Raw genomic sequence first — 142400 nt, 5'->3', positions numbered from 1 at the left:
GAGGAAGGAGTTCAGGGGTGGGATGTGGACCAGCCACTGTCTGTTCTGTTCCAGCAGGGCTCCGAGGATCACCTGCTTAGTTCTAGATTGCTGCTGTTTATGAAGGGACAATGCTGCCAGTCTGTGTTCCTTATTTTTTTTTTTTTTTTTATTCAGTGGGACCAAAGTAGCTCCAGAGCAGAGAGATTCAGAGACGTGGCTTTGAAACTGTGTGCCTCATCTAATTATTGTCCTTGATGGCTGGGAGATTAATCCCCAGGGGTTGCTTTGGTGATGGCGGTCGATGTCCATGTGACAATCACAAGGGAAATGGGTACTATGTTGGGACTTTGAAGAATCTCTCAGATAGCGAAGGAGTTGAGAAGCCGTGGTGACCTGCCCTGTCACTCTGTCTTCCTGTTTGTAATATTATCTTATTTCTTAATGTCAAGGTCTCCAAAACGAACGTAGTCAGGATGGAAGCCAGGTTGTAAGGTTACCTTGATGAGAGGCTTTCATGCTTTCTGAAGGTGTTTCTTTTGTAGGCCCTGGTAGTTCTTTAGTGTTTCTGATCTCTTTTCAGAGATGGCTTTTTATAAATTCTTCACATTTCACTCTTTAGTAACACTTGTAAAACTTGTGTGGTGACTTGGGACCAGTATGCTTTGCAGGAGTGCAGGGATGGATGAGAAATGGCTGGGTCCCAGGAGGAACTTACGCTGTTCCTCAGCCCATGCCGTGATCAGAGCATCTGCATTGAAGCCAGTTGCATCTGGACTCAAACACTGATTTCAACCCGTTAATACTTGCATGACCTTGGGCAGGTAGGCCCATTAACTTTTATTTAGCAAACACTTACGTAACACTTACTAGGGGCCAGGCACTAAGTGCTTAACAAAAGTTAGATGTATTTAATCCTTCTGACAACTCTGTGGTTAGGTACTGGTGTGGTTAGGTACTGGTGTCATCTGTGTTCAAAGAAGGGGAAACCGGGACACAGAGATTAAGTAGCTTTCCCAGGATCGCTGAGCTGGGCAGAGTAAAGCCAGAATTTTAACCCCAGGCACTCGCGCTCCTGAGCTGGTGCTTTCATCATGATACTATCCTATCTGCTTCTCAGCTTTCTAGCTTGAGCCTCCTAAATCCATAAAATGGGAGAGCTGATAATAATACTGCCTGGGTGCAGGATTGGTGTGAGAATTAAATGAGAAAAGTCATGTAGGACATTTTGCCCAGAGCTTGTCCCATGGAGAGGGCTCGTGGCAACTGGTGCTGCTACTGTGGTCTAGTGGAGGGAGCTAAGATGGCGCACACATTCTCCTAATACAAGGTAACTGTGTGCTAAGTGTCCTTACAGAGCGCTGATTACAGAGATTACTTCTGAGGGCACTAGGATGCCTCGGGGAAGGGGAGGACAGGCTTTGGATAGGTTCAGAAGCTGGGGCTCTAATGGGTTAAAAAGCCAGGGTTTGTCTAGCTGGGTAGTTATGACAAGTTGCAGGAAGATGGATTTGTTCCGGGGTGCCGTGGCTGCCGTGGCTGCACTCTTGAGTTGAGCAGGGGGTGGAGTGACATGAAAGAATGGGCAGCCACTCTGGGGTCAGGTCACAGAGGGCCCAGCCACCCCAATTCCGGCCTTTTTAATGCTTAATTAGCTTTGCATATTGTCTTTTTGTTCTCTCCCTTTAGAAATTTTCTCCCACACCTTCCTTCCAGCGGATTTTTAGAAATACCCGATTTTTCATGACTCACTGATTGGACATATCCTGTTTGGGGAAGTGTTGAGAGAGGAATTTCAGAGTGGTGTGAAGTGTACTCCTGATGATGAATGGTGCAGGGGGAGAGGGGGGAGATGGCCCTGCTCTCCTGCTTCCCCCAGGAACACCCACTGTCCCCACCTGCCTCGATTCTCCCAGCAAGTCGAGTTTCTCCAAATGCACTGTTTCACTGCCTTGACCTGATCTATGCCAACTAGAATTTTCCCTCTTGTGTCATAGGAAGGGATCTGTGTGTGGCTACAGAGTGACTAATGACAGAATTAATCAAATTAGAGATGGAGCCTGGAGTTTTGAACCTGACTGAGTTAGATGACCTTTTGAACCAAACAGATGGCCTGTCTTCATGTGTACCAGGGTGGCCGTGACGGAGTATGCGCCAGCTCCCCTGGTCAGAGTTGCCTCATTACAAGAAGTAGCAAAGGCGGCCTTGCCTCTCAGGGCAGACGGAGCACACGCAGTGTGCGCCATTGGCTTTTTGCTTTGGATGGTCTGATTTTACCACAGCTTGCTGTTACTTCACTTTTTATTATAGGCCTTGCTCATTCTAACAGAGGCCGGATGTTTTAAATCATCACGCAGTGACTCTCTTTTGTATAGCCCGAGGCCTTTTGGCAGGCTGATTGGAAAGCTTGATACATTGGGGACTGAAATAATAGAAAAATCAGAGGGAGAGCTCAGGCGGTGGAAAGGGCTGTACGGTGAGGCCCAGCCGTGCTTTAGACGGGGAGTGGGTCGGGGCTGGGAACATTGAAGAAGCCGGTGAGGCTGTCTTGCCAGAGATTCTGAACCCTGACTGTGGCCATGGTGGTGGTACCTGGAGAGCTTTGTTGGAGGGTGAGGCCAGCGATGCTGTCCCTCGAACCGTGCTGGGGCAGCCGGAGTAGGCTTGAACAGAACTGCTCAACCTGGGCAGTTTGGCCTCCTGGGGACTCTTGGCAAGCTCTAGGGATGTGTTTGACCCCAGGGGAAGGGGGGTGGAGGCCAGGGGTACTGCTCAGCATGCTGCAGTGTGCTGGCCCAGGTGTCACTGGTGCTGCGCCCAGAGCCCCTGGCTAGATGGTTGTCAAGTAACTGGGACTTGGCTTCCTGCTGAGAGTTGGGGGGGTCTTGGTGGGCCCAAGTTTCTTTTAAGTTGGACAGGATGAAGATGATTTAGAAATTTTCATAAGCTGAAGTTTAATCAAGTGCCATGAAGTAAAGATCGTGATTTCAGGACACTCAGATATATTAAGTCAATGGAGATCTTCAAAGAGTTGCATAAAAATGCTGATCCTCTTAGACTCCTGATGTGTTTTCATCTTTGCCTGTATTATTTTTTATGCCCTTTAACCTTGTACTGTGCAGAAAGCCAAATGACCTCCTTCTGGGGTGTATTTTGATACTTTACTTTTATGATATGAAGATTAGTAAAATTAAAACTGCCTTAGTATTCCTACAAAGAGCATGAGTTTAATTTGCTTTTATAATGACCTGTATTAAAAAAATTTAATTCAGTATCTATAAAAGTAGGAAAACTTTATACTTGGGACTTAAGGGGAAATTTAAAGATTGGTAGAATTTAAAAAAATAAAAAGCAACCTATTACCCCATTATTGCATGTGCATATGTATAGGGGTGTGTGTGTGTGTGAGAGAGAGAGAGAGAGAGAGAGATTGAGAAAGAGCTTCACATGATGCACTTTACTTTTTTAAAGAAAAATGCCCTGCCTTTGAAATTTGAACTATAATTTATTTAGTTAAAATTCTTTTCTCTCTTGCTTTCCTTTCTTATTCTCCTTTCCTGCTTCAGATAAAAGGTGTTTATTTTCTTCTGAGGGTGTGTTGACTTCTATTTATTTCTTAATTGAAGTTCTGCCTTAAACTGAAAAGCTTAGGTGTTATCTTTCTAGTCTTTGGTAGAAACTTCTGTGTTCTTGGGCAAGTCACTGCTTCTTCCTGGAGGCTCAGTTTTCTCATCTGTGACACCAGAGAGAGACTAGAGGAACCCTGGTTTCAGGGCTCACATTCTAGGGTTTTATAAACAGATGTCTTTGTGCTCAGCTTTCGTGGCTGCAGACATGGCCACTTCACAAAGCTTTGTCCTCCAGACTGTGCAGAATCCTGATCACCTTATCTGACCTAATGTGTAAAGCTGTTTTCATTTCTTTATTACTTAAAATGTCTTTCTCCAGGGCTTTTCTGATTTATAAGTTAGAAATTCCCCCTCAAGATGGGAAACCACAAAGCTTCAAGTATTTCAAATGTAAGTACAGTATTGTGGGCGGGGGGGAGGCCGGGACTGCAGGACTGCAGCCTGTGAGTGAAGAGTGGTCAAGTATTATTTCCTGTTTGGGTCACTGTTGTTGTGGTGTAATGTACATATAATAAAACTTACTAATTTTTTTTAAAAAATGATTTTATTTGAGAGAGAACACAGTGAGGGGCAGAGGGGGAGAGAGAGGAAGAGGGAAAGAATCCCGAGCAGACTCCGTGCTGAGCATGGAGCCTGAGGTGGGGCTTGATCTCACAACCCCAAGATCATGACCCAAGCTGAAACCAAGAGCTGGTCGCCCAACCAACTGAGCCACCCAGATGCCCCTACAAACTTAACTGATTTTAAGGGTACAATTTGGTGAACTCTGACAAGTGTACAGTCACGTGATCACTACCACAATTAATGATATAAAACACTTCCATCACCCTAAGAGGTTCCCTCCTGCTTTGAGCTAACTTATTGGTGGTTCTAGTAGCTTTTTTTTTTGTAGATTCCTTAGCATCTTCTGCATAGATGATCATGTCATCTGTGAATACCAAATTGTACCTTCTTCCTTTCCAATCTGTTTTCCTTCATATATTTCTCTTGTTTTATTGCACACTCCAGACCTCTGGTAGTACGACGTTGAGTGGTTGTGGGGAGGGTGGACATCCTTGTCTGGTTCCTGATCCTAAGGGGAAAGCATTCAGCCTTTCAGTGTTAAGTGTGACAGTAGCTGCAGGTGTTTTGTGTAAGCCCTTTATCAGGTTCTCCGCTATTTCTAGTTTGCTGAGTGTTTCCCTTGAGAATGACTGTTTAATTTTGTCAGATGCTTTTTCTGCATCGATTGGAATGACCATATGGTTTTCCTTTTTTCGCTTGTTAATGTGGTGAATTACATTACATTTTTAATGCTCCGACTACCCTTCAGTATGGAAGCCTTATGTGTAGGATGAGCATGGATTTGGTGTCGTCATATCGGGATTTGAGGATTAGCTGTTCTGCACTTCATAATGTCCTAGTATATTCAGAGTTCTTGACAGCAGTTACTCTGCATAGTGATTCCTATAGGGTCTGATCTGTTTAAGTATAACTCTGCTAACCTTTTCACAATTTCATTTTATTTTGGGTAGACTGAAGCCATGTGTTTGTGTGCTAGAGAACAAACCCTCTGTAGCTTTTGTTGTACGCCAGACAATCGGACCTCTGAGTTCCCACAGCGACCCAAAGGCGTAGGTGCCATCTCCTTCATTTTACAAATGAGGAAGTTGAGGTCCTGCTTCCTGGAGGTAAGAGAGGTAAATTTCCTTTCACCTGCTCTTAACCGAGCACCACTGAGATGTCAACCGTTTCATCCATCTAACCAGCACAAAAGCTTTTCACTAGGCAGCGTCCTCATTTCTGTAGGTGAAGGTGCTGATAGAGGGGTTTAAGTGACTTCCTCCAGACCACACAGCTGGTGAGAAGCAGGGCTGGATTTTGAATTCAGACCTTCTGTTTCCAAGTCGAGTTCTTTTGCCTGTATTACTGGGAGGGTGGTTTAAGGGGAAAGGATTTTAGTCAGGATGAAAAACTAGGGGCGCCTGGGTGGCACAGCGGTTAAGCGTCTGCTTCGGCTCAGGGCGTGATCCCGGCGTTATGGGATCGAGCCCCACATCAGGCTCTTCTGCTATGAGCCTGCTTCTTCCTCTCCCACTCCCCCTGCTTGTATTCCCTCTCTCGCTGGCTGTCTCTATCTCTGTTGAATAAATAAATAAAATAAAATCTTAAAAAAAAAAAGATTAAAAAAAAAAAAAAGAAAAACTAGACCATCTCCTAAAACAAGATGTAGACAAGGTTTTCACAGTTGGTCTTCACAGACTTATCTGAATACCAGGATGAGAACAAAAATAAATCCCCAAACTAAATAGTATTAGCTCATATGTTTATTAGAGCTACTGTCTTCTTTCTTAATTCAGCTTGGGTTCAGGAAGGTATTTTAGCAATATTAAGCAATGCTTTTGCAGAATTTTGGTTGACCTGATAGGCATGTAAAGCATTAATTGTTTCTTTTCCTGATACTTTTCAGCGGAAGGTTTTCTGGGAGGCCATCGCCCTGTTGCCACTATGTATGCTGAGCTAGGGTTATGGTTATGAGCTCCTGACACATAGTCCGAGTTGAGTATATACAAATACCCTTGAAAATGAAATTGATTTAAGTACATGCTTATGCCTCAAAAATGCACCGTGATTTTCCTATGGTGGACGTGTATATGTTTAACTCAACCAGCATTGACTGAGCACCTATTTTATGCCAGACGCTACGCTAAATCAAGGAAAGGGAGGAGAAGAGAAAGGAATGGCATTTTGATCTGGGCCTGCACAGATGCATTCAACAGACAAAAAAGAGGACAGAAGGTTCTCTGGTTGCATGTGTTAGGGTTCAAATAAGTTCATTTTTTAGGGGAGCATATTAGACAGATTAAGAACTTTGTTATTGGAGGGGCACAGGTGAATTTCAAGCCAGTTTCTACTCTTTCTTAACTCTGCACTTCTGGACAAGTTGGCTGTGGTTTTCTCATGGAAACAGAAGATGAATGTACAGTGTTTATTTCACAGGCATTCAGTGTGTGTTTCTTGTCTTAGAAGAGGTGAAAGGTCTGTGCTCTGTGCTGGGAGGATCCTGATTTTTTAGGCTGATGGTAATGATAAGTGTTCTGTGTGGGCAGCAATCTAGAGGAGAGCGTACTTTGGTGGTTTGCAGGTGGAATCAAATCTGGCCTGGACCAGGGGAAGTGTAGGTTCAGTCCCTTGCCGAGATTGTCCGTTGACTCTGCGGACACCTGGCCCAATGCCAGCACGCTGCTTGTATAGTTAAACGTTTGCTGAATCAGCACACTGAGGTTTTACAGTGACATCTGGGTCTCTGTTTCTGTGAGCCTTTTCTTCCGGGAGGGGCAGCCTGGGAAACTGGACGCTGCAGAAGGCGACCAGTCCCAGCACTATAACAAGCTCTGTCCAGCCTGGTGGTGATGGGTGCTTGACGTGCCTCCAGCCTGGCCTGGAACGAATACCTTGTGTTGGAACAGTGTCGCTTCTGTCCTCCAAGCCTTCTTGCTGGAGAACTTTGGGGAGAAAAGTTGGGGGCCAGATCACTGTTAGAAGATGATCCAGAGGCCTGTGGCTCCTTGTAACACCAGGGAGGGGATCCAGCTGATCACCATTTTATCACTTTTTTGCTGTTTCTTTTTCTGCTCCAACTTTTCTTTCTTTTCCTACCTTTTTTATGGATGAAAATGGCCTTCTCTAGGGCAGCATGATAGTGGGGAAGCAGCTTATGATCGTGTGAGGACTGTCAGGTGAGACTCTTTCAGATGTTCAGACCATTAAGTATGAGATCTGGGGGAGCGTTAGCTCCAGCCTGGATGTAACAAAGGCCCAGTAACTTATGAATATTTTTTGCTGAAGAAGGATGCACAAGCAGTCTTGTGTGCATTCTTTATTTTGGCCTAATCTGAATAATGGCTTTAAGTATTTATGGAGAGAAGGCATATGGATTAACAAAAGTTTGTACTTCAGGTTCCAAGAACAGGAATGGTTTGCTGTAGCTAGCCTTGAAAAAATTTTCATAAAGCACATTTTTGTTCATAGATTACAATCACAGTTGGTATAGGAAGTCAGATGGGAAATGTGACTAACTCAGAAAAGGAAGTATTATAATGATTTTTTAAAAAGCATCTGCTTGCTATATGTCATGCAGATTAATTCACTTAAAATACTTTTGAGATCTAGTTAGATGGAAAGTCAAAGATATACTATATTTTGCAGGGGGGTATGGATTAGAGAGTGAGGTAGCGTTTCTACTTAGAGAAGCTAGAGCTTGTTTTGTTTTTATCTAGGCTAATTTGACATAGTGAATATACAGCTAGGTCTCTCGGGTGTGTATTCATTCATTTACTCATCAAGCAATTGGATTGTATACTGTGCCGGTTGCTGAGAGTTCTATAAATATGGACCTTCCAGGACTCACAGTCTAGTTCTAAGAGATAGGTACAAGTAATTAAGAAATAGTGTGGTAAAAATAGCCCCCAAGTTTTGTTCTCCCAAGTGAGAGGTGGTGGTGTGTGTTGGTTTTTATGAAGTATGTGTGTTTGTGTGTGTGTGTGTGTGTGTGTGTGTGTGTGTGTGTGTAATTTCCTTTTGGGACTTAGTAGAAAAATTACTTTCATGTAAACTCATTATTAAAGGAATTTGAATATTTTCAGGCCTTCACATAGAGAGTACCTTAACAAACCATTAAAATTAGGATTAAGTTAAAATGCTTGATTTTGGAATACACGGTGAAGGTTATTCTACAAAGGTAGAGAGGGCTCTGAAAATCTTTCAGTAAGGGTCTGGGGTTTATGATGCCAACAGAACAGAGAACCCTGTATGAGAACACAGTTATGACTTCTAGCACAGAGCATGGACACAGTTAACCCTCATGGGCAGAACTTGATACCACACTAAATTGAGGCATGTTTCATGTGAAGCTGTCCCGCCTCATTGGCTCTGATATTTGCGTGGTTGGAGGACAGAATCAGTAACGGGGGCTTTCAGGTGGTGCCACGGTGTAGACAGTGCTTGATGACTATGCCCCGAACACTTCACTGAGCACCCATCAGTGTTTATAGAAAGAGCGGGGGATGGATTTAATGTGTATTTTTATACAGTATAATTGGGATGTTTGACATGAAGGAAAAACATTTCACTACTTCCTCTTTAAGGCATCATAAAAAAGAATGACTTGGGTTTGGTTATTTCACCTTTCTTGCTGAAGTGAATGTTTGTTGCACTCAGTGACAGGACAGTGCCTGAGTTCATTTGCATTTAGCCAACATTAACTGATCACCTACTGAATGTAGAAGGTAAAGGCATGAATCATACAGGCCTGGGTTTGGATGTGGACTTTTACCTTTTAATGGTAGCGTGGCCTTAGGGAAGTGACTTTGTGTTTCCCGCTCCGCAAAATTGTCAGGAGGGTCAAGTGTAATCTTGTACATTATACTTCCTACAGTATGCCACACACGATCCGGGTTCAGTGCAAGGTGGTAATGATAGTATTACTGTCATTAATAGAGATTCCAGGAACTGTGCTTGATTTTGAATGCAGGCTGGGACCCTCCCATGTTAAGAGCTTCTGGTCTGAGAAGGACTCGTGGTGTCTTTGTTGGGGAGGACAGTTTTCTGGATCCTTCGATGACTGTGGTGTGGAAGGTCGAAGTTGCTGTTGCTGTTGGGGGGCTCTAGAGACACTTGGAGTGAGGGATGCCTCCCATGGAGCTGGCCTGCTTGGCCATTCACTGTGCTAGAAGTGGAGCTTTCTGTAAAAACAAACCCTAAAAGATGAGTCATAAATTTATTTTTGGTCATTTCTCCAAGTGATGGCAGTTTCCTTCTGTAACACACTTAGTTTCCAAGTCTTTTTTGCACATACTGCTCAGATATCACCCCATATCTTCCTAACTTTCCTATCTAAAGTGGCACCACTCTTCACTTTCTGTGTGTTCCTTCAGTCAAAAAGTAGTTATTGAGCGCTACAGGATGCTGGTGATGCATTCGCGAGCAGAGGACACGAAAATCCCAGCCTTGCAGAGTTTACATTACTTTACGTAAGCTCTCTCTTCTTCCTAGTGGTCATCTCTGACAGTAGATGCCGTGCATTTATCAGCCTATTGTCTGTCTCTCCACCGGAGTGACATTAGACACTCAGTGACAGCAAAGACTTCGTTTTGTTTCATTTGCCCCTAGCTCCCCAGTGGCCAGAACAGTGCCTGGAACATGACTGGTTCTCTGTAAATATTTTGTTGTGCTGGTGGTTGGGGCCCAGATATAAGAAAGGTGAGCCCCACCTTTGATTTATCATGTAATCAAGCCTTTAACAACTAGGATGTGGAGTGGGGGGTTATTTGAGTTTAGTAGGGCAGGCAGGTGGCACACCCCCGGGCAGCGAAGGAGCGCTGGATTGGGCTCCAGCAAACTTGATTTAGGGGCCTTGGCCCTGCCCCTGATAAATTGTTTGACTTTGAACAACTCTTTACATTTGTGTAAAAAATTGGATGGGATTCTCTGTAAAGTCTTTTCAAAACTCATACTCCCTAGATGTTTAAAACAGGCACGCCTAACCAACTTTTGATTTGCGTGTAACTTTTTAGTAACCCATCTACTACTGAGCATGTGAGCTGTGTGAAATGTTTAATCATTCAGCTATGTGTGAGGTTTCATCGGGGGTCCAGAATTTAAAAATCCTGTAAAATGTCTTTAGTAATCTTTAGTACAATACACCTTTCCTGCCTTCCTCTCCTTAATGCTCTGATCCTTATCTGCACATCCAAATCCTTTAGCCCTAATGGTCCTCAGCGTAGGAGAGGCTTGTCTCTGGGAAGTTAATGGCTTCCATGCAAGCCTGCGTGCAGAAGAATCCTCCAGCAATATTTTTAATTGAGAAGGATCTTATGGCTGACAGCAGTTTGTCTGTTTATGAGTTTTATGAGATCCATGCATGGATCTGATATCGGGGAGCAGCAACTGGAAATCTTGAGGACAAGCTCTCTGCTCATTAGTTAAGGAGACTTACTTGACCTTTGCCAGAGAGGTGCCATCTTGGAATGGTTCCAAATCACCAGATGCCTGGGGAGCCTTAGACCATCCATGGTCTTCGTCTGCACCAGGTGATCATTTTAACAATTTGCCTGTCTAATCAGATGGTGCTCTCATGGACCTCATTATCTCGTGTGCTTCCTTTTGTTCATAGTTCAGCTTTTTGATTTGAGTGCTTCTGTAGATTTTCTGGCTGCTTCTGTTAGGAGGGTGTTTAAGGTAGCATGATACAGAGAAAGGAACTTGGATGGTATTTGCATTCCAGGGTTCAGATCCCACCTGTGCTGCTTACTATGTCTGATGTCTTATGTCTTTGGTTTTAAAAGCTCAGTCAGGCCTCAGCTTTTTGAAATTTTGGAATGATACTGAGTCATTGATTAACTGAGACCATGTTCACAGAGCCTCAGGCTGGTGCCGGGCACAGAGTAGTGTGAATGAGAGCTGTCACTGTTATTTTTTGCGCATGCTAACACTTCTCCCTTTGTATAGTCTCTCTCCTCCTTACTCTGTACTTCATGTTCTTAAGTTTAAAATCTGGTGGTAAGTTTGGCTGATCCAGGAAACTGTCACTCTTTGGCCTTGTTCCCCGCTCCCCTCCACACACACAAACACACACACACACACACACACACACACACAAACTTCTTTATGATGTGTCCCCCCAGCTCTTAGGCATAATTATGCTCCACTTATCTAGAGGTCAGACTTTTAGCAACCTCTGCCATCTGGAACATATCCAGACGCCGGAAGTCAACAGAAAAGGCCTCTCAGCTCAGCCGCCCTCGTGTCTAGGTCAGATGGTAGGTGAAGGAGAAGGCAGCTGACGGAAGGCGGAACAGCTGGCAGCAGAGAGAATAAAAGCCCAACAGAGTGGGGCCTTCACCGTGGCGGCCAGCAATTCTGGATCCCACGCTGACCATCCAGTGTTACAAGACAGACAGGCTTTGGTTCTGCATGTAATCCTGTGTATCAAGGCAGAATTATACCGAGCATTCTATATTTAAGAAAACAGGAAAGGGACACTTGGGTGGCTCAGTTGGTTCAGCGTCCGACTCTTGATCTCAGCTCTGGTCTTGCTCTCATGGTCATGAGTTCAAGCCTCGTGTTGGGCTCCACACTGGGCGTGGAGCTTACTTAAACAAAATATATATATATTTAAAAACCAGGAACATAAAATATTTGTTTCTCTGGGATTAAAACCAAGATAATTTTTTTAAAACACTTGGGAACTCTCCATTTTTTAAGTATGAGGGAAATGTTGGAATGTCTTGTTGATTCCTGCCACCTACTTGCTAGGTGATCCAACAAGAGTTAATCGTTTGAGCATCCGTGTCTTCATCTACCAGGAGAATTAGTGAGACACTGACCTGAAGGTGTCAGATACAGGTGCTACGTAGGTGTGGGAATTCACTCTTCTTCCCTGCTGTTTACTCTGCTGTACGCAGAGTAAACAGCAGTAACGCCCCTGTGTAACTTTTCTTACACCATTTGAAATAGCAGTTGTATATTTCAGTTGGATTGTAAGTTCTTTACGGTGAGGGATCTCGTTCCTGCTCAGGGTTTTTATTTCCAGTGGTCACTGCCACTTTTGACTCTGCCAAGAGGTCAGTGTTGGCAGTGAATGAGGCTGGCCCTTGTGTTCATATGTCACCAGGAATTCTCCCTGTCCCTGAATCCAGAGGATGAAGTTTGTGTTAAGTAATGCTGTGTCCGGCTTTTGTAATCACCCTGTCTCCATGTACATAGAATTTTAGACTCCTAGAGTTTTAGGTCTAAATGAGACTTTATTTTAGCATTCCTGTGGACAAACTGTGTGTTGTGAGAGAGGCCAGCCTAGACAGGGGTTGAGAGGTTTTCCCCTAGCCAAGGCCACACAGCTGGTTAGTGGTGGAGCCAGGCTGGTCCTTGGGTGTCTGTGTAGACCAGGTTTCTTCCCTCTTTACAACGCTGATGGGGCTTAATGTCTTGTTTGTCTGCTATGAAACTTCAATCTCAAAATTTTACCCCGAGAGGACCTTAAATGTGAAGTGAACTCTTAGCATGAACTTGGTCTGTGCACCGGGGTCTGTGGCTTAGCACTGCCCCTTAACCTCTCTCTGTCTGCCTCTGTCTGCCCTCATGTCCCCAAAGGGCATGGTAGAGCTTTCTTCATAGTAATTTTCATTTCTGTGATGATTGTGGTGTCTGAAGGGTTTCATACTTACGAACTTGAGCCACACGTTTGGATTTACCTTATACTCAGATGGGAATCAACTTGAGGGGATATCCGAAGGCCCCGTCTGCCACAAACACTCCCCTAGGAGCCTGCCAGGATTGTCCTGCAGTAAGGACTTTGCTGAGATCATATGGATGATTCCTGGGAAGGAAATGATGGGGGGACTTGTCAGACAGGCATATGGGGCCTTAGCAGATAGAGCAGCACAGGGCTGGTATGGGGGACAGAGCGTGGACAGCCTTTGTGGGGCTAGAGCCAGGGCCTGGGAGCCTGGACTCGGAGCGAGAGCTAGAGCCTGCTCACCACCTGCTCACATCTGTGCTTGCGCAGAGTAGAACCCGTCTGGGCTGGCTGCAGAGGAAGGCAAGACCTCCTTGGGGACACTGCAGAGGATGCCCCAAGGGCTTGGCCAGAGAGGGGTGGCCATGGAAGTAGCCTGCCAAGTCTCCAGACTTTTGTTTGGGGCCAGTCCTGCTTAGGGTGGGAAGAGTGTAGGCATGTCAGGATTCCACCTGCCACCGTTCAGAGGCTGCATGGTGCGGGGGAGGGGGATGGAGGGCAGGAGCAGTGGCAAATCTGGGTTTACACCTCTTCCCCTCTGGACCATTTTCTTATTTGGAAAATTTACTTCATCTCCTTAGCCTCAGTTTCATTGTCTGTAAAATGAGGAAATCAATACCTACCCCACTGCCTCGTAGGATTGTTGTGAAGCTAAAATAATAACAGGATCTTCTTTCAGCAGAAACTCCATCTTCATCGCTTTCAACATTTAACATGCTGCCTGACACAAAGTGGGTGTTTGACATTTGTTGAATAAAATTCTGTTATCTGTAAAGTGTGTTACACACGTGGTCATTATTGGTAATAATTCAGCTGATGGTATTTGGCCACAGACTTCTTGCTAAGCACAGGGGAAAAAACAAGAAATGTAAAGCAGGATCATTACACTGTTGTTTCTAGAAGTCCCAGAGTTTGCCTAGCGCTCCAGGTGCCAAGTGTGACTTTGAAAGATGTCAGACCCATGCCTTGTGCAATGACTGGAGCCTTGGATCATTAATCACTTACCAAGCCTTGGAACATGTTGTGTTTTCCCGTTCTGCAGTGGATGTGAGATGTCGGGCACATTGCCTGGTCCCCAAGGAGAATACAGCATGGCAGTGTTTGGCTGAAGCCGAGTCCACAAATAGCCATCAACACAGTAGAAAGCAGTACATGCCAGAGAGAGGGACAGGTAACGGGCTGCGGCACTCAGGAACTATATCAGAGCCTGGGTGGAGGGCAAGGTGTTTCAGCCTCTGAGATGTTGAGCTCCTCCTGTTAATGTACCTCATAGAATCAAACAGTAGCTGCTGGAGGTGAAAGGAGTCCTAGAGATTAAATTAAATGCAACCATTACAAACTACTAGTGAGCAACGCACTGAGACCAGCATTGTAGGGCTATAGAAATAGAGAAGACACAGGCCGTACCCTCGAGCAACTTAGGATCTAGTGGGGAAGACAAGTTTTCAACAATGAACTACAAAACAAGGCAGGGTCAAAGTAGCTTTTCTTACAGAGGTAGGATCAGAGGACCTTGGGAACCCCAAGGGGATGGGGAGGCTTCAGAGGAAGTGGCATTGGGTGGATCTTGAAGCCTGAAAGGTTAGTTTTGGGTTTTTTTGTTTTTTAAGATTTTATTTATTCATTTGGCAGAGAGCACAAGCAGAGGGAGAAACAGGCTCCCCATGGAGCAGGGAACCTGGTACGGGACTCGATCCCAGTACCCTGGGATCATGACCTGAGCCAAAAGCAGATGTTTAACTGACTGAGCCACCCAGGTGCCCCAAAGCCTGAAGGATTGTTTGTTTGTTTGTTTTTTTTAAAGATTTTATTTATTTATTTGACAGAGATAGAGACAGCCAGCAAGAAGGGGAACACAAGCAGGGGGAGTGGGAGAGGAAGAAGCAGGCTCATAGGGGAGGAGCCTGATGTGGGGCTCTATCCCATAACGCTGGGATCACGCCCTGAGCCCAAGGCAGACGCTTAACCGCTGTGCCACCCAGGTGCCCCAAGCCTGAAGGGTTTTAATTGGGGAAGGGGTGGAAGTGGGAAAAGACATTCCACTCAAGGGAACGACGTGAGCACACACGCTGAGATGTGAAAACCCATGGCTTCTTCAGGGATTGAGCTGTCTGATGGGAATGGAGTATGGAGTTGGCGAAGGGATTGTGAAGGTAGACATTGAAAAGAGCAAGAGGGTCAGAATGTCGAGAGTTTCAGTTGTCATATTAAGGGGTTTTATTCTGTGAGCCGAATGGGCCTGTTGGTTTTTCACCAGGTCACTTATTTTATAGAGAAAATAGCAGAGGTCCCGAGAACTTAACTTCCACCCTTAGTGTGCCATTTGGCGCAGGGCCCTATCGGGGCAGTCTCTAGGGTCTTTGTCCTCCCACTGGGTGTTGGAAGCTTGGGAACCTGGCTGAACTTGGCTTGCTGCATGGGTCTGGGCACACAGGACGTGAAGAAATTGAAGAGCTCAACGCAGAACCACTCATCCCCAGTGTCCATTGAGTGGGTTTTGTATGTTTAATAACTAAAGAGAAAGCATGCATTTTGTGCTCTACTAAAAATGCATTACTTCATCTGATTTTTCCTTTCCTCCATCCTGGCGGGCGAGCGCTGGGACTTAGTGCCGCTTGGGAAGAGGAAGAACAGTGGGGAAAGTAACCTTGCTGAGTTCAGAGGACAGGCATCTTTCCTAGGGACCTTCAGTTTGTGCTGGAGAGCAGAGTGCTTGGGAGGAAATTAATGTGGAAGACGGGATGCCTTCAGGAATGGTGGCAGGGGGAAGTCACCTTAGCTGAGACAGACTAATAGCTGCCCATCCGGCAAGGGAACTGGCAGGAGGGGTTGTGTGCGTCAGCAGGACCAGGGGCGGCCCCAGGTGAACTCAGAGGAGACTTGAGGAACAGGGAGTGTGTGCCAGCATCTCTCATTTTTCCTTTTCTTAATTTTTTTTCAATAATTATCATGGGAATGCATCAAGTTTTTTTTCATCGGTGTTTTGTGTCATTGGGATACTGAGCAGTAGAGGTTAGAGTGGAATCCTGCCGAACACTTTCCCTCTGGGAGATGCTGGACGTAGAGTCCTCCCCAGTGTCAAGACAGCCATTAACACACACTGTGCAGACGCTGACAGGTGCTGCTGTGGAGAGCGGGCAGTGGGGCCAGGCGGGCAGACGGATGGCTGATGATGTTGGAACCTACAGCTGTCGGAACTGCATTAGACTTTAAATGATTGAGAAACCAGCAAATCCAGAGAAATTTAAGGCCTTTGGAAGGTACTTGAAGAATTTAGGAATACAGACAGATGGTGCCTGGCTATATTCTATTGTGTGACTGTACCACAGTTTATCAGCTCACCAGTTGATGGGCATCTGGGTTCTTTCTGGGTAAAGCTGCCATGAACACTCGAGTGGAAGTCTTTGTGTGGACATAATGTTTTATTTCTTGATTTAGATGAATACCTAGGGATGGGATTGCTGGGTCATATGCTGAGTGCGTGTTTCTAAGATACAATCATACTGTTTTCTGAAGTGGTCGTGCCATTTTTCATTTCCCCTGGCAATGTGTGAGAGTTCCTGCTCCTTCACATCCTTGGCATTATCAGCCATTTTAGCGGGTATGTAGTGGAATATCTTTGTGGTTTTAATTTACATTTCCCTGATAGCTATGATGTTCAGCATCTTTTCATGTCCTTAATGGCCATTGTGTAACTTCTTTGATCCACATGTCTTTCCTTATACCATGTAAGTTGCTTTTTAGATGTTGAAATGCGTTGTGAGAGCAGAGATTCTAATGAGTGTTGGCTCTCACTGGAAGGAACTGTTCAGGAGAAATGGAACATTTAAATAACAATCATCTGTTACAAGATTCTGAAAGATAAACTGCAGAATAATATTGCAGATATTCCGGGGAGCTGGGATAAATCATTCTTATAGAAAAAAATTTAAAAAATCCATAGTCTGCAATTTACATGAAAACATTCTGTGGAGTTTTGAAGAGATGGCCTCACATCATCTTGCTATTGTGGAATGATTTGATATCGATGAACACTGGAGCTTAAAGAGGTAGCATGCTGGTTCCGTGTGTTCACAGCCATGGATAGTTCTAGGTGGTGCCCTTACAGGGGATGGAATTCACCCCCTCTCGGTTTTTAGAAATGAAGCTACTTGCCCAAGATTATGAAGACATTGAGGGGCAGAACTGATGCAGAGACCCTAAGGTTCCCCAGAGGCTCTTCAGGGTTTCTTTATACTGTTTTTATCTTTAGTATTGCCAAAAACTTTTAAAAAAGTTGTCAGATGCCCATTGGACATAGCAACATTTTTCTGGATACGTCTCCTGAGGCAAGGGAAACAAAAGCAAAAATAAACTACTGGGACTACATCAAAATAAAAAGCTTCTGCACAGCAAAGGAAACAATAAAATTAACAACCTAGGAATGGGAGAAGATACTTGCAAATGGTATATCTGATAAAGGGTTAGTTTCCAAAATATATAAAGAACTTATACAACTCTATACCAAAAAGCCAAATAATCCAGTTAAAAAATGGGCAGAAGACATGAGCACACATACAGATGGCCAACAGACACGTGGAAAGATGCTCAACATCACTTATCATCAGAGAAATGTGAATCAAAACTACAGTGAGGTATCACCTCACGCCTGTCAGAATGGCTAAAATAAAAACCTCAAGAAACAACGAGTGTTGGTGAGCATGTGGAGAAAAAGGTACCCTCTTGGACTGCTGGTGGGAATGCCAACTGGTGCAGCCACTGTGGAAAACAGTATGGAGGTTGCTCAAAAAATTAAAAATAGAACTACCATATGATTCAGTAATTGCACTACTGGGTATTTACCCAAAGGAAATGGAAACACTAATTTGAAGGGATATGTACACCCCTATGTTTATTGCAGCATTATTTACAATAACCAAGATACGGAAGCAGTGCCAGTGTCCATGGATTGATGAATAGTTAAAGAAGATGTGGCAGGGTGCCTTGGTGGCTCAGTCAGTTAAGCCTCTGCCTTTGGCTCAGGTCGTGATCCCAGGGTCCTGGGATTGAGCCCCGAGTCAGGCTCCCTGCTCAGTGGGGAGTTGGCTTCTCCCTCTCCCTCTGCCCTTCCCTCCACTCATGCTCTCTCTCTCAAATAAAATCTTTTAAAAAAAATAAAGAAGATGTGATACACACACACACACACACACACACACACACACACACACACAATGGAATATTACTCAGCCATAAAAAGAATGAAATCTTGCCATTTGCAATGACATGGATGGAGCTAGAGAGTACAATGCTAAGCAAAATAAGTCAATCAGAGAAAGACAACTACCAAATGATTTCACTCATCTATGGAATTTTAAAAAACAGTGAACACTGGGGGGAAAAAAGACAAACCAAAAAACAGACTCTTAACTACAGAGAACACACTGGTGGTTGCCAGAGGGGAGGAGGGTGAGGGGATGGGTGAAGGGGATTAAGAGTACACTTATGTTAATGAGCATTGAGTAGGAGCCATCGGATCATTATATTGTACACCTGAAACTAATCACTATATGTTAATTACACTGGAATTAGGAAAAAATAAATACAATTTTTTAAAAAGAGGAAAAAAAATTAAAAGTTGTCAGAAGCAAGATTTATACTGTCATGTTTCCACCCCGTAGCAGTGAGGTCCCAAAACATTTTGAACTCCTGATAAGGGTGGCCTTACCCATTCATGATGAGTGGGGTGCAGATTCACTGTCCACATTTGTGTGCCTGTTGGTGGCTCATTTGGTGTTGAGGAACACTTATTAACCAGAGTTGTTCAGTGCTGTAGCTCTTAGGTTATTTTTAATGCCCTGTTTTGATGAAGGAACATATGTAGATCTTGATTCATAGAATGACCAATGCTGATTGATAGCCTGATCAACAGCCTTCCTAATCAGTGACACAATTACAGGCTCAGACATATTCACGGAGATCCAAAGGAGCTGATTACAGGAGCAAAGCAGGTTATCCTGGGCACACAACTCATTCAGTGATTATTTTATTGAGTGCCAACTATGTGCCAAGCACAACTCTGGGGTGACCAAGACAGAAAAGTTAGCACGTTGGTATGGGTGCCAAGATGTTAAAAGTTGGTGTTTCGGGGTGCCTGGGTGGCTCAGTTGGTTAAGCGTCATATGATCTCAGGTCAGGTCTTGATCTCAGGGTTGTAAATTGAAGCCCTGCATCGGGCTGCACACCAGGTGTGGGGCCTACATTAAAAAAAAAGTTGGCGTTTAGTGTATGTGTATGTGCATACGCCGTCTTCAGGTAAAAGTCAGGCAAAGCGGCAGTCGATGTACAAGAAGTAATTGATGTTTCACAAATTAATGCCGTGATAATATTTACATGGGCTTAGCAGTGACCAAGTTTTAGGTGCTTAGTTGTCAGGCATACTTGAGATAAGGACTTCCAGAGGACATTAGATGGCCTGAGTAGTAGGGAGTTGTAGTAAATGTCTTACTATTTCAAAGCTTTTGAATTAGTTTAAGTAAAGAATATTGGGCTGTTTTGTTGTGTTTTATAGAATGTCTGTGACCATCTGTTTCTATTTATATGTGCAAATCAGAATTTTCCCCATCTTGAGTAAGAGTTCTGAAGTGAAAGTACAGGCCTTCGGCATCTACACTGACAATTTTAAATGAATGAAAACAACCTCATTGTTTTCACTGAGTCGCTCTGTGGGACGTGATGTTATATATCTAAACAGTTTGTATACTAGGAAGATAAGCTTTCTAATCCACTGCATACAGAAGAACTGTGTTTTAAAAACCCACCACCAAGTGAATGAAGCCCATCACAGCTCTCTCTTAGCTGTTTGTCCTGCCCGTCCATGCTCTTGCTCTCTCCTTCAGATGCAGCCCCCGCCCCCAGCGAGAGGCCCACACAGACCCGCTTCTCTGCTGATCTTGACTGTTCCATCTCCCTGCCTGCCGTTCCTTGCCTTCTAACAACCTGTCACCTCCTTCAGCATGTGGCTGTGCTTACCTCCTGCAGGAAACCTTTCCCGAACAGAGCCGGTGGTACATTGGTTGGTGTGTCCTGAAGACCAGATGCACACAGTCCCTGTGTATGGAGCATTTACAGGTGTCAGGCACTGGACTAGGTGCTGGGCAGTCAGACAGAAGTCGTGGGTCCCTGGTAGGAGGGTGGTGGTCTTCTTGTCTTTGTTCCCTGGGGCTCAGTTTCTGAGAGGTCTCAATCGCTGTACCACCAACAGTGGTGATGAGCAAAATCGCAGACGGCTACGTGGAGAAAACAGCTGCCTAATAAGCATTATGGAATGCTTGCAGGTTTTACAGTGTGTCCCCCAGGATGAAAATAGCTTTATTTTCTCTGTTTGTTGTTCCTCGTTTCTTGACTTTTTAACAGTCGTTTGCTTTGAACAGACAAAGGAAACAACATGTGATTTCAGGAAGAACAGTAGGCTAAGAGCATGAGGGGGCATTTTTGAACTGAAAAGGAAATCACAAAGACGGCATCTTGGTTTTATCATTACTCTGTGGCCTTGGAAAAATGACCTAGCTTCCTTTCCAAGCCTTAGTTTCTGCCTTGCTATAATACTACCTGCCTCACCCGGAGTTTAAGGATCACGAGCTGTAATGTACGTAAGAGTGCTTCTTGTTTCTAGTGCTGGGTGGACGTAAGAGATTTACTGCTGCCACCCCCACGACCCCTGCTAGTATTGTCCTGCCTGTACCTGACCTTCCAACGAGCGGTCCTCACTGATGCTTGACATTTCTTCCAGTCTGTTTGAGAAATTCACACCAGAGAAATGCGGTGGAATATTAAAAAATTGTTGAAAAGTACTTTTTGCCATTCCCCAATATTTGTTTTTATATGTGGGATAGGATTATTCACAGTATTAATAGCTAGTCATTAATTGGTTTCATTGACACTTGCAAGCAGGATTCTTTGTTTCATCTGGAAAGTTAGCCCTTACATCACACATATTGGAACATAATTGTAATCGCTTTTGGGAAGCATAAAGTGCAACTGTCATGAGGACAGTAGTTTCATAGAATTTTGCATCTAGAGCCTTGGAGGAGAAGTCACTGATTAAGGGCCATATATGAGATGTTGACAGAGCTTGGATGGTGTCCGGTGCACCTGTCCTTCTCCCCGTCACCCTGCACAATCCAGCATTCCCTGTCGCTAATAAATGGAAGCCTTCTGCACCCCTGGGCCATACGGCTCGTGACAGCAGAACACATCATGCTGTCCTCTCTTCCCTAGGCTGCTGCAATGTCCCCAGCTTTTGGGAGGCTTTCTGGAGGGGCAGTAAATAAATACCTTGCATGTTAGCAACAAGGCAGAGAGCACTCTGGTTGGAAAAACTGGGCAGTCTTTACTTGTACATCTTCTGTTTTTATCTTTGTTCCTCTCTTGTTTCCTTCACCCTAAACCAACAGCACCATTACGTGCAGTGTCTGTTTTTAGGACTCAGCATTGTGGGGTTCCCCAGGAAGTGCAGGGTGCAGTGGGGCCTTGTGTCTCCATGGTAGGGAAGCATGAGGACCGTGGCCCCAGGGTCTGGTCCTCCCGACGACTTCCGGCAAGTATGGGGGGAGGGCAGCCTCTTCCCCTCAGCAGTCTGGTGCCTCAGGGAACCTACTCCCTTTCTTTCCTTTCTGTTTTATTAGCCAGGGTTTCAAATTTTCTTTTCTTTGGATGGAGACCAAAGAAAACTAATGGTCTGAAGCCCTTTCTTGGGGAGAAATGCTCACATCCACAAATCCTGAAAATTAACAGCCTTTAATGACCCTCAGAAGCTCAAGAAGGTTCTGAGCTGCCTCAGCCAAGACCCGTTCATGCCTTTTGCTGCATGTCCCGTCCTTTCCCACTGCCCTTTAGTGACAGGGACCCTACCCTGCCTTTGTCCCCTACTTTCAGCCTCGCCCCCGCTGCCTTGTCTGGCCCTGTGACCTGCCCTTCCTGCCAGCTGATCATGCTCTCTGGGCTCCTCCTAAGCCGGCCTTTCCTGAATTTCTGTCCCATCTTTTACTCCTGCTTCCTAGGTAAGGACAGTTACCCTGAAGGAAGAAGAAGGAATGAGGTTGTGTGCATCTCTGATGGGCCCTTATCTCTGCTCCCACATTGCTCCCCATGGGCTCTCAGACCTCCCCACTCAGAGGCCGGACCACCGGTCACGATGCAGCACCATTCTGTGGACTCGTGTCCTTCCAGGCCGCAGGATCTAGTCTTGGCGTCTGTGTTTTTAGCAGAGGTATCTTTCCTTCAGATGAGCCCTTGCCGTGTATGCTAGCCGGGTAGCCCTACCATGTTTGAGGCCGGAAGTGGGTGCTGAACTTCTCTACACCTTCTTCTCAGCTCTCACACCTGGGCCCTGAAGGGTTCTGCATAGTACTAGGGTCAAGCATATCAGAGTGGGGAACCCCAGTTCTAGGTGCAAGGGGGACAGACATCAACCTGTCCCCTTCTCCCCTACCCTGTAGGCTCCTTGGTATAGGGAACCCCACTTATAAAGCAAGTCCTCTGGGCAGGCTTTACCTTCTCACACCTCCTGTCCAAGCTCTGTCCACCTTCTCCCTACCCTTTGAGCCTAGGGTTAAACACATCTGGGAAAAGTTCAGGGAAGAAGCCCACATGGACTCAGTCTGCTGGGTGTGGTGGGGTGCTGGGTATCCACAGTGCAGTCTAGGAGGGGGAGCTGTGGGCTCCCAGTAGTATGGCCCCCCCTTGGCCCTTGGCCCTTACCACATGTGGAGAGGGGTACAGCTGGAGGAGAGCTAGATTAAGACCCGTGTCCACGGGGCACCTCTCCTGCCCTAGAGCCAGTCACTACTAGATGACCTGATGGCTGTGCTGTGCCATCTCTTGGGGTGGCAGGAGGGAAGTGTCCTCACATTAACCCAATGCTTTCCAGCGGCCAGGGCTGTGCTCATACCTAGCATGTGATTGTCACAACAGCCATATCAAATGGATGTTATTTCCTCATTTTAGGGATATGGAAACTGGGGCCCAGGAGATCAAGGAGTCCGTGTGTGGAGATGTGGGAACTAAAGCCCAGGTCTGTGTCTCTTGAGCCTGGGGTCTCTTTACTGCACCGATGGCTCTCACGATAGGCCTGGGTGAGAAGGAGGAAATGTGGTGCAGAGTATGTTGTCTGGGGGCAGGAAAAATGCCTGGCGGTTCCTGCTCAGCTTCCCTCTTCCCCATCACTGCACTTCTTGGATTACAGAAACAAAAGGTTAGTTCCTGGAGACGACAGACTTGGGGGCAGGGAGCTGTGGATGCAGGGAAGGCACCGTGCGTCTGTGTGCCTGAGTAGGGGAAGGGGCATGAGAGATCTAGTGAGCATGTCAGCCTCATTTGCACACTCTCCTTCCTTTTTTCCAGAAACCATCTCTGCTGTATTTAGAGGCTGGCTTTGTGTGTGGCAGCTTTTGGGACACGAACAAGCCTGGTGGTTCCTTCCTTCTCCCCTCTTCATTCTGGGTTTCCCTCCTCCTCCCTACTTCCCATTCCATTGTAGGGCAGTGGGGCCAGGTCTCTGGGATGGGAAACAGGAACTGAGAACTGGAAATCAAGACATGATGAGACTAAAGACAGTGGTCATTTAATCTTCCCCTTAAAGCCCAAGAACAGAGTGTGCAACCTGGACACGGGCGGATGGTGGCAGACGGCTCACCACCACACCTGCCTGCAGTCCACTCCCCTGGCTCTCTGGCCGGTGGGAAGGTGCTAACACCACAGAATTGCTCCTGTCAGGTGGTCTAGGGTCTAGGCGGTGTGCCTGCGCTCCTGGTGAACATCAGAAGCGGTGCAGTGGGGGTCATGGGAGCGCGGCAGTCCTACAGGCTAGGAGATGACGGCATCCCTGGCACGGGGGGAGCAGCTTCAAGTGGTTTTATCCCTGGACTAGGAAAGGGGCTTAAAGGAAGGCCGAGGGCGGTAGCAGAAGTCCACAGGGCCCCCTGTGCTCCTCCTGGCTCTGGTAGCCAAGTGGTTATAAACTGTAGTGGGAGGGTGAGACGGGGCCACATGGTTCTGGAAGCTTGCTTCTTAGTTTGCTGGAACTCTGCTAGCTTTCCTTTAGTTCAAAGCCAAATAAACGACTTCGGGCAAGTCCAACTCTTTGAGTCAGTTTCTTTTACTTTAAATAGGGGAAATTGGTGGTGGTTTCACAAGATGCTGTAAATATTGTGTAAGGGATGGATGCTTAACGTGTCTGTGGAACGTGAAGTGCTCTGTGATTCTCAGGCCCACAGGTGCCTATGGAGACCGCTCATCTGCTGCTGTCTTTGGAACTGAAAGGCATTTCTCTCAAATGCCAACAGCTTTACCTGAGTAACTTTTTTTCTGCGAACACTCCTGAAGCCTGGAGACCATCAGGGCTACCCCTCACCTCAGTGTGGCCGCTTGTGGGGAGAGGGGGCACAGAGCGTGGACTGTGCCGGACTGATGGACGCATCACACAGGTGTGAGAAGGGCAAGCCTGTCTGGAGGCCTTGCTTTGTAAGTGGGGTTCCCAAGGAATCTGCAGAATGGGGGAGCAGGGGACAGGCTGACAGCAGGTGCCCATCTGCTTCCCTTGTGCCCACTCTGTCCCATTTGACCCTATGTATGGAAGCCCAGAGGGGACAAGTGACCCCCTCCACTAAGGTGGCCCAGAGCACCCTGCTCTGTCACTTGCCATGTGGCCCTGCCTTTGCCCATGTCACACCTTTAGGGAGTTAGAAACATATCGGGGAATGTTTTGAAGAATTTAAATGTTGATGGGGAAAAAAACATTAATACAAGGGAAAGGCTGGCATGAGCTACAAAGGTATTTTTTTTCTTAGTTTTTTCCTTGTTACCATAACCATTGTCAGACCTGAAAATATTTATCTTACTGATTGCAACAGTACTGGGGTGATGGTGTTCCTGGACAGCACCCCCTTACTTGGCATAGTGTAGATGTAGCCCTTTGGAGACCCAGAGGGCACTTATAAAAGCTGTCCGTGATGGAGTGCCTCCAGTGTCCCAGACACCATACACACTGATGATCTTGTCCCATGAAGTAGGTAGTATTATTCCCAAGTTAGAGATGACAAAACCGAGGTCAGGGAGGGGAAGTAATTTTTCTGAGGTCATGCTGTTGATATGTGGAGTCTGGTTTAGAACCCTGTTTGGTTAAAAAAAAACCAGTGACTTTTAGCCACTGCACTATTCTAAAGGATCCAGCCTGGAGGGACCAGAACTAAGATCACATTCTACTGGGTTCTTTTCTTTTTGGTTTCTCCCTGGAGGTGACGTGGTGGAGTTAGGGGTGTGGCTGGTAAAAGGGAACGAGGAGGCCTGAGTGGAGTGATGGTTTTTCCCCTTTCCGATGTGGGTATCACCCAAAGTCTATCTCCAGTTATAAGAGGTACTTTCTGGAAGAGTGCATAAAGCACAAATGTGACAGCCAGTTGACAGAAGAAAGACCCCTGTCAAGGGCCCAGTTGGCATGGGAGAGCCAATAGGCTAAAAGGCACGAGGCTGGGGACAGAACCCACAGAATGAGTGTGAACGATGGTTTCTGGGCAGACCTCCAGAGCCCCTGGAAGCAAAGTCCTACTCAGTACTCCTTGTCTGCACGTGGGGCTCAGAGAAAACAGCTCTCTCATGTCTCATCTCTCCTGTTTATGTTACTGAAGTGGAGTTCATATGGCTGGTTGCTTGTTTCCTGGGGAAATCAGCCTGGCTTGCGATTACATTGTCTTCTGGAACTGGGACAGATGTGGAAGGCTGACGTCACTCCCAACTGAAGGTCACCTTCCCAGCCTCTCCCGCTGCTTCTGTGTCCCCAGGCCTCCAGTGCCTGGCCCTGTGCGTGGCTTCACCCCTTCCCTTCCCATTTCTTTCAGTGCTGTGCTAGCACCTTCTAGTATGATGTCCCCTGTTTCGTTTGTGAGTGTTCCCCTGAGATGGCCCATTTCCTGCTTGCATCTGGGCTCTTCAGTCAATCCAAGGGAGCAGAGCTGAGTAGTGCAGTGTGGAAGGTGTCAGGGGGACTTCAGGCCAGGCCCTGTTCTCGGAACAGGGCACCAGGGCCACAGAGAGTAGGAGTGCCTTTCTTTGCCGCTGGGGTATTTTAGCTGTCTTGCCAAAATTCTCCTTTCTCTTTTCAACTCCCCCAGATCTCCCAGAAACTCTTTCTCCTGAAGTAGAAATCAGGATGTGAGACATTTGTATAAAGCTAGAATTCATTGTCCTCTGTTTCCGTTTCTCTAAAAGAGTGATCTAGAAAAGCTTGAGTTCCTGGCTGACGTCTCCAGTGGTAGGATTCATGGGAGTGCCTGTGGGGACTTGGTTCTTCAAGCTTGACGAGCCTCAAGGCTCTCCTGTGTTAACATGGCATTTTCACATAGTCTGTGTTCTTTTTCCACTGAACGTTTTCACATAGTGTGACACAGTCCACTTTGGTCATGCTAGCAACTGCCCAGAATTTAATCGTGTGAATGCCCTGTCGTTTGTGTGGTTATTCTCCTTGTTTGGGCATTTGGGGTGCTTGGCTAGTTTTTTCTCTTTTCAAAGCCCTGCTGAGAATATCTTTGTTGAAATAACTTGCGTGGAAAGAAGGGAGGCCATGAGGTTGTGTTTCTACAGTTGGATTGGGACAGAAGGATAGGAACGGCTCTGGTAAAGCCCTTTGCCTGCTCTGGCGTGCTTATTTTCCAAAAGACCATAACAGGCAACAGTGTCTTCAGCTTACAAGTCAGGGTGCAGCTTGGTGACATCAGTTTTGTTTTGTATTTCATTTTAAGTTATTTATTTATAATCTCCACCCCCACTGAGCGGGGCTCGAACTCAGGACCCCGAGATCAAGAGTCACATGTTCCACCAAGGGAACTAACCAGGTGCCAGTTTTGTATTTCAAACCTCAGCCTTCCCCACTCCCCCAGTGCCTTTGTTCTTTTGATTTGTATTTTTCGTATCTGCCCCAGGGGCATCAGTGATTTTCATGTTTTATAAGTTCTTTGCTTCCTGGGGTCCAGCTTCTGATGTTCTCAGGCAGTCGGGTGGGGTTAGTGACATTCCTTTTTATTCCAGAGAGCTGTTTATCTTCCATTATTTATTTTTAACCATACAAATCACACATAAATATATTTTTGTAGTAAATATTTCAAACAGTACCAAAAAGTGAAGTCTTCCTTCACGGTCTTTTCTGTCTCCTTATGGAACTCCTGTACCGTATTCACGTGTCTTCCAGGATTTTTTTCTGGGTATATATTTATGTATGGAAAGATGCCATTTTAAGTATTTTTCTTTATTTTTTAATCAGTTTCTTCGGCAAATTTTTGTGTTGAAGTTAAATCCTCAATATCCTACTTAATCTGAAGATAACTAAAAGTAACAGTGTAGAATATTGAAGTACTTTTTGATTTTCTTAATTTAAAAAATTTCAAGTATAATGTACTCATGTTGATAGTTTAGAAGTAGAAAAATCCAAAAAGCCCTCCAACTTCCCCTGAGACAACAAAAATTGTTTCCGCTATCTTTATATACACAGTTTGTGTGTGTAGTACAACACTTGCTTGTTCTCCAGTTTATAACAGCTTATTTCTTGGTTACAATTGTGTGTGTTTGTGCGCACACATGTGTTCAGTTGGTTCAGTAAATCACCTTGTATCTCCTACTTCCCAATATGGTATTTTGAGAAAGGTCTGTTGCATTTTGATCTTTGGAAGCTGCCTTATTGTTTTTTGTTCTCTGTGTCCTATATACCCACGTGGGTCAGTTTTAGCCACATGCACACGGGCTGGGCGTGCTGGGGCCCCCTCCCTGATGATGCCCTCACTCCTCCCCCCTCCGACCAGGTTTGGATGCATCTGTTGCAAGTACCTGTGATTGAGACACGGTCAAGGTCTAGTTGATGGTTGGGGTGAGGGGGCCGGCCTTCCTCTGAATATATGCCCACTGAGCTGCCAGCCTGGTTCTGGCAGATGGGCACAGAATCTGAGACATTCTGAAGAATAAAAATGTGTTGGAGAAAAATTCAAAAAATGTATCTTCTGTTTGCCTGTCCTCAAGGGTTGTCTGCTTTAGGAATTGGCAAACCTGGCATCTGCCTCCAGCTACTGACTTGTGTCATCTGCTCTCGGATGTCTTGGAAATGGGACTAAGGGATTTCTAAGTTCCTTTCACTCATTGTGTGTGACCAAAATGCTGAGCTAATAAATTACCCCTTGTGCCCCCAAACCCTGGTTGATCTTAATTTCTTTTCCATAAAGAAGGCTTTAAATTTATTTTTATTCAAATTAGCATATCATATATATATGTACATGCACGCATACACACACACATAAGGAAATATACTATAATTAAAGACTGATTATGAACTGACACTCATCCACCCATCACCTGTCCTTCCTGGTCACAGTCAGCATTCAGAGAGCGCTCGCCTGCCTTCTTGTCAACACCGTCAGAGTAGCTGCCAGCCCAGCTGTGCGATAGACATCTCCCCACTTCTGTTTGTAGTTTTATCGGCAACATTATACATCCCTAAACATAAACAATATCTTCCACTTTTTCCTATTTCTTTAAACTTTTATGGTAGTATACTGCATGTATACTTCTGCAAATTGCTGCTTTTGCTTAACATTTTTGTGAGATTCCCTTATGTTCTGAGTGGGTAAAGTTTGTCCATGTCCATGCAATAGTTCATCCATTTTACAATTAACAGGGATTTGGGTTTTCCAGTTTTCAGCTATTTCGAAGAGTGCCATGAACATCCTTGTCTTCTGGTGCAGAGGTATACGTACTATGACTAACTTCCGTTTTAATAGAGAATAGCAGGTGCCCTTCTAGTGTGTCCTTCTGCATACGTGTCTTACACAGCTTGATTTAGCTTGGATATTTATTTGATCGTAATTCTTCGTGACACCTGCTGTTCTGCAGACCTCTGCTGTATTCCCAGGAGGAGGTAGACCCATTATTGCTCCGGCCTTAAACTGAGCCTGCAGGCCACAGTGCATTTCCGTGCTTCCCAGAAGGCTTCTGGAAATATTTGACACTGTCATTAATGTTTTGTGTTACTTTAAAAGTAAAGTCAAACGTGTGATGAGGCAGCACTGCCATCTAAACGATTTACGGCTTTTCCTTGGCAAAGCCAGCAGATCTGGGTGTTGCTTTGTTTTGTTATTTGGTCTGTGTCTTTCAAAAATGTCATTTCCTCTCAGGTTAGCCTTTCATAAAAGGAGCGAGGGAGAGGAGCTGGGACAGGAGAGTGGAATGGGACTCCCAGGCGGCCCAGCGGGGGGAGGCCTGTGGTCTGCCATTCTCTCTTCCTCCAGGCAGCATCTTCAGGTTCCAAGAAAGCAGCCAGCCCCATCCCACCCTTGCTGGCTCGAACTGCTGGCGACCAAACGGATGCTGTGCCAAGAGGAGACTGCGCTGGCTGATAGCGTTGCAGAAACCTCTGTGTGAAACCTCACGGCCAGGGGTCAGCAGACTTTATGAAGGGCCAGACAGTGAATATTTTAGGCTTTGTAGGCCTCGAGGCAAAATGGAAGCTATTATATAGGTATTTGTATTAATAAGAGAGAAAATAAATTTCCATAATTTTTTAAACAAAGTTCAAAGTATCATACTGGATGGAATATAGTTTTTTGGTAATGCTGGTCTACTAATCAGAATCAGGGAATTCTTTCTGGGAAGATTTCTCTATTGGGGTTCAAAGCTACTATTCCCCCTTCACCTCATCGTCATATCAGTTGGAAACGTTCATCTGTGCAGATCCTTAGCTCGTGGCCTCACAAAAACCAGCCCGCCGGCAGGTGCCCACCTGCTCCCGGCTCAGCTCCTCAGACAGACTGTGGATCTGGCCCCCACTGTCCAGCATCAGGAGCAGGTGCCTGTGTGCCACGATGGACATCCCTGTAGGCTCTGGGAACAAAGACTGACTTCAGCCCTCTGAAGGGAGACAGGTGTGTCACACAGTCACCTCTGGGCTGAGCCCAGGGCGGGGTGGGGAAGAGGAGAGGACCCCCTCCCCCACTGATGATGCCAGTGGCTTATGGAACTGCCCTTGGGGACGGTGCCCAGAGAAGTCTGCAGGTGCAGAGGAAGAGCGTAATGGGGGTGTCGTGTTCAGAAACGGTATTATGAGCGGCTGCAGCTCCTGGGAAAGGCAGCAGGACATGAGGAGCTGGATTTTTTATTTTACTACATTTTAATTAATTTTTTTCTCCATGTTCCTACGCGGCTATCGGCTACCCTATTGGACAGCGCAGGTCTGAAGAGGGAAAGAGCGAAGGGCTTTGTGTCTCCTCCTGGGGGGGGGGCTTTCCTTTCACTTGCTGCAGCCCTGCTGCAGCCCTCCCAGGAGTCGCCGTCCGTCCATGGACGAGCCGCCAAGACTGCGGGGAGCTGCTCGCAGGGGTAAATCAGAACCCGGTTCGTATAATGGTTCAGGGATCAATAGAGATGCTTTTGGAGTGGTTGGAAACAGTTGTTTATTTTCCTCTAAAATATCCGAGACACATCCCTTCAGTCTTGTTTATGTGATAAATTTACTCTGTGAAACTTGTTTTATAAACTAAAGGTCAGCTGCAGTGTGGGTCCCCAGAATTGATGGGGTTTGGCCAGACTTGAGCGGTTGTGCCGTTCCTGCTTAGGTCCATATTGGCTGTTCAGTTTTTGCCTGTGTTTATAGTTTTTACACACACATTCTGGCCAAGGCTGCAGCTCTTTTTCCTTCTCTTAAGCTTGGGTAGATTTGGGGAGGGGGGGGTGGGTGAGTGAATCTCAGCCCAATCGATGGACACCTTTGGTTTCTTGAGGCTCTCAAGTTTTGTTATTTTTTTTGTTGTTTTAGGATTCCAGGGCTGTTTTTGTGTGTAATTGACAGAAGACTTTTTCTGGCACTCAGTCTTTTTTTTTTTTTTTTTTTAAAGATTTTATTTATTTATTCGACAGAGATAGAGACAGCCAGCGAGAGAGGGAACACAAGCAGGGGGAGTGGGAGAGGAAGAAGCAGGCTCATAGCAGAGGAGCCTGATGTGGGGCTCGATCCCATAACGCCGGGATCACGCCCTGAACTGAAGGCAGATGATTAACCGCTGTGCCACCCAGCCGCCCCTCTGGCACTCAGCCTTAATCATTCTAACTTCTTCTGACCAAGTTTAATCTTAATTATCTGTAAATATGCACCATAATGAGGGGTGTGTTTCTGAGTGGGGAGGTAATTGCTTTTCCCTCTTGCAGTTTTAATTTAAAATTACCTCTACGCCTACCTCACCTTTATTTCCAGGCTCTTAACAGACTGTAGAAAAGCAACAGTTATCGTTTATCCACTCTTCCCTGAGTTCAGGAAACAGCATATCCCCTTTAATAAGAGAGTTAGAAGATTCCATATGGTGGCCTATTTTTACAAGACTCTTATGCAGGAAGAGATCAGGGAGGGGTGTGTCCCACGGTATAATGTGGGAGGAAATTTGTCAGAGTTCAGTGGTGTTATGAAGCATATTTCGTCTGTGGTCGGCCTTCCACACTGAGGTATACGACTACTCTGGTTCCCATTTTTCTCAGCACAATTGAGTCAAACCCCTGTGGGCAGAAGATTAACTCTGTAATCCTTCTGAGTGCCAGAGACTGGAGAGCTAAAATCAGTTGAGGAGGCAGAATAGATCTCCCTGTTACTCACTGACTTTTCCAGAATGTCTGCTGCCCTGTACTGATCCCATGTGTCTTCCCAATCACGGGCCCCAGCCAGGTCCTTCACCTTTGGCTCTCCTTTCCCTGAATCCACTTCCTGCCTGCTCAGATCCATTGTTCCTGCTGGGGCCTGAGTGACCTTCAAGTACAGCTCTCCCTTCTCTGCTGGGAAGCCTTCAGTAGCTGCCCACCATCTCCAGGCTCAGCCAGACACCCTTGCCAGCCTCTTGAGTCCCTGCCTGCGTTTCTGGTCTCAGGGTCACTTACTGAGCTGTTTTTTGGTCCTGTTGTATGTCAGCTTTCTGCTGGGCACTGGGGACATGAGCCATGAGCACGTTCCGGCCCTTACAGGAGACCACTAAAAAGGAAAAAGAGACATAAAGTTAATTTTATTAACATTTAACCTAATATGTCCAAACTATTATCATTTTAATGTGTGGTGTTGGCCATATGTTCATGCTCAATAGACAACGTGTGCCTTGTAGGTACCGCAGTGGGCAGCACAGGTCTTGGCGTTGAGCAGGACAAATAGAAAAGCAGGCCATGTACAGGATAGTCTTGGGCTTCTGGCTTTGTGTTTATTCAGGGGATTATCTTGCTAGATTGTGAATTCCAAGCAGGCATGTGCGTTGCTCTATTTTGCTGACTGATGTATCTCTAATACCTAGCTTAGTACTTAGCACATAGTAGGTGCTCAGTAAATTTTATCAGATGAACTACTGAGTAAGCACAGGGTGCTGTGGGAGAAGTCTGGTTGAGCAACCCATCCGAGAAGTCTTTCGGGAGGAGAACGTGTCTCTAAATTAACTTGCAAAATTGGAGTTAGAGTCAAACTACGGGTCAAGAGGAAGCAGGGAGAACGTACTAAGGAGGGAAGAGAGTGCACAGTGCTCAGAAGTAAAGAGGGAGAAGAAGGTTGGGGGAGCTGCAGGAGTTCATTGTGATGGAAGCTTAGGGTACAGTTGGGGAAGGGATCAGGAGATGGGGCTGGAGAAGTCATGGGGGCCAGATCACGAAGAGGTTTTAAAGCTGCCACAGAGTCGATGTCTCATTCTGAGGATGTGCAGACACAGCACCAGCGTCCTGGGTTGGGGGCGTGGCCCCCTAAACTTGTGTGATGCGTTTCTTTCCTCTGTGTGTGTGATGTTTCTCCCTTCACAACTCCTAGCCCACAGAAAGGGCTTCATGATAATATCGGCTGACTTATGTTTCCACATAAGCTAACCGGGCTGGTGTTGGTGTCTTCTGCTGTCTGTGGGAAGCTTTAGAAGGAGGAGCAGGTGTAATTATTTGAATGCAGCTCAGAGATTGTTCTAGCAATTCCAGACCAAATTCTCTCCAAGCGCTGGAGTAGATGTCGATTAGATCAAATCTATTTTTCAGTAATAGCCCTTCACCTGGGGATTGCGACCTTCCAGAGCTTTGATGAGTCATTGAACTTGTGTCTTTGTCAGAGTTGTACTTTCTGACACATGGTCGATAAAGCTTCAGAAACCAGTATTTCTGACACAGCCCTGAACAAATCCTGTCTTCTTGCTGTCACTGGCAGAACCCAGCAAGTTGGCACACTTGCTGCAGGGTACTGCATGCTGGGTGGCAGCCTGGGGAATAGAAGTTGATGAGACTTCCAGAGAAAGGGTTCAGCAGTGAGTTTCATGGGTTATGTTCTGTTTCCAGATCCCTTTTCCCATCTCAAGGGAAGGTCAAGAACAGACTAAAGATGACTTAGGAAAATAAAAGCTAGTTCTCTACAAGAAATTTTGACCTTCTTGTGTCAATCTTTATCTACGCCTTCCTACAGTATTCAGAAAATAATGCCTTTTTTTTTTTTTTTAATTTTAAGTAGGCTCCATGCCCAACATGGGGCTTCAGCTCACAACCCTGAGATTTAGAGTTGTATGCTCTACAGCTGAGCCAGCCAGGTGCCCCAAAAATGCTTTTTAAAATATAATTTCTGTGATGCCTGGGTGCCTCCATTGGTTAAGCATCTGACTCTTGGTTTCAACTCAGGTCGTGATCTTGGGGTTGTGGGGTCGAGCCCTGCATGGGGCTCTGCGCTCAGCATGGAGTCTGCTTGGGATTCTCTCTTTCCCTCTCCCCCTGCCCCTCCTCCTGCTCGTGCTTGCTTTCTCTGTAAAATAAATGAATAAATAAAACCTTTAAAATATAACTTCTCCTGGGGCGCTTGGATGCCTCAGTCAGTTAACCATCTGACTCTTGGTTTCAGCTCAGGTCATGATCTCAGAGTGGTGAGATGGGGCCCCATATTGGGCTCCGCGCTCAGCAGGGAGTCTGCTTGAGATTTGTCTCTCCCTCTCCCCCCCCCAAATAATAAATAAATAAAAATCTTTTAAAAAAATAGTCATTGTTGCTTTAGAATGGGACTTAGGATACTGATTTTGAAAGTGGATTCAAGAGGTGTTTCAACTGGGGCACCTGGGTTAAGCTCCACTCTGGGCGTGGAGCCTGCTTAAGATTTCGCTTGCTTCCTCTCCCTCTGCCCCTCCCCCCACCCGGCTCGCACGCTCTCTCAAAAAATAAAAGTAAGAAAAGGTGATTCAGGAAGGCTGGACATGAAGGACTCTGCTGTTGCTCTAGGTGGTGTCCTCTGCCGCCGATTGCGATTTTTTATGATTAAAACTCATGACGAGTAGTAACGATGTTATTGTCACCGTATACCAGATATAGGGCTAGGTGCTTCCCCTGCAGTTCTTCGGTTCTTTACAGTGACCCTGTGATAGGTGTCACTCCCAGTTCACACATGCTTTCTTCTTCCTGTCACAACTGAGGGTGACACATTGCTCTTCCACTGTGTTTAATTGGGTTAAAAGGAGATTTTACCCCTGTAACTTTTGTGAAAGCAGAGCTATAATTAAAATTCCTGATTTGATTAGCATTGAGTAGATCTTACCTGAGCACTTACTACGTGCTGGGCACTGTAGGTGCCATGTGCTACTACCGTGTGATGGTTGATCTACTAAAGAGTAATACTAAATGGAGTATAGTAGAGGAATATTAAATACTTAAGTGTGTCTAATTAATCATTCAACCTTGCCAAGTGGGTATTGTTACGCCCTGGTTCCAGAAGGGAAGCCTAGGCCAGGAGAGGATTAAGAAGAACATGCCTTCTAACCCGAACAAATTCACATCTGGGTCTTGGGTTTAAAGCCTTCCACAGGCCCTGCGGCCTCTGGGCAGGGAGGTGGGGGTGGGGACGCACACACTCTGCCTCACCACACCCTCGCACTCCTCCCCCTGCTCCCTGTCCTTGCCTCTCCTGGAAGGAGCACGTGGCAGGTGGGCACAAGTCTGAGCTGTCCTTGTTGACGGGGAGAATCGAGACTGGGTGGAGGTGCAGCCAGTCCGAGGTACAACTCTTTCCACCACAGGAGGCTGGCGTCCGGTGGGCAGTGTGGGCAGAGGCGGCTCACGTGCTTCATGTGGATGAGAGGGCGTTGGCTTTTGGGGATGACTCCATCTTCATGCCACACTGAGGATTTGTCCCCCAGAAACGCTCCACCAGGGCCTCCAGAGTGGCTGTCACAAGGCCCTTCCCTGGTAGTAGTGATCTGACCTCAAACACATGTTAATTAATACCGCTTCTCTATATTCTAGGCCTTGGATGTGGACCGGATGGTTCTTTACAAAATGAAGAAATCCGTGAAAGCAATAAATATCTCTGGGCTGGGTGAGTATGCATTCTTTCCTAGGGGTTTCTTTGTGCAAATACTTGCATTAGCAGTGCTGATGCCGTAATAGTGATCACCATTAATGAATAATCAACCAAACCTTTTTTTCCCTAGGCATGCAAATTATAAAGCTGAGTTGGGATGTTTAGTTTTTAGAAGTGTGTTTTGTTTTGTCAATTGTCTAATTGTGGAATGGCACTTCATCTGCCGCCCCCCGACCCCCACCCTCCCACTATCCCACACACTGCTTCCTGTTCTCTGAAATGCAGCCGAGTTCCCACCACAGCCCTGCATGAACCAGCTTTGTCTAACTGGTCGACAAGGACACGGGCCTCATTCCTGCCTCCGTTGTTTGGTTTGTGTGTTAATCATGTCAGAATGGCCTTTCCGTTTCTCTCATCCAGTGCTTGCCTTTCTTGTTTGGGCTGACAGTTAACATAAAAGCACAATCAACTGTTCAAAGTAATATCTGATCTAGACTAATAAACTTTTTTCTGACTTAAAGATTTCAGGCTGCACATATGTCACAGGTCTGCCCCCTGCTCGAAACCTGTAAGGTTTCGATAGAAAATATATTTTTTTTGAGTCATGAAGTGACTATGTCGTTTCTCTCAGAAACAATCCAGTGGCAGCCTTGGAGAGCTAGAAGTTGTGAGAACTCCCAGAAACCATGGAAGCAGGTGATGGACTGCAGAGAGCAAGGCTGGCTCTTGGGAGAGCACACCACTGCCAGGTGTGGCAGACACACTCCCTTTGCCCGTGGCTGGTGGCCAGGAGGAAGAGGGAGCCCAGGGTGTGTGCCTGCAGATGCAGTCAGGCCATTGGATCACCCTCGTGGTGTTCCTTTTCATGACAATAGCAACTGGCGTAGGACAGGGAATGCCACAGGTGGTTAAAAGGAGGGAGGAGCATGGAAGGGTCTAGAAGTACCTGTTGTGCCCAACCCCGCCCCCACCCTAGTTCTGCTTGTGAGCAGCAGCTCCAATAACTGAGTTTGCCTCCCCCAGGGAGGGCTGTCCAAGCCAAGATTGTGAAGAGGCCAGTAGGGAATCTCAGCTATAGAGATAGTCAAGAATGGCAAATATATTTAGGAACAGATTTAACAAAAGATATGTAAGAATTCTATATTGAAAACTACAAACACCACCGATAGAATTAAAGACCTAAATAAATGGAGAGGTATGTGATGTATGTGGGTTGGAAGACTCGATGTAGACACGCTCCCCAGATTGATCTCAAGATGCACCACAATCCTAATCAAAATTCCAGCAGGAGAAATTGACAAGCTGATTCTAAAGCTTATATGGAAACACACAGGCCCTGGAATATCCCAAGCAATCCTGGGACAGAAACAAGTTGGAGAACTTAAACCATCTGACTTCAAGTCTTGTGAGGCAGTAGTGGTCTAGACTGTGTTGCCAGCAGGGGTCCAACAAAGAGATCAGTGGAACAAAGACAGTCTAGAAATAGATCCTCACTGAGAGGTGTCTGACTGTCAGCACAGTTGCCAAGGCAGTGCACTGGGGAGATGAAGGTGTTTCTAGCACATGGTTCTGAAAAACTGGATCTTTCCATCAGAACAAATGAAGTACAGCCCTCTCTCCCACCCTATACGAACAGTACTGTGAAATGGATCATAGATTCAAATATAAAAGCTAAAACTATAAAGCTTCTGGAAGAACACATAGGAGAGCATCCTTACAACTTGGGGCAGGCAAGGCTTCTTGAAAAGGACACAGAAGGCAGTAGCGTAAAAGAAAAAAAATTGTTAAATCAGACTTCATCAAAATGAGACACTTCTGCACGCTCAAAAATGCTATTAAGAATAGCCTAACATTTGATGGGCCCCCAATCAAGAAAGCAAAGAGCTTACACTTGAGGAAACGAAATTAATAGGGCAATTAGAACAGAACTTTAAAATAAGAGCATATGATTAACATCCTTAAAAAGGCAAGGGAGATCTTTAATTACTGGAACTGGAAAAGGTACTAGTGAAAGAGAACCAGTAAAAGGTGTGAAAGTAGAAAAATACATAGTTGTTGAAATAAAAACTAAATTTGCCAAATGGCAGGCTGCATACATAGGAAGAGAGGATTAGTGAGGCTGCATGTTGCTGGAACACGAGTTAAAGGAATGGACAGTGTAAAGTAAAAATCATGAGTCACAGAAAATAGACTCCGAGCAGTCAACATTAACATCCACCCAAAGGACTTGCAGAAGAGGGGAAAAAAATGGAAAAGGGGAAAGTTTTTAAAAAGTAATACCTGACAAATTCTCAGAACTAAAGGAAGATTTAAGATCTCAGGTTGAGGGGTGCCTGGGTGGCTCAGTTGGTTGAGCATCTGACTCTTGATTTTCGCTCAGGTCGTGATCTCAGGGTTGTGGGATCGAGCCCCATGGTGGGATTCTCTCCCTTTCCTTTTGTCCCTCCTCCGCCCGCACAAAAGATAAAATAAGATCTCAGATTAAGAGAGTGCACTGAATTCTAAGGACAACATTATATACACACACGTACATGTACACACACACGTATATACACACACACACACAGCGTGTGTGGTATGTGTGTGAGTATGCCTGTTTGTGTGTGTGTATATTTATGTACAGGTGGATAGGTGTGCATATCTCAGGACACATCCTGCTATCTTGACCTCAGGGATAAAGAGAAAATTAAAAATTTATCAAGAGGGGAAAAAGCATATATATAGGAAAAAAGATTTGGGGGCAATATGCTAAAAAATGATTGTTTTGGGGTTTTGACTTTATAGATATTTTTCCTCCCTTCATTTTCCATATTTTATATATTGTAATGTATTGATGTTAAAATGATCAGACAGGTATTAAGTTGTTTATGGTTAAGTTCCAGATGAATGTGAAAAGTTCAGGAAAGCAAAAAAGAGGTGGGAGGGACTTACGTTGTTCTTGACTGAGCTTGTCCCGACTGAGTTCGAAAGCTTTGTGGACCTGGAGTTTGTGGCACTAGGTGTTGTACCCTGGAGCAAATTGCTTAGCATGTTTTAGCCCTGGTCTCCATGTCTCTGAAATAATCCAACTGGGTTAGAATGCAGATCAGTGGCTCTCAACCAGGGTGATTTTGCACCTCCCAGTTTGGTTACTAACAACTGAGAGGTGTGTGTGGGGGCGTGTGTGTGGGCGTGTACACATTCTATGGGCACTTCATGGGTAGGGACCAGGGATGCTGCTCCAGACCCTGCGATGTGCAGGAGAGCTCCCAGCAGAGAATTCCCTGGGCCCAGATGTCAGTAACGCCAAGGCTGAAACCTTCATCTAGACGTTCGAGTCTTCTATGGTTTTTTTTTGTTGTTGTTGTTTTTTTGAAAGATCGTATTTATTTATTTGAGAGAGAGAGAGAGATCTGGGGAGAGACAGTGAGAGAGGGAGGGAGAGACTCTGGAGCCCAATACAGGGATCAGTCCCATGACCCCGGGATGATGACCTGAGCTGAAACCAAGAGTCGGATGCCCAACCCACTGAGCCACCCAGGCGCCCTCAAAGTCCTCTACAGTTTTTAAGAAACAAACAAAACAAAAACCAGAAGCTGCCACTGTGTTTAGCTTGCAAGTGCATAAACATTGATTGATTCCCTGACAACTACTGATTTTATGAAAGAAGGAAGTAGGATTAGCTTTCACTGAGTAACACATAACTGGAAGTAAACATATGTAGGAAAGTATTTCTTATTTAAAAGGAAATATCAAAGAGTATAAAACTCTTCACTTAACTAAGCACTGAGCTTTGCTGAAATGAATGTTTGACTGTCCAGAAAGGTGGTCACCTGCCTCTGTCTCTTTTCCTGGATAAAGTCAGAGCGGCAGGGAGGAATAATGATCATCTGTAGGTTTTTGGCTGCTTGTTACAAACTTTGTGCTTTCTGTACGTTATCCTAATCTTTACAGCCAACTGTTCTCATTTTACAAATGCGCCATCTGAGATCCAAGGGCTAAATGTGTTCCCGGGCCGCTCTGGGGCACTTGGCTTCCTGCTGGCCCAGGGCCGTGTGCAGGGCCCTGCTCTTCTTCAAGGCCACCAAGTCTTCAGGGTGTCTGGCACACTGACCGACTGTCTTCAAGATTTCCAGAAATCACTCCAAGATGGATGCTTAGTTCTTTTGACAAACAATCGATTTCAAAAAGTATCTCAAGAGTTGGGTTTTTTAAACCATGTTCACTCGGGCTTTTGAGTTTATAATTTAAGGCTAGTTTAAAAGAGGGAATATTTTATATTCTGATGAGGTTCAAGAGTGATTTTAAAGTCTTATGTCAAGAAGGCTGTTCTAATCAGAAGTAAAAATGAAGGGCTGTGCTTCTCATGCAGGCATTGGCCACGTGACCACAGCCAGTCCTGAGAAGGACCTGTGTGTCCCTGAGGGCGAGCCCAGTACCCTGCATTGTAGCTCTGAACAAGCAAGCATAGAGGGAGGAGGTGTAAACACACGGGTGTCAGGAAGCTAGCCTGTACAAATTTAGTAACACTTGCGTCTCATCTGCCTTTCCGACCTATATTGTTGAGCGTGTGCCACAAACCTCCTTCCTTTACCTGCCCCAGAGTTGTTTCCTAAAATACAGCCTAGTGATGTTACTTCTCTGCTCAAAAGTCTGCAGCATTTTCTTATTATCCACTTTGACGTTCACGAAGGTGAGTTTCAGAGCCTGGGAGAGACGAGGAAGGCCTGTGTGGGCTGTAGAATTGTAGGGAAATTGGGGTCAGTCACAGGTAAGCAGGTGTCTATTCCTGCTTGACTGGCCGGAGACTTTAGCCTGCCCCTGTGGAGTATGAGAGGAGTGCTGTCTTAGCCTTCTCCAGATTTATTTGATTATGAGATTGCCATTGCCTTCCTTCATCGATCCAGCATAAGCCTCAGCTCAGTAAACACGGCAGAACACCAGAGGCAGACTGAGCCCCTTGTACCCCTCGGCTACCTGTCCAGGGAGCCCTTCTTGGAAATGACGTGCAGTTTCCCCGGTGTGCCACGTTTGGTGCTTCTCCCTCTGCACTTGCTCTTCTGTCTGCCTGAAAGGCCATTTTGCCCCTTTATTAGAGGAAATGGAGGCCTGAGGAAGTGAGAAGCTGGATCTGGAATTTTAACATCGCACTTTGGGCACCCAGCCTGTGTCCTTCCTGAGGCGCCACACAGCACACTGACCATTCGCGAGCCCTTGGGGGGCCCTCCTGTTTCTGTCATCTTGTACTCATCTGATAGATCATGCCAAGTTTGAGTTATTATGAGGCCACGAGTCTGGATTCTTTTAAAGTTGAAATACTGATCTGAAGCCTTTCTTCCAGAGCAGTGTTGTCTACTTCAAAGAAGTCACCTTGTTTGGTGACTTCTAGAGGAAACCCCATACCTTTTCCTGTGATGTTGCTGACACCATTCACAACATTTTTGGAAGTCTTCTCTAGAACTGCTTTCACTAGCACATTCTTTTGAGTATTTTAGGGGAGTGTGAGGATAGGTGGAATTTTTTTAGAGCTGGACATCAGAAATCAGTGGGGCATGTTCAGGAAGTGATTAGCTGTGGGTGACCACAGCTGGTCTGGAGCATGGTGAGTGCACACTCACTCTGTCTCTGAGGGCAGTTAGGCCCATATGGTTGGATCATGAGCGTGTTTAATGTCCTAAGGCATCTGCTTGTGTAGGAACAGCACTCATTTCATGTGTGATTCAAAGAACAACAGAAAGAATTCACCATTTATGCCTTATACTGTTACATACCTTTCCTGTCTTGAGTTCCTTAAGTTCGGGGACTTTTCTGCCTGCTTTCCTGATTTGTCATGGATTGGCCCCATCTGACCTCTAACTGATCTCCAGCTGTCCTTAATATCTCTCTGTTCCAGGCTGGCTGACCGCTCCCTGCTTCACGAGCATGTATCTGTCTCTGCACACTGTCTGCCGCCCGACCCCACGCCTGGTCTGGACACATTGTCTCCTGTCCCAGGAAGACGTTAACCTTCTTTACTCTCTTATGTTAGTTTTCTGTGGCTGCTGTGACAACTTACCATGAACTGAGTGCCTTAAATGACAAATTCATTTCTTCCCCTTTGCGGCCATCGCGGAAGCCCCAGCAGCCAAAATGAAGTTTAATCCCTTTGTGACTTCTGACGGGAGCAAGAACCGTAAAAGGCATTTCAATGCGTTCTCCCACATTTGCAGGACGATTATGTCTTCTGCTCTTTCCAAAGAGCTGAGACAGAAGTACAGTGTTCGAGCCATGCCCATCCGAAAGAATGATGAAGTACAGGTTGTGCGAGCACACTCCAAAGGTCAGCAAATTGGCAGAGTAGTCCAGGTTTACAGGAAGACCTATGGCATCTGCATTGAGCGAGTACGTCTGGCGGGAGAGGGCACAAGGCACGGCTGTCCAAGTGGGCATTCACCCTAGCATGGTGGTTATCACTAGACCAAAACTGGACAAAGACCGCAAAAAGATCCTGGGATGTAAAGCTGAATCTTGCCAAGTAGGAAAGGAAAAGGGCAAATATAAGGAGGAGACAATTGAGAAGATGCAGGAATAAAGTAATCTTAATATACAGCTTTCAATAAAAACTTAAAATGAAAAAGAAACGGACAAATTTATCTCGTGGCTCTGGATTCGCCAAGTCCGAGATGGGTCTTGTGGGGCTAAGATGATGGTGTTGGCAGAGCTCTTTCCTGGATATCAGGGGCGAGCGCTTCCTTGCCTTTTCCGGCTGTTGGAGGTCAGCTGCATCTCGATTTGTGGCCAGTAGAGTCTTTCTCATACTCTGTCACTGTGACTCTGTCTTATTCTGCACAGGGTGCTGTAACAAAATACCCAGACAGGGTAGCTTAATCCACAGACATTCGTGTCTCATAGTTCTGGAGGCTGGAAGCCCGAGGCCAGGGTGTCAGCATGGCTCGGTTGTAGTGAAGGCTGTCTCCCTGGCTTGCATATGGCTGCCTTCTCCCCATGTCTTCTCATGGTGGAGAGTGAGTAGGCTTTCGGGCATCTCTTCTTGTAAGAGCACTTATCGCATCCTGAGAGCCCGACCCTCGTGATCTCATCCAAACCTAATTATCTCACAGAAGGCCTCCCTCTGCATACCGTCACACTGGGGGACAGAGAAGGGGGAGGAGGAGCACGACACCATTTTGTCCATAGCGGACACTGACTCTCTGCCTCCGTCTTGCACAGGTAAGGATCCTGTGATCACACGAGTCCCAACCCCAATGATCCAGGATAACCTCCCCATCTCAGATTCAGCTGATTAATGACTTGAGTTTCATTTGCAACCTCAGTTCCCATTTGTCAGGTATCAGGACATCTTCACAGGGTCTAGGCACCAGGATGTGCACATCTTTGGGGCGGGAGGGGACCTTATTCTGCCTTCCACACCTCACCTCTAAGTTCTGAGTTTTGCAGTTGAATCCGTTTTGACTCTTCAACCAGAAATGAAAGAGTGCCGAATACGCAGGCCCTATTTACTCTTTAAATATTGCTCTTTATTATTCTCGAACAGGTTTATGTCTGTTGATCTTTGCTCCTCAATTAGATGGCAAGCCCTTGAGGTCAATGACTAATTCTTGGAGGCAAGTGTAGTTTAGGATAAAGAGCGCGTAGGTATTAGAACCTGGGTAGCCTAGAATAGAAGTTCACGTGCCCCTCAAAAAAGCCTGTCACAGGAAAATTAGTCAATCTTTCTGAGCCTTCGTTTCTTCATATGTGAGGCGGGAATATTAATACTTTAAAATATTGTTAGTGAAGATTAACTAGACAGAAGTGACAGATGTGGCTCAGGGCACGCTGAAAGCATGGCAGCTGCAAATATGCTTGCGGAGGCTGGCAGATCATTGTCAGTGCCCCCAAATTTTCATTTGTGTGTTGTTACATTTCTGCTGCAAGTTCTGAGACTGTCCTCTTGTGTAGGAGAGAGAAACTTACCATTTTAGATGTGAGCAGTGTACTTATGGCCGGTTTTTGTGCTCTGCTGGGTGAGGATTTATGTAGATGGATGCAGAAGGGGGATTTGAGATGCCGTAGGGCCACCAGCTGTGTTTTTAGAGCCCGTGAGCTCAGGCTGGTTTTTACCATCTTACTGTGTACCTGCACAGTCACCTCAGTATTGTCTCTGGGCCTGCAAAACCAATATCTACTCTCTGGCTTTTTAGGAAAAAAGTTTGCCAGCCTCTGCATTAGGATAGTGTCTCTGAAACTCCAGAGTGCCCCAGCATCCCCTGGAGGTCTTATTAAAACACGGGGTGCTGAGCAGCTTCACCTTGAGAGTTTCTGTTTCAGTAGGTGCAGGATGGAGCTTGAATATTTGCTAATTGACTAAGTTCCCAGGTGACGCTGAAGCTGCTGGTCTTTGAGAATACTACCCCCCCAAACCCCCGCACGCGCACGCACACGCACACATGTACACAGATGACTCTAAACATTGGCCTGAGCCCAAGGGTATCATGTATGTCCCCACAGATACAAAACAGGTTTCCTTACACAATAGCAAGTATATTACATTTGCTCCATTTTTCAAAAAAGATGACAGCCCAGCTAGATATATTTTCTAGAACATCTTGTATACAGGTTTGTAGAAGCCGATATTATAATGGTTTGTTGAAAAACAGTTTCAACAGTTATTTTTCCCACTCATAATAAGCTGCTATCTGAGTTCTTATAAACATCCAGTGTATATTAGTTCTAAAACTTTTATTAGTTTAAAATATCCCAAGCTCTTTCTCGGCCCGGAGGTGTTCTCCCCCTCCCCCACACTGGGAAGTTGAAGCTAACATTTTTTAGCTGTTCGACGTATCAGTGGGTGGAAAAATTCATCTTTATCAAGAAGGAAGCAACAGAAGACTTTCATTTTCACTTCTCTAGATTACTCTATCTTAAGGACTTGGTGCAGCTCTTCTTACTGAGAGATGGCATCTCCTTTACCCTCAATCTGAATGTCCTAGAGTAATTGTCACTTCCTTGAAATGAGAAGTACAAAGAAAGAAATACTAATTTTCCCGTAAACCCTTACTATCTTCCTCTTACAGAAGAAAAAAAATTTAATACTTTTGTATGTGTATTTCTCCCTTTATTTGCAATGCTAATTAGAATATGGCTATTAAATTAATACAGAGCTTGAAATTAATACAGAGAACTTTTTCTATTATAGATATATAATTAGGATAGAGCAGTTTGAAAGAAACCTGTGCGGGAGTTTAGGAAGTGATATTTCATTCTGCATGAAGAAGGTACTATATCTGGCATGATTTTCTACCTGTTACATGAGAAAATAACTAAATCATAGTAATCCCCAGTGATTGGCATGAATAGGGTGAAACTCATATTCTACTACCTTGTTGTGGCATTGAAAGCCAGGGTGTGGAATTTTTAAAAAAGCGGTTTGGCAGTTCAGTCAAGAGAAGTAAAAGCCTTTGTGTGGGAAATGCACGAAGATGCTCATTGCTTTGTCCCAGGCTTTAGCATAGAGAAAACCTGGGAAGCCTCCTGTAACTGAATTAGGATATACTACTTGATGGGATTATGGTTATGTAGCAACATGGAGAAAAATGCTTATGATGACATTTTCAGACGGTAAAGCTCAGGATACAAAATATATGTTACCATGTCTGTGATCAAAGGGAATAGAAGATTATGACAAATGATAAAGAAAAGAAAATGCTTCTGTATGGATGTTCATAAACTTGAGAGTGGACGCATAATAACAGTAATAAAAATCTGACACCCCTGAAGTATTTGTTGTGGGACAAGCCCTGTGCTAGATAAGTACATAAATATAATCCTCACCACAGCTCTGTGAGGTAGGTACTAGGTACTATCAGCAACTCCATTTACAGATGAGGTCAGTGAGGCACAGAGTAGTAATTTGCCCAGGGTTGTACAGCTGGCAATTAGAGAAGCTGAGTTTCAAGACCAGACCTGCTTTCCCGTCTCTGCTTTTGACCATGGCACCCCACTTCCTGGTACACAGTGCGCCTGGTGCGAATGAGGGTCCACAGTGGAGAAAAAGCAAGCAGTAAGGCTGTGGGACCATCCTGGATATCAGCTGGCTGAGCCATAGTGATCCTTTTGAAAAACTCCAGGTGGTTTTGGTCGATCACAACTTCAGTATGAACCAGTACGTGAGAAAGCTCAAAGGTGAGTCAGGTGACCTTAGGGGAAGTATGCTTATAAAAAAAAAGAAGAAGAAGGTAGTTACCCCATTATTGAATTGTAAGAGCAACACTTTAAGAGGGACCTCAGAATCTTAGATCTGAAAACCCCATTGTAGGAGGACACTGGAAGGACCTAGTACTTCTTCGCTTGGGAGGTAGGGGAAGGCACTCTCTAGGACGAGGAAGTGAGGCATATTATCTGTTCCTCTCTAGAGGGTATTTTCACGGGAGCAGGCTTTGACTCAAATATGAGAGAGAAGTGAGCTGGTCATTGGAAGGGTTTCAGCAGAGGCCTGGTGCCGCTTCCTCTACGGAAGTTGTAGGGGGTGGTGGGGTCATGGACTCTGAGACCTTGAGATGTCTTCCACTTACAAGTCTCTGAGACGCTCGTGGTCTCTCTTCTGCTGGTTAAGAATAACGATTGGAATTTAGGTGGGTAACTTGTGGAATCCTGTCAGCAGTGATCAGCATATTAATCATGGAAGGATAGCTAATCAGAAGGAACACTAAGACTTGTGACTTCAAGTCCCAGGTATTAACAGGAATCATACTTAGGGTCGTCATATTTATTTGGTAGGGAATTTAAGCTCATCTAGGCTGGGCTTTTTCACCCGGTATATAGGGTCTGCGAACAGGCTTAAGAGGTTTGTACATCCCGAAAATTGTATGGGAAATTATGTAAAGATGCTTTTTCCTGGAGAGGTTATCAGAAACATTTTTCTGATTTTTATTGGTGTCTGCAATAAAAGATTCAAGAACCACTGATGTAGCTAAAGCCCCATGTTCTACAGATGTGGATACCATCACAGAGTTGACTGTCTGCCTTATTTACTGTAAAACATTGACAACATTATTCAGGGAGTATCTGAACCTGTTTCCTCATCTGTAAACTCTCCAGAGTCACAGAGCTGAAAGGTTGTGTGTGTGTGTGTGTATATATATATATATATAAAATCTTTCCTGCATGAATAGCAACTGTTACATGAGGCTTGGAGACCATTGATTGTTCAAGGCTGCTTGTTCCTGGGTGTGAAGACTCGGAAGGCCTTCCCACACGATAGGAGTGGTCTTTTCTGCTGGTCTGCTGTGCTCTCAAAGAAGTGGGACGGGGTGGGAGTCTGGTGAGCATCTGTAAATAATGGGAATTGTATCCTTAGGGACGAGGAGGCAGAAATCAAGGGGAAAAAGGCTGAAAGCAATTTGCAGTGACAAAATGCACACTCTGTAATGGGGCTGGTCAAGCTGCTTTGCCCACAGGGGCATCTGTGTGATTGGATGTAAGGTTTCTAATAGCCCATAGTCCACAGTGAGCAGATGTTGATCTGCCTCCCTGCTTTCCATGTCAGATACCCGGAGATTCCAGGCTCCAGGAGAGCCTTGCCAGCTCTTCAGCCAGGGCCTCTCCCTCCTTCTCTGATTTGGTCGTAGGGCAGCCCTTGGATGGGAAGTAGCTCTTTGGATAAGGAGAGTCAAGCAGCTGGCTGCTCAGCTTCAGTCTCCTGGACCGGATTCTGAAGGACAAAACTCCTGTAAGCTTTACCTCCTCTCAGAAGCCTTTTCCATCACCAGCCCCAGAAAATGTACTCTCTTCCTCATTTCAAGCTCTAGCTCTCCGTCCCCTAATGTGCAGGGCGGCGGGTTGTTCCTGAGCATTTATCTTCGCCTTCCTGAATTGTGCATTGGCAGGTACCAAGCTTTATTCATCTTTGTGCCCTCCAAATTCAACTTTCTTCTTTTTTTTTTTTTTAAAGATTTTATTTATTTATTTGACAGAGATAGAGACAGCCAGCGAGAGGGAACACAAGCAGGGGGAGTGGGAGAGGAAGAAGCAGGCTCATAGCGGAGGAGCCTGATGTGGGGCTCGATCCCATAATGCCGGGATCACACCCTGAGCCGAAGGCAGACGCTTAACGACTGCGTCACCCAGGCACCCCTCAAATTCAACTTTCTTAAATCCAAATCTTCCCGTGTCACTTTACAGCCTTTGGGGGCCCTCCATTACCTGGGATGCAGTCCTTCATCTGGCCCCTACCTGCTGCTCCCCATCCTCTGACCATACCTGTTCCCCCCTGAGCTCCCCAGGGTCGTTCTCTTTCCAGCTGTGCTCTGCACTGAACTGACTGGCATGTGACTTTTTCTCTCTTACGGAGCTTTGCTTTTTGAGGCAGGGGCTCTGCTTCATGAATCTTTGTGTTCATTAGTGTTGCTGCAGAAAAGGCTTTCTACATGATTGGATTTTTACCCTTTAGTAACCAGGAATGTTCTAGACTAAGAGTGGGTATTCGGGAAATACAGAACGAGTAAAAATACAAGTGAACGTTGATAGGGTTTTCTGTGCTCTGAGCCTATAACCTAAAATGACAAAAAGGACAGCATAAAAAATAAACCTCGTCTAGTAAATCAGTCTCAGTTCTTCCCCCCCCTTCCTCCCTAATGTACTTTTGCGAGCAGTGGGAGTTTTATATAGAGGCAGCTGGGGCTATGTGGAGTTCTTCACACAGACTTCCAACTGTCACTTTGTTGTCATTTATCGAGGGCAGGATCAAAGACTGTGATGATCTCAGACAAAAGTGTTCATATTTTGGTAGCCAGCCCACACCTTGACCTTAATTAATAACTTCATTGCTAGCTTCCTGTGCTGGACATAACCAGACTGCACACATCCATGATCACCTCCATAAGGACTGGTGGTTTTCGTAAGGTTAAAGGGGACACCCCAGGAAAGGGTTAAAGGAAATGAGTTTTGAAAATAGAAAAGAGCACAGTGTGTTGGAGACGTGGCAGGTGATGAAGCTCCGAGAGAGACCATGTTTCTCTTATCTTGCTTGTCTTGAGCGTGGGCTCAGGGGTTGTAAGACAGGAAGGGTGTTCTCATCAAACCCTTTTTGGTTTGTAGGTACCTGTGTCTTGTCGGAGATGATTCAGGTCGGTACTCAGGTTCCAAAGTCTGCCTCTATCATGTCAGCTTCTCCAGGAGAGACTGCGGTGGAAAAAGATGGATCATCATATCCTCAGCAGGCACAGAGAGCCAAAATTATCTAGCCAGTGTAGCAGACACTTCCATTTATTTTTTTGATTCTATGTGTTGTTTTCTAATTATAAAGATGATATGAGCTTAGTTTGGAAGATTCAGAAAAGCGGTAGCACAGAGTCACGGCTGAAGGCGGGTCTCACTCCCCCTGTGACAGGCTATGGTGCACTCCTGGCCCACAGCCCTGTGGGACCGTGGCCGCGGCCCGGCCGGTCGGAGCTGTGGCCTCCGGGCTGGCTGTTTCTGCTCCCGTGGCAGCTCCCACGTCTGAAGGATACCCACGGGGAGAGGATACAGTGCTGCAGAGACAGCTGGGCTAGTACCTGGCATACACCAGCCACACTGATGGAGTGCCTGCTATTTTTACCATCACTTAGCATTTTGATGGATTTTCCTTTCAGCCTCTTCTCTATATTTTAACTTTTTATAAAGTTGAAACTAAATATGCAGTTTTATATCCTGCCTTTTTCCCCCTGAAATGTGTCTCCTGTCCTGAGCATATTCCTACTTCATGATTTCAAAAGCCTACAGAATATTCCATTTTGTAGAGACAGTTATTTACCCATTTGCACATTGTTGGTGCCTTACATACTCTCTGTTTTCACTCTTCACAAATTACTTTGCACACGCATCTCTGATCACCTGGATTATTTCCTTAGAATGGACTTCTGGAAGTGGGGTTATTGGATGGCAAAAATGTTTGAGACTTTTGATACCGATTACCAGATGGTGAACTGAAAGGTTTCATCTGGGCTGACTCTGGAAATAAAGCTCTAAAAATGGTGTTCTCCCACGGGATGGAAGATCACAGGGCAGAGATCCTGTCGGAAACAGGATTATCTCTGACTTGAAGCAGTTGTTCCCTCAGGAGCCCGTGCGCTCCGACTCAGATGCAAAACCAGGCAATGTGTGGGGTCGCCAGCATGAGGGGAAATGGTCTCCGTCGTTTTCACTTGTGCAGATTATCCTGACATTACAATTGTGGCGCACAGTTGAATATTCATCACCATGGCATCTAGGGAGCGTCCTTGTAAAGCTGCCACTGTAGAGAACATACATCTCTTCTTCAGCCCTGGGCAGAGCTGCCTGTGTGGATGGTTGGTACGTGGGGTGTCAGCAGGAGTTTGCCTCATCCGGACCCCTGAGGGGCCGATGGTCTGGCCGGGAGCAGGGGCTTGGACTGTGCTATGTCAGGGTGACCTCCCGACCCCCATTTCTCTCTGGTTGTGGCCCTTGGTGTTTGGGTTACCAGGGCGTGTGCTTGGCTGGAGGACTGGAGCACATTTGTATTAGCTGAGAGCCGAGAGTAGTGGCTATGTGACCAGTACGTGGGAGAACATGGGAGGATGGGGCATCAGGGAACCAGAGATCTTGTTACAGCTCTGCTGCAAACCTGCTGTGTGAACTTTGGCAAGTCAGCACCCTCTCTGAGCTTTGGTTTCCTGTCTGTAAAGAGAGGATTCTGGACCAGGTCCCATTTCAAATGAAAAGACCCAGCAGTGGGCATGCATGGCCCTGAGGAGGATGGCACATAGGGCCTATGCTCGCCTGTGCTGCTTTGGAGAGCTGAGAGCTGCGGGCAGACCAGGGCCTTGAAACCGAAAAAAGCATTCAAAGCCTCTGAGCACATGGGGCTCCACGCTGCTCCCTGGGGTTGATTACCTTCCTGTTCCTTCTCTGGAAATTACTACCTGACCTTGCAGCCCCAGTTCAGACCTCCCCTTCTTGGCGTCTCTGAATCCTCAGCACCTGGCACATTGCAGACCATCAGTGGTGTGGACTCGTGTGTCTTTTCCCTAGACATCGATGCCAGCTACCATGCTCACTCTTGTCTGTGTCCCACCCCAGCATGTGGTCCTACCCCTGTTGCAGGGTTGGAGGTATTGAGTGAAATATTGGAGGTGGGCGTAGAGATTGGTTGAAGGTGAATTGGCTGTGGGACCCTGGCTGTCCTTTGGCAGTGCTGGGTCTGTGGCTTGCTTCCTCACTGTGCTTGGTACGCTGACTAGGAGTAAAGGGGCTGCCTTTTGTCCTTTTGGATCCAACTATTTTTGCTTGAAGTATATGCACTGGGCTTTCTCCTTGATATGAGGGTTTTTTTTAAATAACAGAATCAGGTAAACTCAAACGCATGCAGTAAAACCCAGTGCTTCTAAATTCAGAATGTACCTGTGCTTACTGGCTTCATAAGAGATTTTTCAGTGAGAATCTCTTATTTCATCCCTTTGATTGGATTCGTGGGAAGTGGGACTTTTGGGCCGTGAGGTGTGGGAAATGGAAAGGCTGCAGGGTTAGAATTGAGAAGAAACGGTCTTTCTTGTCCTGCCATGGTTTCAGGGACTTGGATTTTCATTTTCCTAAGTCCCTCCCACATCAAAGATGTTTGGATCTGGATCATTAATAAGAACCAGAGTTTAAGATATATTTGAACAACGGGGGAGGCAAGAGAGTGAGCTCTTTTTAGAGAAATGGCTTTCAACAATTTTGTAAATAAAAGCTGATAGACCAGTTTGGGTTCTTTCCAGAAACTTTATTCCCAAGCTATTTATTTCAGGTTCCTATTTTAAGTTTGTTTCTGGCAAAAGAAAAATAAAGGCACTCAATTACTTTCTGTTCTCTAGTAGGAAAATCTCAAACTTCAGGCGATCTGGAGCAGTAGGTCAGTCAATGAATACATATTTATGGAGGGTTTACTGTTCCTACAGTGGGCACCATGCTGGGTGTTTCAGGAAGATACAGAGAGATACGGGGCTGTGGTCTTTATCAAGAATCTACAAATCTGTTCACAAGAAGAGAAATTTGTGTTAACCCCAGGTAGATCAGCGTGAAGACGTTTCCACTGACCCAAGCTGGGACAGTCTGAGCATCAGAAAATAAAGATTGCAGTGGACCAGAACACGTTAAATATAAATATATGAGATCATGGTGATGATGATGAGCTCAAAACTTCATTGATCATGACTGGGGTGTGGGAATCAACACATTGTTTCAAAGATTTGTAAGGGAAAGAATTTTTAAAAATGTAACCTGTACTAGGCCATCAGTTGAGAGGCCCAGAAGGAGGAGTGAAAGGAAGTTCACTTGTACTTTTTGGTGCTGGAATGTGAAGCCTTGCTATTTCTCCTCTGCGTCAGCTTGGCTGACTGCCAGTGAAGAGAAGACAGGTTCCTCTTTTCCACAGGTGACCACGGGCTGGAAGGCAGCCTGTAGAGTGAACAGAGGGTGGGTTTGACCCCTGCCCCACCTCTTACCAACTGGGTGATCTCTGGCAAGTCTCTAACCCCGCCGAATTTCACCAAATTTATTCAGAAGATAATAGGGATGATAATATTAAGACCTCATAGTGTTATCAAGTTAAGTTGAACAAAGGCTTAAAGGCCACCTAATAGGCATTAACTGAAAGGAATTCCCTCCCCCTGCCCTTTGGGTGTTCACTTAGAGCAGTAAGGGCACTATTTTGGGGGCACCATGTGACTCCCAAGGCGACTTTGGCCTTTGCATTCCTGTTTCTCTCACCCCGTGGAGTGATCTCAGCCCCAGATGTCTGCTGTGGCTGTCACTCCCTTCCAAAGCCACACTGGAATTGCCCATGTCTTGACCACCAACTTTGAAATAGTTATAAAAGTGAATGTGGTTTGAAAGGAACTTTCTTCGCTGTTAACCACGTGTGCTAAAATTCTAACTGGAGTGAGCTAGACAGTATAACTGACCCATCTCTGAAATGGAAATTTAAAAATCTAAAATGTGGGCCCCTGGTTTGGGCTAGGGAAGCTGTTTTTCTTAGTGAAATTAACACCAGTACAGAGCAGAACAGTAGGTTTTGGGGTGAGACACACATGGATTTGAAGCCCAGCTTAGCCACTTGCTGACCCTGTTTCCCAGGACAAATTATTTGATCTCTTTGAGCCCCTACTTATTTTCACCATGATGAGAAAGAATGCATAGGTCTTTTAAAGTGGTTGTGAGGTGTATAAAAAGCATACGTTGTCTGTGCTCCGTAGAAATGACATCCGTGCTGCTGTTAACTACCGTGTGTGCTGTTGGATGTGTGCTGAGTGTGGCTGAACCCGTGTCCCTGCACTATTCTTTGATTCTTACCTTAACTTTGTGAGTATCCTACAGCAGATTTCTAGCCTTCACGTGGCTGAGACACTTGGCCATTTACTCACCAGAGTCACATACTCCCTGAAAGGCATGAGCCTGGAACCCAGATCTTCTGGGAGTTCTTCCGGCTCTGGCACATGTCAGGACCCGTGTGTGTATTCTTCTGTCTTGTTTGCTGAGTGTGGTCTCAGAAATGCATTTAATTTATCCAGAACTCTCAGGTCCTTTTCTGAAATGTCAAAGAAAAAAACAAGGAAAAGGGCTTGAACAGTGAGATTAATTTTCTCTTACGTTTGTGAGACCCACGTGGGAATCCCCAAAGGCCAGCACTGGATGTCTAGGGCGTAGCAGCACCCTGGTAAGATGGGCGGGCACGCCATTCATGGATCATAGGAATCCGGCTCAGGGTCAAGGGCCGCCCATCACAAACGAACATTCCCCTTGTTTGCCCCGGTTATCAGGCCTGGACTGGCATTGGCTGACAGTGGTTTTATTTACCCAAGGAAGCATTCACATTTAAGTTTAAGCTGCATGTCTGTCTGCCCTGTTGTGCCTACAAGTAGTTGTGTTACATTTCTCCTTGAGATCAGGAAAACATAGAAATCAGGTGCCTGGAATGCCTGGGTGGCTCAGTCTGTTAGGCGTCTGCCTTCCACTCAGGTCATGATCCCAGGGGTCATGGGATCGAGTCCCACATTGGGCTCCTTACTCAGTGGCCTGCTTCTTCTTCTGCCTGCTGCTTCCCTTACTTGTGCTCTCTCTCTCTCTCTGACAAATAAATAAATAAATAAATAAAATCTTAAAAAAAAATCAGGTGCCTAATGCAAACAGAAGTTGTTTTATCTTTTGGCTGGATTCACTTAAAAATGTCTGACCTAGAAATAAGGGGATTATAGTCAACCACATTAACTTACTAGAATTACCTGGGTTTCCTCCTCCCCTGCCCCCCCCCATTTCTGAATCGGAGATCTGAGGCAGGATGGTGGCTTCTACAGTCTGATAAGATCTGCAGTCTGATAAGATCCATGTATGATTTTGATGTCCAACAGGGATTGAGAACCACTGAGCTGGAGACCCAGAATCCGGGTTTTCAAGCATTAAAGGTGCTGTTTTAAGGCCTAATGGTAGTAAAATGCCATCAGATAGATGACGAGGGTTTGCTTTTTTTGTTGTTATTCAGCAACATGTGTGTTGTCTTGTATTTCAGGCACAAAGATAAGTAAAACTTAGTCCCTGTCCCTAACACTTCTAACATTGAGAAATACATTACCAGACAATTTCAGTGTCCATGCTGAGCGCAAGGACAGGGACGCACCAAAGCCAGATACCAGGGGCACAGGGCAGAATCACAGAAGGCTTGCTGGAGGATGTACAGGAGTCGGGGAAGGCGGGGCACCTGAGTGGAGGATGCGTCTGAGCACAGCACAGAGGCACTCAGTTGACCTTTGTGGCCCCAGCCTATGCTCCGAGGTCCACCACTCTTGCTGTGCGGAAAGGAGAGCTGTGGCCCGTGGCTCCTGGTTAGGGCTGTGAGCCTCACACGGGAGAGGAGCAGGCATCTCTCACTGAGTTTCTAGGAGAGGGCTCAGTCTGTTGGCTCGACTGGTGCCTCCTGCCCTCATGTAGGCCACGGAGGAGTCCTAGGAGATGTGAAGGCATCGGGGTACCCTTGGAGCCTCATCCGATGTGCTGGAGACCTGGCCGTCGTGTTCCTTCCTTGGGATCTGTTGCCAACGCAACGGGACGTTGTCAGGACAGCAAAGTGATTTCTGTTCCTGGTGCAACTTGACTTTTTTCAGATTTGTATCCTGTGAATGTGTTCAGTTTTGTTCACAACTTAGGAAGAAGCTGTTAAGGATGGGGATGGAGAGGTTGCCATATTAACGGTGCATCTCCCACTGCTGTTGTAGCTCACGTGGAGAACGAGGAGCAGTACACCCAGGCTCTGGAGAAGTTTGGTGGCAACTGCGTGTGCAGAGACGACCCGGATTTAGGAAGTGCATTCCTGAAGTTCTCAGTGTTTACAAAGGAGTTGACAGCACTTTTCAAAAACCTGGTAAGTGTCATCACACACGTGCGGCTGTTGGGCCGCGTGTGAAGTGCCTGCATTCCTTTAGTTGGAAAGGTTGCTCCGTGGAGGATAGCCAAGGTGTGTCTGATAAACTGGGAATAAATTTCAACACTCATGCGGTGCCTGAAGGAGTTATATTTTCTATACCCATTAGGTCACTTTGGAATAAATTGTAGAATTCTAGTTTTTACGGTAACATGGCTTTTTAAATTCAAGTCAGCATTTTAAATATGCACAGCTGTGGGACAGAATGAATAAATGCATTCATCTTCTTAAGGGCCTCTGACTTCAATTTTTAAGTTTTTAAACTATATAGAATCATCTGTTTCTGGTAATTATGGCGGGCATTTAAACTTACAATATTTAATAAATATGTTCCAGGCCTGTCTCACACAGCAAGGTAACCTATAATCAAAGCACAGAAATTGCCCTGAATATTTAAAGGCTTTTTATGCTCCCAAATGCAGAGCCTAAAAAAAGTCACTTTTTAAGCACGTGGGAACGTGGAGTCGGGACTTCTTGCCTGCGGTAGGTGCTGGGTAACGTGGGTGAATGGGGTTCTTTCTTGTGCTTGGCAGCTCTGTGCCTTCCTCATTGTGGGAACAGAATTCTGAACAAGTGGGCAGCCTGAGAGGGTGTTTGTGACCCTGCTGCCTGGCTTCTTCCACAAGGGGAATACACACTGGGATGGCCCCAGCCTCTCTTTCCTGTTTTTCTCCCCCAGCTTCAGAAGGTCATGGGTGACCAGAGCAGGTCAAGGTCGCAAACAGCAGTGCCATTCTCATTTCTCCTGTCAGCAAGCAAATAACAAGTGAAAAAGTAGCTCATCGTTCTTGAAATGGTGATGATGGCGGGTTTGTACGTCTGGCCTTGGCAGGGCAGAAAGAAGGGAACATTGTGTATGAGTTAATAACGGGGAAGGGGAAGAACCAAATCCTTAAGGCTCTGGGTCTCTCTCCCTGTCTTCACTTGTAAAAGGTTTCAGTTGGAAATGGTAAAATTAAAAAGCCGTTACTGTGCTTAGGTTTTTTTACTCGGTCTCATTTGCAATCACTTGGGGTCTTTTATCGAATTTGTAGCTCATTTCTTCTGCTCCAAACAAGCTGGCAGCAAGCACCTTGACCGGGGAGCCCTTTCCCCTGCCGTCAGCCCCACTCCCTGAACCCTGGCAGACATGCTTATTAGGTTCTCAGCACTGAGTCGGGTTGGAGCCTTTTTTTTTGAACTGGAGAAACTGAGTGGCCCCAGGGAAGACCTGTGGGGGTCTTCTTGGGACACAGCCTGAAGCCCACTCTCCCAGCCCCTCAGTGGGTCGGCCCCATCCCGGCTCTGGGCACCTCACTCCTAAGTATGAGTGAACAGCCTCCAGAGTGAAAGAGACCAAAATAAGCAGAGAAAAGGACTTAGAGGAAACAGGGGTAATGGAAATAGCAAAAGAAAGCTTTGAAGAAACTACGTGTAATTCTTCTGAGAGATCGGAGTAGATGTGGTATCGGAGGGAAGGAGTAGGGGTGCAGCTATGGTTAAAGAAAGGGGACAGACAATTAATGTAAGAAAATATTAAAGCAAAAATCCAGTGACATGGTTGGAATAGAAGTCTGTCAGAAAATAGATCAAAAAATGAAGCAAAACCAAAAAAGTAGAAAACAGATAAAAGAGATGAGGATTAATCCTTAAGGCCCATCATTCAGTGGACAGGTGCCTTAGAGAGAATGGAAGACAGGAGGGCGTCACGAGGACAAGATGGTCCCTGAAACCCAAGCACTTGCGTCTCCAGATTGAAGGCTCGTCAGAGCCCAGAACAGGGTGGGAGGAGGCCCCCAGGCATCTCCGTGTGAAATTGCGAACAATCTTCACATTTCCAGAAGGCACATGGTGGATTAGGAATCCGTGGTATTGGACGTGTCAGCAGTAACACTGGAAACTGTAAGGTATGGAGCAAGGCCACTAACACCCTAAGGAACATAATTCCAACCTGGAATTTGAGCCAGCCAAGCATGAGAGTAGAATTAGAGATTATTTTCAGACATGCAAGGCTCAAAAAGTTTAGCTCTCGTGCGTCATTTCTCTGAAACTCCTAAAGGATGTGCTTTAGCAAAATGAAGAGGGAAGCCAAGAAAGAGGAAGATGTGTGATCAGGAAACAGGATTGGACCAGAAGGGAAGCGGTGGGAGGGATCCCCAGAGGATGGTAAAGGGAAGCAGCAGCAGGGAGGACCTCAGTCAATCGTCCCTCCACCACCATCCCCCTCTCCCCCGCCCCCAGCCAGCTACTCTTTCTTCAGCTCCTCTCCAGAGCTGGCTTTTCTCAGTGTAGAATGGAGGTAATAGGGCCACACCTGGTTTTGTGTGTAGACTCAGCCGATTGCTTTACATGCTTAATTTCCTTAATCTTAACAAGTCCCTGGAGGGAGTCCGTGTTCTTCCTGCTCTGTAGATTATATAACCGAGGAGGCTCTGGGGTCTTTAAAGAGCTTGGGACGGCCCCTGCTTGTGTGCTTGCAGGTAGAGGAGGCCCACCTTAGTACTCCACATGGTGGAATCCCCAGGAAGCGAGCTTGCACTTCCTTGTCAACCCGAGCAGCTGCACGTTAAACAAAACTGCCCCTTCTTTTCTTGATTTTCTGCAAAACTGAAGGCCGGGCAGGCCTGGACCTTGCAACGGCTGCTTTGCCCCCCACTGCAGGAATTGCGGCAAGGCGCAGGGGCTACCCACCTTTCCGCAGTGAGTAAGCCGCCAGTGGCCATTGTAACTGAGCACCCATGATACGGTAGGCCCTGGGCTAGGCATGAAGGGGACACTCGCTCAGTCCTCCTGACCACTATGCAGGACAGCTCCTGCTGCCTTCATCTGACAGGGGCACAGACTCCATAAGTGACTTCCCGGGTCCGTAGTGAGCGAGTGACAGAGTTGCAATTCAAATCGGGCTCTTAAAACTCCAAATCCATACTGTGTCCATTGCGGCATTTGAAGAAATTAAGGTTTCTTGCCAACTCTTCTGGAGGGAAAAAGAACAGGAGGGACGGCAGTGTGGGGAAAACGTCAAGGGAAACACAGGCCAGGCAGAGCTTCAGTGGCCACGAGGCAGCCACGGGCCTCGGTTTCCCTCACGGTGGGAAAACCAGGCCCACTCAGGGCCAGCTCAAGAGGAAAGCAGTGAGTGGGGAGTGTTCCTTGTCAGCTACAACCCAGCACGCGGGTGACACCCTACTGTCGTTAGGAGACTTGAACTGAAGTCCTGTCAGTAGTGAGTCTGGGTGCCTTACTTTGCTTTCAGCTTTCTTTTATGGAGTTAAGGGTTGTTAATCCTGCCTCTGGCAAAGATCAGAGGGAGGGAGAAAATCTCTTTTTGTGCCAAAATTAGATCCACCAGGCCTGATTTTCTGGGCCGGGCCGGTGGTGAAGCTACCCAGCCACCAGAGCACCGAGCGGCCGCTTCTAAGCAGCTGTTGCCGAGAGTGAGCCGATTACAGGAGAATTCTCCTTTTTTGGTATTTTGTATACCATTCTTATTCCTATTTTTGGTCACATCTGTCCTATCTCTTACTTTTAAAGCCTTGCTTTTACTTTCTCTCAGGCATTTAAAAACTTTTCTGTTTTGGGCGGCTAAGATGGTCAGTTCTCCCCTTGTCCAGAAAGAAGAATGGCCACCTGCCTGCTGTGTGGCCTGAGGGGATGTTTATAAAGCAGTTGGAACATCTCCAGAGAAAGGCCAACTTAACATAAAGTGAGATTTTGTTACTAATGGGTGAGATTCTCACCTTCAGAGAGCTTCTGAATTTTCTCTGCAGTTATGCAGGAAAAGGGGAAAAGCAAGGCGGCTCCAGAAATGAAACGTGTGAAATTAAACTGGTTACAAAGTCAGCCCAATTTCTCAGGTTCTTTTCCTCTTACCAGATGGATGTGAGAATCCTGGAAAGATTTTCTAGAGACCACTTCTGTGCCGAGAGGTAGTTTTTTAACAAACAGCTGCATTAGAGGACAGATTGCTGAAAGGTCATCCCCAGATTTGCAGTCCCTGTCTTGGTTCAGAGAATTGGGGGTGATGGGTATGTGCTTCCCGTCTGCAGAGCTGCCCCAGGTGGCAGCATGGCCCGCGGATGCCCAGGGAAGGATGGAGTTCCGGTGTGAGATCTGGGGGCGGGCGGCTCCGGGGCTGAGGAAATCACACTTCACTCGCATCGAAAGTGGAATTTGAAAATTCCAAATTCCACTGACCAAAATGCACCTAAGTCATGAATTTATTTTATGCAAATAATTGGCGTTACAAGATACTCTCGCAGCAGAATAAAGCACTAGGGAGGCTCTGTTGGGGTGTGTGCAGCCTGTGGCCTTGTCCGTGTGAGGTAGGCAGAGCCTGGCAGAGAGGTGTCCCACCCTGCTGCGTGGGTAACGGCACAGCCGTGTCCTCCCCCCACAGCCTCCGTGTCCGGGTAAGTGTGAGCTCAGTCTCCAGACTAACAGAGCGTATCTCATTGCTTAACGTATGGAGGTTGCTGCCAGGGGTCTTCTCCCTCAGTACTTACACATACTTCTTCTCCCCCTCTCTCTCTCTTTTTAAAATTTATTTATTTATTCATTTGAGAGGGAGAATGCACGTGTGTGCACACGCACAAGTGCACGAGAAGGGGGAGAGGCAGAGGGAGAAGCAGACTCCCCGCTGAACGGGGAGCCTGACGCAGGGCTCAATTCCAGGACCCTGGGATCATGACCTGAACCAAAGGCAGGTGCTTAACCGACTGAGCCACCCAGGCGCCCCACGTACTTCTTCTCTTTCAGCTTCATTTATTGAAAATGTCATATGTTAAAATGTCTTACATTTTTTCTTATTAATAACAGGGGCACCGATCATAATTTCCTCTTTTGGGGAGGAAGACTTACCATTGTTTTGGGTGTATATTAATAAAATACGCTGAAATTTAAAGAACCCCTAGTATGTCGTACATGGTATGTGGGGGTATCTGGCCCTAGACTGGGCCAGACTACCCACTTTCTGTTTCGGACATTTTAGTATCCTGGCACTGTTGTCCCCACTAATTGCTGGTTTTTTACTGCTGCCAGTGTCTGCCTCCACTGTTTCTTGTTCCACAGCGCTGGGAGCTGGAGCACAGGATGACTTGACTCGTAGGCTTGTATGCAAAATAAAAATCTCTAAGCTTTGAATGCAGAGGACTGGAGAGCTAGGGGGTTGGAGTCTGTGGACAGGCCTACTGTTGGTTACTTTGGAGGCCTAGAAACCTTTGCACTGACTTCTTAACTGGCCTAATATACAGTTGGAAATTCTTTGTCTTAGACTTGCAAGACTTTAGCACTGTAGGCTGCTTCCTACGCTCCCAAATCCCTGAACAAAAATGAAAGCACACCCTTAGTTTGACCAGAACAACAAAAGCAGTAAAGCTAATGTCAGAGCCTCTATGTCTTGGTTGTAGCACAGACACCTAATATGTGTAAATGTACTTTGATACTGTTTCTTTTCTTTCTCTTTCTCTCCCTCTCTCTCTCTCTCTTTTTTTGGTTTTTTTTTTGTTTCTTTTGGAATGGCAGTGCTACCTCATTATAATTCCATGGTACATGAACCTGTAGAAGTGAAAGAAAGTGGGAAAAGCTGGGGGTAGGAACAAGGCCTCCAGAGGGAGGAGAGCTTAACTGAGGGGGGTGACCGATCGCCTGCTGGGTACTGGGCCCGCTGTGGTGCTGTCCAGGCAATGAGCGCTGCCATCTGGCCAGGGACACACACACCCTTTTATTAGAAGCAGAGTGTGCGCCGATGGCCACGGTGCAAATGCCACAGAGCCCTGAGGGTGCGGACCCCGACTTGGGTCCTTGGGTCCCTGGGGTGGAGGTGGGGCCGGGGAGTCCTGTGGGACGTCAGAGGTGTCCTCAGGTCCATCTGCACGTGGGCATGATGGTAAGGTTTATGAACACGTGCCTTGCGCATATCTCTAATGACTTGTCAGCTGCATGGAGGACACACTGTTAGGGACTAATGATTTGAAGCATTAATGAGCTCAAAACAGGGTTTGTCTTTGTTTTCTCTCACCATCATGTGTTTTCTCAGTTGTTGGCTACTAAAGGGACAACCGCCATAATATAGGGGATCTCAAACTTTAAAAAAAGCTTTTGTGAAATCTAAGAGAGAATGTGTGGACAGATGGGAGTAGGGGACGTGGATGAAGGCGGAGTGTCCGTTGTCCTGGCAGCCGCAGAGCAGGAGGAGGAGGCCTGATGAGCAGCCTCAGTGATTGGGTGGCCATAGGGAGCTTTCTCCTGACTGGGTGAAAGCAGAGGACAAGTTGCAGGACCACGAGGAGAAGCCGTAGGAGGAGGAGACAGCAGGTGCTCCCTGTTCCAGGGGAGGTTGATAAGGGAAGGCGAAAGGGACAAAGGGCCAGAGCTGGTGGCTGGGGAGGTGATGCTACAGAGGGGGGTCTGTGAGCTGTCAGAGCTCTGCTTCCCGTGTCTCCTCCTGTTGGGGAGGTGCTCGGCCAGGAGTCCGGGCCCTGCCCCTCTGTGGGGAGTTGTCAGCAAATTTGTGTAGATAAATTCAAGGTCCTAGCTTTTCCGTGTACATTCCCCTTTCTCTGGGAATTTTCAGCTATTAGTCATTCCGTAAAGTTGAAAACTTGGCAAACCATATCATGCTTGCATATCCCAGATCCCAGTTTACAAAGCATTTAGACATTGTGTCATCCACGCCCCAGAAAGCCCTAGCCTTGACTCAAGGTGAATCACCTGGGGCTTCTTAGAGATGCAGACTCCCAGGCCCTTCTCCCCGAGGCCTGCTGCAGCAGAGTCTTCATTTCATAAGGTCCCCAGGCGATGAGTAGGCACATACAGTTTGAGAAGCGTTGATCTAGAGCCGAGGTTCTCAAAGTGCAGTCCCTGGACCAGCAGCACCGGCATGACCTGGAACTTGTTAGAATAAAAATCTCAGCCACATGCCGCACCTGCTGCATAGTGGTTCTCAAACTCTGGTGCAGCGGCAGCACCTGGTGTTGTTAGAACACTTCGTTGGGCCCGTTCCCAGAGTTCCTAAGCATGTGCATCTCTACTAAGTTTCCCCGTGACTCTGACCTCACTGGTCGGGAGCCAGCTACCGTAGAGGACAGCCGGGTGAGGTGCCTCCAAGGCTTACCCCAGGGAGATGGAGATGGTGATGCTTGGGCCTCACTGAGGCCAGCAAGTATCTCCCAGCCTTGGATTCTGGGAGGTAAGAAATTTGAAAAGGTGTTTTCATTTTTGGTCGATGGCTTAATTTTCATGTTGCATGGGCTTCAGGAGATGTTGTGGAATCCTGGGTGGTTCTGGTGCTGCCCTGGGGCCTTGGAGTCGGCTGCCTGCAGGTTTCCAGCATGGTTGCAGGTAGGCCGAAGTGTGCCGTTTCAACACCAAGGCTCTAATGGAAAAGAGAGGCAAAGGGTCACTATTTTCTCTTCACTTAGAATGTGAAAGATCAAAGCAGTGTGACTGGCAGAGACGCAGTGTGTAAGGCAGAAACCAGCAACTATAGCCCGTCGTGTTTCTGGTGTGAAAGTCGCCAGTGTGTGTTTTTGGCAGCTGGCTCGTTTTGATCTTTCAGTTTGTGTTAAACTTAACTCAAGATCAACGTGGGCTCCCCCCCCCTTTTTAATTAAATAAACCAGCAGAGTGGTTCTGCTGCCAAAGAAGGCGGCCTGGGAGCATGTGTTTGCTGGTACTGTGCGTGGGGGTGGGTGCGGGACGGTGGGTGCAGGGTGGTGGGTGCGGTAGACCCCACACAGCACTGTCGCCAGCCAGGGAAGTCATCTTCACTGACCCCAGAAGCAAAAATGACCTGAATGGTTCTCCTGGTGAACCGCTTGTGTAACAAGGAACTACAAGGGAACTCAGATGTAGGCGACCCCTCAGAGGGAAGCCTGTATTCAGCCTCCCAACTCCTCCCGCTCTGGTCTTGGGGCATGTGTGAGAGTCCGTCTTTGGCAGCGAAATGCTAGGACAAGCTCTGGCTTCAGCCTCTCTGCTCAACGCTGCTTCTTCTTAGTGGGGTTTGGGGGCCAAGTGGGTAATGTAGCCCTCTCTTAACTTTGCATATCTGTAAAATGGGGATAACCACACCTGCTGCTCAGAATAGTTGTAAGGGTTAAATGAGATCAAACGGCCCAGTGCCGTTTAGGGATTTAGACCATTTTACCTAATACCTTCTGCTTCTCCAAAAAACTTTTTGCCTGGGTGCTCATTCTTTCAGATGAGCAGTCTTTGGAAAGCACACAGAAGACTTCTTTGACTCCATCAGGCACACTGCTGCCTCGGCGCCTTCATGGTAGGACTTCCCTCTGCTGGGAATGCTCTTCTACTGGGTTCTCCCCCAGCTCTGTGGTTCCCTTCCTCCGCTGCTCACATGTCACCTTCTCAAAAGGCCTTCCGACCATGATGTCAGAGTCCCATCCCCTGAATCATCACAGCACCTTTATTTGTAAGGTTTACAGTAGCCTCCAGACTGGAGCTAACTCCAGAGTCTGTGAGCAAGTGTCAGGATAAGGTGACTGCACTGTAGCCAGACCATGGAGCAGTGCTCAGCAAGGAGCAGGAGTGGCTCTTGATGCCCCAGCATGGATGGCTCTCCGAGTAGGAATGCTCCCTCTCAAAGCGGGGACGAAGGCAGCCACAGGAAGAAGTGCATGCCACACGATTCCAGATACGTACAGGTCCGGGAAATACAACCTCTTCTCTGATGACAGAAGTAGAGCAGTGGCTGCCCAGGGACTGAGGAGCTGAGCGATGGAGATTGCAGAAGGGACACAGAGAAACTTTTAGGGGGATGGATATGTTCACTCTCTGGATTTTGGCAATGGTTTGATGGGTGTGTGTATATATGTCGTAAGTTACCAAATTGTACACTTTAAAATGTGTGTAACTTATTATATGTCGATTATACCTTAATAAAGCTGCTTAAAATTTGTTTAAGCTATCGGTTTAAGGCATTGCCTTTCAATAGAACTTTTGCATGGATGGAAATGGTTGATATCTGCTCCAATACAATAAGCCACTAGCCATATCTAGCTCTTGAGCACTTGAATATGGCTAGTGCAACTAACGAACCTCGGTCTTTAACTTGATTTAATTTTAATCCATTTAAATGTGAGTGGGGATGTGTAGTGCCTAGCACGTTGGACAGCACAGGTGTACAGCCTTACCTGCTACCATAACACACCTAGCAGCACCACCCACACGCCCTCCTGGGTCTTAGGCTCTGGCTTCTGGAAAGAACTTGAAGTTTCCAGCAGGTGAGGACTGTTTCATACATATTTATGCTTAATAATACTGAAACCTCTGCGAAGAATTATGCCCTTATTTGAATCGATAAGGTCTGAGGTCTTTTTGCAACCCTTCACCATGACAAGGAGTTGCTGGCCTCCTTGTGGTTTGCCTTTCTTTGAAGCCTTGCTTTTACTTATTTAACTCTGTGATTGAGTGGTGTTTGCTCGTGTTAAAAAGAAAAGAAAAACTCCACAGATCTCAAAATGTCGTCTGCCTCAGGTTTCTCATGAATGAGGCAGATTAAAATAAACTTACATGACACAGATAAGTCTCAGTGAGATTCTTTGGCCGTGTTTTATATAACGATACTTGGCCTTTTAAGGACAAGCTGATTATCCCCAAAGAGAGTTGGACTCTATTAAGGATTTTGGAGAGGAGCCCTGGAAAGACCTGTTCTTTTCTAGATTCACAGGCCCGGAGGTAGGAAGTCTGCCCAGCGACTTTCCCTGTTGTGATTCTCTCTTCTCGTGCTGCTTCTCCAAAATAGCTATGATAGGAGAATCCTGTCTAGGTTCAGGCTTCTAAATGATCCCTTTGGGCAAGATCATTTGGCAGAGCCATCTTGCTCATTGCCTGAGTCAAGGAGGAGGCAGCACTGAGGCCTCCAGGCGACTTGTACAGTGGGACCAAGATGGAGCCTTGGCTGTGTCAGCAGGAGGTGGTCACCAGTGACCAGAGCTAAAGGAGCTGGCGAGACGGTGCCCCTGTGAGCTGAGGAAACATAGGAGGGAAAGTGAAAAGATTTTACAGAGTATGGAAGTGACAAAGCTAGGGACAAGGAATTTTAAGACCTCCACCCCCAAATAGGAAGAACAGCATGGGAAAGTGGCTGTTGGCTGGCTCTGTCTTCCCCCAACCCCCGCTCATCTCCTTGTTCATGTTCGTTCACCAGTCAGGTGGCAGTCGCATCCTGAGGTTGTTCTTGACCTCCGCTAGCCCTGTCTGTCTGCCCCATCAACTGAATCATTTCACTTCTCTTTGTGAGATTACAAACCTTTGACTACTTACTGACTCATCTTGTCAGACTTCCAAGTGAACCCAGGAAAAGTGAAGACAGGAAGAGAGAGAAGGGAGGATTGTTACTTTCAAGATTGCGTTTTTGCAGGGTGCCTAGATGGCTCAGTCAGAAGAGCATGCTATCTTGATCCCAGAGTCGTGAGTTCGAGCCCCAAGTTGGGTGTAGAGATTATTTAAATAAAAACTTTAATAATAATAATAATAATAGTAAAAAGATTGCCTATTTGCTATTGGTATTAGATCCATAGTCAACAGCAGTGATGGAGCTTAATAATTTGTAATCGAATCATGCTTGGTGTTTCAAAAAGCTATTTTATACATGTGTTAAAAGTCAGAGTGCAAGAGAAAGCCCAGTGCTTGCTTGGCACTAAGGAAATATTCTGGTTGGATTACCCAGGGATAATTTAATTCTTCCCATAGGTCATAAAAATTTCATTACTCATGAATTGAGGCCAGGGCTGCCGAGCCCAAGGATGTGTACTAGTTTTGGCTGTGGTTTTCACCCCTGTTGGCCAGAACAGAAGATAGTTCGTTCAGCTGTGGCCCTGAGGCTGCGGGGCTGCCCCAACACACAGAGTCAGAGAAAGATTCAGAGCCCAGCCTTCGTGCCGCAGGGCAGTCTAGCCAAGACAGAGCATCTGGGCTCCGGTGCGCGTGTTCTCCAGCCCAGGCAGAGACGAGAGCAGTCATTTCCTGGGACGCTCACCCTGAGTCAGAATGCTTCTGTGTTGTGCAGTTTGCATACACCGAGTCTGTAAATGCAGAGGCTCACGTCCAGGAGTACGAAGCTTGAAGCTCGATTAATGAATCCATTGATGAGGATTCTGTTTATATTTGTAATTGTATGTTTCTTTAAAAAACAGTTTATTGAAGTATATTTTACATATCATAAATCTCATCCATTTCAAGTATACAAGTCAGTGATTTCTAGTAATTTTAGCAAGTGGCATAGCCATGACCATACATCAGCCTGGAGACAGTTTCTGTCCCCAGTAAGGTCCCTCGCGTTCTCTCACAGTTAACCCCCAGCCCCAGGCAACAACTGATCTACTTTCTCTCTCTTTTGTAATAATTAAGTTAATTATTTTCTGACTAGAGAAGTAATAGTTTCTTATTTTAGATCATTAGAATAACTCTAGAAAGAAAAATCCACTGGAACGAAGACCAGAACCCTCTTGGTCCATCTGGCATCTAGACTTCCCTTCCCAGCATTGTCTCCCCTTCCCGTCTGCTCACGGGGGTGCCATGGGCCTTTGCCCACTTCTCCACCCTGCTCCTTTTGCCTGGGATAGCTTCACCCCATCTTGTAAGACAAACTTCTCCTTCTTTTAAAGGTCTATCTCACATAACCCCCAATCAGCAAAGATTTCCCTGGTGTCCAGACTAAAAGTAATATTCTTTTCTTAGAAATTCCATGGTGCTTTATTTATGGCTCTTTGGAGTTTTCACAGGGCCGTTTGCTTACTTAGTTACGGGCTTTATCTTTCCTATTAGACGGTGAGTTCCTGGGGACTGAGGTTCTGTCTGATTCCTCTTTGCTAACCCTCTGTGCCTTCATCTCCTGTCACTTGCTGAGGACCCTGTGCATCTCCTGGCTGTGTCAGGTCCTGGTCACTGTAGGCTTTGGGCCCCATCCGTGGCATCGAGAATGAAAGCAAAGCCAGCCAGTTGATTAGCCATAGGTTTCCACTCCTCAGCTTTACTGTTTGACTCTAGATACCAAAGCTTAGTTTACCTCTCCTGGACCTGACACCTGTCTGTCAGTAGCTACACTCTTATTTGAATGAAATAACAAATAGTCTTAAAATAGATTTATAAACCAAATTGTCTGTTCTTTCCCCCTGCTGTAGTGAATCTTGTTTTGCTCTTTCATCTATGCATACACTTACACTTACACATGCCTCTTGTAACAAACCCATTAGACTTCTTTCTAGTAATAAGATTTTTAATCTGCAAAAGAACCTTGTTCTTTTTTTCCCCTGGACCCACTGTATAATTGAGTTGTGCTGGTGCCTTTGGTGCAGCCTGCCACCCTGGGCAGCTCATGCTCCCCTTCTGGCTGTGTTTGCTGCCCCTTTCTTGCACTTGCCAGTCCAAGATGGTGCTGTGTTGGCTCCTCCCTAGGCAGTGTTCAGGACCAAATAGATCTGTGCCTCTGACTCTTAGCCATGGCTCCTTGTGATTGTGTGTGTGAATGAGCAGCGTCATGAGGCTCAGTAACTGGGAAAGGCCCTTCCTTCCCAAGCCCAGGTTAGCCCACCTGCTTGCTCAGAGCCAAAGTCATTGTCTCGCTCCACAAGGAGCCATTGGTGTCTGTCCAGAGTAAAATACACTGTATGTGCTGCATCTTAGACTTTCTTTCTTTAATTCTTGGTGTGTGTGTATTTATTCTTCCTCTGAGATGGCAAGCATTGTGTTTTTATCTTTGTAGCCAGCTAGTTGCTGCCTATAAAATACATGCTCAATAAATACATGATGAACAGATTAATGAATTCACATATGCATTTGCTCTGTGATGTTTGGTTTAAAGGTATTAATGCCTCTCTAGAGTCTGTCTTTCTCTTATGTATCGGATGCTCGAACAATACTTCAGTATACTGATTTACTCAGTGTTTCTCAAGCACCTGATCTGGGCCAAGCCCTGTGCTAGGCTCCGTGGAGAATATAAAATGAAGTACGTGTAAAGCTGTCGTTTAGGGTGTATGATGTGAGACTGATGAGATGAAGCAGGGTAGGAACTGTCAAGTGTCTGAAGAAGTTTTTAAAAAAGAAAATATTGGAGGATTTGGGAGGGAGGGATCACTTCCTGCTGGCAGCTGGGGGGTGTTAATGGAGAAGGTAGCATCTGGGGAAAGCCTGATGGACAGGAAGGCTTTGGACAGGGGGTGTGGGAGGACACTCAGCAGGGTGGAACAGATTGAGCCCCAGCAGAGAACAGCAAGGACTTCCACGTGGCTGGATACGAAGATGAAAAGTGGCAAAGGAGGTCGGACCGTGGAGGGGCCCAGGGGCAGAAGTTGGTTTAGCCTTTAGCAGGGACACCGCCCCGGATGAATCCGACAGCACTGCAGAGGAGGGGGTGGGGTCCGGCAGAGAGCAGGGGCCAGTGGCCAGGAGCCTCAGTCCAGAAAAGGGGCACAGAGACCCACCCAGGAACGTGGTGGCAAGAATGACAAGTGGGGAGTTCGTGGGTGAGCAGCTGGTCCGCAAGGCAGAGCAGAGAGGAGCCGGGCATGAGTGACCTACCAGAAGCAGCAGGGCGGGTGTGGGGTGGCAGCTGGCTTGGGTACGTAGTTGCCAGCAGGCGTCCTGGGGCAGGGGGTGGAGGTGTGGAAGGAGACAGGCGTGTGGCAGCCCCTGCACTCGGGTTTCCTCCTGCCATGATTTACGGCGGAAACCAAGTGTGTCTGCCGTCAGAGATGATTCACCACCATGGCCTTTTGTTTGTTACTGTTCCTTCTAGTCATCCTAAGACCTCACCTTAAACTCCGCTTCTCAGTGTTTAAAAGTCTAACTCCTGAGGCTAGTCCTCGCAAGTCCCAGCTTTTTACGTTGTGCCTTGGAGGGCTGCCAGGTGTGTGACAGACGTTGTGTTGTGGAAGCCTTGGACAAGTGCTACCCAAAAATAGGCGTTTCTGAAATGACAGTCATTAATCGGTCATCTATTTGGCAGGATTGGTGGCTTGGGTGCAGGCATTATCGCTCACCTTTGCAGTGTTTTTCAAGTCAATTTCTTCCTCCCGTTTTGAGGTTTCGTATGCTGAATAGTGTATGAAAATCAGATCCCATGTTGCCTGAAAAATTGTGCCTATAGTTGGTTTTCCTGTTCAAGGTAATTCTACTAAAATTAAAATTTTCCTCTGCTCAGTGGTAAGAATAAATGCACGTAGTTCCAAAGTCCTTACTTGCCTCTCCTCTTTTATAGGCCTGTAATCTAGGTGTGTGTATCCCAAAGTGACACGTGCCCCAAGGCCCTGGCAGTGCCAACCGGCAGCTGTGTTGACTTTCGGTGGCGGGCTGAGCCAGGGGGAGGAAAAAGTAGATTCTCAGCCTGTTGCCGGGGAGGGACCCCGTGGACCTCAGAACACGGGGCGGGGGGGGCGCGGGGGAGTCAGTGCCTAAAGGTTCCCAGCTGAAGCTTGGTGTCCTAGCTTCCCACATTTGAAGACTGCAGGGACAGCCTTGCTTGCTCTGAGTGTGCTCTGAGTCTGTGTCAGGAGTGTTTGATTCTAGTCTATTTAATCTGTGGTGACAGCGTGCTAAGCCTCCATCCCTCGCCTTCTTGCTTCAGGGAGAACAGAGCGCCTCAAGACCTCCCTCCCTCCCTCCTTTTCTCATTTTTCTCCTTTTCCAGCAACACACACATACCCCACACGTCCCATATATGCCCCACACCTCACACGCACAAGTGAAACACACACTCATTTCTGTTCCTCTCTCTGAACATTGACTCCTACACACTCACCACGAGACAGAGGTCTCCTTCGTTCTCTTCTTTGCACTGAGGCCCCTGGGGCTGTTCTGGGGAGATTGGGGTCTGTGGGCCCTGAGACTTCAGTAAAGCATAGCCCAGGACGTTGGAGCTATGAGTGAGAGCAGGAACTGTGTGTTTGTGAATCCTGTTCCGGTATCTTTAAAGTGGTTCTGTTACTGATTGTTTTGAAATAATTTTTCTTCATCATAATGATGATCTTTTCACAAACTTCATAGTTTAATAGTAGAAAGCTATTGTTGTGAAGGACAGATAGATGCAGACTTTGTGTGAGTTATGTTTTTATTTGCAAGATAAGAAGAGCATAGGAATGAATAAGACTGTCGCTCTTGTGAGGGCCGGGTTTTCAGGAAAGGTTAATTATTACCAGGTGTTCTCTAACATCATGCTGACCTTACTTCAGATTAAAGAGGACATTGAATAAGAATTTTGTTTGTTTGCTTTTTAGATTCAGAATATGAACAACATCATCTCCTTTCCTCTGGACAGTTTGCTGAAGGGGGACCTGAAAGGAGTAAAAGGGGTAAGCCGTTGACGACCCAGCTCACCAGGGACAGTCCGTGGGGGACATAGAGTCGCAGTCATGCCAGCCTGTCAGGGCATGGCACACATGCACCTTCCTACTGGTTGGTAGGATGGCTTCTTGCTGCCTCAGTTTCCCTCAGTCTGCTACCTCGGCACCACCTTTCAGCCGTACCAGTGGTGACCCAGGGCCCTCTGGTCATTCTGCTAGTGCTGTAGACGTGGGAAGGGGAGGAGGGCGGGAAAGAAAAGAAGCCGCTCTTTTGGATTCTGTGAATGGTTTTCGTGCTGTCAGTTGATCAGGGAAACCTGGGCAGGGAAGTATGGTTTTCCGGCTGGTGTGTCACTGGCTGACCACTGAGAAAAGGGTCCTTGCAAGGACATAGTTTCCCGGCAGGAAAATCTGCACCAGTAAGGCTCAAGCCGAATTTATTTTTCTGTCCTCCAAAGGACGTTCATTGTTCAGGCAGCGTCGTGCCACGAGTCAACACCTAAGCTGTGAATTGTTTCATGAACGTGTGAGTGAGGAAGTCGGCTCGAGCGGTATCTGTCTGAGATGGCGAGCATGGCGCTTTTGCACGTCATTGGCACAAACAGATGTGTGATCTGAAAAGCAAATGATTGTGCCCCCGTTCTTAGATCAAAGTCTCTGATTGGATCTGCACATCATTCCCAGTTACGCCTGGCTCATGCGGAAGCCCAGGCTGGCCAATCTCCAAGACATCTGCAGAGACCTCCAGTATTTCCTTCCCAGAGCATGCCAGGAGGGCTGGCAGGGCAGGGAGCACTGGGCCTGATGAGCCGTTGGGACACTGAGGAACATTCCTTGTCATCCGGACCTGGGTCCTAGAGACCATGTCAGCTGAGTTAGCCAGCAGAATGGGAAGGCTGGGCACACGAGGCAGATGGTCACACATGCAGGTGGGGGGGGGGGCGTGACAGGGTGCTGCTTCTGAGGCTTTTAGTATGGCTTGAAGCCCCTAGTCTGGGGAGGTGCAGGAGTGGGAGATGAGGCTTCCAGGGTGGGAAAGACTGGTTCGTGGAAGTCCTTAGATGCTGCGCCAGGTGCTTCAGCCTTGTCATAAGGCCAGTGAAGAGCCAAAAAATAAAAAATAAGCCCCCCCCCCAAAGGAGGTTCTTCCTTACAAAAGAACCCTGTTAAAGGGAACATAAATAGGTGGGAACCACTTGATAAAATTTCCAGTGGCTCAGTATGCTTTTGAGCCAGGCTTTATCAGAGCGTATGAGGCCCTAAGTTCCCGATAGAAGAGTGGAATCAGGAGATCTCAGGAGAAGGTGAATGGCTTTGATATCATTGCTCTTGGGCCCAAATCAGGGTTACATCTCTCAGGGGACATTCTCCTATTCATCGAAAATGTCAGAGTCCCTTTTATTGTAGGGAGAGGTCGTAAAACTCTTGTAGATGAAATGTTTCTCTGGGTAGAGTATAGGTCACACAGCACAGGCCGTGAGCTCATACTCACTGTAGCTGGCCAGCGCGTGTGTGCTGGGATTCTCCACTCTCTGTGTGCGTGTGGCATCGTGCTAGTCTCATTCAAAGCCTGTGTTCTACGTTCTTTATTTTTCATGGGATTGTATACATCATTTATTACAGAAATTAATGTGCCTTTCAGGACTAGTCTAAGAATAAGTAAGTTGTCTTGCCTAGAAGTTAATATTAGTTCTGTTTAATTTATGCCTCTCATTTACAGGATCTGAAAAAGCCTTTTGATAAAGCTTGGAAGGACTATGAAACAAAAATGTGAGTGTTTCCATTTTTTTTTAAGTGTAGGTAATCTGAGATCTTAATTTTAAATTGAGCTTTTATTGCATAGGTATTTTCTAAATAAACCTTCACCCAGGGATGAATTTACTTATACCCATGTTGCTGTGGTTCATTACGATGCCAGATGCTTTCACACTCGGTGTCTAAATTCAGCGATGCCGCGGACCTCTTCAGATGAGTTCCTGGTCCCTTTTCTGTGATGTCATAATTGTTACAGAACGTTATTTTCAGGAAAGCTAGTTGAAGGACATTAAGGCCAGGTTTTGTCGAGAGGTGTGTCTTTCACTTTTTGAAAAAAATTCTTTCCCCACTTTGTCACCATTTACAACAACAACACAGTTTTCAGACTTTATCTTCCTGGTGATTTGCAAGAGCCGTCTGCTTTTAGCTTGTGTCTGAATTTCCCTGAAACGTCAGTCCCTTGGTGTAGAAAGAGAGAGAAAAGAGTGAATGTTGCGGCACCCCGCACCAGTCTTATCTGCTCACTTCGTCTGCCGTATGAACATGAAGGAAGGGGCTGTCAGTTCCTGGACATGCACCATGATTTCCCCTGAAGACAGGACTGCTCCTGGTCCACTGCAGGCAGTTACCGGCACATTTCAGATCATAGTCTCTCCTTCCCCGCGTGGGAGGGTTCAGCTCGCTGGAATTGGGGGGTGATTGTGGGGATCATGGTTTCAATTATTGTAAATACTTGAGAGACAGAAAATATTTTTAAATGTCTCATGTTTGCTTTGTAATTACTGTGCATTGGGTGACAATGTGGAGTTTTCTGAATGGAAATAGAAACTTTAACATGAAGCCATCTGGTAAAGTGAGAGGTGTTAAGAAGAAAGCTGTTCCAGATGTAACTATAAGTATTTAATTGGACTTGGGATGTGTGTGTGTGTGTTTTGTTTTTTAAAACCAGCCTTGGAGATGCCTGGGTGGCTCAGTCAGTTAAGTGCCTTTGACTTGGGTCATGATCCCAGGACCCTGGGATCAAATCCCGCATTGGGCTCCTTGCTCAGCGGGGAGTCTGCTTCTCTCTCTACCTGCTGCTGCCCCAGCTTGTTTGTGCATGCCCTCTCTCTCTCTCTCTTTCTGACAAATTAATAAAATCTTTTAAAAACATAAAATAAAATAAAACCAGCCTCGGGTGAAGGATTCCTCAAACCCAGGAATACCAAACCTTTAATATTTGTTCCCCTCCTGGAAACCTTAAATTCCATACCCAAATTGCCATACGCAAAGTTGCTTGGATCCCCAAATTCTGGATTTCGCTAATGGCATACATTCACATATAAGCACAGATAGACTGTTAGAGTACCTTGAAGGTCTGTTCAACCCAGAGAAGCTCCTGTCCCTTAGTGTCCTTCCTCTGCATACCCGTGCAGTGCACCCAACAGGGAAAGGATTGCCGTTCCTACTTTATAGACAGGAAGCCAAGACTCAGTGGTTTGCTGCTGGTCAGCTAGTGGGAGGGTCCTTGAGCCAGTGCCAGGAGGTGGCTTTCCATTCTGCTGCTATTGCTGCCACCCCTGGGTGCCACTGAGAGGATGCTTCTGCACATTAGAACCGGGGGCACGAAGGGGTTTTTGAAGAGGGTTGCCAGAGAGAGTCTTCTGGTTCCAAAAGGAAGAGGTTTGAAAGGAGAATGAGATAAAATTCTGTAAAATGTGATCATACATAGATAGAGTGGGGACAGAATTACTCACAAAATCCCAGAATTTGAGAGTGCGAGAGCTTCAAATAATTCTCAGATAAATTTTAAAAGTAACTCTTTCACCATTTATGCGTGAAATTTGTTCTGCCATGGTGAGCACTGTCCTAGTCAAGGCAGAGCCCTGGCAAGACCTCACTGGTGGGTGGAGAGGAGCAGGGAGAAAGTGGAGGAGGGAGGGAGTCTCCCACCATGCGGCCCCCTTTTGTGCTGCTCAGCAGACACACCGACACACACATAGACGGACAAAGCGCTGCCCCGAAGGAAACCTCTGAGGCATGAGCAGGCTTTCTGCCTCTTCTTACCCAGATCTGGCACAAAGTAGGTGTTTAGGAAAGTATTCTTTGAGCCAGTATTAAACAAAAAGGACCAAACTTTTTTTTTTAAGATTTTAATTTGAGAGAGAGAAAGATAGTGACAGAGTGAGAGAGAGCACATAAGCGGGGAGGAGAGGGAGAAGGAGAAGCAGACTAACCGCTAAGCAGAGAGCCCAACGTGGGGCTTGATCCCAGGACCCTGGGATCATGACCTGAGCCGAAGGCAGATGCTTAACTGACTGAGCCACCCAGGCACCCCGAAAGTGCCAAATTTGGCATTCTTTTGACCCAATGCATTTTCTTTTCCAGTAAGTTAAGAGGCTGTGTTGTTTCCAGAAGACTCATGCACGTTTGTGTTGCAGGCTGGGTAATGGGATCCCTGGAAGCCTGTCTCGTCTGGAGTGCCGTGCCAAAAGGCATCTCAAATATCCTTGCTTTTTTCACCTGTAGAACCAAAATTGAAAAGGAAAAGAAGGAGCATGCCAAGCTGCATGGGATGATTCGCACTGAAATCAGCGGGGCTGAAATCGCTGAAGAGATGGAGAAGGAGCGGCGGCTTTTCCAGCTACAGATGTGCGAGGTGAGCCCTGGGGGTGCGGGCTGCAGCTACAGGTGTGCGAGGTGAGCCCCGGGGGTGCGGGCTGCAGCTGCAGGTGTGCGAGGTGAGCCCCCGGGGGTGCAGGCTGCAGCTGCAGATGTGCAAGAGGAGCCCCGGGGGCTTGGGCTTCAGCTACAGGTGTGCGAGGTGAGCCCCGAGGGCACGGGCTGCAGCTACAGGTGTGCGAGGTGAGCCCCGGGGGTGCGGGCTACAGCTACAGGTGTGCGAGGTGAGCCCCGAGCGTGCCAGGGTTGGGAGGGGTGCCATGTAGGTTCCAGCAGGTGGTGGGTTCTAGGTGGGCTGCAGGCAGCCTGCCTTCACCAGCATGTGAACTCCTGTAGGGAGTGCACGCTTCCCAGAGGCTTCAGACAGCACACCATTAGTGGACTCCATTTGTCCAATTTCTCTTACTAGGGGAGCCTGAGCCTCCTGGAGGGTGGGATGAGCTGAATCTAACACCAACCGTTAATTAAAGGTAGGGAAAAATCTAAAGAAACATCCTCTCTGGCCTCATACACATACTCAGACTCACCTCACACTGGTCCATTGCTAAAATACTCTCTCCATTAGTGTTTTTTAAATGAGGTATCTGGGTTCCCATTATACCAGTGGAATCCATGAGGAGGGCCAGGGAGGAGTCAGCTGGAAAAAACTGCAGCTGGTCCTCTGCGGATCTCTGTGAGTGAGAGAGAGTGTACTACGGGAAGCCAAGCCACCTGCCTCTGAAGTGCTTCCACCCAGATTCACTCATCAGGGCAGGAGGCCCTGGGGAGTTCCTGTGCTCCTCTCTGTTCTGCAGCCTGAGCCCTTGCCTTTGGGGAAGGGGAGGAAAATGGCAGCACTGATGCTCTGGGACATGTCCTTGATAGAGGCTTAGGGGTGGAAAACATCAGAAACAGTTCATGAAGGCCTTTGCTTTCAGCCTTTTTATGCCTTGCTTGTGGGTCTTTGTAAAAAGGGCCTATGGAAACCATGCCCAGCTCTGCCTGAGGGTTCTCTCTCCTGGCAGTGCCCGCAAAGCCCCTTGAGCTTGATGGCGTGTGTGCAGTGGCAGGGCAGACTTACATTTTAAATATGCGGAGTGCATGGCGATGATTGTGACGGCTACTGAAACTGGCTCAGTCTGCTCTCGGTTCCTTGGGAGCAGTCAACAGCAAAGCTGATCCACACGGCACATTTTGACTTCAGAATGTTTGTTAACTGCAGCGGGAGTTTAGCTGTTAGAAATGTATATCTTTGGAGTATATTTAAATGAGTTTTTATTCCCAGAGCAATCTCATAAGTGGTCAGTGGAGCAGAACCACCCCAGGATCAAGGATAGGGTATTAGTCTGACGTTAGTATGGCCATTCCATCTCTCTTCATTTCTGTTTGCATGGAATTTCTTTTTCAACCTGTATCTGTGAATCTATTATGTGTTTCCTGTAGACAGTGTTTTTTAAATCTAGTCTGACAATCCCTGCCTTTTGTTGGGATTGTTTAATCCATTCACATTTGATGTTACTATTGATGTGGTTGGCTTTATGTCTGCTGTCTTTTTTTTGTTTTTTATGTCTCTTGTCTTCTTTGTTCCTTTGTTCTTCCTTTGCTATTTTTTTTCATTAAGTGAATATTTAGAAAGTTAACTAAGCTCCAAGTCTTGCTGTAGAGAGAAGAGTGACTGTTTTTAGATACATTTTGTTTTGTAAACAGACCTCATATGTGGCAATGCCTGCCTGGTGGATTTTGCACACTGTTAGAAGAATCAGCCTAGAGGTTATGGGATGGCATAGGAAATGCTGTTTTTTACACAAATACTAGGTATCGTTTCTGTTTAATTGGGGTAAAATTAAGTAGCAGTATTTTATAAAGAATGAGTTTGGAACAGGTGTGCATGTGTATGTTGTATTCAGGTTATGCTCTCTTTTTTTGGCTAGTAAGGAGGAAATATATTTGCTTAAACTCTGCAAAAGCCTGCTTGCTTAAAAATGTTTAGTGAATTGTGGAACTCAATTAGTATATCTTTGAAGTGAGGGGCGCTGAATTGCTTTCTGTGGCATGCACCCAGCACTGGTTGCTTTTCGCCTCCGGGTCTAGGTGAATGGATCCTGTGCACTGGTGAAATAGTTTATTATATGTACTGTCTAGATGATGGCTCTCAGTCGCACACCTGCTGGGCCAGCCCCCTGGGGGCGTGGTTTGGGCCCCAGGGTGTGCTGAGCCTCCAGATCTGGCAGTTGGCTGGTGCAGGGGCACCATGATGTGTGCAGAAGCAGAGGTAGTCTCCGGAGGGGCACACATCCGATGAAGGGTATACGTGTGGGCCAGACAGAAGTGGGCTGGAAAGGGCTGTCCGTGGGGAGGAAGAGGAACATTTGAAAAGCAGTCCTCCCAGAATCTGACATCTCAAAGTGAAAAGATTGCTATTGTTAATCATGGTAAAAATTGTTCAGCCAGATCCTCACACTGAGGGTCTCAAGTTTCATAAATGCTTGCCATTGTTTAGGTGTTTAAAATGTTAGTTGCCCAAGATCTAATCTAGAAGAATGGCTCTCAGGTGTTTATTTTAAATTGTGGAACTTTTTCTTCAAAATGAGTTTTGTAGAGAAATTCGGTGTGCTGTAGTAAGTAGGTAATACAGAGCATCTGTGCGTGGGGAATGTATGAGAGATCCTGTCCTGGTTTTCTGTGATTATAAAAATACACTCTTTTAAAAATTAGTCTGTATATATGAAATTAAAAACCATCCCAAATTTTGCTCACCAGAAGATAAGTACTTTGACATCTTTCATATATCCCTCTGTGTTCATTCATAAAAATAATTTGTATGAACAGGATCGTTCTCTACTGATGCTTTGTAACCTGATTATTTTGACTCACTCGTATGTCATGGGCATCCTTCGGTGCCGGAAAGTCTCTGCTTTATTGGCTTCATGGCTACATAGCAATTTTTGTGTGTGGCGGAACCATACTTTAATTTTCCATTCATTACGTTTGAGTTGCCGTTCGTTACTTTTACAAACAAGTCTGCACTCAACCCTGCTTTCTATTCATTTTTGTAAACATTATGATTATCTTCTTAGAGAATAAGTTCCTATAAGTAGAATTTCTGTCAAAAGGTCCACATGTTTTAAATTTTGACTTAAACTTAAGTCAGAGTGAAGCATCTTATTAAGCACTTAGCCATTTTGACACATTGCCAAGCATCTTATTTAGTTAACAGTGAATAAGTATCAGACAGAAGGAAGAACACATAAAGGCACTTGGTGTAGGAAAAGGAGATTTTGTAGTTGGTTGTCTTGGATCAGCTTCTTCTCTCCGGCTGGACTCCGTGGCTTGAACATGGACTTCCCAGGTGATGGCTGAGAAGCCTGTGTGGTCAGCAGGGGTGGCTGTTCTTTCGGGGGCATCCAGTCTCAGAGATGACCTGTTCTCAGAGTTCTTTATGCCATATCCTGACAGTGGAGAGGACAGGGAATTTATGGAGTCTTTGTTCTGTAAACCTTTAGCAAAGAACAAATGCATTTCCTGATGCTGGTTTTATAGATTCCTGGGACTTCCCAATATTTTAGTGGTCATTCCTGAATTCTCCAAGTTAAAAATGGCTTTCGTTCATTTCAACTTAAAATTTGTTTTTTTATAGCAATCACACCTTTTTCAGTGCCAGGATCAGAGATGTGGTGACAATAGTCTCAACTACTAAACACTGGCAGTTAGTGGTGCAGACAATGACCTGCCCAGAGAAGGGACGGGGGGCAGAGCGATGCGGGCAGAAAGAGACCATTCACTCTAACCATCTGCCTTCTTTGTGCAGCTTGAAGAAATTTTCCTCTAGCAGGTTGAGATCCAGCATCTTACTACTAGGAGTTCTTGGCACCTAAAGTTAAATATTTAATTACTTGGATGTCGGATCATTCATTTGGCACCAAACTGAGAGAAATGTGTAGTTCTGGTGTTTCAGAAAATGCTCAACACCAGCCATGACCTCTCCCCATAGCGAAAGCTGTCCGAGCGGTAGAGAAGGGGATCTGTGCTCAGAAGCTCCTGTTTTGGGTCTCACCACTTACCCTTTTTTGTTTTTTTAACAGTATCTGCTGAAGGTCAATGAAATTAAGATTAAAAAGGGAGTGGATTTACTTCAGAATCTGATCAAATATTTTCATGCCCAGTGCAAGTAAGTTCTTTTTCTTTGTTGTGATATTATTTCAGCTGTTTCTCTTTTTATGGCAACTTCTGGTAGATAATATATTATTGTACCGAGGAAAATAAACACTCCTTTAAAACTCTGTCGTAAAAGGCATGAAGTACTAACACTGCTATAACGTGGCAAACCTTGAAAAAACATGTTAGGTGGGTGGAAAAAGTCGGACACAAAAGGCTACATTCTGTAGGATTTTATTTACTTGGAAGATCGGGAATAAGCAAATCTACAGATGAGTGATTGCCAGGGCTTAGGGGGAGTGGGGAATTACTGCTAATTGGGATAATGAAAATGTTCTGGAATGAGACAGTGCTGATGATTTTGTGAATACACTAAAACCCTGAATTGTCCACTTTAAAAGGGGAAATTTGGTGGTTAAAGAGTCTTTCTCAATAAACGATATAAAAATCTATAGTAATTATCAGCTGTTTTTATTTTTGCCTTTTTGGCAGAGGGACAGACTGGTTTGATGTGATTGATGTATGATTCATAGATGGTTTTTGTTTGCAAGAAATTGCAATCCGTCCATGTTGCAGCAAATGTTGAGAACTCGTTCTTTCTGATAGCTGAGTAATATTCCATTGTATATATGGGAGATAATGCTAAGTGAAATAAGTCAAGCAGAGCAAGACAATTATCATATGATTTCTGTCACCTATGGAACATAAGAACTAGGAAGATCGGTAGGGGAAGAAAGGGATAAAGAAAAGGGGGGTAATCAGGAGGGGGAATGAAGCATGAGAGACTGTGGACTCTGAGAAACAAACTGAGGGCTTCAGAGGGGAGGAGGGAGGGGGAATGGGATAGACTGGTGATGGGTAGTAAGGAGGGCACGTATCGCATGGTGCACTGGGTGTTATACGCAACTGATGAATCATCGAACTTTACATCAGAAACCAGGGATGTACTGTATGGTGACTAACATAATATAATAAAAAAATTAAAATTAAAAAAAAGAAATTAGATGGGGTTAATGCAGTGTATTAAGTTAAGGAAATACTTTCATATATGTATATTTTTAAAGATTTTATTTATTTGAGGGGGAGAGAGAGAGAGAGCATGAATGGGAGGAGGGGCAGAGGAAGAGGGAGACGCAGACTCCCCTCTGAGCAGGGAGCCTGACTCGGGACTCAATCCCAGGACCCTGAGATCATGACCTGAGCTGAAAGTAGATGCCCATCCGACTGAGCCACCCAGGTGCCCCGATACATGATTTATCCTATAAAGCAAGTGACATTACTGAGCTAAGGAGGCTGAATATGGTAGAGAAGGAGAAGCTTCCGTGTTTAGGGCTCCCTCACGTACTCAGCTTGGCCAGCGCGTGAGCCCTGCACAACCTGACCCTTATCATGCCATGCTTGCTTGCTTGCTTGCTCCCGCTCCCTCTTCTGCCTGACCCTCAGTCCTAACACAGACTGGCCCCTGGCTCATCGCTCGCTTGCTGAGCATGTGCCGTGTGTCTGGCACTGCCCTGGATGCTGGAGATAAAAGAATGTACATCATAGATACAGTTCCTGCTCGAATCAGGTAGGCAAGTGGGCTTAAGCAATGGGTTTATCATCGCACATGTGAAATGTGTTCAGAAGTGCTGGAATCTAACAAAGAATAGAAGGACCTGATTTAGATTAATATTGAGGGCAGACACAGGATTTTTTTTGTTCCTTGCTGTATTCTCCAGCCGCCAGACACAGTACCTAGCGCATTGTAGATATTCAGATATATTTTGAACTAGCTGCAGACCTCTTTGAGGAGACATGTATTCCGAGATCTAAAGGATCTAGCAGATAAGGAGTAGGGGAAGAACATTCCAGGCAAAGTCAAGATCTCAAGGGAGGATAAAGCCCAGTGTGACATAAGCAGAAAGAGTGAGGGGAAGGGTAATGTGACATGAAACTGGATGGAAAAGCGAGAGACATGGACGGCCTTAGGAGCCTTGTGGAAGGTTTTAGATTTATTTCTAAGAGTATTAGGAAGCTCTCAAAAGTTTTAAGCAGGGGATTCATTCAGCAAATATTGAGCTCCTACTATGTGCCAGGAACCATTTGAGATTCTGGTGATACTTCTTACTCGTGAACCTTCAGTTCTGAGGGTGGATAAATAGTAAATACAGAAGAAAATATGTAACGGTTTTAGGGAGTGGGCATGACTGTGAACAGGTGAAACAGTGCAATGGGAGGAGAGAGAGCAGAGTCAATGCTAAGCATCTGGGAAGGCTTCTTGGTTCCATTCCTGTTTTAATAAGGGACAAACAAAAGTGGATATGGGCGATTGCTTTAGCACACAGTCCTGTCCCAGCACCATCCAGGGACGATGATGTCTTGGCCTAGACTGGTGACAAAGCCAGTGGAGGGTGTGACTGATGTGAGAAATCTGTGGAGTTTGAATTGCCCCACCTGTCTGTCGTTTTTCCCCAAACAGGCCATGTCCCATGCTCATGTGCCTTTGCACACACTGTTCCCTTTGCTAGAATGTCCCGCTTCTCTCTTTGTGCCTTCCCCCAGCTTCTGGTCATCCCCTGATACCTACCTACTGCTCCTTTGAAGTCCCTGGTCTTCCCCTGCTGGAATTAGTTCTCTTCCTTCTGCATTATCACGATACCAGCTGTATATCTCCAGGAGGGCATCTTCCATACTGTGTCATGTCTCTCACCAAAGCATGTCTTCTCTAAGGAAAGGGGCCATGACATTTATTTGTTGAATCCACAGTGCATGGTGCGTGTACCTGGCACACCGTTGCAGCGGTGAGCTGCACTGTGGAATTTTAGTACCGCGTTGGTGACTGTGCATCTATGAAGCAGCTGAGGTCCAACAGCAAAGAAAGCTGTGCTGTGTGAATTATCCTAGGTTAAAAGAAGAGCTCCAAGCTTGGAAAAAGAGTCTCCAAGGAGGGGAAAAGATCCCTAATTTGTAAAATTTCCAAGATGAACTATTTTATAGAGACTCAAAATCCTAACTTTGTGATTAACATAGAAATTACTTCTTCAGTACTTACCCTGGTAACCTAACGCGAGGCAGATTAGGAAGTGGGTTGCTTCCTCGCTAATATTTTATTTTTAAGAAGCTATTCTGGGATTTCCTTTTTTCTCTTTATTTTGCCCAAACTGATCCGTTGGGTAGCAACAGACCACTTGTGGAAAAGTGAACTAGTTGGCCTTTTATGGGCATGAGTTCAGTAACCTTTAAAAACGATGAATCTTCCATTACTTCCTCTGTGTGTGTGTGTGTGTGTGTGTGTGTGTGTATGCGCTGCATACTCTTCAAATCACTTGCACAGCTTTGACTTTTCTAATTCTTATTCCGGGGGATAAAATACAGAGCTGGAGTGACTCAGCCATTGGACAAAGGCCCATGTGGCCGTGCACTGTCTATTCTGGTAGCTCCTTTGTGTTCCCCGGTTAGCATTCCCAGTCTCCGGTCCTCACCTGAGACGAGCGCTGTGTCCTGATGGGCAGAGGGAGGCTACTCAGTAGCACACATTCTCACATGCTGCTGTTCTCTGCAGGTATGAAGAGACTGCTTGATGTAGACTAGACTCTGGGAGCCATGTTTGGGCGTTCACCCTTAGAACGGCCTCGATATGTATTATTTTGCTTCTTATTAATTTTTCCTTTTCACTTTCAGTGTTCTTGGGGAGTCCTTCATGTTCTTTGTTTTTTATTTCATTTAAAGAAAGAATTTGCATCTCTGCCTAGTTCCTGGAATATCCTGAAAATTTGTATTATTAGCCTTTGCTGCTGAAGGTTGAGGCTCTTATTCTCTAATGGAATCTAAAAATAGGGCAGTCTCTAAAACAATAATGAAACAAAAACAGCCATGTTCTAAAAAGTGGTGATGAATGTTGAATTGACTTGTTCTTTGAGCAGTTACCTGCTGAGAACCACGATGATCAACTGTTGCCTGACGTACTTGGGATACGGCACTGATGAGACACAGGGCCAGGGTGCAGAGGACCAGCAGGTCTCGAGCCATGAGAATGGGGTTCTGTCATGAAGTCTGTAGCCGGAGGGAGAGGCCACCCTGCTTGGTGGGAGCTTGAAGATTGAATCTCAGTGTTGCATTTTTAAAGGTTTGAGAGTTCGGTCAGGCTGGGTAGAAAACATTTAATAAAAAACAAAATTGATCTTTAGTAATATTGATGGTAAACATTGTTTGATTGAAGTTTGGAAAAGTGTTAATGGTTCAACCTAAGAAAAACGTGCAGGGTTTGTACTTAGAAATGTCATAGTGGGGGCGCCTAGGTGGCTCAGTCAGTTAAGCATCTGCCTTTGGCCCAAGTCATGATCTCCAGGTCCAGGGATCAAGCCCCGCATCAGGCTTCCTGCTCGGCAGGGAATCTGCTTCTCTCCCCCCCCCCACTGCTCATTCTCTATCTTGATCTCTCTCAAATAAATAAAATCTTTTTTAAAAAGGAAAAAAAAAGAAATGTCACAGTGATAGGGCGTTTAGCTGGCTCAGTTGGTAGAGCATGCAACTCTTGATCTCAAGGTTGTGAGTTTGAGCCTCACGTTGGGTATAGAGATTACTTAAAAATAAAATCTTAAAGAAAAGAAAAGAAAATCAATGTCACAGTGGTGGCAGCCAGCAAAGCAGTGACAGAGCCCCTTTCTTCGAAACTTTCCCTGAGACCAGGGAGGGCACACCTAGGTACCAAAACATGCCTCTGTGGTATGCGGGGGCACCTGGGTGGCTCAGTCAGTTAAACGTCCAACTTTTGATTTTGGCACAGGTCACCGTCTCAGGGTCATGAGATGGAGCCCCTCATCAGGCTCTGTGCTGAGTGTGGAGCCTGCTTAGGATTCTCTCTCTGCCTCTCCCCGTTCCCACCTCTAGAAACCAAACCAAACCAAACCAAAAGGAGGGTACAGAAAGATAGGCAGTTTGACAGTCAGAGGGAGGAGGTGTCCTAGGTAGATGGTCAAGATCGGCTAGGTGATTACAGAGATAAAAACCAAATCTTGGGGCGCCTGGGTGGCACAGCGGTTAAGCGTCTGCCTTCAGCACAGGGCGTGATCCTGGCATTATGGGATCGAGCCCCACATCAGGCTCCTCTTCTATGAGCCTGCTTCTTCCTCTCCCACTCCCCCTGCTTGTGTTCCCTCTCTCACTGGCTGTCTCTATCTCTGTCGAATAAATAAATAAAATCTTTAAAAAAAAAAACCATATCTTAAACCCAAATTCATTATTCCAAGTACACCGTCCAGTGTCACTGGAGAGAAGCGCCCAGAGGTGCATAAGACATGGACTTTCTGCCCTGACAGTGGACACAGAGCCCTGGAGAAGTCGGTGTTACTCTCTGACGCAGTTGCCGTATCAGGAGCATAGTCCATGTTCAGAAAAAAAGTATTCGGTAAAACGTGAAACGTTTTAAATGAAACAATGAAAATATAAAAAATAAAGAATTATGCCTATATCTAAAAAGTAAGGTTAGAACATTCTCATAGCGCAGCTTCTGTGATTCCTAATGCCTGGCTAGTAATGGTTCAGAACCCATATCCCTGTGTGTATTTCCCTCGTCCTTCCTCCTTGGAATTTCTGCGTTCAGTGTCATGCTGCATGACTTTCACAGCCCCTTCTGTTTCTTACCTGCTTCACGTGGGAAAGTCCCACAGGACCCTTGCTAAGCTTCAGAGTTGATTAACATCACTTTGCATGAACACATGGGAGACCCAGATCACATTTTGAAGATCATCTCCTTCCAGTTACCTGGCTGAAGTTGGAGACTCCTTCCTTCATTAATTTATGTTTTCATTCAACAAGTACTGTGTGCTTGATATGTGCCAGGCATTGTGTATACTGTGTCCTTACCCTCCTAGAACTTCGGATCTAAGGGAGGGTGGGTATATTTAAATAATCACATACATAATGGTAGTCGTGCTAAGGGTTTTGAAGCAAGAGACAGTGCTCTGAGAGAATACAGCAAGAAGACTTCTTTAAAAGTAAGGGTTTGGGGCACCTGGGTGTCTCAGTTGCTTGAGCCTCTGCCTTCAGCCTCTGCCATGATCCTGGGGTCCTGGGATTGAGCCCCGTGTCAGACTCCCTGCTCAGCGGGGAGCCTGCTTTTCTCTCTCCCTCTGCCTGCCGCCCCCCGCCCCACTTGTGCTCTCTCTCTCTCAAATAAATAAATAAAATCTTAAAAAAAAAATGAAGTAAGGGGTCATGGAAGCCTCACTTACAAATTGATATTTAACTTAAAATTTGAAGAGTGGGTGGGAATAATCCAGGCAAAACAGAAGATATCTGCAGGGAGAACTCTTTAGAAAACAGAAACAGCATATGCAAAGGGCCTGGGGCAGGAAGGGTAAGACAGCCATTGACAGAAGGCTGGTAGCTCTGGAATCTAGTGAATGAAAGGGGCAGATGGTGCTACTTGAAGCTTGGAGACATAGGCAGAAGCCAAATCACACAGGCATTACAGGCCTTGTGACATTTTGGACTCTGCCTTGAGTTTATGGGGAAACGTTTTCTTCATTCCTCTCAAAATGCTTCAGAGGCAGTGCTGAGCATCAGCCTGCTCTTGCTGCAGAGAAACTTGTCTAGCTCCTCTTATGTTTCCTGCATCACTTATTATAAACAACTTCACAAGCATTGAGTTCTGGGCTTTGAAGAAAAAGTTTCCTTTTGATATTTGATCTCAAGTTCTCCAACCACATTTCCCTGCTCTGCAGATGGGGCCTTGGCCATTCACCTGCATCAAATTCACTTTTTTTCTGCCTTCTCTTTTCCATTTAGCTGTTGACTATCTGGGAAGATTTTTTAGGGTCTTATTCTTACTTGCACCCCATGCTTTTCTGACCTCAGACTTTTCCATTCCTGAGCCAGAGCCTTCACTGCCTTTTGTCAGTAGGGGCCTGCTTCCCATTAGACACTGACCATAGGGTCAAGAGCAATTATAAACACTTAGGCTTATTGCAGTTTCTCTTCTGTCACTTCTTGCGGTTTTAAGTGTCATTTTATTCTTTGTTTGCCTGGTATTTTAAAGTCTGGTTCACAGAGTCTTTTCCCCCAGGAATTACATCATGATTTCACTCACTTTCCTTTAAAGAAGTATTTTCTCCATGTAATAAAATTGTTTCCTCTTTTATGAAACACTATCTGTGTTTCTCCTTTTTCCTCTTAGTTTTTTCCAGGATGGACTGAAAGCAGTTGAGAGCCTCAAGCCTTCCATTGAGACACTTTCAACAGACCTTCACACAGTAAGCGGCTTCCCTCCCACACGAGTGTCAAAACCGTCTTTATGCGACAAATGCTTTGATGTAAACATTGCTTCTGTATGGTCCCGTGTTTGCATGCTGCGCCGCCCGGAAGCTGACAGCCTGGTCGTGCCGCGTGGAGGATGGAGTCCCCGCTGCCATTCCCTGTCTTGGCTGGGGGCGGGGGGACTGGTGGGGGAGGCATTTGTTACATTTATGTGGCGATGCCCTATGGACTCCAGCACCTCGCTGCACCTCACCCTGCTTCTCTCTTGTTTTGTTTTTTAAAGATCAAACAGGCCCAGGATGAAGAAAGAAGGCAATTAATACAGCTTCGAGATATTTTGAAATCAGCGTTGCAGGTTGAACAGAAAGAGGTGAGGGGATTTAATTTTGAAAGATTGCTCTTGTATACCTGTGTCTCAGAGGCTTTGGGATGGAAGAATGTGACATTCAGGTCCTCCAGGTGCTCCCAGTTCACTCTGGGGCTGTGTCAGGCCAGCACCAAGCATTTGGTTGGTCCTTAAGTTTGGTTATATGAAACCGTCTTTTTAGATATGTTTATTTCATGGGGGAGGCATTTCCTGGAGACCTGGCCTTCATGGCCATATATAAACCCTTTTTCTGCTCTCTGGTTGCAGATGAGTAGCTCTTAACATCTCTGTTACGTAGATACTCGGTATTTATGCCGTAGATTTTCTACCTGAAACTTTGTGATTTCCATGGCCTCGTACACATGGACTCTGCCCACTTGGGCATCAGCAGTTACCCGGTGGCCATCTGTGTCCTCCAGCCCTGAGATCATGCTCTGTAAAATACGGGGAGCTAGATTCTCTTACAGCTGCATTTCGATGAGTAGGAGACCTTAGTTTCTCTGGCATCATCTCTTTCCTATAATCCCTTTTCTGCATGCTGACACATTCATGTGACAATTTGTGTTTTGGAGGCTTTTAAAAAAAATATTAAAAAGTAAATTTTTAAGGTAATTCTATGATCTGTTTACTACAGTGTGGATATTATAATGTGAAATTTAATATAATCCCCTTCCTTGTACATAAAGGAATAGTATTTAAATGTATAACAAGTAGATTTTAGATAAATGACTATTAAACTACTTACCAGAGCCTGAAGTTCACTGTTGGCAGTTTGGTGTGCTCTGTTTTACATTCCTGTACTATAACTGAATATTGTTGTTTCTCTCCCAAATGCATTTACCTTTGTGACCGAAGTCTAGGAGAGTAAGTAGTTCAGTATTTTAATAAATTGGAGAGTTTTGCATGCTTTCTTCACGAACTTAAATTAGTTTCTTCCGTGCATACATTAATAGCCAGTAGCATTTTTAATTTTAACCCTTTCTCTGGGTTTTATTAAAGGGTAAAGAATTTGGATTCACAAATATTACTGAATGGAAAATTTCCAAGTTTACAGTTTATACATTTGCTGTTGTCCCTTTGTGGAAACAGAGCGACTCACCCCCTCCCTCCCCTTCCACTGCCTAGCTGAATTCTTCGTGTCCTTCTCGACCATCCACAGCCCTGCCTCTGGAGACCGGCTCTGCTCACCGCAGCCCCAGTGATCTGAGATCCTGTTATTTCAATCAGGACATACTCCTTCTGGGTTTTTGGCTGTGTCTTCAAGTGCACAGATGCTTTTTCTGTAGCTAGACCTTGAGCAGCTTGAGGGTGCCCTCCTGCCTTCTCTGCCTCACCAGCCATCATGTTGTCGGACCATTTTGCTCATTTACTAGGCTTTTGGTAAACGTGGGTCTGCTAAGTGAGAGATTGGCTGATTGAAGTCATGTGTAAGTCCTCGAAATTACCATGAGATGGTGGCTTCCTCCCAGTCTAGAGAATGTAGATTCTGACACTTTGGTATTCCCAAACATGGATGATAAGCATAAAAATAAGGAGAGAAAGAACTTGGGAGAATGGAGAAAACAGTGGCTTAAGTATAACTAGAAGGGGTGGTGCTAGGAGTTGGAAGCCCAGTGCCACCAGAGCAGCCGGCTCCCCAGTGCAGGTCTGGGAGTGGTTGAGAGCCACTCTTGTCCGAAAAGCAATATCAAACCCATGAAGCAAAGCTCAGGTTTACAATAAAGGACAGCAGATGCTGGAGTTGAGTGGTCCTCTGGGCACAGTGCAAAGGCCATGTTTACTTTGGCTGTGCAGAATTAGGAGGTTTGGGAAAACTGGCTGTTGTCAGCTGGTTATTTATAGCTTTGCGGAAAAGTATAACAAATCTACCAGCACAGACCAGAAGTCTTTATGGTTTGCTGTGTTTGTGTGTTCTTGTTGACCAGCCCAGCTGCCCACGACTGCACAGAGGGTCATAAGAACCTTCTTTACTGCTCCTCTTTGGCTTTCTGCCCAAAGATGGAACTCTCCAGTCTCTTGCTCGTGATTGTGTCGCACTGGATGTTGTATTACTCTCCGCATTGCTTTTTGATGATGGTATTCCGTAAATTGGATGGTCTGTGAACACAGTTGCCTGTAGGAAGCGAATGTGTATAAGTGGAATTTTATATATTATTAAAAACTTGTTATGGTTGGAGTTCCGTCTCTTCTAGTTACAGCAAGAATTGAATGTTGGGCACTCTTATTCCCTTTTTTGGATTCTCTCTCTGACTTAGAAAGCTGAGGTGTTGATAGTTTTTATTTAATGTTTACGAAAATTCTTACTACATAATTTCAGTTCAGGGGGCCCATGGGTGGCTCAGTTGGTTAAGCAACTACATAATTTCAGTTCATAAATTAGGTAGTGTGCCCTAAGGAAACCGCACCGATGATTGGTGGGAGCCACTCTCCTACTTCCTTCCTGTAAATCTCAAACATCAGTCATTTGGTCTAAGTGAAGAACGCGGCCCCTGCATGTGGCGGCTTTGGGCTGCTTCTCTTTGTCACCCTGAAGCTGCATTTTGTAAAAGGACGCTGTGCCGTTATGATCTCAGTGCCCCCCCACCTCTGAATTGCTGGTATTCGTATTTTTTGATATTTCTGCTGTCTGTAAAGAAGATTCTGATGTTTGATTTTCCACTTTTATGAAATTTTTCAGACTTATAGATGAATTTAAAAACTGTGCAGTGAATACCTATATATGCACCATAGTTTTAACATCTGAGAAGGTTCAAGCCCTCCAATACTGCTCATTCTTGCATGAACCTTCTCCTGTTTCCCCATCCCACATACGTCCCATCTTAGTGGAGTTCTGTGGGACAGATCCCATTGCAGTGCTGGCAGATTCTCTGCCAAACCTCATTTTTGCCATGTGGGTTCTCTGCTGTTCGCTGTTGAGAGCCCAGATGTGTGCCTTTAGTGGGAGGGCTCAGCCTCTGGGAGCTGGCGTTGGTAGGCCTGAGTGCTAAAACCACAGTAATTTTCCCACTTTGGACATCTCAAGTGTGGTCTGTCTTCACATCAGCTTTATGCTCCCTTTTCTTTTTCTCTCTCTCTCTCTCTTTTTAAAAAGATTTTATTTATTTATTTATTTATTTATTTGAGAGAGGGCAAGCACAAGTGGGGGGAGGTGCAGAGGGAGAAGCAGACTCCCTGCTGACCAGGGAGCCCAATGTGGGACTCGATCCCAGGACCCTGAGATCATGACCTGAGCCAAAGGCAGATGCTTAACTGACTGAGCACCCAGGTGCCTCAGTGCTCCCAACTTTTCAAATGTCCCTGTCTGGTAGGAATGTGTTTGAACAGTATGTGCTGTCCAGCAAGCAGAGGTCCGTGACAGCCATAATTCTTTTCCGACTCTGGCTTTTCTGGTCTAGGCTTCCATATCTTATCACGCCTGAATTTGGCCTTAATCACAACCTTCTGGCCAGGTGTTCACTTCCTTGTCTCTCCTGCCAAGCTCCCAGTGACCTGACAGGCCTTCAGTTCACCCTCCATAGAAGACTTGTTCATTGAGTCACACATTTGACTCCCGTTTTCTTCTCTTCTCTCTCTTTTTAAGATTTTATTTATTCGAGAGAGAGAGAGTGAGCGATTGCGTATGTGAGGAGGGGGGAGGGAGAGGGAGAGCGAATCTGAGGCCGACTCCTCACTGAACATGGAGCCTGTTGTGGGGCTCAGTCTCACAATTGTGAGATAGTGATCTGAGCCGAAACGCTCAACTTACTAGGCCACCCAGGCGCCCCTCAACCCCCATTTTCTTAGCAGTTACTCTAGGCCAGGTACCGTACAAACAGAATAAGATAGATACAGTTCTCACCTCTTAAAGGGCTCACAGTCTGGGAGTAGGGTCAGAAAATTAGGGTGCAGGGGCGCCTGGGTGGCACAGCGGTTGGGCGTCTGCCTTCGGCTCAGGGCGTGATCCCGGCGTTATGGGATCGAGCCCCACATCAGGCTCCTCCGCTAGGAGCCTGCTTCTTCCTCTCCCACTCCCCCTGCTTGTGTTCCCTCTCTCGCTGGCTGTCTCTATCTCTGTCAAAAAAAAAAAAAAAATCTTTAAAAAAAAAAAAAAAAAAATTAGGGTGCAGTGTAATGAGGGCTCCAGTGGAGGTCAGCTCCCAGAAGGGGTCTCTCCCCCGTGTGGGAGATGGGTGTATGTGCTGGGCGGGTGTATGTCGGGAATGAGGGTTTGGAGGATGATTCAGAGTTAGTAGAGTCCCAGCAGGTGGGGCATCTTCTGACCAGGACAGAAAATTCGCCTGGGTGGCTGTCTAGCAGAGCAAAAGAGCATGAATTAATCGTAGGTCTTCACTTCCTACTAGGATGGCATGGATCAAGTTACCTGACCTCTCCACACCTTGGTCTCTTCTTCTGTAAAACAGGAACGATACTGCCACCTCAGAGAGTTGTTACGAGACCTAAAGGATAGACTCTATAAAGCACTCCACACATTATCTTGATAAGCAGGTTCTAGTTCATTCATTCAACAGGTACTGTGGTCCTAGATGCTGAAGAACCATAGTGGACAAAAAAAAAGACCTAATTCCCACCGCTTGGTGGTTGAACAGTAATGGATGTTGGTGGTGTTGTCTATGATAGGTTATCCTTCTGCCCACTTGACCCTCCTCCTCACTCTGACTTAGGAGCCGTCGTACCCTGAGAAGGTACTTGGACGTATGTGGGACATACTTGGACATTACTGCTCTCCCTTGGTAGAGAAACTTCAAGCATCCAGGGGTGACTCCTTGGCAATCCATTTATCACAAGAATTGTCTGAATATGGACTTTCTAAGAGGTAGACAGATAGTGTAAGTTTGTTGTTTTTTAGATTATTTGTTTATTTACTTATTTATTTATTTGAGAGAGCGTGCCAGTGCGCATATGAGTGGGGGCAGGGAGAGAGGGAGATGGAGTAGACTCCCTGTTGAGCAGGGAGCCCAACGTGGGGCTCGATCCCAGGACCCCAGGATCATGACCTGAGCTGAAGATAGATGCTTAACTGATTGAGCCACCCAGGCACCCCTAATGTGTGTGAGTTTTTATGATGTTTTAGGGTCTTAGGGAGCTCAGGGATACTTCTGATATAATGAGTAAACCTTTATATGTATAACATATGCAGTATCATCACTCCTTTTTCCCCTGTTTCTGAAAATTCAAACATTATGTCTACTGTTCATCTGGGCATTCTGTCTTGGCAGGACCCAATGCATAACATTTCATATGGCCACATAAACTTTAGGGTTGTGGATGGTGCCTGGGGTCTGAGAACTTGCCTGGATGTCACAGAGTAGAGGATATGCGCGTATCAACAGAACCTCAGGAGAGCCTTCTGAAGGTCCATAAGATGCCCACTTACCTTTGTGCTTCAGACATACCAACAGTCTCCACATTGTGAGACTTGCTCAATCAGGTCCTAGGCAAAAGTGCAGAGTTTGATGGGCAGTCTCCAAGAGTCAGGGTAACGTGGATATCCCAGCCCCCAGCCAGTTGCCTCTCTATATGTTAGATTCTTCTTTTTCCCAGAAGTAAAGGGTCTTTTCTCTTGGATTATATTCCATTGAATTGCAATCTTGATTATGTGAAAAGGCAGACTTCATTTGTCCCCCCTTCACCTAAATCAGGTATTGTATAAAATACCTGTATGAACAGGTGAAGAAAGGCTGTTTTTTGGGATCACCTAGAAGTCACCTTGAAAATGCTAAAATAATTAGTTCTAAATCAGATTCGATTTTATGTCAAACAGGTTTATTCCTCTTATTTACACATTTTAAATTGTATGGCTTCAGATTTGTCTCCACTTTTTAATTGATTCAAGAAATACCTGGTCCAAAGAATAAAACCATAATTTCTTCCTTGAAGTCTGGCAAAGGGTCTGATTCTGTTGAAAAGAGGAATGCCCTTTATCCTGTTCATAAGGCCTGTGAGTGTTCTGATTAATATGCTTGGCATGAACACTTCCAGCAGCGTTGTCACATGATTCCACCACTTACTTTGTGCAGGGGTTTTTTTCTCCCTAAATCAATAGTCGTACTTCTTGGTTGTGCAGTTTAGTCTTTTGACAGGTTTATTTTTAGTCTTTCACAGTGATTCGTATAGGTGAGCAGCACTTCTCTGTTTCTCCTCCACTGCATTTATTCCCAGTGATGCTTGAAGCGGGGTTTGCTCTAGATTTCTAGTGCTAACATTCTGCCCGTGTGAGAGAATGTGGAAACTGCCACCATCCTCACCTGATGAATGAGTTGTTTGCCCTAGTTGTCTGGAGGCAGGAGAAGAGTGAGGATGTTTCTTCTATTTTGGGGTCTGTTTGTTTAGCCTCTGTTGTCAATTCAATAATGGGATGCCTGAACACATAATTGATTTCTCAGATCAAAATTTTCTTTTAATTTGCTTTTTTTGCAAAGTTGTCCTATAAATATTTCACAGTTAAAAAGTCAGTGCTTTAAAACACAAAACAAGCAAAGAAACAAAAGCCTGTGTTAGGTAGACCATGTTCATGGAATGGAGGATTTAATACTGTTTAGATGGCCACAGCCCCCAGACTGATCTGCAGATTCAGTACCATCCCTATCAGATTCCCCCCTTTCTTTTTGCAGAAATTGACAAGCTGATTCTAAAACTCATAAGGAAATACAGGAGACCCAGAATAGTCAAAACAGCCTGGAAAAGGAACACAAGTTGGAGGACTCACACTTCCTGATTTCAGAACTCACCACAAATCTGTAATGATCGAGGCAGTGTGGTACTGCCACAAGGATAGACTTACTGATCAGTGAAACAGAATTGGGAGTCCAGAAATAAATCCTTACACATATGGCCAGTGATTATTCAACATGGGTTCTTAGACAGTTCAGTGAGGAGAGAATAGTCTGTTTGACAAGTGATGCTGGGACAACTGGATAGCCACAAGCAAAGGAATGAGTTTGGACCCCTACCTCACACCATACCAAAAATTAACTGAAAATGGAACAGAGACCTAAATGTAAGAGCTGAAAGTCAGATTCTTAGAAGAAAACATAGGTATAAATCTTCATGACTTTGAAGTAAGCCATGGTTTCTTAGATGTGACATCTAAAGTACAAATGATAAAAGAAACAATGGATAAATTTCATCAAAATTTAAAAATATTATGCTTGAAAAACCTTTAAAACTATCAATAAGCCAGGTGGCTTGCTGTTGCTTTCAGGTAGTCAGAACTCTGACTCAAGTCTGTGTGTCCCTTCTACCACTTGGCCCACTTTATCTTAGCTACACTAGGTGTCCTGATTTCCATCGAGAATGACCACAGCTGCTGCTTTCCTCTCCATGCCTCTGTGTGTTGTCCCCTCAGTATTGGACACCCCCCCCTTCTTCTCCACCTCTACTTGCTTTCATCTTGACCCTCCCTCCCTCCAGACTTCTGCGTCTTCCTCCACTTGGCCCTTCACTTCTAGAGTACTTGTGTTCTTGGTTCGGATCACATCAACTGCCGTGCATTAGTTCTTTCTTTGTTCGGCAGTGTCTTATTTCCCCAAGGATGATGGAGATGAGACTGTGTCTCGGGACATCCTCTGGTGAGAGCACACGGAAGGAGCATCGAGGGGGAGGTGGAATTCCCTTCTGTTCTCCTCTCTGGCCCTAACAAGCTCTGCATCTTAAGTAAATCACTTATTTTCATCATGTTTCTATTTCCTCCATTAATGAAATGGAGCTGATAGGAACTTCTCAATAAACAGTTGGCCTGTGAACTCTGTTCATGTTTTGCTCCCTCCTATTTCCTTATGTCTGCCAGAATTTCCAGTGCTGGTATGGACAGCTCCTTCCCACACTCGGCTTGGGGCTTCTGATATTATCTGTTCAATTATTGAGCACTCGTTGGGTGCCCAGGGTTTCGTTGACAGTCCTTGCCTTTAAGAAGCTGAAGCCTGGAGTTTCCAGTTGTGGCAGACTCCACCAGATTCTCCGCTGACCAAGTGGATTGTCTACCCTGAGGCTGAGGCAGTTGGGCTCAGTGCTTTGGCCCCTCTGCTGGGTTGATGGGTCAGGAAGGGAATATTGTTCAACACCTGTTATGTACCGGGTGTTCACACGTGTTCTCTTACTCAGACCTTACTATAGTTACCATTTTACTGGGTATTGTTTTCCTATTTTCCAAGGAAGAAACTGAGGCAGGGAGCTCAAGTAACTTGCCTAAAAGGAAGAGGTGGAACATTAGGGATTTTTCTTGCTTTAAAGTGCTGCCTTTGCTAACACATATGTTACCTTTCTTCTTGAGGGCTGCTTTTGCCACACCAGGAGCTCTTTGCCATTATCAGGTACTTAAGTCTCATAACTAAGTAAAATCTGTAACTTCCAAATGGCTCATTCGTCATCAGCCAGTTGGGGGATGCTGGTTTGACATTTCCTTCTCCAGCCTCACAGGTGGCATTAACAAATTCCCGGGTATGAGTTGCATGTCTATTTTTCTTGGTGTGCTGATAGGTGACATTTCTCTAATTAAAAAAAAAAAATTTAAGGACAGCTTTTTTGAAACTTGGAATCTGGACAGGATTAAAAACAACTTCTCGACCATTTTTAGGATCCACAAATTCGCCAGAGTACAGCCTATAGTTTACATCAGCCTCAGGGAAACAAAGAACACGGGACTGAGCGGAACGGCAATCTGTACAAGAAGAGCGACGGGTAAGTGGCCGTGTGGCTGGAGGGTACGTGCGTGTGGATCTCCTGCATCCAAAATTGCTCAACTCGTATTTCTTTTTCCTATTTAAGGATCCGAAAAGTGTGGCAGAAAAGGAAATGTTCCGTTAAAAACGGTTTCCTGACCATATCCCATGGCACCGTAAGTATTCTCTTTTAACTTGCGGGCTGCTGCGGTGAGGTAAGAGGGGGACGCCAGCCGCTGGGCACGGTCTGGCCTTGACAACGACTTTTAAAGACCTCCCTCCTAGGAGAGCGAGTCTGGGGTCCTTCTGGATGTGGTGCACCTGCCCCCTGTTGACGCTGCTCCAGCCGGGGAGAACCTTGTGTCGTTCACTGCCTGATCGGGTCTGGCAGTCGGTCCTCATTTAGATGCTGGTGGCTTCCAGAAACAGACAGCCCATCACTTCCCAGCTGTCTTTGTTTCTGGAAATTGAACGTCCTGCTTGGGAAGATTCCTAATTTTCCATTAAAGGGGAAGCGTTTCAGCAGTCAGTACTCTGGAAATCCAAAATCCAAGAGAAGAGAGACTTCAGTCACGTTATTATAGAACTCCAACACACTGCGCCCAACCTTAATCATGACCTTTTTCTGTCATCCTGTGTATAAGAGTCCTGGCAAGAAACGGAGGCCTGTTTGTGTAGCGTATTGAAAAGCCAGTCAATCTGAATAAAATGATTTACTAATCTATCTTTCAGACCAGGGATTTTAACCACAGTTAACAAACACAGCCTTTCTTACCACAGTGCTTTTTCCCATAGTGTCTTAGGCGTATCGTCACCTTACCTGGTTTGACAGAATCTGATAACTACCACGTAGGCTGGTAGACTTTTTTGAAAATGTCTAAAGGCTGAGTTGTTGCTCTTTGGGGGCTAATGAGAACACTGATGGTGGCCAGCATTTCTGTTCCCCAAGCAGGAGACCTGGTACTGTGCGCATACGAGCAGCCCCGGTCCTGTGAGTGCGTGGGAGTGGAGATGACCCGGAGTCTTTGTCATCCGCTCTCCTCCCGCCCCCTGTTCCCACCAGTTCCCCTGGTGACAGGCAGAGCCAGGCAGGAGCACAGCTCAGCGTGGGTTCCAGAGAAGCAGCTCTTCTCATGACTCATGCACAAAGAAACTTTGGCCTAGGGGATTGAATGTGTCTCTTGCCTGGACAAATAGAGATCATTTCGCTTTTCTAAAATCCAGCCTTCACTGGCCTCCTTTGTGGTCATATCACTCCTGGGGCTATGCAGTTTGGATCCTGACATCATGTTCTTTCCATATAGACCTATGCCTGTGTGTTGGGGAGGAGGGCTATAGACTCAGGGAGGCCGATCTATTTAGGCACCGTGCCTCTTTAAAATTAAGACCACAGACTGGATGATGGCCAGGTTCCCTCCCTGCTCCAAACACCTGTGAGTCTGTGCTCTGCTCTCAAATGGTTTTCTACTCAGTTGTTTGTTTTAATTCAGGTTTATTGCCTCCATGCAGAAAATTTCACAGAGTAGGACTGAGTTTCATTTGGTGTCTGTTTACAGCTCTTAAGTCATTTGGTATATTTGCCTCATTAAAGCATTCTGCTAGAGCCAGAGCCTTGGCTTAAGCCAGTGAGTGGTTCTCCTTCCAAGACAGAAATGAAAACAGGCCTAGTAATCCTTTGCTCACAGTGTAAACTTGGGCTCCCATCACTTCCATTCTTGAGCCTCTCTCTAGAAGGTGCAGAGGCTCAGTTTCCTTTAAATGTTGATGGGTGGCTCCGGGTTTTGGCAGATAGTACAGTTATAGCTAGCTTTACTAGTGTGGTGACAGCTCACCTTGTCACCCAACTTGCATCTTTAATAAGTGCTTTGTGTTTAGGGGGATCCCTGTCTAGGGAATCTCTGCGCGCTCCGTATGACTCACCCTGCCCTTTGCAGCCTGGGCTGGGAGCTGCGGGAGCAGCCATTGCCTCTGGCCCTCTGCCTTGCCAGGAAAATCAGAGGGTTACTGAAGCAGGAGCTATGCATATGCCACAGAACCCTCCTTTTCTCCTTCCTCTGTGTGTATTCTGCACGCTCTGGAAGGCAGAATCCCCCCCCACACACACACACACACGTGCCACTGCACCTGCAGTGTTCACGTGTGGTGATGTGAATTAACCTCTGCCAAGAAAGGGATTTGAGAGATGCCTTTTTGTTTGCTTTTGTTTGGATTTGGCTCCTTGTGTAGTTTACCTTTGTAGCCAGCATCTCCCTGAGTAGGCTAATTTACCAACAGGGGGAAAAGGACAATTGTTCAAAGACCTGATTGAGTAAATGGGGATCTCAGAGCAGTATCTGGCACTCAGTGGAGAATCAGATCTTTACGTTGTGGAAGCACGGGGTGTATTTGCACCGTTTGGAAAACCAGTTTCTTCCCAGGAAGCTGGCAGCCTTTGGGAAAGGAGACTGTTGTGCTCTGTATTCTAGCAGAGGGACAGTGATAACATCCGGATGAATTCAGTGAAAGCCGTAGTTGGTATTCCCCATTAGCCAAGGTTAATTGTGTTTTCTGGCACTGGGAAGAAGTGATCTTTGGGACAAAATAACTAATTGAGTAACATCTTTGCCAAGTGCATCACTTTGCCACGCTACCAGAGACTGGGAACGTCTTAAACTGGAAGAAATGTCCCCTGGTTCTTACGTAGTCTCTTTTTTTTTTTTTTTTTAAATGATATCAATCATGAGGGATACAGACTTCCTATTAAAAGTCTGAGAAATGGGGAAAAAATAGAATGGCATTATTAAAATGAGAGGAGCTCTGATAATCAGTGCCTTTAGTCAAACACAAAATCTATAGATCTCTTTCCTACTCCTTCCTTTTTATTAAGCCAGAGCTTTTCAGATTAAGCTCTCAAAGAGCACTAGTGTCTGATGCATTAGGCAGAACTGTTCTATAGCTGAATTCAGTGATGACACCATTCCCCCCAAATTGCAGCAGGCGAGGGAATTGAAAGAATAGAGTTTTCTCTATTTAAAAATTTTCTCCTGTAGATTTTTTCCTACAGCTTTGGTGTCAGCCACTCCTTAATCTGGATGGACAAATAGCAGTTATTAATGTAAAACATACAGGCTGACATCTTCAGCGTATCAGCTGTTCTGAGTTTTGTGGACCTACTCTGACAGCTGTTAGTTTTAACGTGTAGCCACATTTGTGCCTTTGTGATTATTCCTACTTCAAATATAGGCCCTGAATATTTTCCCGTGTCTTGTGGTGTTTGTACACTGTGAAGGACAGTCTGTGTTTGATGGTAGCTGTCTCGGTAAGAATGAGCAGCTTTCCCTGTGGCACAGGGAAAATGAGAGAATAAAAGTTAGAGGGTGGTATTCATTCAGTTCTGCTTCTGTGCTGCACTGAAAGACACGCACAGAGATGCCCAGGTCAACGCCTCTGCCTTCCACGGAGAGCCGTGAGCGGCAGTTAAGAGCTTGTGCTCCGAGGCCAGGCTGCTTGGCTCAAACGTTGCTTCACTGCTCCCGAGCTCTATAAGAACCACCACATTATTTAGGCTCTCTGGGCCGGTATCTTTATCTGTAAAACTGGTGCAGTTCCTACCTCAAAGGTCAGTTAGGAGAATTAAATGAGTTATTTTATTAAGAACTCTTAGAACAGTACCTGCCTCTATAGGCAAATCATAATAATTATGATGATGATGGTAGTTATTAATAGCTTGAGTAAATGTAGCTACCTTTATTATTCAGAATTGTCTTGTGCATGAAAGTGTTTTGGTGTACACCGACCCCTCTTACTGCTCCTGTGCCGAAGACTCGGTGGACACCAGCAGTTTGGACGTAGGCCAGGAACGGCCCCTAGGTGCATATGTATAGTGGTGTGATCACAGGAGGTAATGGGTAGACACCTGCTTTGTGTGGTAAAGTACATAGTTGCATCATGGTGTGGTCTCCCGCTTGGTGCTGTGGAAATACAGCATTTAGTATACCGGTTCCTGGATGAGCCAGGTAATTCTGTTGGTAAAGATCCAAAATTGGATTGATGGTACTTTCACTTGGAATTGTCAAAGTTTGCAAGACTGGATAGAACTTGAAGTCTTTTAATACTGATTTCTGTTGATCCAAGGATTCTGTGAGGCATCTATGACTGTGGAGAATATCCAGTGAATTTCATATAACAGATGAGCCCAACATGACCACAGGCCAGGAGAGTCTGGTCCACCCTGTTTACCCAACTTCTGCTTATCCCCCCTTCTTTTTATCAAACCCAAACTGTTCATATTGCAAGGATCCGTCCTATTTTAACAGAGACGATGCTCCCTTACCCCTACTCTGTGAGTTTAGTGGAAAGGGCTCTATAAATGAATGAAGGTCTCACAGGTCTGCCCAGGTGTGGATGCACATCTCTGTGTTTCTCAGTGAATCCCAAATCCAAGCTTTCACAACTGTAATGCGGCTGGTGGCCACAGGTAGGGTGAATAAGAGGTTGAACTATATGGCATTTTATTTGCTCTTTTCCTTCGGCAGCTTGGGAGGTGGGTAAGATAAGCCCATTTATATTTGGAGATTTCTCTAAGATTTCTTTTTTTTTTTTTTTAAAGATTTTTTATTTATTTGACAGAGATAGAGACAGCCAGCGAGAGAGGGAACACAAGCAGGGGGAGTGGGAGAGGAAGAAGCAGGCTCATAGCAGAAGAGCCCGATGTGGGGCTCGACCCCAGAACACCGGGATCACGCCCTGAGCCGAAGGCAGACGCCTAACCGCTTTGCCACCCAGGCGCCCCTTCTCTAAGATTTCTGAAAGACATTTTACCATTAAAATTTTTTTTCCCTGAAATTATGTTATCTTTTGATCTTTGCCTTTCTGGACTAATTATGGTGGCTTTTGAAATGGTAATAAAATACCCATTTTGACATCTCTTTGACAAAGATGTATTGTGATCTTTTGTTGCTGCTCTGTTGGGGGGATTTGGGGTACTTATGCGAATGAGATGGGTTTTGTTAAAACTCAAGTGACAAATGGTTAGCATTTAGGATTATCAGTCTGTTACCTGTTGTGACTTCAAAAAGTAGGGAAAATAATTTCTGTCATTTTTGTGCTATGAGATTTCTTTCCTTGGAAGTAAGTGTTTACACTCAGGAAAACACTTCTAAAATCACCAGAAATTGAGCTGGGTGCCCAAGTCACCCAGCCAACCATCTGTGTCGTCAGTAGGCATTGGGACAGAATGTCTCAGAGCATTAGCTGTGGAGCATATTGATCTCAGGGAGCCCACTGCCATCGACCTCAAAGGCAGCATCGCTTGCCCCCTGGCCGGGTGGGTGTGGGGGTCACCAAGTGTCCCTCACAGGAAGTGGCAGCTGCCTTCCAGGGAGCTGAGATTTAAGGACATGCTGTATCGTGCCTTCCTACATAAAATCTGCCTTCTGCAAGCTATCTTTGCAAACTAGTGGAAACCCTGTTCTTGCTGTATTTTTTTTTTTAAGATTTTATTTTTTTGGGAGAGAGCGAGAACAGGAGCAGGGGGAGGGACAGAAGGACAAGCAGGCTCCCTGCTGGGTGCAGAGCCAGATGCAGGGCTCCATCCCAGGACCCGGAGATCATGACCTGACCTGAAGGCAGATGCTTAACAGACTGAGCCACCCAGGCGCCCCATGTGCTTGTTGTATTTTAATGAGAAATGATACCATATGATTTTCCCCTCCTTCCCACACATCTCCCTGTTTCTCTGTTTTTAAACAGGCTAACCGGCCTCCTGCGAAACTCAACCTATTAACCTGCCAAGTGAAGACCAACCCCGAGGAGAAAAAGTGTTTTGACCTTATTTCACGTAAGTTCATTTCTCAGGTGCTATGCCACAAAGAAATGATTTTCAGCTCTCTGCTATGGCATCAATCCCATTTCGAAGTAGTAATTGTCAAGGAGAAATGCCTTTATTTCAAGTGACATACATGCTTTCTCTTTCCACTCATAACTGTTTGCTTGCTGGTCCCTCCAGTTTAGGAACTGACGCTGAGGGTGGCCCTGCTCTCCTCATGGGCCCCCGTAAATAAGGAGATTATCCTAGATCAGCCCCTCAAGCCTAAAATCTCCTCACTTAACTATAAAAAAGGATGATTCTGTTGTCAAAGCTTCCATGGTTTGGGTGGTGTTAGAAATGTTGCACAACTAACGTGTAAGGTCCCCAGCAGAGCTCTGGCAACTTTCGTTTTTTGAAATTGTTTTGATTTCCCCACCACAGAATTTGTCTTTCTGCTTTTGTGTGCTTTTCTTTTTTGTGGCATACACAAAAGAATCGCCACAGAACCATCTGTTGTGATGAGTGTCTACTCAGCATCCCTAAGAAGAAAGGAAAGGACTAGTGTGTCTTCATGGAAACAAGATTGGCCTTTGTTCATGGTACTTTCAGGTGGCAGGGTTATAGTTTGGGGGAAGGAAAGGGCCAGATCCCCTTTCAGAAGGAGGTCACAAGGGATTTAGGCACAAGAATTGTGTTTATAGAGGAAAAGTCTAGACTGTGCATTTTAGGAAGGTGAGCACAGTCTTGATTGGCTCAGTATCCAGAGCATGACATGGCTGCTTTTTAAGATGTCTGTTGGATTATATTATCGAGGACTTAGGAAGTTATTGCCTATATGATTTATTGCTCACAGCAAGCTTATGAGGTAATTATTCCCACCTCCACTTCTCTGGGTGAGGAGGCGGAGGCCAATGGCTGTTCACCCTCGTACCCTGTTGTCCCCGTGGTAATGCGTGCTGTCCTAAGTTGGAGGAGAGCCTTGAGCAGTATGATGTGTGTAAAGGGTTTGGGTGTTGTTCTGTCCTTTAGATTCTAGACTAATTTGTAAAATAAAAATTAACTTTATCCTGCTTCAAACCCTGTGTCCCTACTCGGTCTAGTGAGGGCCACAAATGTGTTTACCCCTCTCTGCTCTCAGATCCTTCATTTTCACAAGACAGTGCAAACATGCAGGACTGACCATAATTTACAGTTGGGAATGTGGGGCCCCTGGGTGGCTCAGTGGGTGGAGTGTCCAGCTCCTGATTTCAGCTCAGATCATGATCTCAGAGTTATGAGATCGAGCCTCACGTCAGGCTCCACACTTAGTGGGGAGTCTGCTTGAGATTCTTTCTCTCCCTCTCCCCATTCCCCTGAGCACTTTCTCTCTCTAAAATAAATAAATAACTCTTTTTAAAAAAATAATAAAATAAAATAGGATCGCTTCTGGGGTTACCTGCCTCCGGAGAACAATAGAGTTTTATGTGAAGGGAGAGAACTTGATGGCATAAGCCGATGTCAGCAAGTGGCTGGGGACCACTTGGAAGCTTTAGGCCATTCCTTTTCCTGAAGCAATAACCCATGATAAGCAGTGTGTCACCCTTCAAGACCTGATGGGCGCTTAGTAGTTAACGAAGCTTGCCTGAGCTGCACGCCCACAGGGAGGCAGATGTGAACACTTCCCTCTGTTTGCCCTGGTCCCTCCAGCACCCCTGTGGGGGCCCTGTGAGATACACAGAGGCATTTATTTCACACTTGTAAACAACCCAGAGCACTACCCAGTCTACACGTTTGTAACTGCTGGTCAGGCACTAAGGAGGGTCAGTAGATGGTAAGTTTGCCTCGCTCCCTACCAAGCGTGGATTATTGCATTCCTTGGACATGTGGGAAGGCGGGCCTGTGTAAATCTGGTTTCGTGTGACGCTCTGGCAGGCCAGCATTTGCCAAGATTCCGTCAGTATCTTTGCTCTACTAGTTAATGCTTAATAAATGTCTTCGGGCAAGGGCTTCCTGCCTCTGATACCCAGAAGGGCTCCCTGAATTCAGTTTGAGGCACTTTTGTAAATTTGCCACAGTCCATTGTCAGTCTTTGAGAAAAAAAGCTCTTGTTTCCTCTTCTTCCCACTGTCCTTTAGTGGGTAGAGTGAATCCCAATCCTACGAATTTAATCCTAGTTTTCAAAAGGTGTTACTCTCCTAGGAGTAGTTGTGGTGAAAATGCTTTGTCACAGCACTGTGTGGGTTTGGTTGTCAGAGAGAAGCCTGAAAACCGGCCACGAGTCTTCCAGAGGAACACTGCCAAATGGTGAAGCCCTGATTTGTTGAGCAGCCGGAGAAGGTTGGGGCTCGGGGTCATGTCTGATCATGCCTGACTCAGGAAACGAGGCTGTCACCCTCTCCGTTCCTCCCCCGCCTGCTGGCCAGGCTAGTGGGACACGTAGCACGAAGATGCGTTTGAGCTCTTTAAGCAGTTGGGTGGTTGGAGAAATAAAGGTCAAGCTGCATGATGGGCAGCGAGGAAGATACTTCAGCTGTGGGTCTCTCAGGGCCCCAGAGTCACCCTCCCCCTGGGAAGCTGAAATGACCCAGGGAGCCCAGAAGAGTAGGAGACTGACAGCTGGCTTCAGTTGGTTCCCTGCAGGGCCCTCCGTTACCATTCTTTCCCCCAGCAGACATTCCCCACTCGGAGCCCGCTATAAATGGGCCTGGGCTTCTCAAGGAGGGCGCTTCTGTGGCAAGGTTGGCCCTTTGGGAGCTTGTCCAGCTCTCTTGCCCTCAGATCGACCCCATCCTTTGCAAATTCAAGTCCTGCCCCACTGTCCTCAATCACACAGTCACCCTTGGCAGGATGGAAGGTACAGGAGAATTTGGAGGTGACCTAGGTCAGCGTCCTGAATAGGACGGACCCACCAGGAGCCGGTTACTTTCCAGGTCCACACACTGGGCATGTGGCCATTTGGAGCCGGAGCCTCAGGCAGAGAGGCAGCCCTTCCCAGCCCCCAGCTACCATCTTCTCTTGCTTTTTCTCCTTCAGAGTTGAAGCTGCTAGAAACTATTCTTGAATTTATGAGCATCTCGAGAGTGTCTGTAGGAGGGAATTCTTACTTGGAAGTTTTCACAGAGCATTTCATCTGCTCCTCACATGTCAGAATATAGAATTGGCCAAAGGAAATGGGCTGCTCCCCTTGCCCCTTTGATTCTCTTCCTTGAGCTGAGCCTGGTCTGCCCGAGAGATGGCTCAGTGAGAGACATGCCTCTGGCACTACCCGCCATCAGCACTGCTTCCCGAGACCCGTGAGAGGCGCTCATTGTGGGGTGTGGCTCTGGTGGAAGGTGGGAGCCGTCAAAGGGGCATTGCTCCCCTCTTTCCAGCACTGGCAGTTCAGCATGGCTCAGCCTCTAACATCTGAATCAGGAAACTTGGTTCATTTTTCTGAGCCTGAAACTGTTAAGTCCCATCCCTCTCCTCTGTGACGGGGTGGGGGTGTAGCAAGGGTATAGTTCTGTTCCCCCTTCCATGTCAGAAAAAAGATGGAACAGGATGGGAAGAAGCGAATGGGACCATGAGTCGAAAACCTGATTCCCCTGCCGTCAGCTGTGTTTGTCTTTGCCACTTACCCTCCCTGGGCCTCGGTGTCCCTCCAGCCTGCTCTCTGGGAGCCGCGCTCAGGACCAGCGCGCTCCCGGGGGTATGAAGACCACTGCTGGAAGACGACGTGTGAGCTCCTTCGGAGGGGCACGGAGGGTTCTTTTGCTCTGCTGTCTGGAGAAGTTGGGTCTCCTCCCTTCTTTCATTCTGTTTGGTTTTAAATTTAATTTTCCTTTTTGGCTTTGTTTTGGATTGATTGTAGACAGAATCTCTGTATATCCCTCACCAGCCCCCTGATGGCTTGTCTAGTAGTATACAATACGTGTTACCCACCACGTGTACCCACGCATGAACCCAGAAATCAACATTGGTGATGCTGTTCACGAGGGGTCTTTCTCACATGGTACCGCGTTTCCACTGGTGCTCAGGGACTCGCTGCAGGATCCCGCAGTTGGTTTTTACTTCATCTTTGTCTGCTACATGCTGTAGCAGTGTCAGAGCCTCTCCGGGTCTTCCAATGACCTTGATACTTGTTTTGAAGAAGATTGATCAGTTTTGAAATGTCCCTCAACTTGGGTTTCTCCGATGCTCTCCCACAGTTGGACTGAGGTTCTGCACCTTTGTCAGGAAGAGCACATCCCATGCTCCTCCTCTGTGCTCCGTGCACGGGGGTCAGCAGTCTGGCACAAGCCTTGTAGACACTGCTGTGTGTGTACACGGCTGTGTGTGAGCCTAAGATCTTGTGTCCCATCATCACCGGGCTGTTCCTCCTGCTTCGCCCTGTAACACAGCACTCCCACAGCCTGCTAGAACGTCTCATCTTTTTCTAAGAAGGCCAGAAAATATCTCAAGATACTCATTAGGACAGGCTTTTATTATTCAAAGCTCTGTAACAATTACTTTTGGGGGGCCAACTTTGTAGCAAGTTAAAAAAAGCAAAGCTTTTGAAAAGATGTTGATGGTTTCCATCCCTGAATAGCTTCGGTTTGGGGAAGCTTCATGTCTTTATGAACTGGAATGGAGGACAGGGCAGGTTTGTGAATTTGGATGACAAAGCCGCAATCCCCCACAGCAAGGGCAAGCAAGGCATGGAAGGACATGAGGGAGGGCTCAGTTGTCTGCAGATGGTTCATTTCCTAGCAGAGAGTTGCGGTTATACCCGAGGTTAATTATAAACCACTTTCTGGTGGAATTGTGTGTGGATTACTGTGTGGACTCACAGCTGACGAAACTCCTCTTGCTGTGCAGATGACAGGACGTACCACTTCCAAGCGGAGGACGAGCAGGAATGTCAAATGTAAGTTCCTTGGAGGTGGGCCTTGGGGCTGGGACCTCGCAGTCCTCGGGGATTTAACACACTATCTCTTGTTTTTCTAGATGGATGTCTGTGCTGCAGAACAGCAAAGAAGAGGCTTTAAACAATGCATTTAAGGGGGACGACAATACCGGGGAAAATAACATAGTCCAAGAACTGACCAAGGAGATCATCTCCGAAGTGCAGAGGATGACAGGCAATGACGTGTGTTGCGACTGCGGGGCGCCAGGTGACACCCTGCCCCCTTCCTCCCCCGTCCTTCCCCTCCCAGCTCTGGGACAGTCACATCTCATTCCGAGTCACAGACTCCAGTCACTGATTTTCCCTTTCACTGCAGGCCCGGCATTGCCCGGCAGCACGCAGCTGCGTCCTGGGCTGTGTGCAGACCGTGTGGGGGAGGGTGGGAAGATGCCTGCCTCGGGGCCCCGCACAGAGCAGCAGGAAGATGGCCCAATAGGGCTGAAAAGATTTAAAGCTTTTTGAGAAATGAAAACGGAAGCACAGAAGGCGGGTGAAACCAAAGTCATCTGCTCATTGTATTGGCTGTGCGGCCTTGTAGGGGCGGCTTTTCCCGGGATTTACTCCATCCTCCCTTTCTGCTACTTTGTAGAACTTCAGCTTTAAGCCGCTGTCTAGTCTGTGATGCTGGGAGAGCCACTTTCTTTGTTAGGTATTGGTTTTTCTATATGGAAGACCAAGGAACTGACTGCGAGTGTGTTCGGGTCACTTCCAGGTGCCACGTTTTGTGAAATGAGATGTGTGTTTTTGCATTTTGATGAAGCCTCTCAGGGACTTCATTTTTTTAAATCGACATAGAGTATCATTGTAGATTTTAATAGCTAGTATTTTAAAAACTTAAGGAGTGGATTTTTTCTGATTAAGATGGAATGGTGCTGAGAGGTCAGGGGAGCTTTGGAATAGCTGTTTCTGGACATTTACAAAATAAGGAAAACTGTGGAATGATCAGTTACCTTTTTCATTCCTCTCATTCTATGACAGTTCTTACCAAAAAATGAACACAACAAAGTAGAGTGGGCAGTGAGAATTGCTGGGAGGTTCCTGTTGCCCCAAAGGCTGTATATCTGGGGGTAGTTTGAGGAACTCCCTAGGGGTCTCAGACTCATTAAAAATTACCTTTTGGCAGAAGATGAGGGAGGGAGTGATAAGTAGTGAATCGCACTTTTTCTTAAGAAAAGACGCAGACAGCACAGCACTTGGACATCTAAAATGCTCCAGAAAGAAGTCAAAGTTTTGTTTATTTCTGTTCGCAAATGCTGAGACAGGATGTGTGACACGAAGCTTGATATAAAGTTGTCGAAACACACTTCTACCTGCCAAGGGCCTGATACAGCCGACAGGGTAGAAGTAAAAACACCGATGCCCAGAAGTATTTCCTAACGGAGAACGTTTTTTATAACTTGAACATTTCAAAAAAGAACTTGACAATGATCTAGTGACACAGGTTATGCTGTTTCCGTGCCGTGAGCTTCCAAGGGCAGCAGGCCGTTCCAAAGAGAATGGTACTTAAGGGCTGCGATAATGTGCTCGAGTGGGTTATTTGGAATGCCCCATTTTCGATCTAGCTTTCATCTGCCAAGCATTTCTTGAGCACGTGCTGTGTAGGCAGCGCATAGTAGGACGGCTCAGTGAGCCGGTAACTGCTCGGAGGAGCTAGGTGACACCGTGCCAGCACGGCCTTGGACCTCAGCACAGGCAGGGATGCCGTGCTGCCCCACGCCCCGTCAAGCAAGGCCCTTCACCTTTGTGAGCACTGTGACAACACCTGTCCTGTTCGCCTGCTGGCGCGTTTGTGTGCTGAATGAAGGATTCTGCGTCCGTATCTGTAATTTCTGAAGCTCTTGTGCTCAGAACTCTTTAACTGCTGCCCTCGAAGTGCCAAGCACATAGTATGGCATCAGCACATGTATGTGTTCTCCGTCATTACCGTTAGCATTTCGCGGACACAGAGACACGCTTTACGTCTGTTCCCCATCCAGCGCTAGACTGTGGCATTTTTTTCTCTCCCCGTTGCTGGTCTGACCAAGGTTGGCGATGGGCGTGGTCTGTGTTCAGGACAGCCCTCAAAGACTTGTGCCCACTAGAGGGCACTGCGTCCTGTGTATTCTTGGACAAGGCACCTGTCACTGGGGAGTTCTTAATGAATAGAAGGGTGGGCAAGATAAATGAGTAAAGAAATGGAGGGATGGGAAGAGGAGGGAGAGCAGACATGTGCATGTGTGTATTGTGTGTAAATGGGTGCTAATGCAGAGTGAAGGTGAATGGGAGCTCCCACTGGGTCAAGGAATAAGACGCTCATGCTCGAAACGCCACGTGCAGTCACTGCAGGAAGAATGTTGTGACCCCGGCCCTCTACTGAACTGCAAGCTCCAATTTGCCCTGTTCTCTTTGGCAGATCCTACATGGCTTTCCACCAATTTGGGCATCCTGACCTGCATTGAGTGCTCTGGAATCCACCGGGAGCTCGGGGTTCACTACTCGCGGATGCAGTCCCTCACGTTAGATGTCTTAGGAACATCTGAGCTGCTGGTAATTCTCAAATACTTGATTTTGAAATGGAAATGAATGAGCTGAAAGCTGGGTTTTCCTTTTGGCATTCAAATCCATTTTGGTTTCTTGAAATTCCACCGGGCTGATGGTTGTTGATTTTTGCCAGATGGGTTTGGGCAATTAGGACCTCAGTGATGATTCCTCTTCTCGGCCACTGGTAGTTGAGGGCACTTTTTGTTGTAAAACTTGGTTCTTAAACGAATAAAGTGAAGTGAAACAGAAAGGGGGGCTGCGACTGTTGTAAGATCGTGGACTAGGACTGTGGTGAAGTCTAGCTCACCCCGTTCTTAACCGTACGCGCAATGCAAAGCCCAGAGACAGTCAAGGACGCATCCCTGGCAGATTCCTGCCAAGTCTGTGGTCACCACTCGCCTCGAGCCTCCAGTGCTCTTTTCCTCTGCCCCTTACTGTTGCCCTTTAGGGGAGATACTGGTCTTTGCTTTTTACTGCCTTTGTCTCTAAGGAAGGCTTTCATTCTGGGGTCAGGGATAACACAGAGCCGTGCAGTGTGATGTACATGGATACTGGGAGGCTGAAGCACTGTCTGTGACATAACATCCAGAGTAGTGAGACTGGCCCCACTGAGGAAAAGGCACATCCCGCTAGCTGTTTTGAGGCCACCTAAAATGGAGCTTTTGTGAGCTGCTGTGAGAGTCTGTAATTGCTGGTAGGAAGCAGTGTTAGAAACTCTTGGCATAGCTGGGCATTGGACAGTAAACATTAAGTGGTTACAGATTGCTATTGATTATAATGAAAAGAGCAATGGTCTTGACAGAAAATCAATTATTGTGGTCAGTATATCCTCAAGGGGCCATATATTTTATTGATGACTACTCTAGAACCAGTGTGTCTGAACTTAGAATACATTTTCAACTATCTTGTCAGATCCTTCCAGTCTTTCCAAAGGATTCCTTTATGGTCTTGAAAGACCAAGTTGGGAGAAACTAGAGTGAATTCTGGTCTCCTGGTTAGTAACATCCATGAGGACTTCAAGTTTAGAGCTAAGCTAGACTCGGCGAGACTCCAGCAGCGTGTCCTTGGTTCCATGGTGTGGTTGTTGGTAAGGTCATTGTGCATCCCACCGACGTCTTAGAGTTGTGTGGGACCAAGTGGCTGGTATCCTGGGCAGCTGATGGTGGCATAGATTTGAGATTCCCACAGTATATTTTCAGAGAAGCACAAATTATCTGGTAAACTCCAGTGGTTGCTGTACTGGTTTTCTCAAAACAGTGGGAAGTGTTCAGTGATTTTTGGTGAAATAATAATTGTTTATTTTGTACAAGGCACTTCACAGAGCACTTGATATATATTAGCCCTTCACAATAGCCGAATGACCTTGGTATTTATCCGCACTTTACAAAGGAGGAAGTGAGGGTAGAATGTTTTAATGTGCCCAAGGTTATGTAGTTATTAAAGTGCCAGCTCTTGATGGGGGACCCTTTCATCTGATTCCAGAGCTTGCACTTAACCTCTGAAGAGCCCGGGACATAAACTTTCCTTTGCTGGGGCGTGTCTTGCCGTGGGGTGAGCATGTAGGCGTCTCTGCCGTCCCTCCCCGTCCCCCCTACGCCATCCCCATCCCTGTCTCCATTCCCAGCAAATGTTGAACAGCCTCTCCACGTGATGTTAGTACTCCCACCATGGCCTTTTTGTCAAATCTTGGCCATCAGGAGTAACCAGTACGAGTTACCAACTGTGCGGTGGGAAAGAGGTGCTCGTACGGTGAGTTCACCTCACAAACCAGGGCCCTCAGTGACTTCAGAAACAGAGTAGTGAAATGATTAGGAAGTGATGAGTTTTGACTGTTACTTTGTTTTTAATATGATTTATGTAACTGTAAGTTTATATAGTGTAATTTTCCTGATGGCACTCATGAGCCAGTAGGTGCCTGACCCCAGCACATCTGTGACACCTGCTTAAATGTGTCTCAAAGTCTACACTGATGGTCTTTTGGAGCCTCTTGCCCACTAAACAGGAAAAGGCCAAGGAAGGTGGAAGGGAAGATGTTTACATCTCAGTGGAACCATGAGGTGGCTTTTGATGCTGGGTTCGAATCTTGGTCTCTCTCTCCTAGGGCCTCTGTCTTCACATGCTCACAGGAGTTTAACGTTTGGCCAGCTGTCAGCCCTGATGGAGCCATCAGGCAGAGCCTGCTTATTTAATATATGCAGTTATTTCCAGAACCTGACCTCTGCCATAGTTCCAGACTCTCCCTCATGGTTACAGAAAAACAGGGGGATGGGTCACCTGGGTGGCTTAAGCGTCGGTTAAGCGTCTGCCTTCGGCTCAGGTTGTGATCCCAGGGTGCCAGGATCGAGCCCCACTTTGGGCTCCCTGCTCCGTGGGGAGCCTGCTTCTCCCTCTTCCTCTGCCTGCCACTCCCCCTGCTTGTGGTGTGTCTGTCTCTGTCAAAATAAATAAAATCTTAAGAAAGAAAAACAGAGGGAAAGGGCCTCTAATCTTGTGAGGTTCACTCTTACCTTCTGCTTGCCCCTCAACTCTGCTTGTGTGGTCATGTAGTTGCTCACAGGTGGTGGGCATTTCCCCAACCGCACCCACTGTATGCCAGGACGATGGGCCTGACATCCTGTCCCAGACCCTTACTGCTCAGCCATTAAGTCAAGCGCTGCATGGACACTGTGTGTCAGGGCTTAGGATTCATTTGTAAAACATGAGTTCAAGCCCTTTCTTTTTTTTAGGATTTTATTTACGTATTTTTTAAAGAGTTATTTGAGAGAGAGAGGGGGAGAGGGCTTAAGTGGGGGTAGGGGCAGAAGGAGAGGGAGAGAGAGAATCTCAAGCAGACTTCCAACACGGAGCCTAGGACCCTGAGATTACGACCTCAGCCGAAATCAAGAGTCGGACACTTAACCGACGGAGCCAGCCAGGCACCCCTATGAGTTCAAGCCTTGTTAAAGCACCCGAGTTCTTTGGTTCTGCTTAGACAGTTGGATGCTTGCACAGAGGATCTCCTGAAGGCTTGACACATAGATGTCTGTGTGTGTGTGTTTAGAATTATGTCTGGCACATAGTAAGAACTGAAGGATTCACTCTCCTTATTCTCCAAGATGACTTTAAATCCTTTCGGAAGAATGGTCCGTGTGTCCTGGTGTGCGAATCCACAGGGAGATTCCACTCTGGTTGTCTGCTCCATGTATGAGCCTTTAGGATGCACAGAGCAGTGACCTCAGGGTCTTTGGTAGAGCTGTTCATCGTGGTATGTATTCTTGTTGACTAAACTTCGCACCAGGTTAAGAGGGCGAACTGGAAAGTAACTTCCCAGCATCTCCTTGGGAGCGTCCTGGGCAAAATTGCTTTACAGGCTCCGTGATTCTCTGTCCTTGAGGGGAATCAGTACTCGTGCCCGCATCTCCGGGTGGTGTGCTGTGACAAGCGGGGATTGTCATTCTCTGGCTGGCATGGTCTCCTCAACAGACAGACGCCCAGCACATAGAATGTCGCTCCTGTCCTCCCATATGGCCTCACCAGATTCTTCACGATAAAACCTATTTGCTTCATTCCATCAATTATTTTTTGGTCTCAGGTTTGCACAAAGTTCCCTTGGATGGTATGCTGTGGCAGTTTCACCATTTCCTTTTTTATTTATTTTGCTTAAAAGCACGCTTGGTGTCCATATTAACTGAATAGGTTTCAGCGGCGTCGTGAAGGTGGCTGGTTAGCAGTCCTCTTTTCTTCCCTCCACCTGCTTTTAGAACCATATCTTATTCGGTGGAGGGAAGCTGGGTATGTGAAGGTACTAATTAGTTCTGGAAATTCATGCTGTTTCAACTGGTACTCCAGCACACACTGCTCTATATCTTCAGATTTTAAAGCAAATCTGTTTTCAGAAATCCTCCTGGTAAACATAGATTTTGGAAAGATGAATTTCCTCCCTACCATAGGTCATGATTTCAGCATTGATATTCAGTTCATATGTAAAACAGTACCACTGGTACTAAGGTCCTTGCATCATATGATCCATTTGACATCATACATGAAGTTAATAAAGGAAAATTTGATATTATGAAATTAAATTGGGGTCAGTAATTTTAAAATCTTTTCCATCAAATTGAAGAGCAGGGTCAGGAAGCTTAGGAGCACATATTGCTGACTCAGGCCTGTGTTCCCTGGCTTTCTCCTGCCTCCCTTCTCAAGAAGTTGTTAACAAGCTGACCAGCGTAGAGGAGGTCAGCCAGCAGCCAGGTCGCAAGGAGAGTGTGTGGAGAGGGAGGTCCGTGGAGACCGACAGCTTCCTTACAGCTGGAAGTGCTGTTTCACGTGGAACTCAATGAAAGCCATTCCCGGGAAACTAAAGGCAGCAAGACATGTGTTACCAGCTCTGACGTATTGAGCAGCTGTTACACTCAGGCCGTGTCTGAGGTGCCTTGGGCACACCGTGTCTAACCCAAACAAGAACTCAGTCTTAAAAAATGAGGCTGGAGAGGTGAAGCCAGGATTTACACTCAGGACTGAGTTCGAGTCCCGTGTTGTAGAGATTACTTTAAAAAAAAAAAAGTAGACTTAAAAAAAAAGAAATCGAACACCAAAACATATATATATATATACACACATACACACCAAAACATATAAAACAGTTTATAATCATAGCAGTATAACTGAGAAGTATATTATATACTTTGTAAAATATGTCAAAAATACAATGTTTAAAGCCTTGGGTGAAAACACAATTTTTTTTAATGAAAACATAATTTCCATGTTCCCCAGAGTATCTTTTTTTGTGCTCCCTGTTTTGGGAAATCAAAATTGAGAGCTTGCTGCCTTTCTTAGCTCTGCCTTCTGGGGTCCAGTGCTCTCACTTCCCTGGGCCTTTACCCATTTGTACATTAAAGGTGTGTCATGCTGTCTGGCCTTCCACACTGCTGGGATGTGAGCAGCCCAGGAACCCGTTGAGAGACCAAAAGTCTGCTTAGTTTCTGAGAGAAGCCAGATTGGTTGACGAGGTTCACACGTGACGTAACAGCAGCCCCCAGGCTCGGCATGAGGAGCCCACCACTCCCAGTATGGCATCCTGTGGGCACAACGGGGCTGAGGCCCTCTCTCAGGGAGGTTCTTTCTCTCATTTGCCCACTCCTCCCCTTGAGGGGGTGATGCAGGGAAGAATGTACAACAGTAGATCTCCCTCCACCTGGAAGCATGAAAACAGGCAGGAGCTTTTCCCCATCCTCACCCCAAACTCTAAATACAATTTCTGGATGGCATCTGAGGCCTCTTCTCTGGCTCCGTGGACCCTGCACAGGTGGGTGCTGCAGCTCTCCAGGAACAAGGGACTCCTGTCCCCATGCTCAGGTGCTTGCATGCAGTGACGAAGAGGCATGCAGGGTTCCCCAAAAGCCAAGCGTGGTAAAGCGGGCGTCTTGACCAGGCAACTGTTCTCCTGATGTACTCCTGCCGTCTCCATACTCGTTGTGCTTAGTACAGACTTCTTTCCCAGCCCTCAGTGCTGCGCATCTCTTTCTATGGACGCCCCTCTCGTTCGATTGAGCTCTTTCCAAGCAGGGTCGTGCCTCACGCTCAGCACCCAGCACACCCGAGGACTCAGTGGACATCTGCGGACCGTCCGGGGGCTGGCATTTGCTTCGCTGAGTGATGTGGCGCTCAAAACGCCCCAGACCCTCCTAGATCTGATCTGGCCCCGTGTCTGCTCCAGCATTGCCCTCAAAGTCTTCTGGGAGTGGAGGGCGTGTGTGTTGGGGGCTGCTTCACACCAGCCTTCCTGCTTCCTTGGCTTCTGCCCACTTGGCCTGCTGGGACCCACATTTTCTTGACATGACCCTGCAGCCCCCATCTGCAAATGCTTTGCTTTTGTTGATGATTCTAAAGGAGTTCTCTGCAGGCTGAAATATTCACTGGAACTTGGCAAAACTATGAGGCGGCGCATTTCTCTGCATTGGACAAGTGTGACGCATGGATGTGGTGGCTCCCTGGACCAGCTGTCCCCTGGTAAAGCAGCCAAGTCCAAGCAGAAGGGAAGCAGCTTTCCGATTCCTGGGGAATTCTCCGCCTCATGCCCCCCTCCCATCTGCTTACCACAGACTCAGAGGCATGTGGGCCCCTCACTCACAGAGGGGTGCTGTGGCTTTTCTGTCACTTACCTTCTGAAAATGACAGGGCTTGGCTAGGGGACGGTGTCCACATTATCCTGAAAGATGGGGTCACGAGAGCATGGCTGGCTCTAAACGGGTCTGATCCCAAGGTTCAGTCCTGGATCTGTCACTGACGATCCAAGAAATCCTTCGCAGGAGTTGACTACTTGGTGCGTCCGTGTTGTCACCTGACAGTGGCTTGAGGCCACCAGGCCAGGACTGGGGACCTAATGTGGGGTTGGTTAGTGCTTGGTGCTTTGGGCCGTCTAGGATGCTTTGTTCACTTACCAAGGACGGTAAAATTAGGAGGGCTCATCACGCAGTTAGTAAGCTGATGTGTGTCCCCTGTCTTTCGGTGTCCCTCACAATCCCATTTTGTTGCATCATGTTATTTGTCACCAGAATGTTCGACCTTGTCTAACTCAGATCCCTTTGGCCGCCCCTTCAGTCCGCTCCCCCTGGAGAGAGAAGGGGCTGCTCAAGCAGAATCCTTAGCTCCCAGAACCTCCCTGGTTCCCGTGTGTCCACGTCACTCCTCGAGAGTGGAAGGAGCAGAGGCCCCCTGCTCCCCATTGTGCCATTTTCAACACGGAAGTTAAAATATCTCTTCTCTCCAAAGCCCGGTGCTAGGTGCTCCCCCGCGGTTTTGCTTCATTAAACATTGAAGAAGCTGGTCTCTGGCAGGTGCCAGGCTGGGTGCTGGGATAAGATGGTTAAACCCCTGCTTTTAAGGAGCTCCTGGTCCCTCAGAGTTTGTGCAGCCGTTCAGGAGGTGCCAGTCGCCATATCTTCAGGGTAGCTGCACGGAGACGGGCCGCGACATTTACCTTCCTCTCCGCTGCGTCGAGCGTAGTGCCTCGTATTCAATCAGCGTGAACTAAAATGTATTCATTTAATTTTTAACAAATAAGAAGGTTGATTGTTGAATTGAGGACCTCACATTTGGAACAAATACATTTTTAATGCTTCAGCTGATAGAATGCTTTCACCTAAGTTGTCCCAGTTTATTATTATTACAACTCAGCAAGGCAGGTATCATCCCCATTTTACTGATGAAAAACTGAAACTCAGGGAAACTGACTTGCGTGTGGTCACAAAGCCAGAAAATCGAACCATGATTTAAACCTGTCTTGTCTTCCTGGCCCAGCACCCTCTCAGCTAATCAGAACCACCTCCTCACTGTTGTCAGTAGATCTTGTTAGATCCGTTTCACTTGCAGCGTGAGTTTTTTGGGGAGTGGGTAAGGATGGAAACTCCCTTTGGACCAAGTTACTGCTTCTTCCTGTCCATGTAGGTGCTTTATCCAGGGGACAGTTTATGAGAACGTTTCTCTGTAATAGATGTGCTGCTTCTTATCTCTGGTTTTACGGGTACCTTTGGGGTTTGGGTTTTGTCCATCTTTATTAATGGCCAATGACTTTATTGCTCTATTTCTTAGTGGCCATTAAATAAATCATCAGATGCATGAGTAGTGTGTAGCCGTGGAATGGATTAATAATTGAGTGCCCTGAAATAGACTTCTGTTTTTGCAGCTTGCCAAGAATATTGGGAATGCGGGCTTTAATGAGATTATGGAGTGTTGCCTTCCAGCTGAGGACTCGGTCAAACCCAACCCGGGCAGCGACATGTAAGTATGGAACTGGCTGTTCTCGTTTTCTGAGGAAAGATCAGCCTTGTACCCGAGCCCCGAGAGACAGGAGACTAACAAGCTTGGGGTATCTCAGTGGTTGCTTCTTTAGGGAATAAATCATCCTGGGTGTGTTTTTGTAAGTCACCTTTTTGGGTGTCCAAATAAAAATTTGGTGTGACTGGTTTTCATAGGAAAAAGCCACAGGAAGGCAGATTTGGCCAATGCTCTGGGTCTGTGAAGGACGAACAGCGCGTGTCGCCCTAGCTGGCAGCATATGGGTACCCCCTCGCCTTCTGCCTCAGGGGAGTTCTCTCTCCCCTTCTCTCCGCATAAATTCTCAGCCACTGGGAGGGTTAGTTGTCATAGATACATGACTACGTATCATTTTCTTTCCCAGGGTCCTTGCAAATGTGGAGTGTGTTTTCTTCAACAAGAGTTTTCTGTTTTTGTTGTACTGCTGACACACAACCTGACTGAGAAGGTTTTGTGCCTCGTCATGCATCCCTCTGGCCTGATGAGGCAGAGCTTCTAGCAGGAGATTTTCCTGCCAGTCTTACCAAACAGAGCATAAATCACCGGATCACGCTGGTCGTTGAGAGCGAGAGGTGGATGGAAAAGCAGCAGGTCAGGGCAGCGCATGGCCCGTCTGCTCCAAGTGGCTGGGGGGTGGCTACTGCCATGTTGCCATGCAGAGTGGGGCAGACAGAAGGAAAGGGGGGTGGCCCCAGGGCAGTAAAGACACAGTACCTGCATTCTTGTGGTGAGTCTGGATCCAAGTGTTCCAGCAGGAGAGCAGGAAATGAGAAAAATGTGATAGAGTAGAAAAATTCATTTACAGAGACAGCATTGCCCTTGGAAGAAGCTTGAGAGGGAATCGATGGCACAGGTCCTCCTACAGGACATTAGGTGAGGAACAGTGAACTGTGCTGGAGAGAGCTTGGACACCTAGGAGGCAGTGCACAGGCCCGTAGCAAAAGCTGAGAACTTCGGTGTTTGTAACCAGTTTGTTGGGACATGTCTGGGAAGCTGAGATTGTAGGATCTGTGTTCTTTTGCATTGAGGAGAGGTAACTTAATGGAGTAAGAAGCCTAGACATCTAAGGGCATGAACACAGCCTGTGCCCAGTAGGTATCTGGTATCTGAGTTGAGCATTGGGTTGGTGTTGGATTAGAATCGATTCATGTTGGAATCCTGTAGCCAATGTTTGTGTTGTAGCATTTCTGTGAGATTGGATACCAGGCACGAGGCTAAGTTACTGTCCTGTCTGATGAAGATCTGAGTTCCAAAACTGTATTCTTACCCAGACCTGGAGAGGCAGTATGGGACGTAGAAATCCAGCCCTTCCCCGATGGTGGGACCTGGGCAGGCCTGCTGGCTTCCCAGAGCCGTCTCCTCTCACATAAGCCGGAGATCACACCCCCCTGCTCACAGAGATGTCGGGATGAACATCTGCGCAATGATGAGGTGGCACGTGCATTTAGGTGGTGTTGGCAGCTCTGTTCGCTCACCATGGGTGAGGGCAGTAGAGGCAGCATAAGTGCTACACACGGATCCCGCAGACCCCAAAAACTTAGGGGCCTTGCAATTTAAGTTTCAATTAGACAGTTACGCAGAGGTGAGCCAGCTCTCCCTAGGATAGCTAGAAGATGCTGTTTAGTAAAGGAAGCTCCGTGTTCCGGTGTGGCAGATTTATAGTCTAATTGATACCTGTGCTCAAACAGAAGGTACCAGTCTCCTGAAATGCTGTAATATTGATCAATGTTAACAAAGCATATAATAAATAATTTCTTCCAAGTACCAAGGGTGCTTTATAAAAGCAGAGAATTTGTTTATTCTGGGGCTAGATGATTCTAAAAAATCAACACTACCTGCTTCGAATCCTTCAATACGAATGTTCTGTCTGCATTGAGACCCGCCCCCCCCAACCGTGGCACAAATGAAAAGGAAGTTTAGCCCTCCCTCTCTCTTTTTTTCCCCCAAAATGAGGGTGGATGGCCAGTGTGATGGCAGAATGCCGCCTGCTTTCATACCTGCTCAGGTGAAATTAACTGCTGGGCTCTCTCCACTCCCGTAGCATTTAGCTCTATTTTAAAACCTTTGATCCCACTTTCTACCATACTGAAATATTGACACCTGTTTCTCTAATAAATTGCATCTTCCTGATTTTTGTATCTCCTGCCATAACATGTTGCTCGTGGTGGTTCGATACATATTTAATGAATCAATGAGTCAAAGATAAAGTCCCAGCTCTGTGGCTACTTAAACAAGCTGCTATTTTACTTGCACATGAGGAGTGTACTGTTGCTGGCTTCATCTCAGGAGAACACACCATCTGCAGATAAAGCTGTTGAAAGGGAAGCCAAAGACCCTCTAGTGGCCTGTGAATCCCCAGATTTTTTATTTGGGGGAGTATGCAGAGAGAGAAATAGGTGGAAAGGGGGAAGCACATGGATTAATGTCTGCTTACGGAGGCAGCGCTGTTCCTCCTCTGTGATCCAGGACCCTCACACGGGCCCATCCTTCAGAAGTACAGGAAACCTCTCCTGAACACGTGCCAAAAGTGTTGCTATTTTAAGTTCACTGCTTTTCTCCAGAAGTCTGAGCCTTTCCAAAAAGCAAGGGGATCGTGCTGGCAGAGTGAACTTGCTTCACAGAGCCGTGGAGCGTGGAGGTGCATAAAGCAGGTCTGTTCCCAGGCTTGTGTAGGAATGACCTTCAGGGGACACAGAGCCCTGGACAGATGAATAATACATTAAAAAAGTAAGTAAAGGGTCCAGGATCTCTCTAGCTCCTTCCAAGGGAGGCAGGGGAGGTCACCGTAGTGATCGTCCCACAACGATTATTGAAGCTCCCTAAAACTTGACAGCCGTCTAGTCTAACCGCTCATCATAAGAGACCTGTAGCATTTGAATCATTGTGAGACACCGTATATCACCAAGCCCAGCAGGTCACTGGGCAGTTCCCTGTGTGCCACACTGTGCGAAGCCCCAGCTGCGTGAGGAAACAGAATCTCATGTCCCTCCATGGACTTCAGTTTACTTCTCTGTAAGGTGGAGACAAAGCTCAAAGCCTTGCTGTGAGGACCAGTGAGACTGCACGTCAACTCAACCTGTAAGCCCACGGAGGTGCACATTCGTGAGGCGTGCGACACACATAAATTGTTCAGCACAATTCAGGCAGCCTGCATTTTAAAAACACCCAGGCTGTGAATGTCTTAGGTCAGGTTGTCAGCTGTGGGGAGTGAAGCCCCTGCTACCCTCTCGGAGCCTGGAGTTGACCTGCCCACTCCCCGCCCTGGGGCACTGCGGCCTGGGCCCTGGGGTGCTGACCTGAGGGGTGGTGACTGGTGGCGACCCCAGAGGCAGTTGGCACAGCCCTGGTGACAGGATGGGAGGGAACAGTGCCTGAGCTGAGAAGAGCTGACCAGGTTCCACTTGTACTACAAGCCCCTTCATTCCATGCTGGTGTTTCTAGAATGCTGTGCTAAACGCCTAAATGTGTCTCTCACGTAACCTGCGGCAGTGCTGTGAGCAGGTGGTGTCAGGGGAAGGGCTTGCCCACGGTGCCCTCCAGTGGAGCCGGCAGAGCCGGTCTGAGTGGCTGTCTGACTGAGTCCAGGCCGTGCCGTTTCTCGGAGCTGACCACCAGGTCCTGGCTTTCCCTTCCACCCCCCCTACCCAACTTTTTGAAACTTCAGGGTACTTGACACTGGCAGAAAGAGTAGTTTCCAGAAAGAAGCCAAGGGCCTTGATCCTGTAATGCCATTCTCCCTGCGTCTCTGTACATCTGTTGGCCAAAGTGAAGTTTTTGTATTGTTGGTGCAATTTAGTTTTCTCTGACATGCTTTTTTTTAACAGCTATATTGAAATATTCATATACCATACAGTTCACCCATTTAAATGTAAATTCAGTATTATTCACATGTTCACGGAGTGTGCATCCATCACCACCATTTTATTTTATTTAAAGATTTTATTTATTTGAGAGAACGAGCACGAGAGGTGGGGGGGAAGGGGCAGGGGGAGAAGCAGATTCCCCGCTGAGCAGGGAGTCCAACATGGAACTCGACCCCAGGACCCCAAAATCATGACCTGAGCTGAAGGCACTTAACCGACTGAGCCACCCAGGCGCCCCATTACCACAATTTCAGAACATTTTCATCCCCCCAAAACAAAACCCTGCACCTGTTAACCAGCACCCCCTCACCCCCCAGGCCCTGCTAACCCACCTTCTGTCCCCGCAGATTTTCCTCTTCCAGGTATCCCGTGTACGTGAGATCATACAGAGTGTGGCCTCGTGTGTCTTCTTTGACCTGGAGGAATGTTTTCAGGGCTCGTCCACGTAGCAGCCTGTGTCGGCACTTTGTTCCCTTGTGTGGCTGTGTGGAGAGACCACATTTTGTCTGTCCATTCATCAGCTGTTGGGTTTCTGGGTTGCCCCCTGACCCTGCTCCCCTGATGGCCACAGGCAACTTGGCATTATTCAACAACTTAACATTATTGTGCCTCTCAAAAATCCTGTCCACGTCTTTTATTGTTCGGCTGTTACTTGTTAAGTCGTTGGAGTAAAATGCAGAGAGTCCCGACCAGGAGCTACTGTTTTTCTTGCTCTCTGTCTTTGAAGTTCATCAGCAAGTCCCAGCATCCTAAGGACCCACCGTGTGCCCTGCAAATGTCAGTTCATGTACTTGTCACTATTGCACCAGGCTGTGTAGCACACACTTGCACGAATAAGACTTGAGGCCTCTGGAATGGAGTGCTTGTCCTGGGACACACGTCAGTGTGATGAGGGCGGGTTTGAACCCGTGCTGCTTTTGGCTTCCCAGAGTTGCTGCCACTCCATGGTCTGTGGGGAGGCGGAGTCTTGAATACAGGGCCACGGGAAGGCCAGAACACAGACGGCAGAGACTGACTGTTTGTTCTGGCTCATCAGACGTGGTGCATGCCTCTTCTGCCAGACACGGTGCCCGGGACTGAGAAGATAGCGTCCTCACCCTTGCGGACGGCCTCCCAGTCCACCTAACCTGGCCGACTACTGTTGGCCCCTGAGTAAGGCCCAGGCACCCCGACCTGGGCCCTGAGGCCTCTTGGGTTGGAAACTGGGAGATGTCAGTGCTTCTTAAAAGGGCTCCAGGTGTCCCTGGATGTTGGTGCTGCCGTGGTCACACAGCATCCCCCTTCCTCCACACCAGCGCTTCCTGCACAAGGGTGTGGGCAGGATTTTTAAAAATTGTTCCAGATGGTTGAAGGTTAGATAGGTTTGAATAGAGGCCCTTAATCATTTACAAGGCAATTATGCTTGATTTCAGGAATGCCAGAAAGGACTACATTACTGCCAAGTACATCGAGAGGAAATATGCAAGGAAAAGGCATGCAGATAATGCAGCAAAACTTCACAGCCTTTGTGAGGCCGTCAAAACAAGAGATATTTTTGGATTACTCCAAGCGTATGCTGACGGTGTGGATCTTACAGAAAAAATCCCACTGGCCAACGGACATGTAAGAGTGTGGCCTGCTCCTTTTAAAGAAAGAAAAGAAGGGGGGAGGAGTGGCAAGGCAGTATAATCAGAAATGCTGACAAAGTAGTATAGCTCTCTGAAGGAAGACAGCATTGAGTTCAGGGGAAGAAATTGGTGGTTTATTCTTAAAAATAGACCGCCAGCGCTGGAAGGAAAGGCCAGTCCTTGCCGGGAGGGAGCATCTTCTCAGGGACCCGAGCAACCTGAGAGAGGTCCTGTCTCTGGTGAGCAGGGATCCAGACATTCAGTAGCAGCTGCTGAGGCCTCTGGGAAGGAGAGCTCCCCAGCCTGCTCCCTTCCCTGCGCCCTCCTCTGGGAGGGAAGAGGAGAAGAGGGACATCCCCCAGTCTCCTGGGAGAATCCTGTTGAGAGGGTGAAGTCTTAAGGTGGGGTGGGATCTTACTGTCAGGATCGAGTCTACAGGAACCCGGTTACCAGTGTCACAGGTTGGCACGTATCCTAATTCTCTTCCATGGGTGACCTTGTAGACACACACACACATTTCCTAGAAGCCTCCTTAGCGTCATAATGAAGGCGCAGGGTGCTGGGCTGTTACCCTTAGCAGTCCGAGCACACGTCATATGGAGCTTGATATTCCACGTTTAAGAGAGAGAGAAGTCAAGCCCAGGTGGTCCAGGGCAGAGCATGCTCAGCTCGGAGCCTGCGGCCAGAGGACAGGGGAGTGACCCTGGCTGGCTGGACAGGCCAGGCAGATGGATTGGGGGCACCTCCCTCTTTGCCCCATGTTCCCCATTGCATGGATATTTCCTTTGCCTTCAGCTCTCTCGCCCACCCACATATCTGAGACAACCCTCCTCTGGTCTGTCCTCTCCCACCTGCCAGAATCACTCTGAGAAAAGGCAGTGGGGTCAGGTGTCCCCTAGTATAAATTGGAGGCAGTCTGGGCATTAGCACTGATGGCCCTCTCTGTCAGTATAGAATGAAAAACATGAACACAGGCATTAGAGACTGGGTAAGGAGGCCCGGGGAATCTTCCTGGTGTCTGAACGAAGACCACCCCCTTACAGGTAACACCTTCTGTTAGTAGTGCGGGGATAGGGATACAGAGATTGAGGGGACTCGGAGATGAAAGCCCTGAATTTCTCGTTACTTCCTGTGGAGGAAGGAGGACCAGTCTCAAAATTGCAGGTTCACAAGGACAGAGTTTCCCCTGGAGATTAAAGGGGCCATGTACCTTAGAGATTAATGTTTTGAAAGAAAGAATAAAAGGCTTTCAGAAGAGAGATACACGATTTCACTCACATTGGACACAAAACTGAATGCTCCCCTTGGAATTCTAGAATGTTTCTGTTTGGTCTTCAGGAGCCAGATGAAACTGCCCTCCATCTTGCAGTCAGATCGGTGGACCGGACTTCTCTCCACATTGTAGACTTTTTAGTTCAGAACAGGTAGGTGTTCTAAAATTAGGGGAGGCGTTTGATTTTGTTCCTTGGTGTCTCCAAGGAAGGATCAGGTTCCTCCCTCATTTGTGGCCAAGATGCTGGGATTTCCCAGGCCTGACCATGAACCATGGGACAGGAAAAGTGCTGCCAGGAGTGGGGTATTCCAGCGTCATCCCAAAAAAGCCCTAGAGCGTGAGGACAGAGACCCTTGGTATCTGCAGGGCCCATCTGCTGAGTTCTGGGCCCTGGAGGGCAAACTGTGTGTGGCCCCCACGACCACCTGTGTGCACAGAGCCCTTCCCACGCTTGTCCCCCGAGTGTCTCACGAGACCCAGGCTGGGTGCCCTGAGCAGTGGGGAGAGTAAAAGGGACGCATAGAAGATGCATACTTGAGCCACCCGCCTGAGCTGAGGTTGTAAACCGCATCACTGGACTGTGGGCATTTTGTCTGGTTTGAAAAGTTGTGTCTATTTTTTAATTAGAAGTTCCCTTTAAAGAATGTGCGAGTGCGCTTACCCGGCTCCATAGTCCTGTTGTCTCGTGCATTCCGCCTCACCTGGGTGCACCGCCTGCCTGGGGCAGCAGGCCAACCATAGAGACCCGTCACGGTGTGTCTTGACTCCCTGATCATGGCTTGAGGTGTGTGGAAGCGGAAGTGCTGGTCAGAAGCCACTGAAATTGCTCCAAATGGAGTGGAAAATTCTACCATGCAAAAGCAAGGTCCTGTTTTGCATTTCGGCCTTTCCCCTGCTGTTCCTGGGGCGGGGGGTGGGGGGGAGATGGCCAGAGGAGAGGAGCTGGAGGCAGGTCAGCAGTTTGCTGGACTCAGTGGAAGGCCCCCTCTGTGGGAGCTGGGGTGCCCCCGCCCCGTGCCCAGCGCGTCACTGTGGCTCAGTGGACAGTGGATGAAACAGCTCAGTGACACCATCCTCCCTCAGTGGAAACTTGGAGCATGAGAAGGGAAATCCTGATTTCTTTTCTTCTACACTGGAAGGAGGGCAGCAGGAAGAGGGGAGAGATCAGAAGATGAGGCTTATTTTCACCCTGAAAGTGTAGCAGGTTCTGTTTTGATGAGAGCAGTGGGTATCACCTGCTGACTGTCCCCCATCTGTCCCTCCAGGGGCCACACAGCCCCACTGTCCCTCCTGCTCAGAAGGACAGCCGCGTTCCAGGGCTGCCTCCACCGCTAGGTTGAGTGGCTTTGTCTGAGGAGCACAGTGTCTTCGGGGATAAGCCGGTCTTGTTCTACCCTGGAAGGACTTTTGGAATCTCATGATTGCCCCTTTGGCTGTTTTCAGGGCAGTCTGGGGCCCACAGACTCAGGCGTTTTCGCATTCTGGGCTTTGGAAAAGTGGCTCTTCCCCTTCCTGGCAAGAGTGTCAATATTATGATGAAAAAAGCTCCCCCTGTCCTTCTGCGGAACAGGATGGCAAGTCACACGGGCTTCTTGAGACCCAGACAGACCTTCAGCCCCTGGGCACTGAGGGAGAAGCGGGAGGGTGCCGTGTTTCGGGGCGGCCCTGGAGGAGGCAGGATGCACCCCTGGCCCCTGCTCAGCAGCAACACGGGTGCCTCTGTCTGGCCTTCGCCGTTGTCACTAGTTCCCTGCTGGCCTCACGCCAAGACCGCCTCATCTGCGCGAGCAGGCCTAGAGCCCCGACCCTCCACCGCGGAGGAGGGTTGCGAGAAATCCCCCACTCGGTGGTTCGACGGCTTGCTGCCTCTCCTGCTCACGTGCCCAGGCCCCTGCCTGGCTGGGCAGTGCAGGTCCCCTGGCCTGTGACTCACTGACCTTTCTCTTCCTCTGCCCCTGTTCTTGGCCAGTGGGAACCTGGATAAGCAGACGGGGAAGGGCAGCACCGCCCTGCACTACTGCTGCCTGACGGACAACGCCGAGTGCCTCAAGCTCCTGCTGCGGGGGAAGGCCTCCATCGAGACGGGTGAGCAGGCCTGGGCTCCGGCCTGGGCTCTTGTCAGCCAAGGAGACCCACATCCTGCCCCCCCCAGGCCCCACAAGGCTTCTGTGGTCCCATGTTTGTCGGCGGTTTCCCTCCATCTGGGACATCGCAGATGTCCCCTCACGGGCAGGCGCTCTGTAGGTGATGAGAGGCTGAGCACAGGCCTGGCAGATGCCTCGTGCTGCGGTGAACTTGAACAAGGTTTGGGGCATCTTGCCCTCCTCTTCAGAACACCCAGCCAGGATCAGGCTTAACCCCTTCCTGGCTCTGGGGGGAAGCTTTACCGGAAGTTACTGTTCACTGCCCCTCCTGCACCGAGACTCCTCCACGAGGGACCCTGATCTGCTGGGCCTTCATCCCTCCCTCCGCCAGGGGACCCTGATGCACCAACAGCCAGCCTGAGAGCAGGCAGCTGTGATCGTGTCGTGAGGAAGTGTTTCTGAAGAGCCATTGAACAGAGAGCAAAGAGAACAGAAAGAAGGCACACACCTGTTTGAGCCAAGTTTTTCTTTCTTTCTTTCTTTCTTTCTTTCTTTCTTTCTTTCTTTCTTTCTTTCTTTCTTTCTTTTTCTTTCTTTCTTTCTTTCTTTCTTCTTTTTTTCTTTCTTTCTTTCTTCTTTCTTTCTCTTTCTTTCCTTTCTTTTTTTTTCCTTTCTTTCTTTCTCTTTCTTTCTTTCTCTTTCTTTCTTTCTTTATCAAGAACCAAACATTGTTGATGGAGGCTTATTTGGAAGAAAATCACAGTTTCAGATTTACAAACTACTGAGAAGGAGTTCAGTTCTGCTTCCGTGGTGAGCGCAAATGGTCTTTTAAAGTCTCACTGACCATACGCTGCTGTGGTTCTGTAGAATTGGAAGGCCAGTGCAGCCCTCCCTGCTGCACACTGAGCATCTCATCAGTCATGCGCAGTTTCACTCCGTGCTGCCTGCCTGTGTCTTCTTGGTATGAGACCTTTGCTTATTTTTGCCGTGACGCCTCCTTGTGTTGCCCTGCCTTTTAGCTAATGAGTCCGGAGAGACGCCACTGGACATCGCCAGACGCCTCAGGCACGAGCACTGCGAGGAGCTGGTGAGTCTCCCTCCAGCATGGACCAAGGGAAGGCACCCTGCCTGGGCCGGGGAGGGGCCCTTCCCTCTGTGAAGAGGGTCTTCCCGCATTTGGACCCCAGAGGGGACAACCAGGAGGAAGCATACTCGGGGAGTCTTTGGAGAGGAGGTGACCACTCCCCTCGTAGTGACGCTTGGAACACAAGTCGGAATTTGCTGGTTTGACACGTGGCATTCCCTGGGGCAAGTGGAGCAGAGATCCAGAGGCTACCACGGCTCCGGCTCTTCTCTGGAGTCTCTAAGCCGCTAGCTCTTCCCCTTGCAGCGGCATCCAAAGCTGGTGTGCGTGTTTAGTTCCCCGATCTCAAACCATTTGGGTTATTCTGCACCATCTTTTCCTGTCCTGTTCTAGAAGGAAAGGCGGTGTGGCCAGTGGACAGAGCCCACGGGGTCAGGCATTGTAGGGGCTCCCACTGTGACACGGGGAGGTCACGCCAATGCCAGCTTTCGCACTGTTTCCTTATTTGTAAAGTGGATCCATTATACCAGTTTGCGAGGTTGTGGCAAGAATTAACCTTGCCCTGTGTGAAGCTCAGTACGTGTGCAGTAAATAGGACTACTGACAGTAAGTACTGTGGAAGTGTCATATGAGTGAGAGGTGCTGTTCTCAGTACCTCAGAGCCACTCACCTAATCTCGAGAGCCACCTTATGACATGGTTTCTTCTATTATCCCTATTTTACAGATGAGGAAACAGGCAGACAAGGGTTAAGGAGCTTGCCTAGGGTCACACAGCTACTCTCTGGCTGTGGAGGAAATTAAGGGCTTACACGCTAAGATACCCACTGAGTCTGATGAATTCGCTTCTCTCCTGTGTATTTAACATGGAACTGGTTGTCTACCTTCCTTGAGAGAATTGGGAGAATAGCCATTCACATCCTTTTTCTTGGGGCTTAATCTCTCATGCTGGCCAAGAATAGTTAACAGTTAGTGGACACGTACGTTGTCCTCTATTGAGTTTGCTCCCATGTGTGCCTGTCAGTACCTGCAGGCCAACCATTAGCCTTTAGATCTCAAATTGCCCTCGCCTGCGCACAGCGCTTTACAGTTTACAGAGCACCAAGTGGGAGTTTCGAGGTTGGTGTTTCAAGGTCCCGGTGAAGTAGGGAGGGTCCTACTTGCCCCGGAGAGTCTGTGCCTCCCCTCCTCCCACTGCCCATGGGTGCCCGCCTCACGGGAGACGTCACTGACAGCCCTTCATCTTCTCAGCTGACCCAGGCCTTATCTGGGAGGTTTAACTCTCACGTCCACGTCGAGTACGAGTGGCGACTGCTCCATGAAGACCTGGATGAGAGTGATGACGATGTGGACGAGAAATTGCAGGTCAGTGCGGGCTGCAGGACGCCGGGAGTGTTGTAATGAGCTCCGCTCCGAGCAGTGTGGCTCCTAGAGTATAATCAGGTGCAGAGTGGTTTTGTACAAAAAGTAGAGTTAACTCTTTGCTTCCAATGATCTCAGTAGCTGTTTGGTTTCGGCCTTCCTGCAGCTGCCAGCGGTCTCCCAGCTCCTACACGTGTTGATTTACAGGAACGTTACTTGTGTCATCTGCTGCTCACCTTCTGATCTGAGGGAAACATATGGGGGGGCCTTTGTTTCTAGTGGGTTTTGGAGGAAGCTCTCGCACTGTGGTTGCGACAAAGAGCCAGGGGTCCCCAGCATCACAGGTCATGTTCACCCAGTTGATCATCAAAACCTTAGCTAGAATTAAATGACCATTAGAGCTCTGGGTCCAACTTTTTCCTTTATCACATTGGGTCACAGAAGCGTCAAGAGATGTTGACTCAGCTACAGCGAAGCCAGTATTTAGAGACCAGCTTGAGGCCAGACAGAGGGCACTGGCCTCCGAGTCCAGATCCCTGCTCGTGACACTCTGTTTTGCACACTTGGGGGGACCCCCTGGCAGGTTGCCACTTTCACGTGGGTCTCAGAGCTGAGTCAGACTCCAGCAGACTGACTCCAGAGCCCACGCTCCTAGCTGCTAGGAAATTCATGGGGAATGCCATGTAAAGTTTTCTATTTTTACTGTAGGACTTGAGTGTCCTAATGTGCACTGAGGTTGTCTGATTATATACATACGTGGCATTTCCAAAACCTCCTTGGCTATCCTTGTTGTGGAGCCGTTAACATCCATACTTACTATCTCTTAGATTAAGAAACTTCTCCACTGAGTTAGCTATAAAATGGTGTCCAAGTGAGAAGAGCTGACTAATGTTATACTTACCCACCCTAAACAAAAGATTGGAAACATCAGCCTCAGGGCAAGTCCACACATCAGGGTAGTAGGACCCAGCAGGTCACATAGTCCAAGTAAAAGTCTGACAGCAGGTGCTGACACTCACCCACCCACTCCCTGTTTCCAGCAGCGGTCGGTATAGTTCATACAGCCACGGGCTCTGTTGAATTTAAAATATATGTGAAGGGAACTAGCCATCAAGTTCTGCGTAGCTGAGCTGAGTTTGAGCCATTGGATCGGCCAGAGCCTTGACTGGGCAGGTGATCCTGTGAGGGGTGGTGGGGAAGACAGCCAGTACTGTATCTGCTACTCCTGTGTGCCACAGTAGCTTGAAAGCAGACATAAACAGTATGTAAATGACTAGACATGGTGGTGTTCTAATAAAACTTTGTTTATAAAAACCAGTGGTGGCCCACAAGCCATGGTTTGCTGACTCCAAGTTAGAGGAATCTCGAGAGTTCAGTTCATTAGGGAAGAAAGCATCGATCCCTCCTGAATTTGCCGCCTAGCTGTTGGGGATTGATTGCAACTGGGTGCTCAGTTGAAAGTGTGTTTACAAACAGGAAATGCAGTGAAAACACAGATCTAGGTTAAGATAACTCTGGCGAGCAAAGATGAAATAGCCTATATTTTCAATCCTTCACAGAATGGAGAATTGTAAATTATAAATCATGGTTTTTGGGGCGGGGGGAGTGTCTCTATGAAGAGACATGATAAGAATAACTTTCAAATCTTGTGGCTCCCATGTAACAGTTGAGCGCCCAAAGTGCACCTGCCCAAGTAGCAGCGGTGTGCACGAGGTGGTCGCCAGTAGAGCAGACGCTGTGACCGAGAGGTCGGTGTGTGTGCATTTCCCACCCCTCTGCAGCCCAGCCCCAGCCGGCGAGAAGACCGGCCCGTCAGCTTCTACCAGCTGGGCTCCAACCAGCTGCAGTCCAGTGCCGCATCTTTGGCCAGAGATGCTGCCAGCCTGGCCAAGGACAAGCAGAGGAGCTTTGTGCCCAGCATCCTGCAGAACGAGACGTACGGCGCGATCCTCAGTGGCAGCCCGCCATCCACCCAGCCTGTGGCCCCCAGCACCGCCAGCGCGCCCCCGCTGCCCCCACGGAACGTTGCCAAAGGTACGGAACTGCTGTGGCTCCTGCCGGTACACGAAGGGTGTGGTTTGGTTTTTGCGTTGGGAAGTTTATAGTTGCTTTGCCCCCTGCTAGATGACATTGGGGGGTGGGGTTTGACTTAGAGTTATGTTGTTGACATCCTAAAGGAGCTCTTCATTCTTAGGGTGCTGGAAGGGGGTAGAGCATCTGACTTGATCCTTGTTCCGGGCGGAGGTGTGGCATCTGTGTCACGTGGGGAGTGCGGGGACTCCGCCCGGGCAGGCCTGAGGTGGGTGGCTCAGCTCGTGATGCTGGTCCTGTGAGACATTTTCCTGCAGACCTTCTTTCTGTTCCTTTTTTCTCTGCTTTTACTACTCACTACCCTTCCCTCTGCCTTCATTCTTTCCGGTTTCCTTTCGTCCAGCCTGCATTCAGCCAGCTTGTGGTGCCTGTGATTATTTTTTTATCTCTGTGATCCCCATGAAATGAAGGATAAAAAGATGCTAATTTGGTGAACGATACTCAACCGTGTTGTAAAAATAGAAAATAATCCTGCGGGTCCGACCAGTGCCTTAAGTGCCAAAGCTTGCTATGCTTACCTTAGTTACTTGGTCCCAACTGAGTGAGTTCGGCTCAACAGATGCTGGTTTTTCTTTTTATGAAAATGGAAACTGAGGCCCCCCAAAAGTTAAGTGATTTTCCCAGGACTGAAGGCCAACTGGCTCTTCTGCTCCTTGAAAGCATGTCCAGCAAGCGGCCAGCACAGCCCTGGGCTGGGGCTGCCAGCCATGGCCAGTGGCCTCCAGAGGGCATCCCATGAGGGAGGGACGGAGCCCCGCAGGGCGTGGTGTCCAGGCACCGTGGCTGCTGTGGGCTGCTGGTGGTCCAGAAATAAGTCCCAAATTGCAGTGGTGCAGTGGCTGCTCTCTGGGAAGGGGGTGAGTGAGGGTTGTGGCCTGGGTGGGGGAGCAAATACGGCAGCTGCCATCAGCTGGCCCTGTGCCTCCCCCCCCCAGTGGTCCTGCCCCCAGCACTCAGGGAGATCCCTTAGGGAGGCCCAGAAAAGGCTGACGGGCCTGTTGTCTAGGTCACTGAATCACATGCCAGGAGTAAATCCCCAAGAGGAGAGCAGGTGCTGCCCAGGCAGGCCCCAGAATCAGCCTCCTCACCTCCCCCACAGAGCCCATGGCCGCTGCGTGCCCACCCCTCAGGCAGTGCCGTCCCCGGACTCGATGGGGCAATTCCTGAGCAGGAGAGAAGCTGCAAGGCCAGGTCCCACGGCTGCCCTCCTCCCTGTCACCTCCTTGCACTGGCTGGGAAGGGTCCATGGTAGCCAACAGCAGCAGCTATGGTCAGGTCCTTGTGGGGCTTCTTGTCTCCCCAACCTCCTCCCATATCCCGTGTGCGTGTATTAATTTCATAAGGCTGGAGCTAAAATGATTTGGTCACCTCCACCCCATTAATGGCTTTTGCTGACTTGTGTGTCATTAGAGAAAAGATTTTATTTTGCTCTGTTGGTCATGTAAAAGGAATAGAAAACTGTTCTTTTTTTTTTTTTTTTTTTTTGCTTTCCTGAAGTCTTAGAATGAGAGGATTTGGGATTTTTTTTTTTTTTAAGAAACTACTCTTGTAGTTAGCTTCATGTCCTCCTTTGATGGTGTAGTTTGTCCTTCATCCCTGTAGCCCCTCGAACAGTCCCCCTTGTTCTGGGTCTAGTCCACACCTGGCCTGCAGGGAGTCCCCACACAACAAACAGCAAAGGGAGTCAGCATTGCCCTGGCCCGCGCCATGGCAGACATTGTCCACAGCAGAAATGCCCCGTACAGGTGTGCCTGCAGTCCTCCCTAGGCCTGGCCGCCTGTGTGGGCCCTGCACAGCCTCAGACACTGGTGACCCCTGTGCATGGAGCTCTGGGGGGGCAGAGGAAGGACTGTGACCTAGGCGGTGCTGTCTCGCCAGTGTGTCAGCTGGGCCCTGGATGTCATGTGTGCTGACTTTTAGCCAGAAATGTTTGCAGGAGGTGGGGAGCCCTTCACCTGTCTCTGGTCTGCACCCTTCTCTGCTTGTGCTCTGAGAAGAGGTGCTCCCTTGGGCCAGGCAGTGACCCTCACACAGCCACGGGCAGACTTAGTGAGCGGGGAGAGGCAAGCAGACGTTCTGCAACCTGAGCCCCGTGCTCAGGACGTGTCACTGTGGTTTTCATGTCCCTCCCCAAACAGTATTTATATTTGAGAAAGAAAATCAGTAAGACTGTGAAAACCAGCTGGTAATTTTCCCAGAAACATCATTGGTTCGGTGTGTCTAAGTCTCTATCGTCCAGATACCAGAGACAAGAATTATTTAAAAATCAGGATTCTGTTTGCGGTCATTATGCTATTCTAGAAGGGTCATATTTACCATTTTCTGAGAGAGAGGATCAATAATGCAGTGTTCTGTTTCTGTTTTTGTTCTGTGCTTGTGCGTGCCTTCCTGTGCGTGTGCATGCGTGTGTGTGCATGTGCGTGCGTGTGCATGTGGGTGTGTGTGCAGTTCAGACAGCCTCCTCCGCTACCGCCCTGTGGAAGACAAACTCTGTAAGTGTGGACGGTGCAAGCAGGCAGCGATCTTCGTCAGATCCGCCAGCTGTCCATCCACCGCTGCCCCCTCTCCGCGTGACATCTACCAGTACGTTTGCTCCTTTTTCCTTTCTTGCCAGTGGGCTCTTGGATCTGGATGGCTGGGGGGTGCTTTTGGCAGCCACGTGGGGAGAGCTGCGAAGCCGCACACCCGCAGGCAGATGCTGCCAGGAGCCCAGCCCTGTGTGTCCCCCCGCCAGCCCCTCCAGCCGCCCTCCCCAGCTGCAGATGCCTGTCTGTCCCGCACCCCGCATCCCGCCCCCCGCCTCAGGGGCTCACACACTCTCCTCCTCTGTCTTCCCGTGCACTTCAGCAACATTCCTTCCTTTCACGCACCAGCCCAGGGCTTCATTTCCTCTGGCCATTTGGTGGTTCTCAGTATTTGGGCACAGACATGTGGATGTGATCTGGTATGTGTTTTTCTTCAATGTCAACATGTGGGTGACAGGCCCAGGGCCTAGGGGAGGGGATGAGGGCAGAGGAATGGCCTTACTGGATCAGTGGGGCAAGCCCTGAGCCCATGTCCTTCCTGCTGTGGGCTGTGGGAGGGAGGCGCTCCAGTCTCTCAGGGCTGGCTTTGAGAGCACAGTGTTGTATCCAGGCCATTCCTGCAGTTTTTAGCCCAAGAAGCAGCCCAGCCCCAGCTGCAGTAAGTACCACGTGTGCGTGCGCTGGGGGCACTGGAAGGCTCCTTGGGTGTCCCCGTCCTGTCCTGAGCATGGCCGCCGCCTCAACAAGGATGGGGGATGAGGACACTGGATATCTGGGGGCAGCACTAATGTTTGTCAGAGGGGGAAGCAGGGGAAGGAGCCAAGGGCTCAAGGCCCAGCTCCCTGTCTTACCAACGCTCTGACTTCTGGGGAAAGCAAGTCACTTCTCTGAGCCTCAGCCTCCGAGTCTGTAAATAAATAATAACCTCTTTGCCTTGGTCCCTCACAGATTGTGGAGACTTTACAGGGTTCGTTCTTTACAGGCTATCTCAGACTGACCTGCTGGGAGCCTGGAGTGGGTAGGGCCCGTAGGTCCTCTGAGGACCCAGCCCCAGCCTCAGCCTCCTGCTGCTGTCTCTCCAGGTCTCAAGGTGGCTTCCCCACAGAGGAAGATGCTCACAGGCTCCTAGAAACATTTTAATCCTTACTTGAGGCTTGGAAGGACTCCCTGCCAATACGGTTTTCTAAAAATCTACAGTGAAAGGAGGGTGTTTTCCCTTATGAAATTAGCATTAAAAAAAAAAAAGGAAGCCCTGACCAGAAGAGCCTCTGGTGAGAAGGCTGGGGATGTGACAAAGTCTGACCCTCTGTATCCCTCTCCTTTTCTCTTTCCACAGATCCCCTGGCTCCCACACCGCCCCCTCCAGTAGCAAAAACGCCCAGTGTGGTAGAAGCCTTGAGCCAGCAGATCAAGCCGGCCCAGCCTGGGATCCCACTGAGCAAAGCCCCGCCCCCACCCCTGCCGCCCCAGCTGCCCAGCCGCCTCCCCCAGAAGAGGCCCACTCCCGGGTAACCACCTGTCTTCAAGCCCCCCTCAGGGCCTGGCCACATGGCCCTCCTTGCCTCTTGCACTCAAGGAACTTGCAAGTGGCGATGGCCCCATTACTTCGTCTGCAGAAATTTCTGTGCAAACATTTGAAATCTCCAGTGCTACTACTGTATGACGTTTGAGTTCAGGTGTCACCTAACTACTCCTTCAGGGTCAAGTGTCTTAAAAATAACTTACCAAGAATTCTTAAACTGTAAAAATGTAATACAAATGTAATATCTTATACCCACATAATGAATTTAGACTTCTGTTTAGTACAGACACTGGTTTTTCGGGAATTGAGGTCAAGATGCTAGGCCTCTAGGTTCAATTTGTTGCTCACTCACAAGATTATCTTGCTTACGTGCATCCTCCGCAGTATGGGGCGTATATTTCCCACAAACTAGGATGTTCTCCTGCATAAACACAATACAGCCAGCACAGTCAGAAAATTAACAAAGACACATTCCTACCTTCCAGTCCTCAGACCCCATTCGAAGTTTGCCACTTGTCAATTTAACATCCTTTACCAGAGAGGGATCCAGTTCATGGTCTCAAGCTGGATCCTGATAGTGGAAAACGGTTTCTTTTAGTGGCCGTGATACTTAGAAGCCAAGATCTGAGTGCTGTGTGTGCTCACTGCTCTCGGAGGGTCACCACTCCAAGGCAGGCCCTCTGAGGGGTCAGAACCAGGGATACACACACGTATATGCATAGATGACCATGTAGATGAACATTTGTGAGCACATTTATCTCTGTATTTCTATCTCGTCTTCAAATCCATGAGTTCGCACTGTCTCCCATTTCAAACCATACCAAGACTTACCGACCTAAGACACAACCATTTTGTTATGCTCCCAAACGCTGTCTGTCAGGAATTTGGATCAGCATAGTGAGGATAGCTTGTCTTTTCTCCACAATATCTGGGGCCCTAACTGGAAAGTCTCAGAGGCTGGGGATGGTTCGACACAGAAAGCAACTCCTGGGTGAAGGGCTCATACACCTCTCCACTCCATGCATCTGGTGGTTGGTGCTGGCCGTCGGCCGGGGCTGTGCTGGAATACTTACTTGTACGTGGCCTCTCCATGTGGTGAGGGCGTCCTCGAATCATGGTGGCTGGGCCCAAGCACGCGTCCCAAGAAACAGGCACAGCCCTGGAGAATTCTGCCGTGTGTCACGGATCAAACAGTGGCAGAACCCAGACTCAGGGTTGAGGTGGGGACAGTGCAGGAGCACAGAGTGGTTACAGACTCCAGATCTCGGGAAGAAATTTGGGGGCAGTGTTTTCAGAGCACCACAGGGTTCATGCTCATCATTTCTCTCTCTGTGCTCCTTACTCCCTTCTCAGTGGTGAGAAATCTGGCTCCCATCTCTGCCTCCACCTCTCCCTCTCCCTGCTGAGCTCTAGGGTCCCCCATGGAGGTCTAATTCACCCTGCTGGGGGCTCTCTCACTGCCCCGCCAGGCAACTGCCTGCCTTGTCCACCTCAGGCACACCCCGACAGGCCTCCTGTCCCTGCTGAGGCTCTGACTCCCCAGGGCAGGTCTGTTTTCATCCATGCCACCAGGTAGATGATGGAGCCTTTCAGGATATAAGCTACATCTTTCAGTTCTGAGAAATTCTGTTGATTTTTTTTAATGCCTTAATTTCTGTTTTTTCTTTTCTTGCTTTTAATATGACTTGTATTATTCAGATATCAGACTCCCTTGGCCTTTCCTGTACCTGTAGCATCTTTTCTGTCTTTATTCTGATAAGCTGACAGCTCTAACAGCCTCCCCCTGAATCAGTCTCAGTGGTTTAACATATGGCGGTTGACTTCTTACACGAAGTTGAGTGCCCATATTCTTGCTTGTACTGGAGCCCCAAGGGGTGAGTGGGAGACCCAGACCCTTTTTACTTCTGACACCACCTTCTTTATCCCCAGCCAAGGGTTACTTCCTGGGGACGGGGGCGGGTACCCGAAAGGGTGCCTCGCACCAGAGCTGGTGCCAGGGCTCCATCTGGAGGCCGGGGCTGGAAATGCAGCTCTGTACAGCCTAGGGGCCGGCACTCTGCCCTCTCCTAGCTTCCATTTCTGCATGGCTGGCTGGCTGGCTGGCTTGCTTTCTTTTTTTTGTTTTTATTATATTATGTTAATCACCATACAGTACATCCCCAGATTCCGATGTAAAGTTCGATGCTTCATTAGTTGCGTATAACACCCAGTGCACCATGCAATACGTGCCCTCCTTACTACCCATCACCAGTCTATCCCATTCCCCCACCCCCTCCCCTCTGAAGTCTTCAGTTTGTTTCTCATAGTCCATAGTCTCTCATGTTTCATTCCCCCTTCTGATTACCCCCCTTTTCTTTATCCCTTTCTTCCCCTACCGATCATCCTAGTTCTTATGTTCCATAGATGAGAGAAATCATATGATAATTGTCTTTCTCTGCTTGACTTATTTCACTTAGCATTATCTCCTCCAGTGCCGTCCATGTTGCAGCAAATGTTGAGAATTCGTTCTTTCTGATAGCTGAGTAATATTCCATTGCATATATGGACCACAGCTTCTTAATCCAGTCATCTGTTGAAGGGCATCTCGGCTCCTTCCATGATTTGGCTATTGTGGACAATGCAGCTATGAACATTGGGGTGCATATGGCCCTTCTCTTTACTATGTCTGTATCTTTGGGGAAAACACCCAGTAGTGCAATGGCTGGGTCATAGGCTGGCTTTCTTTTTAAATCTGCCTTCTGGGAGATTTTCTTTATTGTATCTTCCAGTTCTTTTACCGAGCTTTTCATGTCAACTATCATATAATTTTCAAGTTAATAGTATTCTGTTTGTTTCATGGAATCATTTTCTCTCATCTCACATTGTTAATGATGGGTTTGGGGTGGTGTTTTTGTGTATGTTAGCTTTTGCTTTTCTGAATAATTTGTTTCTTCCATGTCCATTATCTTTGTTTTCACTTCTGTTATGTTAGAGGCTTTTTCCTAGAAATCTGGTGTTCCCTGCCCAAAAGTTGCCACTTCAGCTGAGGTATTAAAACTGATCGCAGACTGTACCCTCATGCACAGAGCTGTCAGTGTGGGCTTGGCTGTGGGCATCTCACTGGGCAGTTTCACTGAAGAGCTCTTTGGTCATTGGGGCCTTTTTTCTTGAACAACTCAGGTTCCTTAGAGAACAGTCTTCGTCTCTTGCCTGAAGGGAACAGGTTTTCTAGGAGTTGAATATAGAAATAAAGTTAAGCTTTTACTTAGTCCCCCCCCTTTTTTTCTAGAGAGGTGGGGAGAGGGGCAGAAGGAGAGAGAGAATCTCAAGCAGACTCCATGCTGAGGGCAGAGCCCAACACGGGGCTCAATCTCAGGATCCTGAGATCATGACCTGAGCTGAAATCAAAAGTCAGACTCTTCACCAACTGAGCCACCCAGGTGCCCTGGGTCTGCCATTTTTTTAAAGATGCTCCCAAAAACCACACTGGTGTAGCCCCTAGTCCAGACACCCTCTATTCTACCCTCTCCAAGAATAGAAACTTCTGGTCTTGAGTGGGTTGAGGGAGGGTAGTTGCTAGGCTGCTCAGGGTTGGGCTGGGTATCTAGGGATTCAGTAGCTCCTTGAGCAGATTTTGGGACGACCTTTGTGTTTATTGCCCCACCTTACCCCCTCCCCTCCAGGGGCTTATATGTCTTGGGGGCTCAGAGCACAGATGGGGGTCCTTCAGGGTTTCCTCACTGTTCAAGGGTCCCCCTCCACAGGTGAGCTGGCATGGTTAGGATTCCTCCCTCCGGTGGCTGCTTCCAAAATCTTTCCTCTTCAGGTTCTCTTTGTACTTTTTTGGTTTAAGTTTTGTCTAATCTTTTTTCTTGGGAGAAAGTGGAAGTCAATGTATTTCAGTCTTCCTTTTTTATTTTTTTTCAGTCTTCCTTTTTTAACCAGAAGACTCTCAGAACTTTTTTAATGCTGCTTTGTGAGATCTCTTTCCAAAGCATAATGTGCACATCCTTGCCTTCCTGGTCCAAGCGGCACGTCCGCGGTCTCCTCGGCTACTGAGTTACGCGGTAGGGAGGACGCTCTCACGTCTACACTGAGTGGCCACAGGCTGTGCTTCTCTGGGTTCCTGCATCAGGGTCTGCGTCTTGCTTCAGCTTGCTCCCCTCTTCCCCTGTCGTAGCTGCAGACGGGCTGTTCTCTCAGACACCAACCCCTGTGTTGAAGTTCTAGATGAGAACCTGCCGGTGTCAGGCGCTCTGAGAACAGGGGCTGTTGGCTGCCAGTGCCCGGCATTGGGCACGTCCTTGCTACGTGTGTGTCCTCTCTAGCACAGTCTTACCTGATTTTACCTGCTTCTTGGGATTCTTTTCTCTCCTCTCATGTGACCAAAGGGAGAGGTGGGGAAGCGGGCACAGTAGGTGAGGTATAAAGAAGAGAGTAAACGCTGCCCATAATCTCAGCAGCACCCCCCCCAGTCTTACCAATTGTATTACAGTGGTTTTCTTTTAGACTTTCACTTACCTATGTAGTTTACATTGTTGAGATCATACTCCGTGTGTAACTTACATAATTTACCCACTGTGAAAATCAATGCATCTTTTGAAGCCTTCCATAAATGCTTGACTACATTTAAATAGACCCAAGTCACACATTTGCCACTTTCTATGACTTTGCAACTCACCAACTTCTGCCACTTGGTTTCTTCATTAAACAAAAAAAGAGGCAAGTAGGGGGGCAGGAGTCAGACAGCTGTCCTGCTTCGCCCCGAGGACGCCAGGACCCTGGTGCATACACTTCCGTGCAGACACCTGGCCTGCCTGCGCTCCCTGACAGTTGGCGGGCACCGCAGTTGACCCTTGAACAACGTGGGGGTGAGCTGCGTGGGTCCACTTATACAGGGTTGTTTTTTGATAAATGCAGGATAGCACTTAAGTGTATTTTTTCTTCCCTATGATTTTTTTTTCACATTTTCTTCTCTGTAGCTTACTTTACACAGTACATTTAATACATATAACTTCCAGAATATGTGTTAGCTTACAGCTCATGTTATCTGTAAGGCTTCTGGTCAACAGTAGGCTATTAGTAGTTAAGATTTTGGGGAGTCAGAAACTAGACGCAGATTTTCAGCTGCAGTGGGGTGGCGGTGGCACTTCAAACTTCCATGTGTCCAAGGGTCAACTATATTTGAAGCATGAGTGAAAGAAAAAAGGGAAGATAGTTTAGATGTCTTACCCAAGTCATTGTTTCTCACATGAAATTCTTCTGAACACATTTTTTCCCCAAATGCTATAGCATTGTCCTTCAAAGTTTCTAACATTTAGAATTTTTATAACCACCAAAACTTTTATTCATTTCAGATTGGCCACATTGACGGAGATCCTAGTCGCAAAGGAGCATTTCCCGTATCATTTGTGCACTTTATTGCTGACTGAATTGCTACTGAACAAAAACACTTCTTTTAACAGTTGTTATGTTCCTGTTTGTTATTGGTACCACAACTCTTGCCAGATGACCAGTGTCATGAAATGTATTGTCTGGTAGCCCTCCGCTCTTATGTTTTACAAACTCAAAGGCAACTTGTATGTATAAATGAATTGTTTTTATAATTTGTGGTTTTCATGAAATACTGCCATACTTTTTATTAGGGAAAAACGGAATTTCCTAAAAGGTGAACTGAAGTTATTTTAACTCTGCATAATCAAGATCATTAATCTACAGAATTAGCTGAATCTAGAAGTGCGTATTAGAAAGACGTTCTTCCAGCCTTTCCTTGGCCCACTTCTAGAGTCAGTGACCCTTTAGTGCAGTTTTTTAGGAAGTCAGTAAACTTGCTTTAGAAGTAGCCCAGCCCTGGACTTTCTAGATAAAATGCTATCAGTTCACCTTTAAAGACTTTTTTTTAAGAAGACACATTTAAAGATTTCCTTTGAAATCCACCCAAGGTTTAGTTAAAGCAACTTGGAAATTTACACCTTAGCATTGTACTTTCCAGCCCTAATTTGTGAGGTTGCAACTCTCATTGTATTCTGCATGTGCGTATAGCCTGTTGTGAACAATCCTACCTAGCAAAACTACCCATGGTTTATTACGGCATATGGTTATAGCGCTAATTCAGTTCCACGTTCTATAAACCTGCATTTCCTGAATTTGGTTAAAAACTAAGGATGATGGATTGCAAAAACAGTTCTTTAAACTAGTTTATATGCTTTAGGTGTTTTGGAATTCGCCTTCTCGACCCTCCTCCGTCACCCAGCTAGAGCACTGTGGTGCAGACCCCACTGTTAACACACACTTGCTGTTTCCTACTGAGTGTACCACTGCCTTCCCTTTCCGGCTCCCAGGAATGTTTACTCAATTTAGTGTCTTGTATTTATATACTATACCAACAGGAATGGTAGTTATCCTGTCGTGAACTCGAATCTGTCCATTTGTTTGTAATCAAGAGCATATCCAAAATCTGTAGGTCCCAGGTAATAAAATACTCCCGAACAGACATCCCAGTTTCACAACCAAGTCCATCACGTCATTCTTAAAACTGAAGCTACTGGGGGAGGGGGGATTAGGTTGTGTGTGATAAAATCAGAATTCATTAGTTTCACGAACTTGACTGTCATACCTCTATTTAGTAATTGTGAGCATAAGATTCATAATAGGAATATTGGACATTTTGGCACTCTTTCAGAATAAATAGGCCGATAATGCCCACTCGGATTTTTGCCAGAAGTGAAGGGATAAGCTTAGGTCTGGGCTTGGAAAGTGAGGCAGTGATGCTTTCATTGCATGGTGACGAAGGTACATTTGATTGGAGCAGCCCGTCTTTATTAGGCAAGACTCTTCTAAGTGCAGAGCTTTTTTTTTTTTTTTTTTAATCACCTTGTACTTTTTATTGCTATTATAAAGGAAAACAGAACAAACTGGAATGTTTTATGATGTTGTGTGGCAATTGCTTTTTAAAGCCTTTCAAAGTTCCGGGTAAAAATGTGTTAGATCTGTAATTAAAGTTTTTTTTTTTTTAAAGCACTACATCTCTTTTCACTACTTGTTAATTTCTGTTGTTTGAACCCTTCATTTAGTTAATTCCCTCATAGATTTAAGAAAGTAAACAGATATTTTGCACAGTGCACTTCTTATGTATATTTTAACACAGTCCTCTTGCATCTGTGTCTTATAATCAATTAGCCTTTTGACTACTTGGTGCCAGCTATCTAAGGAATTAAAGTTGATTCTCACCAACATTTCAACACCAGTCCCAAACTAATCCAGCAGGTTCACTGGTACATAAATATCTATCTAGGAAATCTCTTTTCCAGTTGATAATTTGGTGGTGCTATTGTGCAGTAATTAATACTACTCTTGCCAGAGGAGAAATTATATTAACTTCCCTGCTAACATCCTTTCCTAGTTATTTGCTCTTTGCAAATTAAAAAACAACTGAGAGGAAAGAAAACATTGTAGATAACTATTTATATTTAAAGTTTACGTTTCATGAACTTAGCTGCAGGATTCTGGCATTTTGCATGCCATTTTCCGTCAGATCTGACTTCTAGGGATGAGGACTCCAACATGTGCACAGACTCCCAGGTCCTGTGTGATCTACGGGGTGGAGAGCGTAATGTGCAGCTTGGAATGCGATTTGAGATGTATGATACTCGATTCATTCACTTGATGACTTCAGTCTAGTTGCAGCGCAACTGTGTATATTGTATAACCTAAATCAAGTCTTATTTTCGTTGTCCTCACTGCAGTGATTTATAATTAGAGCATGTTCAGTAAGTTGACTCTTCCTGTTAACTAGTCATTTGACTGGAAAAAAATAAAATACTTTTAAATGGACAGAGCGTTATTTTTAATGTTTTCATCCTTTAAGCACTGCGTATTAAAATAGTCCTTTAGAAAAACCCACTAGCCTGACATGAGATGCATTCTACACTATTTAACATGCACGGTGGTCGTTCTTCTCTAAACTCTGAGGTAAATACTTTGGTTTACTAGCATGCCATCCTGACATACACTTTTTTTTTTTTAAGACTTTTATTTATTTATTTGACAAAGATAGAGCCAGAAAGCACACGAAGTGGGGGAATGGCAGAGGGAGAGGGAGAAGCAGACTCCCTGCTGAGCAGGGAGCCCAACGCGGGGCTCGATCCCGAGAGCCTGGGATCATGACCTGAACTGAAGGCAGTCGCTTCACCAACTGAGCCACCCACGCACCCCGTGACATACACTTTTAAAGCCTTACTTTTAGTGACCTGAGTTGGCAGTGTTGCTGTTCCAAAACAGCATGACCAGAGCTCCCAGCCAGCGGGCCCACATGCAGCACGATAGGTGGCAGGTCCTCCTCGGAAAGTCCTCTGTGCTCACCCACTCACTGCGTGCACATCTGTGACACTGAGGTGTTAAGCTCATTTGTGTTTAAAAGCGACAGAGGAGGGGCACCTGGTGGCTCAGTCAGTTAAGCGCCTGCCTTCGGCTCAGGTCATGATCCCAGGGTCATGATCGAGCCCTTTGTTGGGCTCCCTGCTCAGAAGCAGTCTGCTTCTCCTTTTCCCTGTGCCCCTCCCCCGCATTCCTGTGCGTGCTCGCTCTCTCTCAAATAAATAGATAAAATCTAAAAAAAAATAAAAGTGACAGTTGAGGTTTCTCTTTTAGTCCCAGAAAGTAGACAACCTCACTGAGAGTTAACGTACTGTAATAAGACACATTTTAATAGGAAAGCAAATGATCACTATTTTATACACTGCCTTTCTTCAGCAAATCTCAAGCCAAGGATCATAGTAGTTCAACAGTGCAGGCTGAAGACCGCTGCCCTTCCACATGAAGTCGGCTTCCCCCTGACCGCGGAATTCAAGCTTTCTCAGATGTTAGCACAGAGTCAAAGGCGGTGGATAAAACTTTGCAGATGGCTTGTGCCTGTTCCTATGTTAAGTGAAAAACACACAGTAAGAGACTTCACCAACTTCTTCCTGAATTAGTGTGACCAGCCAAGGTATAAATGTGACCCTCTTAACATCTCCCCTCCCCCTGCACACCAACAGCTTTGGGAAGCTCGGGACACACCACATCCCCCGGCCGCCTCCTGCGCTTCCTCCAGAGAAGCTCCTGCGGGGTAACGTGTGGGCCCTGGGCCTTCGGGAAGGTGATGAGTCAGTGAGATGACAGGTCCAGAACAGCAGGGGCTTCTGCTCAAGGGACACTTGCCACGGTTGCCTCCCCGGCGTTGTGTCTGCCTTGCCCTTGATGCCCTTGAGATCCTGGCACAGGTGAGTGCTAACCTGGCCCAACCACCGAGAGCC

At 46.9% G+C, this 142400-nt stretch overlaps 2 protein-coding genes and 1 pseudogene across 6 annotated transcripts in view; 2 read left to right on the top strand and 1 right to left on the bottom strand.

Moving 5' to 3' along the window:
• The first annotated feature begins 35140 nt into the window (after positions 1-35140).
• On the top strand, positions 35141-135288 carry ASAP2 (ArfGAP with SH3 domain, ankyrin repeat and PH domain 2). 3 transcript variants are annotated; one of them, XM_034659937.1, is made up of 24 exons: positions 35141-35233; positions 54424-54569; positions 69839-69913; positions 71625-71674; positions 74168-74297; positions 78382-78467; positions 85611-85686; positions 85974-86060; positions 86913-86921; positions 94630-94733; positions 94821-94890; positions 100445-100532; positions 105318-105366; positions 105447-105613; positions 107798-107931; positions 115589-115683; positions 120995-121184; positions 122528-122613; positions 124432-124547; positions 125566-125633; positions 126880-126993; positions 128772-129024; positions 131530-131664; positions 132943-135288. In XM_034659937.1, exons 1-24 carry the CDS (start codon positions 35179-35181, stop codon positions 133116-133118), a joined length of 2559 nt encoding a protein of 852 aa, XP_034515828.1. In that variant the 5' UTR covers positions 35141-35178; the 3' UTR covers positions 133119-135288. The 3 variants fall into 3 exon arrangements, with proteins under 3 accessions (XP_034515828.1, XP_034515829.1, XP_034515830.1); XM_034659938.1 differs by lacking the exon at positions 86913-86921 and having other exon boundaries at positions 132943-135287; XM_034659939.1 differs by lacking the exon at positions 131530-131664 and having other exon boundaries at positions 132943-135287.
• Positions 40600-43945, top strand: LOC100482268 (annotated as a pseudogene).
• A 6497-nt stretch (positions 135289-141785) lies between the features above and the next one.
• ITGB1BP1 (integrin subunit beta 1 binding protein 1) overlaps positions 141786-142400 on the bottom strand; it is an 11984-nt gene continuing 11369 nt past the window's right edge. For all 3 annotated transcript variants that reach the window (XM_034659943.1, XM_002923237.4, XM_034659942.1), the window contains one exon: positions 141786-142023. In XM_034659943.1, coding sequence (XP_034515834.1) covers positions 141952-142023 — 72 coding nt within the window. In that variant the 3' untranslated portion in view covers positions 141786-141951. The remainder of the gene's footprint in view (positions 142024-142400) is intronic.

The sequence above is a fragment of the Ailuropoda melanoleuca genome, chromosome 4, assembly GCF_002007445.2.
Source record: "Ailuropoda melanoleuca isolate Jingjing chromosome 4, ASM200744v2, whole genome shotgun sequence".
NCBI classification, from domain to species: domain Eukaryota; kingdom Metazoa; phylum Chordata; class Mammalia; order Carnivora; family Ursidae; genus Ailuropoda; species Ailuropoda melanoleuca.
Note: the sequence above shows the minus strand (reverse complement) of the source record. Positions and strands in the feature narration are given on the sequence as shown.

Bases quoted from the DNA above. Each gene is read 5' to 3' on its own strand.
- ASAP2 (XM_034659937.1), top strand. From the start codon at position 35,179: ATGGTTCTTTACAAAATGAAGAAATCCGTGAAAGCAATAAATATCTCT. The intron at 85,687-85,973 runs GTAAGCGGCTTC...TGTTTTTTAAAG, and splicing joins TTTCAACAGACCTTCACACA to ATCAAACAGGCCCAGGATGA. The intron at 125,634-126,879 runs GTGAGTCTCCCT...TCATCTTCTCAG, and splicing joins ACGAGCACTGCGAGGAGCTG to CTGACCCAGGCCTTATCTGG.